The 144,179-nt window shown below is 40.7% G+C and overlaps 1 protein-coding gene, 2 long non-coding RNA genes and 1 pseudogene across 18 annotated transcripts; 2 read left to right on the top strand and 2 right to left on the bottom strand.

The window, feature by feature from the left end:
• The first annotated feature begins 32,832 nt into the window (after positions 1-32,832).
• On the top strand, positions 32,833-34,970 carry LOC148002576 (uncharacterized). Its single transcript, XR_015633742.1, has 3 exons — positions 32,833-33,496; positions 33,588-33,749; positions 34,893-34,970. It is a non-coding gene; the product is annotated as an uncharacterized LOC148002576 (long non-coding RNA).
• A 55,179-nt stretch (positions 34,971-90,149) lies between these two features.
• Positions 90,150-141,356, bottom strand: Tmem45a2 (transmembrane protein 45A2). 16 transcript variants are annotated; one of them, XM_087576578.1, is made up of 11 exons: positions 141,287-141,332; positions 134,209-134,465; positions 133,004-133,068; positions 128,433-128,464; positions 128,271-128,348; positions 127,977-128,122; positions 101,321-101,513; positions 98,905-99,111; positions 97,425-97,612; positions 91,953-92,098; positions 90,150-90,449 (listed from the first exon to the last, which is right to left on the bottom strand). In XM_087576578.1, the coding sequence occupies exons 6-11, from the start codon at positions 128,016-128,018 to the stop codon at positions 90,356-90,358; spliced, it is 870 nt and encodes a 289-aa protein (XP_087432704.1). In that variant the 5' UTR covers positions 128,019-128,122; positions 128,271-128,348; positions 128,433-128,464; positions 133,004-133,068; positions 134,209-134,465; positions 141,287-141,332; the 3' UTR covers positions 90,150-90,355. The 16 variants fall into 16 exon arrangements, with proteins under 16 accessions (XP_087432704.1, XP_087432706.1, XP_087432705.1 ...); XM_087576580.1 differs by lacking the exons at positions 101,321-101,513; positions 128,433-128,464 and adding an exon at positions 121,035-121,135 and having other exon boundaries at positions 134,209-134,384; positions 141,287-141,356; XM_087576579.1 differs by lacking the exon at positions 128,433-128,464.
• Rpl5-ps5 (ribosomal protein L5, pseudogene 5) lies at positions 94,337-95,364 on the bottom strand (annotated as a pseudogene).
• Positions 113,748-117,606, top strand: LOC148002575 (uncharacterized). The gene is made up of 3 exons (XR_015633397.1): positions 113,748-113,932; positions 114,344-114,518; positions 114,612-117,606. It is a non-coding gene; the product is annotated as an uncharacterized LOC148002575 (long non-coding RNA).
• Positions 141,357-144,179: the final 2,823 nt, after the last annotated feature.

The following is a 144,179-nucleotide window of genomic DNA, read 5'->3' as shown; positions in this document are numbered from 1 at the left end:
AGAGCTTCCAGGGACTAAGCCACTACCTAAAGACTATACATGGACTGATCCTGGACTCTGACCTCATAGGTAGCAATGAATATCCTAGTAAGAGCACCAGTGGAAGGGGAAGCCCTGGGTCCTGCTAAGACTGAACCCCCAGTGAACTAGACTGTTGGGGGGAGGGCGGCAATGGGGGGGAGGGTTGGGAGGGGAACACCCATAAGGAAGGGGAGGGGGGAGGGGGATGTTTGCCCAGAAACCAAGGAATTATTATTAAGTATTAAATAAATAAAAAAGATTATTTATTCAACTTTTCATGGCTTTTCTTACAAAACTGAAGTGATTGTCATAACTGTTTAAGAAGAATTTCGTACTTAAAGTTTTTCATTTCTCCATATGCATTTACAGAGTTTATATTTCAGAGCTTATGTTTTAAACCATGAGGATTTTTACTCATTAAAGACAAAATAGACTCTTGAGTTCATCACCTACCCCAAACTCTTCCCAATTGCATTAATTGTGTTATATATTTACATTAACCATGATAGAAGGCCTTGTGTTAATTAGTATATCTCATATAGCCACAAATATTCTTGCATTCAAAGTGTACATGTATCCAATTTTACACAATAATAAACAAGTAGAATAAACCTGAAAAAAAATTTAGACCACTGGTTGACACAGGGGCAGATGTCACATATAACAAAAAATGAAACATTAAGGTTTCCCCATTGAGTTTCTGGTCTGATCCCTCAGAAGTTGGAGGCCAACAGGACACCAAAATGACTACCCAACATGTCTGTTGGTAGGACTTGGACAGAAATCAGGGATCTTTTATGCTTGTTGTAGCTAATGTTCCCCGAAATCTTTGGGGAAGAGATATTCTGGAAGACATGGGTGCCATCCTTACTATGGACAGTTGTGCCTTTTTTGATGACATTATGCACTATGACCAACTGGACTATACAGGTTACAAAGTAAGGTACCACCCCCAATTCTAATGGCCACTGACCACCCAGCATCAATTGATATCAAGGTACTTGACCCTATCTATACCTTTGACCTGGGTATCTGAAGCTGATATCTGGGAAGACCAGTGGCCCATCTTGGAACCTAAACTTTCTGCTGTCAAGGAATTGGTCTTGGGACAATTAGCTTTAGGTCATTTGGAACATTCAAACCACAGACATAATACTCCTATAATACTTTGTCATTAAGAAGAAGTCAGGGAAATATAGGCTTCTATAGAATCTAAGAGCCATTAATGAGCATATGAAAGAAATGAGGACTACTCAAGCAGCACTGCCCCATCCTGGTGCTATCCTGCCCAAGTACCATATAATGATCCTAGAAATTAAGGATTGTCTTTTCCAGGTCCCTCTGGAGCCCCAGGATAGATGTCATGTTGCCTTCACAGTATGGGAGCCCAATATGAATAAATCAGCTAAAATATATCACTGGACAGTCCTGCCTCAGGGCATTAAAATAGCTGACCATTTGTCAGCTATATTAGGCTGAAGTCATATAGTAAGTCCCCAGGGATGGATGACCTTATAGTCCACTACAATAATATCCTTGCACCCCCTAGCCTGCCCTATCTCAAAAGGGTGTCCTCTTAATTGTTACTTAATTTGGAAAACCCCAACTTTAAGGTTCTCCCAAATACATTCAGAGAGTTCCCCCAAATGCCCTCCTGAGCTTTTCTATTTCTGACAAGATTAAGCTGCTGGACTTCTCTATCATGGCAAAAGAACCCTACTCCCTCATGGAACTACAGCCATTGTGTGAAACTGTTAACTAACCCAAACCTTTCCTGCCTATTCTGGACCAGAAGATGAAGTACCTATTTTCTCTCTTGTAGGGGCCTAGTAGCCCTTCCACCAGGGTTAAACTAACACCTGAGGCTAGCAACCTTCTCTAGAAAGTTATGGCGCTCCTTTCTCTATCAACTCTGGAAAGGCATGATCCAGGGAAACCTCTCCTGGCCATAATTCTGAGGTCCCTTGAGGGGGTCCTAGGAATATTATGGCAGAATGGAACCTTTGTGTGGTAGCACAAGGCCCACTCTGATTTATTTAAGGTTACCTCAGAGTTTGAGATTGCCTTCTGCCTTGCCATTTAGGTGAGAGGCTTGGCAAGGAGACCTTATAACAGAGGACCAGGCAAAATACTTCTACCATTTTCCTTATGGTATTCTCAATCATTTGAGGCAGATTTGTTCAGCTTTCCAGAAATGGTGGTGGGGGTTCACAGGCTCTCTGGATAATCACATGTTACCAGGGAAGTGTCTTACTGCTTTGTCCCAACTGCCAATTACAGTTAAACCCCATGGCATACCTACCTCTCGCCCCATTCCCAAGACAAGATGGCCTTTGCTGATCTAATAAAGTCAGATTTGGAGTTCTTATCCAAAGACCAGGAAGAGGACACAACTTACATTTTCCCTAATCCTGGATCAGTGCAACTAGGTGAATTATTGGACTCCTAAAATTTTTTCAGTGTTGCCAACAGGAGCCAGTCAATATTTTCTCAAATAGCCAATATGCAGTACAAACTGTCCATACCCTGTCCTTCTCCTATGCTAAACAGTAAAAACAGCCCTATACATGTCTATATGCATTCTATCCAGAAGGCTCTTGAGAACAGGACACATCCCTGGTTCATCTCACACATAAGATTGCACTCTAAACTCCCTGGCACCTTAGCAGAAGGAAATGAGAGAACTGAGGCCCTGATTATGACTGTAGACATGGAATTCCTAGAACAACCCAGAATGTTACACTAGCAAATTTCACCTTTCCCCTCAGAATTTACATGAGCTCTGGCCCAAATTGCCCATGTCACAATGTAAACGTCTTTCAAGGTCCTGTGCTACATGGGTACCTCTTACACCATTGGAAACCCTTGGTATGTCAAGAATTAACCCTAGTGTTCTACGACCCAGTGCAGTCCAGCAAATGGATGTCACTCATTACCCAGACTTTGGTAATCTTAGATATATATGTACATGTTGTGGTAGATACTTGCTCAGCCTCCATATACACAGTGACCATGGCAGGTGAAAAGGCCTCTCATGCTATTAAGGTCATGAAATCAGCAATGCCTTGGGCACTCAAGACTGACAACGAACCTCCTTACTCATGTCAGCAGTTCAGTCCCTTCTTATCCTCATGGAGTCACTCCATTTGAATACCCTATAATCCTCAAGGCCAAGGAATCTTAGAAAGAACTAATCACTTCTGGAAGGCAGCACTTGCTCAGATTACTGCCTGAGAATCCAAGAGGTCCACCCCTAGCATTGGTGGACGTCCGGTTGCATGTGAACTTGCTCTCCTTTGATGAGAGAAATGCCCTGCTTACAAACATTGAGCAGTTTTGTGAAGGGACACCCCCCTCCCATTGGTTAGAAGGAAGGACCCAATAACCTCTCAATGGCATGTGCCTGCTCTGCTTCTGACAAAGGACAAGGTTATGCTTGTGATTCCCCCCAGGACACAACTGATCCAATATGGGTACCCTTGAGAGATTTGCCTGCCTACTGACCAGGGGTAATGAAGGAGCCAGAAGAAGACCAGGACTGAGAGACATAATACACATACTGTTTTTATTAATTCTTCTTCAGCCTGGGAAGGCCATTGAGCTTTGGGCTTTGGTGCCCCTGCTCCCAATTCTTTTGCCTGTGGCAGTTAACTCTCTGGCCTCTTCTTTTTCAATCTCAGTTTGGGTTTGCCCTTCATGGACTTAGGCACTACTACAGGATGATTAGAAGGCACCTGTCCCCCAGAGGAAATTCTCTCCCTTATCACCAATGTCTCCTCTGTCGGCCCTTGTACAGCTACACAATATGACCACGGGGACTTTCATGGTAATCTAACCCACGGCACCATGTGAAGCATGGGACTTCCCATTCCTCTTACTGATTATAAATCCCCAAAGGATCCCCCAAGCATATTGGATCCACCCCACCTTTCTGCCCAAGGGTCCCTCAAATGCCCATGTTCATGGGACATTCTATTCCTATGGAGCACTGCCAGTCTGCACTAGGTATAAAATTCCTGGAGGACTGCCTGATATTTTTATCTAAACTCACACTTGTCACATGGATGTTTACCTTATATGATGCTTCCAACATTACTCCCTATGTTAACAGGTATCCCATTAGATTCCAATATGACCCCACTATGAGCAATTGGGATTTATGTGGCCCCTCTAACTGTCTTAATTTATGCCCCCTTACTCTCCTAAAAGCTGTCCATATCTTTAATGGGATGTATTTCCATCTAAATCCATCTGTTAAAATTTAGACTAGGGTGACTCCCTAGCATGTTACCATTGGCCACCATGTTGGCTGGAAAACAACCCCAGGCTGTGCCCAACCTCCCTTTTTCTTTCTGGTCACCAATACCTCCATTGTTAGAGACAGCCTTAACAGTTTTAATGAAAAATGTCTCCTGACTGCCTGCTGGATGGGGTATTCCACAAAGGCTATCCTGATGAGGGAACCAGCTGTCATTCAGATGCCTGGGGTAAATACCACAGACTTTTGTGCCATCACTCTGATGGCCCAGACTCACCACCCCTACACTGGAAAAGAGGGATTTTGTTATCACAGCTGCTATCATTGCTGCCTCATTTCAGACATTGCCAGGGGCAACAACAGCTGCTATTGTCTTGACCCAGACAGAGACTAAGGTGAGACAATCATTGAGGTCGTCTCTAAGTCAGCTGAGGCACTGTAGGCACAGGAGGTACTAAGTCAACATATTTATCAAGCCATACACATGTTACAACAACAGACTGACTTACTGACAGAAGAGTCGGCTCTTGTTAGGGACATGTCTCTATTGGCATGCGATCTCAGTTTTTACTCCATCTGTCCTTACCAGGTGCAAATGCCCTTGAAGTACAACAGCATGTAAGTCAGCCATCTTGAGCACATGAGCCTGGAGCAATGGTTGCCAATACCCTGGATCGCATATGCCCTGCCATGAGCCCAGCACTGGGCACTGGCATTGAGCAAGTCAGCCCAGCCTTGTGTGACAAGTCAGTGGTGGGTTTGACGAATCATTAAGATGGAGCAGAGAAACTTTAGAAGGAGCTTCCTGGGTCCTTTTGGGGGAGCTGGTGACTCATGTACCTGGGGCAGCCAGGAAGATATTAGTGAGAAATCTCCCATTTGATTTTATATGGAAGATACTAAAGAGCAATTTCAACGAATGAGTCCACATGATGCTGTATGGCTACATCAGGATGAAGAATGTAAAGTCCAAGCTGTTTCCAGAGTGATTGAGTTTGAACCTCCAGAGGTGGCAGGAGGAGCCTGCCAGATAATGAATGACATGAAGCTGGGTGACCAGGAGATTGATGTTTGAATCAATAGGTGGGGTGGGTTGACATTTGTTTAGGCCTTTTTTTATTGGGAAATTTTGACAACTGATATTGAGAGTTACTATTAAATGGTGTTTATTAAGCAATTGTCTTTTATAGACATCAATACAAGACCTCTGATCTTTTTCTTGTTAACCATTTTAATTGTTGGGTGGCTGTATAAAGACATTTTAAAATCTCAGAGGCTTTTGGCTATAATCTGAATTACTTTTTAATGACTGGTGGTTCATCTGGTTGCATTGAGTTGCGATGAGCACAATTTGTGTGTGTGTGTGTGTGTGTATGTGTGTGTGTGTGTGTGTGTTCTCTTATTAACATTTAATATGACTTTGATAATAAATACCAGTTCCTGAGAAAAAAGAAAAGAATGAAATCTCAAATTGGGGAAGAGGTAGAGGACTAAGAACTGTCTAAGCAAACACAAAATCAGGTCAGAATAAAATGGTGTCATGTTGGTCCCTTCAAGTGTGATGCATTTTCAAGGGTATCTTACGAGTTTTTAATATGAACTCTCTTCAGTATTTTTTTGTTTGTTTGTTATGTAGGGACTTTGCTATGGATTTGCCTCTTAGAAGTGCCTTAATTGTGTCCCAAAATTTAACTATGTTATATTTTTATTTTCATTCAGTTCTAAAAGTTTTCAGTTTTTTTCTTCATTTCTAACTTGATCCAATTCTTTTTTTTTATTGGATATTTTTTATTTACATTTCGAATGTTATCCCCTTTCCTGCTTTCCCATCCATAAGGCGCCTATCTTTTTTTTTAAACTTTTTTTTTTTTTATTAACTTGAGTATTTCTTATATACACTTCTAGCACCATTCCCCCTCCCGGCTTCCGGGCAAACATTCCCCTCCCCCCCCATGGGAGCTCCCCTCCCCATCCTCCCCCCACCGCCGCCCTCCCCCCAACACTCTAGCCCACTGGGGGTTCAGTCGTAGCAGGACCTAGGGCTTCGCCCTCCACTGGTGCTCCCACCAGGATACCCACTTCCACCCATGAGGTAAGAGTCCAGGGTCAGTCCATGTATAGTCTTTAGGTAGTGGCCCAGTCCCTGGAAGCTCTGGCTGCCTGGCACCGTTGTACATATGGGGTCTCGAGCCCCTCCAAGCTCCTCCAGCTCCCTCTCTGATTCCTTCAACTGGGGTCCTATTCTCAGCTCAGTGCTTTGCTGCTGGCATTCGCCTCTGTGTTTGCTGTACTCTGGCTGTGTCTCTCAGGAGCGATCTACATCCGGTTCCTGTCGGCCTGCACTTCTTTGCTTCATCCATCTTGTCTAATTGGATGGTTGTATATGTATGGGCCACATGTGGGGCAGGCTCTGAATGGGTGTTCCTTCTGTGTCTGTTTTAATCTTTGCCTCTCTATTCCCTGCCAAGGGTATTCTTGTTCCCCTTTTAAAGAAGGAGTGAAGCATTCACATTTTGATCATCCGTCTTGAGTTTCATTTGTTCTAGGGATCTAGGGTAACTCAAGCATTTGGGCCAATAGCCACTTTTCAATGAGTGCATACCATGTGTGTTTTTCTGTGATTGGGTTACCGCAGTAAGAATGATATCCTCCAGTTCCAACCACTTGCCCATGAATTTCATAAAGTCATTGTTTTTGATAGCTGAGTAATATTCCACTGTGTAGATGTACCACATTTTCTGTATCCATTCCTCTGTTGAAGGGCATCTGGGTTCTTTCCAGCTTCTGGCTATTATAAATAAGGCTGCGATGAACATAGTGGAGCACGTGTCTCTTTTATATGTTGAGGCATCTTTTGGGTATATGCCCAAGAGAGGTATAGCCGGATCCTCAGGCAGTTCAACGTCCAACTTTCTGAGGAACCTCCAGACTGATTTCCAGAATGTTGTACCAGTCTGCAATGCCACCAACAATGGAGGAGTGTTCCTCTTTCTCCGCATCCTCGCCAGCATCCGCTGTCACCTGAGTTTTTGAACTTAGCCATTCTCACTGGTGTGAGGAGAAATCTGAGGGCTGTACTGATTCGAATTTCCCTTATGACTAAGGATGCCAAACACTTCCCCAGGTGTTTCTCAGCCATTCAGCATTCCTCAGCTGTGAGTTCTTTGTTTAGCTCTGAAACCCATTGTTCAATAGGGTTATTTGACTCCCTGTGGTCTAACTTCTTGAGTTCTTTGTATATTTTGGATATAAGGCCTCTATCTGTTGTAGGATTGGTAAAGATCTTTTCCCAATCTGTTGGTTGCTGTTTTGTCCTAACCACAGTGTCCTTTGCCTTACAGAAGCTTTGCAGTTTTATGAGATCCCATTTGTCGATTCTTGATCTTAGAGCATAAGCCATTGGTGTTTTGTTCAGGAAATTTTTTCCAGTGCCCATGTGCTCCAGATGCTTCCCTAGTTTTTCTTCTATTAGTTTGAGTGTGTCTGGTTTGATGTGGAGGTCCTTGATCCACTTGGACTTAAGCTTTGTACGGGGTGATAAGCATGGATCGATCTGCATTCTTCTACATGTTGACCTCCAGTTGAACCAGCACCATTTGCTGAAAAAGGTATCTTTTTTCCATTTGATGGGTTTGACTCCTTTGTCAAAAATCAAGTGACCATAGGTGTGTGGGTTCATTTCTGGTCTTCAATTCTGTTCCATTGGTCTATCTGTCTGTCTCTGTACCAATACCATGCAGTTTTTATCGCTATTGCTCTGTAATACTGCTTGAGTTCAGGGATAGTGATTCCCCCTGAAGTCCTTTTATTGTTGAGGAGAGTTTTAGCTATCCTGTGTTTTTTGTTATTCCAGATGAATTTGCAAATTGTTCTGTCTAACTCTCTGAAGAATTGGATTGGTATTTTGATGGGGATTGCATTGAATCTGTAGATCGCTTTTGGTAAAATGGCCATTTTTACTATATTAATCCTGCCAATCCATGAGCATGGGAGATCTTTCCATCTTCTGAGGTCTTCTTCAATTTCTTTCTTCAGAGTCTTGAAGTTCTTATTGTACAAATCTTTTACTTGCTTGGTTAAAGTCACACTGAGGTACTTTATATTATTTGGGTCTATTATGAAGGGTGTCATTTCCCCAATTTCTTTCTCAGCTTGTTTCTCTTTTGTGTAGAGGAAGGCCACCGATTTATTTGAGTTAATTTTATACCCAGCCACTTTGCTGAAGTTGTTTATCAGCTTTAGTAGTTCTCTGGTGGAACTCTTGGGATCACTTAAATATACTATCATATGATCTGCAAATAGTGATATTTTGACTTCTTCTTTTCTGATCTTTATCTGCTTGACCTCCTTTTGTTGTAAGATTTCTCTGGCTAGAACTTCAAGAACTATATTGAATAAGTAGGGAGAGAGTGGGCAGCCCTGTCCAGTCCCCGAACTCAGTGGGATTGCTTCAAGTTTCTCTCCATTTAGTTTAATGTTAGCAAGTGGTTTGCTGTATATGGCTTTTACTATGTTTAGGTATGGGCCTTGAATTCCTATTCTTTCCAGGACTTTTATCATGAAGGGGTGTTGAATTTTGTCAAATGCTTTCTCAGCATCTAATGAAATGATCATGTGGTTTTGTTCTTTCAGTTTGTTTATATAATGGATCACGTTGATGGTTTTCCGTATATTAAACCATCCCTGCATGCCTGGGATGAAGCCTACTTGATCATGGTAGATGATTGTTTTGATGTGCTCTTGGATTCGGTTTGCCAGAATTTTATTGAGTATTTTTGCATCGATATTCATAAGGGAAATTGGTCTGAAGTTCTCTTTCTTTGTTGGGTATTTGTGTGGTGTGGGTATAAGAGTAATTGTGGCTTCATCGAAGGAATTCGGTAGTGCTCCATCTGTTTCAATTTTGTGGAATAGTTTGGATAATATTGGTATGAGGTCTTCTATGAAGGTCTGATAGAATTCTGCACTAAACCCATCTGGACCTGTGCTCTTTTTGGTTGGGAGACCTCTAATGACTGCTTCTATTTCCTTAGGAGTTATGGGGTTGTTTAAATGGTTTATCTGTTCCTGATTTAACTTCGGTACCTGGTATCTGTCTAGGAAATTGTCCATTTCCTGCAGATTTTCAAGTTTTGTTGAATATAGGCTTTTATAGTAGGATCTGATGATTTTTTGAATTTCCTCTGAATCTGTAGTTATGTCTCCCTTTTCATTTCTGATTTTGTTAATTTGGACACACTCTCTGGGTCCTCTCGTTAGTCTGGCTAAGGGTTTATCTATCTTGTTGATTTTCTCAAAGAACCAACTTTTGGTTCTGTTGATTCTTTCTATGGTACTTTTTGTTTCTACTTGGCTGATTTCAGCTCTGAGTTTGATTATTTCCTGCCTTCTACTCCTCCTGGATGTATTTGCTTCTTTTTGTTCTAGAGCTTTTAGGTGTGCTGTCAAGCTGCTGACATATGCTCTCTCCTGTTTCTTTCTGCAGGCACTCAGAGCTATGAGTTTTCCTCTTAGCACAGCTTTCATTGTGTCCCATAAGTTTGGGTATGTTGTACCTTCATTTTCATTAAATTCTAAAAAGTCTTTAATTTCTTTCTTTATTTCTTCCTTGACCAGGTTATCATTGAGTAGAGCATTGTTCAATTTCCACGTATATGTGGGCATTCTTCCCTTATTGTTATTGAATACCAGTCTTAGGCCGTGGTGGTCCGATAGCACGCATGGGATTATTTCTATCTCTCTGTACCTGTTGAGGCCCGTTTTTTGACCAATTATATGGTCAATTTTGGAGAAAGTACCATGAGGAGCTGAGAAGAAGGTATATCCTTTTGCTTTAGGATAGAATGTTCTATAAATATCTGTTAAGTCCCTTTGGCTTATGGCTTCTCTTAGTCTGTCTACATCTCTGTTTAATTTCTGTTTCCATGATCTGTCCATTGATGGGAGTGGGGTGTTGAAATCTCCTACTATTATTGTGTGAGGTGCAATGTGTGTTTTGAGCTTTAGTAAGGTTTCTTTTACGTACGTAGGTGCCATTGTATTTGGGGCATAGATATTTAGGATTGAGTGTTCATCTTGGTGGATTTTTCCTTTGATGAATATGAAGTGTCCTTCTTTATCTTTTTTGATGAATTTTAGTTGAAAATTGATTTTATTTGATATTAGAATGGCTACTCCAGCTTGCTTCTTCCGACCATTTGCTTGGAAAGTTGTTTTCCAGCCTTTCGCTCTGAGGTAGTGTCTGTCTTTGTCTCTGAGGTGTGTTTCCTGTAGGCAGCAGAATGCAGGGTCCTCGTTGCGTATCCAGTTTGTTAATCTATGTCTTTTTATTGGGGAGTTGAGGCCATTGATGTTGAGAGATATTAAGGAATAGTGATTATTGCTTCCTATTATATTCATATTTGGATATGACGTTATGTTTGTGTGCTTTTCTTCTCTTTGTTTTGTTGCCAAGGCGATTAGTTTCTTGCTTCTTCTAGGGTATAGCTTGCCTCCTTATGTTGGGCTTCACCATTTATTATCCTTCGTAGTGCTGGATTTGTAGAAAGATATTGTGTAAATTTGGTTTTGTCATGGAATATCTTGGTTTCTCCATCTATGTTAATTGAGAGTTTTGCAAGATACAGTAACCTGGGCTGGCATTTGTGTTCTCTTAGTGTCTGTATGACATCTGTCCAGGATCTTCTCGCTTTCATAGTTTCTGGCGAAAAGTCTGGTGTGATTCTGTTAGGTCTGCCTTTATATGTTACTTGACCTTTTTCCCTTACTGCTTTTAATATTCTCTCTTTATTTTGTGCGTTTGGTGTTTTGACTATTATGTGACGGGAGGTGTTTCTTTTCTGGTCCAATCTATTTGGAGTTCTGTAGGCTTCTTGTATGCCTATGGGTATCTCTTTTTTCAGGTTAGAGACGTTTTCTTCTATGATTTTGTTGAAGATATTTACTGGTCCTTTGAGCTGGGAGTCTTCACTCTCTTCTATACCTATTATCCTTAGGTTTGATCTTCTCATTGAGTCCTGGATTTCCTGCATGTTTTGGACCAGTAGCTTTTTCCGCTTTACATTATCTTTGACAGTTGAGTCAATGATTTCTATGGAATCTTCTGCTCCTGAGATTCTCTCTTCCATCTCTTGTATTCTGTTGGTGAAGCTTGTATCTACAGCTCCTTGTCTCTTCTTTTGGCTTTCTATATCCAGGGTTGTTTCCATGTGTTCTTTCTTGATTGTTTCTATTTCCTTTTTTTAATTCCTTCAACTGTTTGATTGTGTTTTCCTGGAATTCTTTCAGGGATTTTTGTGACTCCTCTCTATGGGCTTCTACTTGTTTATTTATGTTTTCCTGGAATTCTTTCAGGGATTTTTGTGATTCCTCTCTGTAGGCTTCTACTTGTTTATTCATGTTTTCCTGTGTTTCTCTAAGGGAGTTCTTCATGTCTTTCTTGAAGTCCTCCAGCATCATGATCAAATATGATTTTGAAACTAGATCTTGCTTTTCTGGTGTGTTTGGATATTCCGTGTTTGGTTTGGTGGGAGAATTGGGCTCCAATGATGCCATGTAGTCTTGGTTTCTGTTGCTTGGGTTCCTGCGCTTGCCTCTCACCATCAGATTATCTCTAGTGTTACTTTGTTCTGCTATTTCTGACAGTGGCTAGACTGTCCTATAAGCCTGTGTGTCAGGAGTGCTGTAGACCTGTTTTCCTGTTTTCTTTCAGTCAGTTATGGGGACAGAGTGTTCCGCTTTCAGGCGTGTAGTTTTTCCTCTCTACAGGTCTTCAGCTGTTCCTGTGGGCCTGTGTCTGGAGTTCACCAGGCAGGTCACTTGCAGCAGAAAAGTTGGTCTTACCTGTGGTCCCGAGGCTCAAGTTTGCTCGTGGGGTGTTGCTTTTGAGCTCTCCATGGCGGCAGCAACCAGGAAGATCTGTGCTGCCCTTTCTGGGAGCTTCCGTGCACCAGGGTTCCAGATGGCATTTGGTGTTTTCCTCTGGCGTCAGAGATGTGTGCAGAGTGCAGTCTCTTCTGGTTTCCCAGGCGTGTCTGCCTCTCTGAAGGTTTAGCTCTCCCTCCCACGGGATTTGGGTGCAGAGAACTGTTTATCCGGTAGGTCCCTTCAGGTTCTGGCCGTGTCTCAGATGCAGCGGTCTTGCTGCTCCTGGGCCCTCCTCTCCGGGAACCCAGAGGCCTTATACAGTTCTTGGGCCAGGGATGTGGGCAGGGGTGGGCAGTGTTGGCGGTCTCTTCCGCTCTGCAGCCTCAGGAGTGCCCACCTGACCAGGCGGTGAGGTCTCTCTCCCACGGGGTCTGGGAGCAGGGAGCTGCTGCGGGCCGGGATCCACGGGTGTGGGACTTCCGGTAAACACAGGAAGTGCCCGGTCCTAGAGGAATTCTGCCTCTGTGTGTCCTGAGTTCACCAGGCAGGTCGCTTGCAGCAGAAAAGTTGGTCTTACCTGTGGTCCCGAGGCTCAAGTTTGCTCGTGGGGTGCTGCCTACGAGCTCTCTGCGGTGGCAGCAACCAGGAAGATCTGCGCCACACTTTATGGGAGCTTTCGTGCACCCAAAGCCCCTGTCTTATCCCCAATCCCCCTTTTTCTATGGGAGTGTTCCCTCATTCATCCACCTACCCCTTCCCGCCTTCCTGCCCTGCCATTCCCCTACACTGGGAGGTCCAGCCTTGTCAGGACCAAGGGTTTCTCCTCCCATTGGTGCCCAACAATGCCATCCTCTGCTACATATGCAGCTGGAGTCATGGGTCTCCCCATGTGTGCTCTTTGGATGGAGGTTTAGTGTCTCAGAGCTCTGGTTGGTTGGTGTTGTTTTTATGGGTTTGCAAACACCTTTAGCTCCTTCAATCCTTTCTCTAACTCCTCCAATGGGAACCCCATTCTCAGTTCAATGGTTGGCCCAATTATTTTTCATTAATGAACTGGTTACCTTTCACAAGTTTGTATGCTTTCTGCCATTTCTATTGTTTTTGATAATCCCTCTTTAATCCATGGTAGCTAGATAGGTTATTTTGGGGTATTACTCAATTTTCCTATCTCTGTTAAGACTTGCTAATATGTGCTTAATTTTGAAGAAAATTCCTTTGATTGTTAAAAAGAAAGTGTATATTGAGTGGGATGTTCTGTAGATGCCTGTTAGGTTCATTTAATTTATGATGTTATTTAATTCCAGAATTTATCTTGATGACCTGTATATTGATAGGTGTCAGGTACTGAAGTTTCTCACTATCACTGTGCTAGGGTAAATATGTGGTTTCAGTTGTAGTTAAGGATTTTTGTTTTTGTTTTAACTTGAGTACATAATGCTTGGCCCATGAACGTTTAGAATTGTAATATCCAATTGGTGAATTTTTTTTTCTTTAATGAGTAAATAATATCCTTCCCTGTCTCTTCTGATTAGTTTTAGTTTGAAATCTTTTTTGTCAAACATTAAAATAGCTATGCCTGCCTGTTTCTTGGTTCCAGTTACTTGGAATTACTTCTTCCAATCCTCTTAGCCTAGGATAATGTCTGTACTTGGTGGTGAGCTATGCTCCTTGGGTGCAGCAAAAAGATGGATCCTGTTTTCTAACCCAGTCTGCCTTGTCTGTTAGTCTGTTGGAGCCTGTGTAAGAAAGCTCTGGACTAACTGTGAACTACAGATGGTGCAGAGTGAAGAATGTTCTTCCCATCAAACGTCCTTCTGGAAAGGATTGCATAAACTATGATAAGTGAATGCATTTGAAAACAGACATGAAGGAAATGTTCTAGAATATTCCCATTATCTCTGTGGGAAAGGCGAAGGCTGGGAGGAATATTATTGGCTCTTTTCCCATGACCAAAGATGAAAGATAACACTAGGTAAATTCTCTCAGTGTACTTGTATTTGTCTAAGTGAACTGTAAACATCGACTCATGCTTTGCTTGCCTCAATAATATATATAAGAAGTGCTTTGTCCACTACCCAAAGACTATACATGGACTGACCCTGGAGTCCAACCTCATAGGTAGCAATGAATAGCCTAGTAAGAGCACCAGTGGAAGGGGAAGCCCTTGGTCCTGCCAAGACTGAACCCCCAGGGAACGGAATTGTTGGGGGGAGGGCGGTAATGGGGGGAGGATGGGGAGGGGAACACCCATAGAGAAGGGGAGGGGAAGGGGTTAGGGGGATGTTGGCCCGGAACCCAGGAAAGGGAATAACAATCAAAATGTAAGTAAGAAATACCCAAGTTAATAAAGATGAAAAAAAAGAAAAAGAAAAAGAAAAAAGAAGAAGTGCTTTGTGTTATTCTTGATCTCAAATGCTGAAATCTCCTACTACCCTACACAGGTCTTTGGACTATTCTTCGATTCACAGAGACTTAGCCTTACTGGCCATGGGGTGGGTTGACATTTTTTTGTGTCTTTTTTTATTGGGGAATTTTGACAACTGATATTGAGAGTTACTACTGAACAATGTTTATTAAATTCCTGCTATTTTGTTGTTCAGTTTTCTTCCTCTCTTCTGCTTAACTGGTCATGATTGAATATTTATTGCTGTAGGGTTTTGGATATAGATAACTTCCTCAAACCGAAAAGTTTTTTCTAGTGTCTTCTGTATAACTGCAATGGCGGAACTTGTTTTAAATTGTTTTTATTACAAAGTGTTTTTTTCTCCATCATTTGTGATTGATAGTTTTTCTGGGTATAGTAATCTTAGCTGGCATATATGATTTCTCAGAGCTTGTAGAATGTCCATCCAAGCCCAAATAAATGGTAATATGCTACAAGAATTAACTGAATAGGACAGCAAGGAAGTACTATGGTGACCCTGTCCATACCACAAGACTGAGTCCAAAGGGAATCAAGGTAGACTGGGAGGAGGGGTGTAGGTGTGTGGGAAACAGTAGGCTGAAGAGTACTCTGGAAGATGAAGAATGGAGAATAAGTAAGATAGGCACATTTAGCATACTTGTGTCACAGCCAAATGTTGAGACTCTAGGGTTCCTGATAAAGAATAGTTCTATAAGTGAGAAGACAGTCACAAACAATGGAGATGGACTAGAAGGAATATCTAAAAGAGAGACTAGGGAAAACTAGGGAGGCCCCATGTTTTCATAAATATCCAGCTTAATTATAGGCACAGGATCCTGAAACATGAAATATAAGATGTGAGCTGATCACTGGCATGCGTTCATCACTCTCTACTGCAGAGCTCCTGCCAGGATGAACTTTTCCTTTTCTCCCTTATGTTGCTCTTATCAGGGTGTTTTATCTTTGCTCTTTTCTTATATGTATGTGAAAAATTTAAATTATAATTCTGGAAATAAAAGGCTCAAGCAAATAAAAAGGGCACTCAGTGTAAAGTCTATGAATAGAATTGATCAGATGGAAGACAGAATATAAGGGCTTGGAGACAAAGCAGATGAGTCAAAACATCCAGACAGCAAAAGGTTACAATAATAGGACATTAGAAGCTGAGCATACAAGATTTATTTAACATCATTTAAAGATCAAATTTAAGTATTATGGGCATAGAAGAAACACAACCTAAAAGTATATGAAGTATATTCTAGAAAATCTTCCAAATCTAGGAATGAGATGGCCATCCAAACACAAGAGGCCTTTAGAAAATGTCCCCATGCCAAATTATAGTTGAAATACTGAGTATACAGGACAAAGAAGTAATATTGAAAGCCATATGCGAGAGCTAGCAAATCACATTTTTAAAAAAAAATCAGATATATAGTAGTTATCTCCACAGGACTATAAGAACCAGCAGTGAGATTACTTACAGTAGTGGCAGACTCCTCAGAGTATGTAGATATAACATCACAAACTTATATTCATATTCTTTCTGAGATATATTATACTGCACTATAGAATGGCTTTTGTACACACATATACTCTTCACATTTCTCAGTGTCTCACTGTGGTAGAGGTTTTTCGTATACTTGGTTGAGTTCATATATACTTTGTCATTGAGAGAGAGTTGCATGAACTCATTTGTTTAGAGGTTTTTTTTTGTTTTGTTTTGTTTTAAGGAGTGTTTGTGCTGTTTGCAAGCTCTGCTGTGTGTACATATAGAAGCCAGAGTAGGACATTTTGTGTCTTCTTCTATTCTACTCCACCTTATTCCCTTGAGATAGAGCCAGTGGCTGAGCCAGAAGCTGGCCATCTTAGTTAGACTGGCTGGCCAGTAAATTCTTGGGATCTGCCTGTCTCTGTTCCAACATGTTAGAGCTATGCTCAGCTTTTTACACGGGTGCTGGAAGTTCTAATTCTAATTCAGGTTCTTGTCCTTGCAATGCAAAATCTCTTACCCACTGAGCTACTGAAACCTATACTACTAAACTACTGTAAAAAAGTAAAATCTCCAACCGGAATCTCTTGATGGGGGAAAGGAAAGATGGAGGCTTTGCTGTCAAGTGGAGGAGGAACATGCCTCCTAGGGAACTATCCAGTACGGTTCTTCGAGTTATCAACACACTTTGCAAAACAGATTGGAGGCAGAGATAGATCAGTGATAAGTCAACGATGGATGGGATAATAACTTGATGAGGACTGCTTAATTGTGTATGGGGTTTTTTTTTATTTAAACTTAATCCTCAGTTCATATCATTGAAGAAAAGGGACTCTTTTCCAGACACCATCAAATGTCAACAAGTCCTCAGCTTGGAGTGGGGTTTCATGTCCACCTCCCCACTTCTAGCCTGGGATTTTATCTGGCTTGAGCTTGTGCAGATTTTATGCAACTGCCACAACCAGTGTGAGTTCATATGTGCTACGGCCCTGATACATCTGGAAAACACAGTTTCCTTGATGTTATCTACCACCTCTTGCTCTTCCGTGAAGACCATTATAGGTTTTTTTTAAAAAGTGATATGTGTGTCCTCTTTAGTGCTGAGCACCCCATAGTTTCTTTCTGCACACTTAGCAATTGAGCATCTCATTGTTAATTACCATCGACCATAAGGAAAAACTTCTCTGATGAGGGTAGAGAGGTGTTCTAATCTATGGGGATAGCAATAAGTGATTAGGAGTTATTTTAATACTTTGTCCATTTAGCAGAGTAATAATACTGGATTCCCCTTAGGGCTTATGACCAATCTAGCTACAGATTCATGGCCCCTTTAACACTGCCAGACATGGGTTATATCATTTGGAATGGCCTTAGATCTTTTTTATTTTTTTTTAATGTTTGAAGAATTATTTATCTTTTTTTTTCCCGGAGCTGGGGACCGAACCCAGGGTCTTGTGCTTGCTAGGCAAGTGCTCTACCACTGAGCTAAATCCCCAACCCAATTGTTTTATCTTTTATTAGAATTTTTTTTACATTTCAAATGTTTTCCCCTTTCCCAGTTTCCCATCCATTAAACCCCCTATCCCATCCCTCATTACTCTTCTTCTATGAAGGTGTTCCCCCACCCACCACCCCTTTCTGCCTCCCTACCCTGACATTCCCCTACACTGGGGGCTCTAGCCTTGGCAGGACCAAGGGCTTCTCCCATTGGTGCCCAACAGAGTCATCCTCTGATATATATGCAGCTGGAGCCATAGGTCTGTCCATGTGTACTCTTTGGATAGTGGTTTAGCCCCTGGAAGCTCTGGTTCATTGGTATTGTTGTTCTTATGGGATTGCAAACCCCTTCAGGTCCTTCGATCCTTTCTTTAATTCCTCCAAGGGGACCCCATTGTCAGTTCAATGGTTGGCTGCAAACATTCGCCTCCATATTTGTCATGCTCTGGCAGAATCTCTCAGGAGACAGCTATATCAAGCTCCTGTCGCCATGTACTTCTTGGCATCAGCAATATTGTCTGAATTTGGTGGATCCCCAGGTGGGGCAGTCTCTGGATGGCCATTCCTTCTGTCTCTGCTCCAAATTTTATCTCCATATCTCCTCCTATGAATATTTTTGTTCCCCTTTTTAAGAAGGACTGAAGCATCTGCACTTTATCCATCCTTCTTCTTGAGCTTCATGTGGTCTGAGAATTGTATCTTGGGTAATCCAAGCTTTTGGACTTAGATCTTATCAGTCACACCCAAAACGGCCATAACACTTCTGCTTTAGTAAGCATAATTTGTCAGCCAGTCATTGTAATTAGTTCCCAGGGTTCTCAGCTGAGTAAGATTGATGAACACTTTTCTCTGCAGCACCATAAAAGCTGGCCCATAGGAATGAAGTTACCAAGTGAATAACAGCGTGGTTTCTCCATGGTCTATGAGTCAGCACATGGTATCTTCAGCGATGGGGTCTTCTTGTCAAGTTCTGGGTTATATTCAACATTAATTCTTTTTAAAGCAGCCAATTTTTCTCCTCCCTGATAAAAGAGAGCTTTGAATAATTTCCTTTCTAAAGCCTAACCCAGTGAGACCAGAAAGAGCCATTCACAAGATAATCCCTGCCCTGCCTTTCCACCCAGAATTCCTGTGCTTTGACTGGTGTTAGACTGAATGCCTGCCAGTATATTTCATAGTCAGATCATTAATGTAGGTACAGTGAAAACAGCCTCAAACTGCCCCACCCAGGTGAGCAACAGGCCCAAATACTCTGACACTCCCTTATTTCCAAATTACCTTGCTAGCATGGGTGTGGACACAGTAGATCCTGACTAATGACATTATTTTCCTCAAGTGACTCTGATATTAAAGGCAGTCAGATCAAAGCATGCTGCACTGATAAGGGAAAAAAGCACAGGGACTGAGTAATCCTATATGGTTGGCTGATGCTGGTACTTGTTCCAGTCACCCCGTATTCTCCCAACATGTTAGTACTCACACAGAACTTTATGTGTGAGCATGTTAGTACTCCTCTTTATGGAAGTTGCACCTCTCTCATGTAAACACCTTCCACATCCCTCTGTGGGGTATCCCACATCTCCTACTATATAGATACCTATCTCAGTAAATCTGAATCCAAGCCACAACCCATTTCCTGGGCTCACAGAGTTCTTTGATGGTCACTTGGTTAGCTAGTGGAATTGGGGAAGACCTTAGGGTTTTGAAAACATAAAAATCATATTGTCTCTCTTTGACTGAAAACAGTGGCTCGGTGACCTCTGCTAAGACTATGACTCACTACCAGTAGTAAAGACCCAGGGGTCCCTTTGCTGTTGTCTGTTTGATGCCTGAATTGCAGATATTTTCATAAACTGTCATTTGAGAATGCTGTACTGTTCCTTATAATGTGTTCCTTTATAGCTTACTGATATTCTTTGTTCTTTTAGCAAAAGCCTTCCTGAGGGCTCAGAACTATCCTACACTTTAGTTGGGATCCCAAAGAACCAACCCACTGCCATTCTTCTTCCCACCCCACCTCGGGTGGACAGCCACTGCTCAGGGGCAGGCCACACCAGGCTAAAGAACAGATGCCAGTGGTGCCAGTCAGAAGAACAGGAGCAGTCCTTGCCAGACTGAAGAACAGGTACAATCCTCACCATCCAGAAAAACAGACCACACTAGCCAAAACAGATAGGTTAGCTCAGGGAACACTCTGTGCTAGGACAGAGACTATACTGGCTGCCAGAACTGCAGATAAGTGGCCCACATGCACACAGCCTTCTCTCTCCATTCCCTTCTCACACTATCCCCAATCCACACAACCCTACTAATCACCCTGTTACGACCCCATCCAACCCCCAAGCCCAGAGACCTGCTTCTGGACCAAAGGCAACACTGGTCTCCAAAAGTTCAGCTTCCAACTAAGACAACAACTCCCTGGTAGATTGGGAGTCATACAAACCACCAGAAATCCAGGCCACACAGACCAGAAGACTAAAGAGAAAATAGAAACCAAGGAACAAAACCATCTAACAAAGACAAATTCAGAAATTATCACCAAGACATGCAATCACTCCAAACTCAGATGCCAGAATCCTGTAAGTAAGAACACAATGAACAACAGTCAATGCAATGTGCCACCACAAGAGACCAGCTGTCCTACTGCAGTAAGTCCTGAACATGCCAAGACAGATGAAGTAAAAGAAAACCACCTTAAAGCCTACTTTATGGAGATAATAGAAGTCCTTAAAGAGGAAATGAATAAATCCCTTAAGGAAATATAGGAAAATGCAAACAGTTGAAGGAAATTAACAAATCCCTCAAAGAAAGCCAGGAAAACACAAACAATTAGAGGAAATGAATAAACCCCTTAAGGAAAGCCCAGGACAAACAAATATTGAAGAACATGAATAAAACTGTTCAAGATCTGGAAATGAAAATAGAAGCAATCAAGAAAACACAAACTGAAGGAATTCTGGAAATTAGAAAATCTGGATAAGCAAACAGGAGCTACAGATGCAAGCTTCACAAGTGGAAAACAAGAGGGAGAAGACAGAACTGCAGGCATCGAAGGTGCAATAAGAGAAATGGATATGTTGTAGGAGGAACAGCTCAGCCACCTCTGCATAAACACTAGGGGACATGCATCAGCAAGGCAGCTCCTGCAGAAGGACCTAATTAAGGACTGACTGAGAGTACACGGAATGCTGATAATGCCAGGCAATCAGGAACTGCTACTTAGAAGAGATGCTTTCTTGGGACCAATGGGGCGCAGGTGGAGGGCATTAAAAGAGCTTGCAGGAGCATTCAGACAAGCTTACTGCAGTGTTTCTCACTTGCTCCCAGAGTCTGTGTCATTGATTCCATACCACCTCACCTCCAACTCCCAAGGGCAGGTAGGATCTGGCAGTGGGTGGTCCAGAGCACAGGCAGCAACTGGTGCCCAACGTGGTCTATAAACTAATTCATCATTCTCATTTTTGTGGCTGCTTGGGAACCTCCTTTTCTGGGGGGTCATTTTTTATGTGTTGCTACAAAGACTGTGCTTGTGATTCTGGTCTTCTCCTTCTGGCAAAGCTGTAGTCATGCCCACTTCGGGTGCTTCTTTGGTGATTTGGTTCCTTAGTGTTTTATATTGTGGGTTCCTCGAAGTTTTGTCTGCTCTTCCTAGTGACTGTTGTACTTTTGCTTTTGGTCTCAGTTCAAGGGGGAGCTTGCAGTGGCCATCTTTTCTTTCTTGTTTGTCTGTGTGTGGTTGAGCATACGTAGGCCATCTTTTTTCTTCTTCTTTGTCTTTGTTTGCTTGCCCTGGCAACCTACATACTTTCACTTTGGGTCTTGAGCAGGCAGACATCTTTTATGACTTCTTTGCTATTGTCTGCTCCTCTCTATGAGCTACTCAAATTCACTATCAACTGGGATTTATCCCAGTACCAGATGTAGGGTCTGGTCTCCCAGGCACTAGTACAGGGGATCAGCTCCCGAATGCATTTTTGATCCCAGGGGCACCATGCAGGCATACTGCCTTTGAACTACACCTGAAGGAGGCAGAGGTAAGACAGGTCAATGCTGGTCCTACCAGACGCTGAACAAGCATCTTGCATGGGGATGGCCTTAATACCCCAACTTGCAGTGCTGTGACAGCCATAAGGAAAGTTAATATCCATAAATGGGTTGTTGCTACTCATGATTTAGACCTTGGTATGAGTCCCATTGCAGCTCTTACTGCTTCCATTGATGCCTTGGTCATGGAGCATGTACAGAGGATGTGTCCTCCTAGTGAAGGGCTCCCTGTTGGGGCTGTGGCAAGACTGGTCACCTTAGACAGGACTGCCACTCAGTTAGGCCCAAGACTAGATGTCCTCATTATAACAAAGGTTTCCATTGGGCTAAGGATTTTTGTTCTCAAAATCAGGAAGACAATTCAAACTCCGAAATGATTACCCCTTATCTGCACCAGGAAGAGGGAACCCTATTCGGCCAGGAGTTTTGGACCTTGCCTGTGTTTCCTCACTCCCCAATAATGACTGTAAATTTAGACCATTGGTTGACAAGGGAAGATGTTACTATAATAACAAAAAACGAATCATTGAGGTTCCCCATTGGGATTCTGGTATTGAAAGATCTCCGTAGGGAGACCCTCCCTCAAGTATCGAGAGACTGATCTTGAATGTAATACACAAAAGGTGAGGTTTATTACAGAGATCTCTTGATCAACATGTATCTCACGCAGGAGACAGAGATGTCGATCCCAAGTGGCTGGGAGAGGGGCTTTTTAAAGGAAGAGGCTGTGAGCCCCAGGGAAAGAGGGGATATCAGAGAGGAATGCCAAACATACCACAAGTTACAAGTCTAGTTGTTTTATGACTCCAGAAGATAAGGGGGCGCCAAGGCGCCAAAAGGTTTTATGGCCCCAGGAGATGAGGGGGATGCCAAAAGGTTTTATGGCCCCCTGGAACAGAGCTACTAAATCAGGAGAAGGGTCGGGTCCTCAGGTCCTCATTATTCCTAGAGCAAATCTTATCTCTTGTCCTGTTGGAGTAAATGTTTGTCAGAGTTGATGAAGCATCTGCGTCTGAAACACATCTCTGTGTCTGAAACACATCTGGTTAGGCTTCGGGGCCAGCCGGGTTCCTGGAATGCTCTCTGCAAGGCACAATGGGGCTTAAACAAACATCACAGGGACAGAACAGCTACTCACACTGGTGATTAAGCGAATGTGTTAGTATCAGTTCTTCTGCAGTTTAAGCCATCTGTCTTCCTGAGTCAGATCTTGTTACTGTGTTTTGAGTTAATTTAAAATTTTATCTCTCAGTATGGTCCCTCCATTATGGGAGTTGGAGGTGAACAAAACACCAAAATGTCTGTCCAGCATGTCTGTTGGCAGGACTTGGACAGTAATCAGGGATCTTTTAGACCTGTTGTGGCTGATGTTCCCTGCAACGTTTGGGGAAGAGATGTTCTGGAAGATATGGGTGCCATCCTTACTCTGGACAGTTGTGCCTTTTTTGATGACATTATACACCATGACCAATTGGAATGCATAGGTCAAAAAGCCAGTGATCACCCTCAATTCTAATGGCAACTGCCCACCAAGCACCAATGGACATTGAGGTACCTAACACTATACCATTGGCCTGGCTAACAACTTAAAAGGCCAGTAAATATCTGCAACAAAATTGTAGAAGAAAACTTCCCTAACCTAAGGAAGGAGATGCCCATGAACATAAAAGAAGCCTACAGAACTCCAAATAGACTGGACCAGAAAAGAAAGTCCTCCCATCACATAGTGATCAAAACACCAAATGCACAAAACAATGAAAGAATATTAAAAGCAATAAGGGAAAAAAGGTCAAGTAACACATAAAGGCAGACCTATCAGAATTACACCAGACTTCTCAACAGAGACTATGAAAGCAAGAAAATCGTGGACAGATGTATACAGACCCTAAAAGAACACAAATGGCAACCCAGGATACTATATCCAGCAAAACTCTCAATTACTATAGATGGAGAGAACAAGATATTCCATGACAAAACCAAATTTACACAATATGTTTCCATAAATCCAGTTCAAAAAAGAAAAATAGATGGACAATTCCAACACAAGGAGGAAAACTAATCTTCTTTCATCCAACCCAAGAGAAGACATTCACATAAACATAATTCCACCTCTAACAACAAAAATAACAAGAAATAACAATCACTTTCCTTTAATATCTCTTTATAATCAATGGATTCAATTTCCCAGTAAGAAGAAATAGACTAAGAGACTGTATACATAAACAATATCCAGAATTTTGCTGCATACAGGAAATGAACTTCAGATACTACCTCAGGGTAAAAGGCTGGGAAAAATTTTTTCAAGCAAATGGTCCCAAGAAACAAGCTGAAGTAGCCATCCTAATATTGAATAAAATCAACTTTCAACCAAAAGTTATCAAAAAAGGTAAGAAGAGACACTTCATAATCCTCAGAGCAAAAAACTTTCCAAGATGAACAATTAGTTCTGAACATCTATGCTTCAAATGCAAGGGCACCTACATTTGTAAAAGAAACTTTACTAAATCACAAAGCACACATTGAACTTCACACAATAATAGTGGGAGACTTCAACAAGCCACTCTTACCAATGGACATATAATGGAGGTAGAAACTAGACAGAGACACAATGAAACAGAAGTTAGCATTCAAATGGATTGAACAGATATCTATAGAAAATTTCATCCTAAAACAAAAGAATAGTACTTTTTCTCAGCACTTCATGGAACCTCATTCAAATTGGTCACAAAACAGACATCAACAGATACAAGGAGATTGAAATTATCCCATGCATCCTATAAGATCACTACTGATTAAGGCTTGTCTTCAACAACAACAAAAGCAATAGAAAACCCACATACACATGGAAGATGAACAACACTCTACTCAATGAAAACTTGGTCAAGGAAGAAATAAAGACTTTTTAGAACTTAATGAAAACGAAGGGAAAAATACCCAAAATTATGGGACAAAAATGTGAAGAAGAAAACTCATGATCCCGGCCCGCAGCAGCTCTCTGCTCCCAGACCCCGTGGGAAAGAGACCTCACCGCCTGGTCAGGTGGGCACTCCTGAGGCTGCAGAGCAGAAGAGACCACCAACACTGCCCACCCCTGCCCACATCCCTGGCCCAAGAGGAAACTGTATAAGGCCTCTGGGCTCCCGTGGGGGAGGGCCCAGGAGCAGCAGGACCCCTGCCTGAGACACCGCCGGAACCTGAAGGAAACAGACCAGATAAACAGTTCTCTGCACCCAAATCCCATGGGAGGGAGAGCTAAACCTTCAGAGAGGCAGACAAGCCTGGGAAACCAGAAGAGACTGCACTCTGCACACATCTCTGACGCCAGAGGAAAACACCAAAGGCCATCTGGAACCCTGGTGCACTGAAGCTCCCAAAAGGGGCAGCGCAGGTCTTCCTGGTTGCTGCCGCTGCAGAGAGCCCGTGGGCAGCACCCCGCGAGCGAACTTGAGCCTCGGGACCACAGGTAAGACCAACTTGTCTGCTGCAAGTGACCTGCCTGGTGAACTCAAGACACAGGCCCACAGGAACAGCTGAAGACCTGTACAGAGGAAAAACTACACGCACCAAAGCAGAACACTCTGTCCCCATAACTGGATGAAAGAAAACAGTAAAACAGGTCTACAGCACTCCTGACACACAGGCTTATAGGACAGTCTAGCCACTGTCAGAAATAGCAGAACAAAGTAACACTAGAGATAATCTGATGGCGAGAGGCAAGCACAGGAACCCAAGCAACAGAAACCAAGACTGCATGGGATCATCGGAGCCCAATTCTCCCACCAAAACAAACACGGAACATCCAAACACACCAGAAAAGCAAGATCTACTTTCAAAATCATATTTGATCATGATGCTGGAGGACTTCAAGAATGACGTGAAGAACTCCCTTAGAGAAACACAGGAAAACATTAATAAACAAGTAGAAGCCTACAGAGAGGAATCGCAAAAATGCCTGAAAGAATTCCAGGAAAACATAAATAAACAAGTAGAAGCTCATAGAGAGGAGACACAAAAATCCCTGAAACAATGTCAGGAAATCATAAATAAACAAGTAGAAGCCGATAGAGAGGAGTCACAAAAATCCCTGAAAGAATTCCAGGAAAACACAATCAAACAGATGAAGGAATTAAAAATGGAAATAGAAGCAATCAAGAAAGAACACATGGAAACAACCCTGGATATAGAAAACCAAAAGAAGAGACGAGGAGCTGTAGATACGAGCTTCACCAACAGAATACAAGAGAAGGAAGAGGGAATCTCAGGAGCAGAAGATTCCATAGAAATCATTGACTCAACTGTCAAAGATAATGTAAAGAAGAAAAAGATACTGGTCCAAAACATACAGGAAATCCAGGACTCAATGAGAAGATCAAACCTAAGGATAATAGGTATGGAAGAGAGTGAAGACTCCCAGCTCAAAGGACCAGTAAATATCTTCAACAAAATCATAGAAGAAAACTTCCCTAACCTAAAAAAAGAGATACCCATAGGCATACAAGAAGCCTAGAGAACTCCAAATAGATTGGACCAGAAAAGAAACACCTCCCGTCACATAATTGTCAAAACACCAAACGCACAAAATAAAGAAAGAATATTAAAAGCAGTCAGGGAACATATAAAGGCAGACCTATCAGAATCACACCAGACTTTTCGCTAGAAACTATGAAAGCGAGAAGATCCTGGACAGATGTCATGCAGACCATAAGAGAACACAAATGCCAGCCCAGGTTACTGTATCCTGCAAAACTCTCAATTAACAAAAATGAGAAACCAAGATATTCCATGACAAAACCAAATTTACACAATATCTTTCTACAAATCCAGCACTACAAAGGATAATAAATGGTAAAGCCCAACATAAGGAGGCAAGCTATACCCTAGAAGAAGCAAGAAACTAATCGTCTTGGCAACAAAACAAAGAGAAGAAAAGCACACAAACGTAACCTCACATCCAAATATGAATATAACGGGAAGCAATAATCACTATTCCTTAATATCTCTCAACATCAATGGCCTCAACTCCCCAATAAAAAGACATAGATTAACAAACTGGATACGCAACAAGGACCCTGCATTCTGCTGCCTACAGGAAACACACCTCACAGACAAAGACAGGCATTACCTCAGAGTGAAAGGCTGGAAAACAATTTTCCAAGCAAATGGTCGGAAGAAGCAAGCTGGAGTAGCCATTCTAATATCAAATAAAATCAATTTCCAACTAAAAGTCATCAAAAAAGATAAGGAAGGACACTTCATATTCATCAAAGGAAAAATCCACCAAGATGAACTCTCAATCCTAAATATCTATGCCCCAAATACAAGGGCACCTACATACGTAAAAGAAACCTTACTAAAGCTCAAAGCACACATTGCACCTCACACAATAATAGTGGGAGATTTCAACACCCCACTCTCATCAATGGACAGATCATGGAAACAGAAATTAAACAGTGATGTCGACAGACTAAGAGAAGTCATGAGCCAAATGGACTTAACGGATATTTATAGAACATTCTATCCTAAAGCAAAAGGATATACCTTCTTCTCAGCTCCTCATGGTACTTTCTCCAAAATTGACCATATAATTGGTCAAAAAACGGGCCTCAACAGGTACAGAAAGATAGAAATAATCCCATGGGTGCTATCGGACCACCACGGCCTAAAATTGGTCTTCAATAACAATCAAGGAAGAATGCCCACATATACTTGGAAATTGAACAATGCTCTACTCAATGATAACCTGGTCAAGGTAGAAATAAAGAAAAAAATTAAAAACTTTTTAGAATTTAATGAAAATGAAGGTACAACATACCCAAACTTATGGGACACAATGAAAGCTGTGCTAAGAGGAAAACTCATAGTGCTGAGTGCCTGCAGAAAGAAACAGGAAAGAGCATATGTCAACAGATTGACAGCACACCTAAAAGCTCTAGAACAAAAAGAAGCAAATACACCCAGGAGGAGTAGAAGGCAGGAAATAATCAAACTCAGAGCTGAAATCAACCAAGTAGAAACAAAAAGGACCATAGAAAGAATCAACAGAACCAAAAGTTGGTTCTTTGAGAAAATCAACAAGATAGATAAACCCTTAGCCAGACTAACGAGAGGACACAGAGAGTGCGTCCAAATTAACAAAATAAAAAATGAAAAGGGAGACATAACAACAGATTCAGAGGAAATTCAAAAAATCATCAGATCTTACTATAAAAACCTATATTCAACAAAACTTGAAAATCTTCAGGAAATGGACAATTTCCTAGACAGATACCAGGTACCGAAGTTAAATCAGGAACAGATGAACCAGTTAAACAACCCCATAACTCCTAAGGAAATAGAAGCAGTCATTAAAGGTCTCCCAAACAAAAAGAGCCCAGGTCCAGACAGGTGTAGTGCAGAATTCTATCAGACCTTCATAGAAGACCTCATACCAATGTTATCCAAACTATTCCACAAAATTGAAACAGATGGATCCCTACCGCATACCTTCTACGAAGCCACAATTACTCTTATACCTAAACCACACAAAGACCCAACAAAGAAAGAGAACTTCAGACCAATTTCCCTTATGAATATCGACGCAAAAATACTCAACAAAATTCTGGCAAACCGAATCCAAGAGCACATCAAAACATTCATCCACCATGACCAAGTAGGTTTCATCCCAGGCATGCAGGGATGGTTTAATATACGGAAAACCATCAACGTGATCCATTATATAAACAAACTGAAAGAACAAAACCACATGATCATTTCATTAGATGCTGAGAAAGCATTTGACAAAATTCAACACCCCTTCATGATAAAAGTCCTGGAAAGATTAGGAATTCAAGGCCCATACCTAAACATAGTAAAAGCCATATACAGCAAACCAGTTGCTAACATTAAACTAAATGGAGAGAATCTTGAAGTAATCCCACTAAAATCAGGGACTAGACAAGGCTGCCCACTCTCTCCCTACTTATTCAATATAGTTCTTGAAGTTCTAGCCAGAGCAATCAGATAACAAAAGTAGGTCAAGGGGATACAGATCGGAAAAGAAGAGGTCAAAATATCACTATTTGCAGATGATATGATAGTATATTTAAGTGATCCCAAGAGTTCCACCAGAAACTACTAAAGCTGATAAACAACTTCAGCAAAGTGGCGGATTATAAATTAACTCAAATAAATCAGTTGCCTTCCTCTATACAAAAGAGAAACAAGCCGAGAAAGAAATTAGGGAAAGGACACCCTTCATAATAGACCCAAATAATATAAAGTACCTCGTTGTGATTTTAACAAAGCAAGTAAAAGATCTGTACAATAAGAACTTCAAGACACTGAAGAAGGAAATTGAAGAAGACCTCAAAAGATGGAAAGATCTCCCATGCTCATGGATTGGCAGGATTAATATAGTAAAAATGGCCATTTTACCAAAAGCAATCTACAGATTCAATGCAATCCCCATCAAAATACCAATCCAATTCTTCAAAGAGTTAGACAGAACAATTTGCAAATTCATCTGCAATAACCAAAAACCCAGGATAGCTAAAGCTATCCTCAACAATAGAAGGACTTCAGGGGGAATCACTATCCCTGAACTCAAGCAGTATTACAGAGCAATAGTGATAAAAACTGCATGGTATTGGTACAGAGACAGACAGATAGACCAATGGAATAGAATTGAAGACCCAGAAATGAACCCACACACCTATGGTCACTTGATTTTTGACAAAGGAGCCAAAACCATCAAATGGAAAAAAGATAGCATTTTCAGCAAATGGTGCTGGTTCAACTGGAGGTCAACATGTAGAAGAATGCAGATCGATCCATGCTTATCACCCTGTACAAAGCTTAAGTCCAAGTGGATCAAGGACCTCCACATCAAACCAGACACACTCAAACTAATAGAAGAAAAACTAGGGAAGCATCTGGAACACATGGGCACTGGAAAAAATTTCCTAAACAAAACACCAATGGCTTACGGTCTAAGATCAAGAATCGACAAATGGGATCTCATAAAACTGTAAAGCTTCTGTAAGGCAAAGGACACTGTGGTTAGGACAAAACGGCAACCAACAGATTGGGAAAAGATCTTTACCAATCCTACAACAGATAGAGGCCTTATATCCAAAATATACAAAGAACTCAAGAAGTTAGACCGCAGGGAAACAAATAACCCTATTAAAAAATGGGGTTCAGAGCTAAACAAAGAATTCACAGCTGAGGAATGCCGAATGGCTGAGAAACACCTAAAGAAATGTTCAACATCTTTAGTCATAAGGGAAATGCAAATCAAAACAACCCTGAGATTTCACCTCACACCAGTGAGAATGGCTAAGATCAAAAACTCAGAGGACAGCAGATGCTGGCGAGGATGTGGAGAAAGAGCAACACTCCTCCATTGTTGGTGGCATTGCAGACTGGTACAACCATTCTGGAAATCAGTCTGGAGGATCCTCAGAAAATTGGACATTGAACTGCCTGAGGATCCAGCTATACCTCTCTTGGGCATATACCCAAAAGATGCCTCAACATATAAAAAAGACACGTGCTCCACTATGTTCATCGCAGCCTTATTTATAATAGCCAGAAAATGGAAAGAACCCAGATGCCCTTCAACAGAGGAATGGATACAGAAAATGTGGTACATCTACACAATGGAATATTACTCAGCTATGAAAAACAACGAGTTTATGAAATTCGTAGGCAAATGGTTGGAACTGGAAAATATCATCCTGAGTGAGCTAACCCAATCACAGGAAGACATACATGGTATGCACTCATTGATAAGTGGCTATTAGCCCTAATGCTTGAATTACCCTAGATCCCTAGAACAAACAAAACTCAAGACGGGTGATCAAAATATGAATGCTTCACTCCTTCTTTAAATGAGGAAAAAGAATACCCTTGACAGGGAAGGGAGAGGCAAAGATTAAAACAGAGACTGAAGGAACACCCATTCAGAGCCTGCCCCACATGTGGCCCATACATATACAGCCACCCAATTAGACAAGATGGATGAAGCAAAGAAGTGCAGACCGACAGGAGCCGGATGTAGATCGCTCCTGAGAGACACAGCCAGAATACAGCAAATACAGAGGCGAATGCCAGCAGCAAACCACTGAACTGAGAATAGGACCCCCGTTGAAGGAATCAGAGAAAGAACTGGAAGAGCTTGAAGGGGCTCGAGACCCCATATGTACAACAATGCCAAGCAACCAGAGCTTCCAGGGACTAAGCCACTACCTAAAGACTATACATGGACTGACCCTGGACTCTGACCTCATAGGTAGCAATGAATATCCTAGTAAGAGCACCAGTGGAAGGGGAAGCCCTGGGTCCTGCTAAGACTGAACCCCCAGTGAACTAGACTGGTGGGGGGAGGGCGGCAATGGGGGGAGGGTTGGGAGGGGAACACCCATAAGGAAGGGGAGGGGGGAGGGGGATGTTTGCCCAGAGACCGGGAAAGGGAATAACACTCGAAATGTATATAAGAAATACTCAAGTTAATAAAAAAAAATAAAAATAAAAAAAAGATATTCATATGGATTGTGCAGGGTACATGGATCAGTTAAGGATGAAATTTTGCTCCTTCTTTGAGCAGGTGAAAGACAACTGTATTTTTCCTGAGTTTATTCTATCAACAACGAATTGTAATAAAACTTCATTCATGTTAAAAAAAAAAAGAAAGAAATACTCAAGTTAATAAAAAAAAAAAAAAAGAAAACTCATAGCTCTGAGTACCTCCAAATAGAAACTGGAGAGAGGAGGAAGAGGAAGAGGAAGAGGAAGAGGAAGAGGAAGAGGAAGAAGAGGAGGCAGCAGCAGCTAAAAAACCCGAGTGCTCAGAGAAAACTGAAGACCAAGGAGCTACTAGTTTTCAAGCAAGACTCGGTTTCCTTGTCTGCAGCACAGAGATGGAACCCCTATCCCTGCATCCCTGTGCCGTGGGGATCTATAGATTGCTATAAAGAAACTGCCTAAGAGAGAGTTCGAATACAGATGATCCTAATGCAGCATGCATCCTATTGCATCATACGAATCACAGAAACTCAAATCTAGCTAGTGCAACGGGAGCCAGGGAAGACCTAAGGAAGGAAAAGCAAATAAAGGTCCAAGTCAGCCAGCAGAAGCCACGCGGTAAGCGAGGACACATAGGACAGGTTATCTTGACGAATCAAATTACGACCCATCTGAGTGGAGCCCTCCCTTCTCAAGCAGACCTGGTGTCTCCAGCTGATGATTTGTCCCCGTCTGAAGGCGCCTCTGGATCCAGCTGTTTGGTAGCGGCACTGGGAAACACATGGAGTCACTGTGTGAACACCCGGCTGATTCTCCAGTACCTAGATTCAGAGAGAAGGCAGATTCTCATCGCCAAGTCCCCTGTGGCTCCCCTCACCTCCTTTGTCTACACCATCAAGGGGGAAGGCCTGGTCCTTCAAGCACCAGGCTCTAGCGTGACATTTGGCTCTGTGCTGTCCTGTACTAGTCTGGGTTTGAAGGAGCTGAGGTAAGCTGAGCACATGAAAGGAGACCGGACCACCCGGACACGGCTCCTGAGAAGGTAGACACAGGCATCAACAGCTGTTTCTTCTGAGAGCCCGACACTCAAGTGTCTCTGCTTTCTTGCTCAGTTTTTACCGTCAAAGATACTTTGAGCACCTTTGGAAGCTTATGGGGAAAGATATTAATCTGCTCTGAAGGCTTGTCACCAGCTTGGGTTAACGTCTCCAACCCCATTTCCTTAGTCCTAAGTCACCTGGGAGACAATACGGAAGAATTCATTCCCCTAGATACTGCCTTGTGGGTTTATTAGCCTTCATTTGCAATCTGTAGTCTATCTAAATGTTTCTTTTTTGGCCTCCTGGACCCAAAATGACACTAAAACTTCTCAACATCTTTCCATCCGGGTACAGAAGTGCATAGCAAACACATCCCATATACCTGGCACAACCCACCATTCATGACTGGGCCAAGAGCCCTGGGGTTTGGTGGAGCAGCAGTGCTAATCTCCTCCCAGAGGTCATGGAGAAGAAGGCAGAGCTGTCCCTGTGTCCCTGGCCTGCCAAGTACTGATGAAGCTCTACTGACCCAGCCTGAAAACAGTTTTTAATACAGAACAATACAGAAGTCATAAAACATGAGTTTTACATATATCTAGTACCTAGACTTTAAATTCCCCTTGGTTTCGTTTTATTTTACATATGAGACTAAGACTTAGCAAAGCTCAATTCTCTAAGGCTAGCCCCTAGGCCAACCCCACACCCCCATACACCTCAGTTCACAGAGTCATCTCTCTGGCACCGCACCTCCTTCCCTGCTGTTCTTGAACATTTTCCTGTCTAGATGTGACGCCACATGGAATGACTTCTTCTGGAGCACATTCTAGAAGTTGCATAAATGGTTTACCTCGCACATTTTACAACTTTTCTTTTGCCCCTTAACATGTTTCCAGGACATATCTACGCTGACATATGTGACTCAGAGTTCTTTTACCTCAGGCAGCCATACCCACTGCGCACAATCCCACTCTCCTGGTCATGAACATTTTTATAAAGATTTACTTATTTTTATTCTATGTGCATGTGTGCCTCTGCACAACAAGCATACCCCGTGCCTGAGGAAGCCAGAAGAGCGTCCGGTCACCTGGAACTGGAGTTTCATCTGGTTGTGAGTGACCATGTGGGTGCTGAGTCAAACCTGGGTCCTCTGCAAAAGCAGTGACTCTGAATGAACCATTGAGCCATTTCTTCAGTCTCCCCTCCCCCGTCCCTTTTTTGAAATTTTGATTATTTTAGGGCAATGGGTCCCCTTACCAATCTCTTGGTAGACAGGCATGAGGCTTCTCTACGAATTGCTGAGAAGTGCAGAGGCTTCCAGAGGCTCTGAAGGTTTCTTCTCCACCGTTCCACATGAACTCCCCTCTGAAGAGAAGGTAGTGAACCGGTTTCTGTGCAGTGCATGTCATCGGGAGGCTTTTGCTGATTTTCCCAGCCCATTTGTTTTTCTGTCAATTCCGCCTTCAGAATGGAAGCCTTCCTGTCCTCTAACAAGATCTACACAGCATGTGGGAGCTTCTGCCGTCTACTTAGGTGGTTTCTGCTGAGAATTACTTCCCTGCTTAAAGTTAGCTATACACACATTTCCTTTAAGAACCTTGGAGTCTGACCCACCCCTTTCTTCTTCGGGTAAGGAAGGGGATCCAACAGGTGAAGTACAACCACCGCCCCCAGAGTGGGTTTGGAGCCCTTTCCAAGCATCCAGCCTGGGCCCAAGGCTTAGGAAACTCATGCCTTCGGGCCCTCCCCTGCCACAACAAGCCCTGTAGCCACTTAGCTCTCAGGTGCTGGACCTCTGTGGATAAACTTCAGGCCAGCATAAATCTTACATCTTGATATCCTAAGATAAAGATACATCAGTCATACTGATCTAATGATCCCTTGAGAAATTCTCAAGGGCAGTTGGACAGTAACGTCACTGGGTATAACCCCTACATTAAACAGTGCTGCACAGCTCAGAGGACTCCTGCTTTCTCACACAGCACTGTGGAGGAATGCAGCTTGAGGCCGGCATGTTTGTTCAGGGACCTAGTCTATTGGCTGATACGGCCATTGTTGTCTTGGCCCAGCTCAGCATCACATCCTCCACCAACAGCAAGATTTGAGTTTGATGAATAATTGGTGAGACGAGAGGGAACACATTCTTCTTCCTTCAAGGACAATTACCCAGAAGCTGCACACTTTATTTCTGCTTATACGATGTGGGCCACGCCATCGATGAAATGCTCGACAAGAACATCTGAACATGTTAATAGTCTGAGTAGTCGTGTGCCCAAGCAGACGAGGGGGGCTCTACTACTAGGATAGAAAGGTGTTTCAAGGACACCCCCCTTCAGAGGCCAGTTACAGAGACTGAGGGTACAACAGTACAGATCCTAGGGCTCTCACAGCCTGAAGTGCAACATATAAACTGAATTACCAAAACTTCCGTCTCTCGTTGGTTTCAGAGACTACAGCAGGCTAAGACACAACAGTCTGCTACTCTACCAAGAATCCCGTCCCAACCCCGCCCCAGTCTTTTAAACAGAAACTTCAGTATGTGTTTTAACTAGTATGGAAGGAAGAAACTAGAGAATGAACTTGAGTCCAAAGTCACAGACTAAACACTTTGGTTTTCTTTAAACTTCGAACAAACCATTAGTTGAAAGACGGCTAGAGAAGAAAAGCCTTTCTTCTAAGACCTGGACTATACTTAGGCTGGCAGTGTGCTCCTCGGGTAGAATCTGGAAGTCATTCACTGAGTTCATCATTTGCATTTGTTAAGATGCCCAGGCCAAGAAAGGCCATAGGGATACTGTGACCTTTGTCTAGTGCTGATGGGATGTGATTTGTGAAATGAAACAGGACTGTGCTGCTTGGAAAAAAGGAAACGGAAGCCAACATAATGAGGATTAATTGGCTGATTGCTGTTGAGATGGCAACAGTGATTTCAGACCTGGAAGGGAAGGTGAAGATGAAGAAGCCTTTGTCCGGTCTCTAGATGTGGAGGCTAGCGGCTCCACCACCGTGGGATGTCAGCAGCCATAATAATAATTTGTACTTACACAGCACCTTTCAACCATGCACCTCAAAGCGGTTTAGCCACATTAATTAATTAAAACCCACAATCCCCCTAGGGAGAGGAGGAGGGGGACTAACAAGATTTGTAATTACAAAAGGGAACATTTCCGAATAAAGTATTGTCCAGCAAATAAAAAAAAAAAAAAAAGAAAGAAACTGGAGAGAGCATACACTAGCATCTTGACAGCACATCTGAAAGCTCTATAATGAAAAGAAGCAAATATACCCAAGAAAAGTAGACAGCAGGAAATAATCAACATCAGAACTGAAATCAACCAAGTAAAAACAATAAGGACTATCAACAAAACCAGGAGCTCATTCTTTGAGAAAATCAACAAAATAGATAAACCCTTAGCCAGACTACCAGAGGGCACAAAGACAGTATGCAAATTAACAAAATCAGAAATAAAAAGGAAAATGTAACAAGAGAAACCAAGGAAATTCAAAAAATCATCAGATGCTACTACAAAAGTCTACCCTCAACAAAATTGGAAAATCTGGAGGTAATGGACAATTTTCTTTTTTTTTCCTTTTTTTTTTTTTTAGATATATTATTTTTTTTATTAACTTGAGTATTTCTTATTTACATTTCGAGTGTTATTCCCTTTCCCAGTTTCCAGGCAAACATCCCCCTAACCCCTCCCCCTCCCCCTCTATATGGGTGTTCCCCTCTCCATCCTCCCCCCATTACCGCCCTCCCCCCAACAATTACGTTCACTCGGGGTTCAGTCTTGGCAGGACCAAGGGCTTCCCCTTCCACTGGTGCCCTTACTAGGCCATTCATTGCTACCTATGAGGTCAGAGTCCAGGGTCAGTCCATGTATAGTCTTGGGGTAGTGGCTTAGTCCCTGGAAGCTCTGGTTGCTTGGCATTGTTGTACATATGGAGTCTCGAACCCCTTCAAGCTCTTTCAGTCCTTTCTCTGATTCCTTCAACGGGGGTCCCGTTCTCAGTTCAGTGGTTTGCTGCTGGCATTCGCCTCTGTATTTGCTGTATTCTTGCTGTGTCTCTCAGGAGAGATCTACATCTGGTTCCTGTCAGCCTGCACTTCTTTGCTTCATCCATCTTGTCTAATTGGGTGGCTGTATATGTATGGGCCACATGTGGGACAGGCTCTGAATGGGTGTTCCTTCTGCCTCTGTTTTAATCTTTGCCTCCCTATTCCCTGCCAAGGGTATTCTTGTTCCCCTTGTAAAGAATGAGTGAAGCATTCACATTTTGATCATCCGTCTTGAGTTTCATGTGTTCTGTGCATCTAGGGCAATTCAAGAATTTGGGCTAATAGCCACTTATCAATGAGTGCATACCATGTGTGTTTTTCTGTGATTGGGTTACCTCACTCAGGATGATATTTTGCAGATCCATCCATTTGCCTATGAATTTCATAAAGTCATTGTTTTTGATAGTTGAGTAATATTCCATTGTGTAGATGTACCACATTTTCTGTATCCATTCCTCTGTTGAAGGGCATCTGGGTTCTTTCCAGCTTCTGGCTATTATAAATATGGCTGCTATGAACATAGTGGAGCACGTGTCTTTTTTATATGTTGGGGCATCTTTTGGGTATATGCCCAAGAGAGGTATAGCTGGGTCCTCAGGCAGTTCAACGTCCAATTTACTGAGGAACCTCCAGACTGATTCCAGAATGGTTGTACCAGTCCGCAATCCCACCAACAATGGAGGAGTGTTCCTCTTTCTCTGCATCCTCTCCAGCATTTGCTGTCACCTGAGTTTTTGATCTTAGCCATTCTCACTGGTGTGAGGTGAAATCTCAGGGTTGCTTTGATTTGCATTTCCCTTATGACTAAAGATGTTGAACATTTCTTTAGGTGTTTCTCAGCCATTCGACATTCCTCAGCTGTGAATTCTTTGTTTAGCTCTGAACTCCATTTTTTAATGGAGTTATTTGGTTATTTGACTCCCTGCAGTCTAACTTCTTGAGTTCTTTGTATATTTTGGATATAAGGCCTCTATCTGTTGTAGGATTGGTAAAGATCTTTTCCCAATCTGTTGGTTGCCGTTTTGTCCTAACCACAGTAATGGACAATTTTCTAGAAAAATACCAGGTACCAAAGTTAAATCAGGATCAGGTAAACAATTTAAATGTTTCATAACCCTAAAGAAATACAAGCAGTCATTAAAAGTCTCCCAAACAAAAAAAAAAAAAAGCCCAGGATCAGATGGGTTCAGTGCAGAATATGATCAAACCTTCAAAGAAGACCTAATAATAATACTCTCCAAACTATTTCCCAAAATAGAAAAAGGAGGAACACTACCCAATTCATTCTATGAAACCACAATTGCATTTATACCTAAACCACAAAATACCCAACAAAGAAAGAGAACTTCAAACCAATTTCCCTTATGGATATTGACAAGAGATTATTCAATAAAATTATCACAAAGCACATTTAAGAACACATCAAAATAATCATTCATCATGACCAAGTAGGCTTCATCCCAGGGATGGAGAAAATTGAACAACACAATCCACTCTATAGACAAACTCAAAGAAAAAAGCCACATAATCATCTCATTAGATGCTGAGAAAGCATTTGACAAAATTTGGCACCATTTCGTGATAAATTTCTTGGAAAGATCAGGAATTCAAGGCCCATACCTAAACATAGTAAAAGCCATACACAGCAAACCAGTAGCCAACATCAAACAAAATGAAGAGACACCTGAAGCAATCCCACTAAAAGCAGAGACTAGACAAGACTGCCCACTTTCTCCCTACCTATTCAGTATAGGGCTTGAAATCCTAGCCAAAGGAATTAGAAAACAAAAGGAGGTCAAAGGGATACAAATTGGAAAGAAAGAAGTCAAAATATCACTATTTGCAAATGATAGTATACTTAAGTGACCCCAAAAATTCCACCAGAGAACTCCTAAACCTGATAAGCAACTTGAGCAAAGTGGCTGGATATAAAATTAACTCAAACAAATCAATAGCCTTCCTCTACTCAAAGGATAAACAGGCTGAGAAAGAAATTAGGGAAATGACACCCTTCACAACAGTCCAAAATAATATAAAATACCTTGGTGTGACTCTAACCAAGCAAGTGAAAGATCTATATGACAAGAACTTCAAGTCTCTGAAGAAAGAAATTGAAGATCTCAGAAGATGGAAAGATCTCCCATGCCCATGGATTGGCAGGATTAATATAGTAAAAATGGCCATCTAGCCAAAAGCAATCTAAAGATTCAATGCAATTCCCATCAAAATTTCAACCCAATTCTTCATAGAGTTAGAAAGAGCAATGTGAAAATTCATTTGGAATAACAAAAAACTCAGGATAATGAAAACAATCCTCAACAATAAAAAATACTTCTGGGGAAAATCACGATCCGTAACCTCAAGCTGAATTACAATGTGAGAGTGATAAAAACTGTATGGTATTGGTATAGAGACAGGCAGGTAGACCAATAGAATATAATTGAAGACCCAGAAATGAACCCACACACCTATGGTCACTTGATTTTTGACAAAGGAGCCAAAGCCATCAAATGGGAAAAAAATAGCATTTTCAACAAATGGTGCTGATTCAACTGGAGGTCAACATGTAGAAGAATGCAGATTGATCCATTCTTATCACCCTGTACAAAGCTCAAGTCCAAGTAGATCAAGGGCCTCCACATAAAATCAGATATACTGAAACTAATAGAAAAAAGTGGGGAATTCAGAGTCTGCCCCACATGTGGCCCATACATATATAGCCACCCAATTAGACAAGATGGATGAAGCAAAGAAGTGCAGACCGACAGGAGCCGGATGTAGATCGCTCCTAAGAGACACAGCCAGAATACAGCAAATACAGAGGCGAATGCCAGCAGCAAACCACTGAACTGAGAATAGGTCCCCCGTTGAAGGAATCAGAGAAAGAACTGGAAGAGCTTGAAGGGGCTCGAGACTCCATATGTACAACAATGCCAAGCAACCAGAGCTTCCAGGGACTAAGCCCCTACCTAAAGACTATACATGGACTGACCCTGGACTCTGACCTCATAGGTAGCAATGCATATCCTAGTAAGAGCACCAGTGGAAGGGGAAGCCCTGGGTCCTGCTAAGACTGAACCCCCAGTGAACTAGCCTTTTGGGGGAGGGCGGCAATGGGGGGAGGGTTGGGAGGGGAACACCCATAAGGAAGGGGAGGGGGGAGGGGGATGTTTGCCCGGATACCGGGAAAGGGAATAACACTTGAAATGTATATAAGAAATACTCAAGTTAATAAAAAAAAAAAAAAAGAAAAGAAAAAAGTGGGGAAGAGGCTCGAACACATGGACATTGGGGAAAACTTCCTGAACAGAACACCAATGTCTTATGCTCTAAGATCAAGAATCGACAAATGGCACCTCATAAAATGGCAAAGCCTTTCTGTAAGGAAAAGGACACTGTCCACAGGACAAAGTGGCAACCAACAGATTGGGAAAAGATTTTTAGCAATCTTACATCCCATAGAGGGTTAATATCTAATATATACAAAGAACTCAAGAAGTTAGACTCCAGAGAACCAAATAATCCTATAAAATATAGGGTACAGTGCTCAGCAAAGAATTCTCAAGTGATGAATATCGAATGGCCATGAAGCACCTAAAGAAAACTTCATTATTAGTCATCAGAAAAATGCAAATCCAAACAACCCCGAGATTCCACCTCACACTAGTCCGAATGGCTAAGATCAAAAACTCAGGTGACAGCAGATGCTGCTGAGGATGTGGAGAAAGAAGAACACTCCTCCATTGTTGGTGTGTTGCAAGCTGGTACAATCATTCTGGAAATCAGCCTGGAGGTTTCTCAGAAAATTGGCCAGAGTACTACCTGAGGAACCAGCTATACCACTCCTGGGTATACACCCAAAAGATGCTCTAACAAAATAACAAGGGCACATGCTCCACTATGCTCATAGCAGCCTTATTTATAATAGCTAGAGGCTGGAAAGAACCCAAAAGTCCTTCAAAAAAGGAATGGATACAGAAATTGTGGTGCACTTACACAATGAAATACTACTCAGGTATTAAAAACAATGACTTCGGGGCTGGGGATTTAGCTCAGTGGTAGAGCGCTTACCTAGGAAGCGCAAGGCCCTGGGTTCGGTTCCCAGCTCCGAAAAAAAGAACCAAAAAAAAAAAAAAAAACCAATGACTTCATGAAATTTTTAGGTAAATGCTTGGAACTAGAAAATGTCATGCTGAGTGAGGTAATTCAGTCACAGAAAAACACACATGGTATGCATTCAATGATAAGTGGATATTAACCCAAAAGCTTGAAATACCCAAGATACAATTTACAGATCATTTGAAGCTCAAGAAGGACAACGAAAGTGCAGATGTTTCAGACCTTCTTAGAAGTAACAAAATACTCATGGGAGGAAATACAGGACAAAGAGTAGAGCAGAGACTGAAGGAATGATCAGCAAGAGACTGCCCCACTTGGGGAATCCATCACATGTGCAGCCACCAAACCCAGTCACTACAGCTGATAACAAGAAGTGCTTGCTGATAGGAGCCTGATATGGATGTCTCCTGAGAGGTTCTTCCAGAGCCTTACTGATAGAGATGAGGATGTTTGCAGCTAACCATCAGAGTAAGCATGGGGACCCCAAAGGAGGAGTTAGAGAAAGGACTTTAGGAGCTGAAGGGGTTTGCAACCCCATAGGAAAAACAACAATATCAACTAGCCAGAACCACCCCCCACCCAGAGTTCTCAGGGACTAAACCACCAACCAAAGAGTATACATGGAGGGACCCATGGCTCTAGCAGCATTTGTAACATAGGATGACATTGTCTGGCATCAATAGGAAGAGAAGCCCTTCATCTGTGAAGGCTCATTTTCACAGTGTAGGGGAATGCCAGGGTGTTGAAGTGGGAGTGGGTGTGTGGGAGGGAAGCATTCTCCTAAAAGCAGAGGGAAGGCTGATGGGGGGTGGTAACTGGGAAAGAGGGTAACATTTGAAATGTAAATACATAAAATAGCCAATTTAAAAAAAACTGCTGTCTGAGTGGCCCTCAATGGTAAATCCCTCACAGTAGGGGGAAACTAGTGTCTCTCTGTAGGAAGAGGCGCCTTGGATAAATACACACACACACACACACACACACACACACACACACACACACGGAAAACGCTGTTTTTCAAGGTTGAAGTTCTTTTCTCAGAAGACACAATATCTTATATATGTTCAACAACATTGTTTAATATCATGTTGCTTAAAGAACTTCAGTGATATAATCCATTTTCAGAATTCTAAGAACCAACTATATGAATAAAAATATCTTGTCTTAAGGGTTTTACTGCTGTGAACAGATACCATTACCAATGCAAGTCTTTTACAGGATAACATTTAATTGGGGTTGGCTTACAAGTTCGGAGGTTCAGTTCATTATCATCATGACTGGAGCATAGCAGTGTCCAGGCAGGCATAGTGCAGGCAGAGCTAAGGGTTCTATGTCTTCATCTGAACACTGCTAGCAGAATACTAGTTTCTAGGCAGCTAGGAGGAGGGTCTTATAGCTAACACCCCCATTGACACACCTACTCCAACAGAGTCACACCTTCTATTAGTGACACTCCCTAGGCAGAGCATATACAAACCATCACATATCTAGTATCATTTTCATGGAGAGTGGACAATAATGTGGCACAACGATGCCCATGAATAGATAGGGGAGAAGCCTTGTCTTGTCCCTGATTTTAATGGAGCTGCTGAAGTTTCTCTCCATTTAATTTGATGTTGACTATTGGCTTGCTGTTTATTGCATTTACTGTATTAAGGTATGTGCATTGTATTACTAATCTCAGGAAGACTTTTCACATGAAGAGGTATTGAATTTTGTCAAAGGTTTGTTAGCATCTAATGAGATGGTAATGTGATTTTTTCTTTCTGTTTGTTTATATGGTGAATTATGTTGATGGATTTTTGTATATTGAACCATTCTTGCATCCCTGGGATGAATCCTACTTAGTCATGGTGGATGAGTTTTTGATGTGTTCTTGGATTTGGTTTCCAAGTATTTTTACATCAATATTCATAAGGGAAATGGGTCTGAAATTTTCTTTCTTTGTTGAGTCTTTGTATGGGTCAGGTATGAGGATGACTGTGACCTCATAGAATGTGTTTGGCAATGTTCTTTTGGTTTCTATTTTGTGGAATAGTTTGAGGAGTATTGGTGTTAGCTCTTCTTTGAAAGTCTGGTAGACTTCTGTGCTAAAATTATCTGCTTCTGGGCGTTTTTTGGTTGGGAGAATTTTAATGACTGCTTCTATTACTTTAAGGGTTATAAGACTATTTAAATTGTATTCTGATATTGCTTTAAGTGGTATGTATGTAGAAAATCATCTGTTTCATATGGACTTTCTAATTTTGTAAGGTACAGGCTTTTGAAGTAAGATCTAACGATTCTTTGGATTTCCGCGGTGTCTGTTGTTATATTTGCCTTTTCATTTCTGATTTTGTTGATTTGTATACTGTCTCTCTACATTTCGATTAGTTTGGCTAAGGGTTTGTCCATCTTGTTGATTTCTTCTCAGAGAACCAGCTCTTGGTTGCATTGATTCCTTGTGTTTGTTCTTTTTGTTTCTAATTTATTGATTTGTAGCCCTGACTCTGATTATTTCCTTCCATCTGGTCTCCATGGGTATTTGCTTCTCTTTGTTCTAGAGCAAGTTTGGATAGGTCGTACCTTCATTTTCATTGAATTCTAGAAAGTGTTTCATTTCTTTATTTATTTCTTCCCTAACTCAATGGTTGCCTTGTAGAGAGTTATTCAGTTTCTATGAAATTGTACACTTTTTGTTGTTGTTATTTCTGTTGTTGATAAAATCCAGATTTAATCTATGATAGTCTGATAGGATATATTGATTTATTTCAATTTTGTTTTATCTGCTGAAGCTTGCTTTGTGACAGACTATATGGTCAATTTGGAAAAGGTTTGGTGAGATGCTAAGAAGGTATATTCTTTTGTGTTTTGGTGAAATATTCTATACATATCTGTTAGGTCCATTTGATTCATGACTTTTGTTAGTTTCATTATTTCTTTGTTTAATTTCTGTCTGGTGACCTGTGAATTGTGAAAGTGGGGATTGAAGTCTCCCACTATCAATGTGTAGTGTTCTATGAGTGATTTAAGTTTTGAGGGTTTTTTTTTAATTTTCTATTGGACTTTTAATTTACATTTCAAATGTTATCCCCTTTATGGACAGGAAACAAAGACAAGTGATAACATTTGAAATTTAAATTTAAAAAAATCCAAGAAAAATCAATCAATAGATCAAAAGAATCAATAGATAACGCAATCACTGGGTGTGGAAATTATTGTTCTAAATTTATCAACTATTCTATGTTGGAAATCTTCCAGTGGCAGATTTCACCACCAGATCTAACCATTCCCAGTCTACATCCTGCTTCCTTTGCTTCCCCTTCTCCATTAAAAAAGGCTATTCCTTCCTCCTGAGTTCCCTCTTCCTCTCTTGGACATGGAAGGTCTGCCTCCTCCTTTTCAACCAGCAATTAGCTTCTTGTCATCTTTATATCCAATCAATTAATTAGGAGAAAATTCTGATGATAGTGGGACTCTTCGGGAAGGCAATCAGAGCCATGGGCCTGACAATGGATATCAGGGAGCAGCAGACTGTGCCCCTCTGCTAGCTGTGTCCCAGGTGGACCCTCTGCTGGCTTGTGCCTCAGGTGGGTCTGTCAGGCAGGGGATTGGTGGAGGAGGGGTCTAAGCTGAATGCTCCTGGGTGCTACAAGGCTCCTTAAGAAGACAGAAGGCAAGGGACACCCATGCTGGCTGTGCCTGGCATCTCCCCTATGAACCATTCTCAGCCCACCAAATGTGTTGGTCCTATAGTTTATATTTCTAGCTGCTTTTTATAATTTGTTTTCTGTGAATTTCATATGCAAGAATTGTATTTTGCATCATTTCCACCTTTCCTCTCCCTCTTCCACTCCCGATATTCCATCCAATTCTCTCTCAAACTCATGATCCCTTTTTCCTTATTATTATGTATATAGACATCTGCTGGGAGTCATGCCCTTGAAGCCCTCCATTGTTGATGTTATTATTATGGTTAGAATTAAGTATGACTGGATTCATGGAAAATACCCGGCCAGCTGCAGAAGACTAATACAAATCTGGTGGACAAGATGAATAATCATATGATAAAGATACCCAATATGATGACCTGTAACCTTTCTGAAAAACCAACATCCTGCTGACTAATAGATATGACAAACCTGTGACTTTTCTGACATCCCGTCAACATCAGCTGATTCCCTGACCACACGAATATTGTGTCCTTGGCCTGCGTAAATGTTTCTTACTTCCCCCCTCCCTCTGTTACCCACGTTATGGTATAAATTCAGCCTTGGGAAAAAATAAAATCGTCGCCTTGATCAGACTCTTGTCTTGGCGTCCTTCTTCATGTCCTTTGTCCCCCATTCTCTTCCAGGTATCCCCCCCGGACCCTTCGCTTACAGACACCTATATCATGTCTCTTATCTGTATCTATGCCTATCCACTGAGTTAATTTAGTATTGTTCCTATGTATATGTGTTTAGGCTGGAATTGGACCTGGGATTAGACAACCTATCAAGAAGCTTGTCCCTGGCGAAACTGATTTTCTGACTCTTAGCAACCATTGAACACCTACAGATCTACACCTAGCATTGCAATCTTGTAGAATTTTCCCCATTCCCATTGGCATGTCAGCTAGTGTCCTTGTACAAGTGTTATTCAAGCAACCATATTATTATAATTCTATAGGAACAATTTTCCTGTCATATCTAGAAGACACTACCTAACTGCTCATGCCCTTATCCTCTGGCTTTTATGTTCCTTTTGCTCACTCTTCTGTGATTTTTCCCTATGCCTTCAGTGGGGATTGTAGTGTGAATATATCAGTTAAGTTGAGCTCCTCTCTAAACACTTATTCTCTGTATTTTGACCAGTTATGGATCTCTGCAAGGTCTCCATCTGTTCGAAGAGAAAGATTATTTGCTGAGGGTGGTTAGAACTACAATTATCTGTGTGTATAAGGATAAGTATTTAGAATGCTATTAGATACTATATTAGTTTGGGAAAATGGCAGTAGTAGGTTTTCCTCTGGGGTTTCTGACCTCCCCAGCACTGGGTACTTGACTATGTTAATGATACTAGGTGCCTTAGTTCCATTGCTGTGAAGACACACCATGACCACAGTAACTATTATAACTGACAATATTTAATTAGGCTAATTTACAGCTTCAGAGTTTAATCCATTATCCTCATTTCCAAAACCATGGTAGCACGCATACTGACATAGTTCTAGAGACAGAGTTTAGTGTTAGTTCTGCATCTTCATCGAAAGGCTGCCGAATAAGACTGTGTTACAATGAGCAGAGCTTGAGTGTAAGAGACCTCAAAGTCCACCCCAACAGTGACACACTTCTTCCACCAAGACCACACATACTCCAACAAGGACACACCTCTTAATAGTGTCACTCCCTATGACCATTCAAACACATGAGTCTATGGGGGCTGTGCCTATTTAAAACACCATACTAGGAATAAATTTCTTCCCATGGATTGGAGTTTAATTTTTAATTCAAATCAGATACTTGTTTGTTATTGCAAGATAAAAGTGTCCTTATTGCAACATTGGAAGTATCTTTTCACACCTATCCCTGTAGGTTATAAAGTGTACAGCTAGGTGTGACTACTGATTGCTCTTCTCCCTTGGCAGGCTTGCATAGCATCTTTGAATACGATGAAATCAAGTCCACTCTGAAGAAGTTCCTAGGTCAGTTCCAACTTAATTCCTTCAACTCCTGTATATAAAATTGTGGTATCTTTAGCAGGGAACTCTTACTTTCAACTTCTAGAATACAATCAACATTGTTTGGTGTGGGGTTGTCTCTTTTACCCTGACCAATGACTCAAGGGAAAATTTCTCATTTCTGGTGCCAAGATTTTTGTTAAATAGGCCCTAACTGTTGAAATGTATCAACTTATGTTGCGTAGCATTATTAAAATATGTATGTACATGTATACAATATATATTTTTTTAGTAAGTTAGGATTAATAAACTGTGTTCTTAATGTCCATGGTATACTTTTTATGAACTTGGATGCTCCCAAGTTTGGTACATATATGTTTAACATTATCAATTGTCATTTATTATTAATTAGTTGTTTCTCTGATCAGAATGAAGTATCCTTTTTATCTCTTCTGATTAACTCTTTTTGAAGGCTAATTTATCAGATATTAGGACAGTGATGCCTGCTTGTTTCCTGGTCCCATTTGCTTGGAATACTTTCTTTTTAAATCCTGTAACTCTAAGGTTGTGTCCATTCTTGAAGATAAAATGGATTTCCTTTTAAAATGTTTAATTTAAATGTATTTATTCTATGTGTTTGTGATTTTTGGGTGCTGGGAACTGAGCCCATGTTCTCTCAAGAACAAGAACTCGTGACTGCCAAGCCATCTTTGTAGCCTCTTGTGTTCTTTCTTCCTTTCTTCCTTTCTGTTTTCCTTTCCTTTCTTTCTTTCTTTCGTTCTTTCTTTCCTTCTTCTTCCTCTTCTACTTCTTCTTCTTCTTCTCCTTCTCCTCCTCCTCCTCTTCCTCCTCCTCCTCCTCCTCCTCCTCCTCCTCCTCCTCCTCCTCCTCCTCCTTCTTCTTCTTTTTTTGAGACAGGGTCTTTTATGTAGTTCTGCAATTCACTATATGGACAAATATAGCCTTGAACTCATAAGGGCTTCTCCTTCCTTTTCCTACTGGGTGCTAAGATTAAAGGCACGCTCCACTTTACCTAGCACATTTTATTTCTTAGTCTATTGAACTAACCTGTGTTTTTGATAATGGACTCATGACTATTCATATTTAAAGTGTTGATTGAAGGGTGTATGTTGATTGCTGAGGTTTTTTTCTATTCATGAGCTTAGTTTCATTCTGTGTTTCAGTAATTATAATTTCATTAGTTTTCTTTCAGTAGTCTCTTGCTTATGCTTATTCCTCTTTTCATTCTGAATTATTACCCCCTGTATTCTATGGAGAGCTGCTGTGGTGGACATGAATTCGTTTAGCTCTTTTGCATTATGGCAACTTTTTCTTTTTCCTTCAATCATTTTAGGCCAGTTTGCTAGGTAAAGTAATCTGCTTTGGCATCTGTGTTGTTTTAGAGCGTGAAGTACATTACTCTGGACTCTTTTGGCTTTTAAAGTTTCTATGAGAACGCAGACACTATTCTGATGAGATTTCCTTTATATGTGACTTGTCCATTTTATGTTGCTGTTGTTGCTGTTGTTGTTGTTGTTGTTGTTGTTGTTAAATCTTGAAGCTTTCAATACCCCCTCTTTGTTTGGTATATTTAGAGCGTGACTATGATAAGGTATGGGGAATTTCTTTTCTATTCTCATCTGTTCTGTGTTCTGTAAGTTTCTTGTATCTGTATGAGTATATCTTTACTTAATTTGGGGAAGTTTTCTCTGATCCTTTTGGAGGTCTGGTCTTATGTTTTAAGCTGAGATTCTTGTCCTATGCCTATAGGCTATAGGTTTTTTGTTTACTTGGATTGGTTTTTTTGGGGAGAGAGGGGAGGTTTGGTGTTTTTTTTTTTTTTTTGCTTTTGTTTTTTATTTTCTTCAATAAAAAAACATGCTGTTGCAAAGTTCTTGCATATTTCTTTGTTGTTTTTGTCTGTTTGTTTGTTTTTGATAGTCTTTGATAAAGTGGCCCAATCTCTTTACCTATAGTTCCTGATAATTCATTCCATACTGAATTCACTATAGTTTCATTTAATTCACTCTACTGGTAAAACTTTCCCTTGAGTTTTTTAATTGGTTTATTGAGTTGTTCAATTTCATGTCCATTTAAGCTTGAGTTCTCTCCAATATTGTCACATCTTTACTGAATTTGGTTCTCATGATCCTGAATACTCCTTGACATTTTATTCAGTTACATATTTTGATTCCTTAGACTTTACTTGGGAACTTATTCCTATATGTTTAAAGTTCCTTGAAGTATTTTTGCTCATGGCTTACTTACCTTTCTTAAATCCTTTAATGAAGTTTATGATTGATCTTTCAAATTCTGTGTGTGCCCTGGGGTTAATCTAGGTCATTCTCATTGCAGAACACTTTTATATAATTAGTGAGGTGTTTTTGGGGGGAAGAGGTGTTATTCTCTTGTCCTTTGATGTCATTTGTATCTTCCAAGATGCACTTGAGAATATATAGATGGTGTGCATTCTCTGGTATCTGGAGCACCCAAAAGTTTAGTTTTGTGCACACACTGCATGTCTGGGAGAATGTTAGGTATTGGGGACAGTGTGGAGTCCTCTATATTCCTTGTCCTATGGCAGGCTTTCTCCCTAAGTCTACAACAAAAAGAAATGAAAAGAGCAAGAAGAAAAGGGTCTTAAAAACATTATGTCCCTGGCCGTGCCCAGAACTGAACTGAACCAGTACCACACCTGGTTGCGCCCAAATCACATGGGGGAGAAAGCTGGAGCCTCAGAAGAACGGACACTCCTGAGAACCCAGAGGACACAAATACTTTCAGACCACATTCCTGACCCAAGAAGAAATCGCCTATTGCTATCTGTGACCTGTGAGCACAGGGACATAGGAGCAGTCAGGGCAGGACCCTTCAGGTTTCTGCCTGTGCTGAGATTTGAAAGCCAGTGGCCAGGAGCACCTACATACCTGAGAGCAGAGCTTGCTGTTCCCAGACCTGGCTGAAATAAAACAGGTCGTCAGGAGTGCTGACACATGGGACTATAGGAGGGCCAAGCTGCTTTCAGAGTCATCAAGACAAGCCAACAACTCTGATGGTGAGAGGCAAGGTCAAAGACCTAAGCAACAGAAACTAAGACTACTTGGCATCATCAGAGCCCAGTTCTCCCACCAAAGCAAATACCACATAAACAAACACACCAGGAAAGCAAGATTTGAAGTTAAAAATAACATATGATGATGACGGAGGACTTTAAGAAAGACATAAATAGGTCTGCGACACCGCCAGAACCTAAAGGGATCTACCAGATAAACAGTTCTCTGCACCCAAATCCTGTGGGAAGGAGAGCTAAACCTTCAGAGAGGCAGACACGCCTGGGAAACCAGAAGAGACTGCACTCTGCACACATCTCTCTGACGCCAGTGGAAAACACCAAACTCCATCTGGAACCCTGGTCCATGGAAGCTCCCTGAAAGGGCGGCATAGATCTTCCTGGTTGCTGCCTCCGGAGAGAGCTCGTAGGCAGCACCCCACGAGCAAACTTGAGCCTTGGGACCACAGGTAAGACCAACTTTTCTGCTGCATGAGACCTGCCTGGTGAACTCAGGACACACAGAGGCAAAATTCCTCTAGGACCGGGCACTTCCAGTGTTTACTGGGAGTCCCAAACCCACGGATCCAAGCCTGCAACAGCTCTCTGCTCCCAAACCCCGTGGGAGAGAGACCTCACCGCCTGGTCAGGTGGGCACTCCTGAGGCTGCAGAGCTGAAGAGACCACCAACATTGCCCACACCTGCCCACATCCCTGGCCCAAGAGGAAACTGTATAAGGCCTCTGGGTTCCCGTAGAGGAGGGCACAAGAGCAGCAGGACCGCTGTGTCTGAGACACCCCCAAAACCTGAAGGGATCTAACAGATAAACAGTTCTCTGCACCCAAATCGCGTGGGAGGGAGAGCTAAACCTTCAGAGAGGCAGACACGCCTGGGAAACCAGAAGAGACTGCATTCTGCACACATCTCTGAAGCCAGAGGAAAACACCAAACGCCATCTGGAACCCTGGTGCACGGAAGCTCCCGGAAAGGACAGCGCAGATCTTCCTGGTTGCTGCCGCTGCAGAGAGCTCATAAGCAACACCCCACGAGCAAACTTGAGCCTCGGGACCACAGGTAAGACCAACTTTTCTGCTGCAAGTGACCTGCCTGGTGAACTCAAGACACAGGCCCACAGGAACAGCTGAAGACCTATAGAGAGGAAAAACTACACGCCCGAAAACAGAACACTCTGTCCCCATAACTGGCTGAAAGAAAACAGGAAAACAGGTCTACAGCACTCCTGACACACAGGCTTATAGGTCAGTCTAGCCACTGTCAGAAATAGCAGAACAAAGTAACACTAGAGATAATCTGATGGCGGGAGGCAAGCACAGGAACCCAAGCAACAGAAACCAAGACTACATGGCACCATCGGAGCCCAATTCTCCCATCAAAACAAACATGGAATATCCAAACACACCAGAAAAGCAAGATCTAGTTTCAAAATCATATTTGATCATGATGCTGGAGGACTTCAAGAAAGACATGAAGAACTCCCTTGGAGAACAAGTAGAAGACTACAGAGAGGAATCGCAAAAATCCCTGAAAGAATTCCAGGAAATCATAAATAAACAAGTAGAAGCCCAGAGAGAGGAGTCACAAAAATCCCTGAAAGAATTCCAGGAAATCATAAATAAACAAGTAGAAGCCCATACAAAGGAGTCACAAAAATCCCTGAAAGAATTCCAGGAAAACACAATCAAACAGTTGAAGGAATTAAAAAAGGAAATAGAAGCAATCAAGAAAGAACACATGGAAACAATCCTGGATATAGAAAACCAAAAGAAGAGACAAGGAGCTGTAGATACGAGCTTCACCAACAGAATACAAGAGAAGGAAGAGGGAATCTCAGGAGCAGAAGATTCCATAGAAATCATTGACTCAACTGTCAAAGATAATGTAAAGAAGAAAAAGATACTGGTCCAAAACATACAGGAAATCCAGGACTCAATGAGAAGATCAAACCTAAGGATAATAGGTATGGAAGAGAGTGAAGACTCCCAGCTCAAAGGACCAGTAAATATCTTCAACAAAATCATAGAAGAAAACTTCCCTAACCTAAAAAAAGAGATACCCATAGGCATACAAGAAGCCTAGAGAACTCCAAATAGATTGGACCAGAAAAGAAACACCTCCCGTCACATAGTAGTCAAAACACCAAACGCACAAAATAAAGAAAGAATATTAAAAGCAGTAAGGGAAAAAGGTCAAGTAACATATAAAGGCAGACCTATCAGAATCACACCAGACTTTTCGCCAGAAACTATGAAAGCGAGAAGATCCTGGACAGATGTCATACAGACCCTAAGAGAACACAAATGCCAGCCCAGGTTACTGTAACCTGCAAAACTCTCAATGAACATAGATGGAGAAACCAAGATATTCCATGACAAAACCAAATTTACACAATATCTTTCTACAAATCCAGCACTACAAAGGATAATAAATGGTAAAGCCCAACATAAGGAGCAAGCTATACCCTAGAAGAAGCAAGAAACTAATCATCTTGGCAACAAAACAAAGAGAAGAAAACCACACAAACATAACCTCATATCCAAATATGAATATAACAGGAAGCAATAATCACTATTCCTTAATATCTCTCAACATCAATGGCCTCAACTCCCCAATAAAAAGACAGAGATTAACAAACTGGATACACAACGAGGACCCTGCATTCTGCTGCCTACAGGAAACACACCTCAAAGACAAAGATAGACACTACCTCAGAGCGAAAGGCTGGAAAACAACTTTCCAAGCAAATGGTCAGAAGAAGCAAGCTGGAGTAGCCATTCTAATATCAAATAAAATCAATTTCCAACTAAAAGTCATCAAAAAAGATAAGGAAGGACACTTCATATTCATCAAAGGAAAAATCCACCAAGATGAACTCTCAATCCTAAATATCTATGCCCCAAATACAAGGGCACCTACATACGTAAAAGAAACCTTACTAAAGCTCAAAGCACACATTGCACCTCACACAATAATAGTGGGAGATTTCAACACCCCACTCTCATCAATGGACAGATCATGGAAACAGAAATTAAACAGTGATGTCGACAGACTAAGAGAAGTCATGAGCCAAATGGACTTAACGGATATTTATAGAACATTCTATCCTAAAGCAAAAGGATATACCTTCTTCTCAGCTCCTCATGGTACTTTCTCCAAAATTGACCATATAATTGGTCAAAAAACGGGCCTCAACAGGTACAGAAAGATAGAAATAATCCCATGCGTGCTATCAGACCACCACGGCCTAAAACTGGTCTTCAATAACAATAAGGGAAGAATGCCCACATATACGTGGAAATTGAACAATGCTCTACTCAATGATAACCTGGTCAAGGAAGAAATAAAGAAAGAAATTAAAAACTTTTTAGAATTTAATGAAAATGAAGATACAACATACCCAAACTTATGGGACACAATGAAAGCTGTGCTAAGAGGAAAACTCATAGCGCTGAGTGCCTGCAGAAAGAAACAGGAAAGAGCATATGTCAGCAGCTTGACAGCACACCTAAGAGCTCTGGAACAAAAAGAAGCAAATACACCCAGGAGGAGTAGAAGGCAGGAAATAATCAAACTCAGAGCTGAAATCAACCAAGTAGAAACAAAAAGGACCATAGAAAGAATCAACAGAACCAAAAGTTGGTTCTTTGAGAAAATCAACAAGATAGATAAACCCTTAGCCAGACTAACGAGAGGACACAGAGAGTGCGTCCACATTAACAAAATCAGAAATGAAAAGGGAGACATAACTACAGATTCAGAGGAAATTCAAAAAATCATCAGATCTTACTATAAAAACCTATATTCAACAAAACTTGAAAATCTTCAGGAAATGGACAATTTCCTAGACAGATACCAGGTATCGAAGTTAAATCAGGAACAGATAAACCAGTTAAACAACCCCATAACTCCTAAGGAAATAGAAGCAGTCATTAAAGGTCTCCCAACCAAAAAGAGCCCAGGTCCAGACGGGTTTAGTGCAGAATTCTATCAAACCTTCATAGAAGACCTCATACCAATATTATCCAAACTATTCCACAAAATTGAAACAGATGGAGCACTACCGAATTCCTTCTACGAAGCCACAATTACTCTTATACCTAAACCACACAAAGACACAACAAAGAAAGAGAACTTCAGACCAATTTCCCTTATGAATATCGATGCAAAAATACTCAATAAAATTCTGGCAAACCGAATTCAAGAGCACATCAAAACAATCATCCACCATGATCAAGTAGGCTTCATCCCAGGCATGCAGGGATGGTTTAATATACGGAAAACCATCAACGTGATCCATTATATAAACAAACTGAAAGAACAGAACCACATGATTATTTCATTAGATGCTGAGAAAGCATTTGACAAAATTCAACACCCCTTCATGATAAAAGTCCTGGAAAGAATAGGAATTCAAGGCCCATACCTAAACATAGTAAAAGCCATATACAGCAAACCAGTTGCTAACATTAAACTAAATGGAGAGAAACTTGAAGCAATCCCACTAAAATCAGGGACTAGACAAGGCTGCCCACTCTCTCCCTACTTATTCAATATAGTTCTTGAAGTTCTAGCCAGAGCAATCAGACAACAAAAGGAGATCAAGGGGATACCGATCGGAAAAGAAGAGGTCAAAATATCACTATTTGCAGATGACATGATAGTATATTTAAGTGATCCCAAAAGTTCCACCAGAGAACTACTAAAGCTGATAAACAACTTCAGCAAAGTGGCTGGGTATAAAATTAACTCAAATAAATCAGTTGCCTTCCTCTATACAAAAGAGAAACAAGCCGAGAAAGAAATTAGGGAAACGACACCCTTCATAATAGACCCAAATAATAGAAAGTACCTCGGTGTGACTTTAACCAAGCAAGTAAAAGATCTGTACAGTAAGAACTTCAAGACACTGAGGAAAGAAATTGAAGAAGACCTCAGAAGATGGAAAGATCTCCCATGCTCATGGATTGGCAGGGTTAATATAGTAAAAATGGCCATTTTAGCAAAAGCAATCTTCAGATTCAATGCAATCCCCATCAAAATACCAATCCAATTCTTCAAAGAGTTAGACAGAACAATGTGAAAATTCATCTGGAATAACAAAAAACCCAGGATAGCTAAAACTATCCACAACAATAAAAGGACTTCAGGAGGAATCACTATCCCTGAACCCAAGCAGTATTACAGAGCAATAGTGATAAAAACTGCATGGTATTGGTATAGAGACAGACAGATAGACCAATGGAATAGAGCTGAAGACCCAGAAATGAGCCCACATACCTATGGTCACTTGATTTTTGACAAAGGAGCCAAAACCATCCAATGGAAAAAAATAGCATTTTCAGCAAATGGTGCTGGTTCAACTGGAGGTCAACATGTAGAGGAATGCAGATCGATCCATGCTTATCCCCTTGTACAAACCTTAAGTCCAAGTGGATCAAGGACCTCCACATCAAACCAGATACACTCAAACTAATAGAAGAAAAACTAGGGCAGCATCTCGAACACATGGGCACTGGAAAAAAAAACCTGAACAAAACACCAATGGCTTATGCTCTAAGATCAAGAATCGACAAATGGGATCTCATAAAACTGCAAAGCTTCTGTAAGGCAAAGGACACTGTGGTTAGGACAAAACGGCAACCAACAGATTGGGAAAAGATCTTTACTAATCCTACAACAGATAGAGGCCTTATATCCAAAATATACAAAGAACTCAAGAAGTTAGACCGCAGGGAGACAAATAACCCTATTAAAAAATGGGATTCAGAGCTAAACAAAGAATTCACAGCTGAGGAATGCTGAATGGCTGAGAAACACCTAAAGAAATGTTCAACATCTTTAGTCATAAGGGAAATGCAAATCAAAACAACCCTGAGATTTCACCTCACACCAGTGAGAATGGCTAAGATCAAAAACTCAGGGGACAGCAAATGCTGGCGAGGATGTGGAGAAAGAGGAACACTCCTCCATTGTTGGTGGGATTGCAGACTGGTACAACCATTCTGGAGGTCAGTCTGGAGGTTCCTCAGAAAATTGGACATTGAACTGCCTGAGGATCCAGCTATACCTCTCTTGGGTATATTACCAAAAGATGCCTCAACATATAAAAAAGACACGTGCTCCACTATGTTCATGGCAGCCTTATTTATAATAGCCAGCAGCTGGAAAGAACCCAGATGCCCTTCAACAGAGGAATGGATACAGAAAATGTGGTACATCTACACAATGGAATATTACTCAGCTGTACAAAACAATGACTTTATGAAATTCGTAGGCAAATGGTTGGAACTGGAAAATATCATCCTGAGTGAGCTAACCCAATCACAGAAAAACACACATGGTATGCATTCATTGATAAGTGGCTATTAGCCCAAATGTTTGAATTACCCTAGATGCCTAGAACAAATGAAACTCAAGACGGATGATCAAAATGTGAATGCTTCACTCCTTCTTTAAAAGGGGAACAAGAATACCCTTGGCAGGGAAGAGAGAGGCAAAGATTAAAACAGAGACTGAAGGAACACCCATTCAGAGCCTGCCCCACATGTGGCCCATACATATACAGCCACCCAATTAGACAAGATGGATGAAGCAAAGAAGTGCAGACCGACAGGAGCCGGATGTAGATCGCTCCTGAGAGACACAGCCAGAATACAGCAAACACAGAGGCGAATGCCAGCAGCAAACCACTGAACTGAGAACAGGACCCCCGTTGAAGGAATCAGAGAAAGAACTGGAAGAGCTTGAAGGGGTTCGAGACCCCATATGTACAACAATGCCAAGCAACCAGAGCTTCCAGGGACTAAGCCACTACCTAAAGACTATACATGTACTGACCCTGGACTCTGACCTCATAGGTAGCAATGAATAGCCTAGTAAGAGCACCAGTGGAAGGGGAAGCCCTGGGTCCTGCTAAGACTGAACCCCCAGTGAACTAGACTGTTGGGGGGAGGGCGGCAATGGTGGGAGGGTTGGTAGGGGAACACCCATAAGGAAGGGGAGGGGGGAGGGGGATGTTTATTTACATTTCAAATATTATCCCCCTTCCCAGTTTCCCCTCCCCCTGGTTCTATGAAGGTACACGCCACCTGCCCATCCACTCCTGCCTCAGCGGCCTATCCTGAGTCATCAAGGCTCCACAGGACCAAGGAGCTCCCCACCCAGGGATACCAGATGAGGCAATTGCTGCTTTCCCTGTGTCCCCACTAACCCTGTTAGGCTTTGGCTCAGCCTATTTTTCTAAAATTTATTTTGAGAATTTCAGACATTTGTATTTATTATATTATTTCTACCCCTTCCTTGCCGACCTCCTGAGTTTATTTCATGTTGTTCTTGTGTACATGTGTTTAGGGTAAACACTTAGAATTAGCTAACTCAGCAAGCAGCTTGCTCCATGAGAAAACTGGTTCTCTTTACCTTTTTGTTTCCATTAGTTGCCTGTAGCTATTCATCTAGTGATGGGCCTTGAGAAATTTTCTGTCACCATTTGACATGCCAAGTGGTGTTATCATGCATGTCTTGCTTAGGTAATCGCTGTTGAGATTTGACATGTGCAGCAGTTTTCTTGTCCTGCCTAGAAGACACTGTCTCATGGCTGGCCTCATGGTCCTCTAGCTCTTAGTCTTTCTGCTTCCTTTTCCATGATTGCTCCTGTGCCTTATGTGTAGGATTATACTGAGGATGTATCGGTTGAGGTTGGATATCTCATGATCACTCATTCTTTACATCCTGACCAGTTGTTGATCTCTGTAATAGTCTCTGTTTCAAAAAGATGCTTCTTTGGTGAGATGTGAGACCTTCCTTTATCTGTGTGTGTAAAAATAAGTATTTATGCCCCCATTAGAAATTATGTTGGGGCACACACATCTCGGACGCCAGAGGAAAAAGCCAAAGACCATCTGGAACCCTGGTGCACTGAAGCTCCCGGAAACGGCGGCACAGGTCTTCCTGGTTGCTGCCGCTGCAGAGAGCCCGTGGGCAGCACCCCACGAGCGAACTTGAGCCCCGGGACCACAGGTAAGACCAACTTTTCTGCTGCAAGAAAGCTGCCTGGTGAGCTTGGGACACACGGAAGCAGAATTCCTGTAGAACCGGGCACGTTCTGTGTTTACCGGAAGTCCCACACCCGCAGATCCCGGCCCGCAGCAGCTCTCTGCCCCCAGACCCTGTGAGAGAGAGACCCAACCGCCTGGTCAGGTGGGCACTCCTGAGGCTGCAGAGTGGAAGAGACCACCAACACTGCTCACCCCTGCCTACATCCCTGGCCCAAGAGGAAACTGTATAAGGCCTCTGGGCTCCCGTGGGGGAGGGCCCAGGAGCGGCAGGACCCCTGTGCCTGAGACACCACCAGAACCAGAAGGAAACAGACCGGATAAACAGTTCTCTGGACCCAAATCCCGTGGGAGGGAGAGCTGAACCTTCAGAGAGGCAGACAAGCCTGGGAAACCAGAAGAGACTGCTCTCTGCACACACATCTCGGACGCCAGAGGAAAAAGCCAAAGACCATCTGGAACCCTGGTGCACTGAAGCTCCCGGAAACGGCGGCACAGGTCTTCCTGGTTGCTGCCGCTGCAGAGAGCCCGTGGGTAGCACCCCACGAGCGAACTTGAGCCTTGGGACCACAGGTAAGACCAACTTTTCTGCTGCAAGAAAGCTGCCTAGTGAACTCAAGACACAGGCCCACAGGAACAGCTGAAGACCTGTATAGGAAAAACCACACGCCGGAAAGCAGAACACTCTGTCCCCATAACTGACTGAAAGAGAGGAAAACAGGTCTACAGCACTCCTGACACACAGGCTTATAGGACAGTCTAGCCACTGTCAGAAATAGCAGAACAAAGTAACACTAGAGATAATCTGATGGCGAGAGGCAAGCGCAGGAACCCAAGCAACAGAAACCAAGACTACATGGCAACATCGGAGCCCAATTCTCCCATCAAAACAAACATGGAATATCCAAACACACCAGAAAAGCAAGATCTAGTTCCAAAATCATTTTTGATCATGATGCTGGAGGACTTCAAGAAAGACGTGAAGAACTCCCTTAGAGAACAAGTAGAAGCCTACAGAGAGGAATCGCAAAAATGCCTGAAAGAATCGCAAAAATCCCTGAAAGAATTCCAGGAAAACATAAATAAACAAGTAGAAGCCCATAGAGAGGAGACACAAAAATCCCTGAAAGAATTCCAGGAAAACATAAATAAACAAGTAGAAGCCCATAGAGAGGAGACACAAAAATCCCTGAAAGAATTCCAGGAAAACACAATCAAACAGTTGAAGGAATTAAAAATGGAAATAGAAGCAATCAAGAAAGAACACATGGAAACAACCCTGGATATAGAAAACCAAAAGAAGAGACAAGGAGCTGTAGATACAAGCTTCACCAACAGAATACAAGAGATGGAAGAGAGAATCTCAGGAGCAGAAGATTCCATAGAAATCATTGACTCAACTGTCAAAGATAATGTAAAGTGGAAAAAGCTACTGGTCCAAAACATACAGGAAATCCAGGACTCAATGAGAAGATCAAACCTAAGGATAATAGGTATAGAAGAGAGTGAAGACTCCCAGCTCAAAGGACCAGTAAATATCTTCAACAAAATCATAGAAGAAAACTTCCCTAACCTAAAAAAAGACATACCCATAGGCATACAAGAAGCCTACAGAACTCCAAATAGATTGGACCAGAAAAGAAACACCTCCCGTCACATAATTGTCAAAACACCAAACGCACAAAATAAAGGAAGAATATTAAAAGCAGTAAGGGAAAAAGGTCAAGTAACATATAAAGGGAGACCTATCAGAATCACACCAGACTTCTCGCCAGAAACTATGAAGGCCAGAAGATCCTGGACTGATGTTATACAGAACCTAAGAGAACACAAATGCCAGCCCAGGTTACTGTATCCAGCAAAACTCTCAATTAACATTGATGGAGAAACCAAGATATTCCATGACAAAACCAAATTTACACAATATCTTTCCACAAATGCAGCACTACAAAGGATAATAAATGGTAAAGCCCAACATAAGGAGGCAAGCTATACCCTAGAAGAAGCAAGAAACTAATCGTCTTGGCAACAAAACAAAGAGAATGAAAGCACACAAACATAACCTCACATCCAAATATGAATATAACGGGAAGCAATAATCACTATTCCTTAATATCTCTCAATATCAATGGCCTCAACTCCCCAATAAAAAGACAGAGATTAACAAACTGGATACACAACGAGGACCCTGCATTCTGCTGCCTACAGGAAACACACCTCAAAGACAAAGATAGACACTACCTCAGAGTGAAAGGCTGGAAAACAACTTTCCAAGCAAATGGTCAGAAGAAGCAAGCTGGAGTAGCCATTCTAATATCAAATAAAATCAATTTCCAACTAAAAGTCATCAAAAAAGATAAGGAAGGACACTTCATATTCATCAAAGGAAAAATCCACCAAGATGAACTCTCAATCCTAAATATCTATGCCCCAAATACAAGGGCACCTACATACGTAAAAGAAACCTTACTAAAGCTCAAAGCACACATTGCACCTCACACAATAATAGTGGGAGATTTCAACACCCCACTCTCATCAATGGACAGATCATGGAAACAGAAATTAAACAGTGATGTCGACAGACTAAGAGAAGTCATGAGCCAAATGGACTTAACGGATATTTATAGAACATTCTATCCTAAAGCAAAAGGATATACCTTCTTCTCAGCTCCTCATGGTACTTTCTCCAAAATTGACCATATAATTGGTCAAAAAACGGGCCTCAACAGGTACAGAAAGATAGAAATAATCCCATGCGTGCTATCAGACCACCACGGCCTAAAACTGGTCTTCAATAACAATAAGGGAAGAATGCCCACATATACGTGGAAATTGAACAATGCTCTACTCAATGATAACCTGGTCAAGGAAGAAATAAAGAAAGAAATTAAAAACTTTTTAGAATTTAATGAAAATGAAGATACAACATACCCAAACTTATGGGACACAATGAAAGCTGTGCTAAGAGGAAAACTCATAGCGCTGAGTGCCTGCAGAAAGAAACAGGAAAGAGCATATGTCAGCAGCTTGACAGCACACCTAAGAGCTCTGGAACAAAAAGAAGCAAATACACCCAGGAGGAGTAGAAGGCAGGAAATAATCAAACTCAGAGCTGAAATCAACCAAGTAGAAACAAAAAGGACCATAGAAAGAATCAACAGAACCAAAAGTTGGTTCTTTGAGAAAATCAACAAGATAGATAAACCCTTAGCCAGACTAACGAGAGGACACAGAGAGTGCGTCCACATTAACAAAATCAGAAATGAAAAGGGAGACATAACTACAGATTCAGAGGAAATTCAAAAAATCATCAGATCTTACTATAAAAACCTATATTCAACAAAACTTGAAAATCTTCAGGAAATGGACAATTTCCTAGACAGATACCAGGTATCGAAGTTAAATCAGGAACAGATAAACCAGTTAAACAACCCCATAACTCCTAAGGAAATAGAAGCAGTCATTAAAGGTCTCCCAACCAAAAAGAGCCCAGGTCCAGACGGGTTTAGTGCAGAATTCTATCAAACCTTCATAGAAGACCTCATACCAATATTATCCAAACTATTCCACAAAATTGAAACAGATGGAGCACTACCGAATTCCTTCTACGAAGCCACAATTACTCTTATACCTAAACCACACAAAGACACAACAAAGAAAGAGAACTTCAGACCAATTTCCCTTATGAATATCGATGCAAAAATACTCAATAAAATTCTGGCAAACCGAATTCAAGAGCACATCAAAACAATCATCCACCATGATCAAGTAGGCTTCATCCCAGGCATGCAGGGATGGTTTAATATACGGAAAACCATCAACGTGATCCATTATATAAACAAACTGAAAGAACAGAACCACATGATTATTTCATTAGATGCTGAGAAAGCATTTGACAAAATTCAACACCCCTTCATGATAAAAGTCCTGGAAAGAATAGGAATTCAAGGCCCATACCTAAACATAGTAAAAGCCATATACAGCAAACCAGTTGCTAACATTAAACTAAATGGAGAGAAACTTGAAGCAATCCCACTAAAATCAGGGACTAGACAAGGCTGCCCACTCTCTCCCTACTTATTCAATATAGTTCTTGAAGTTCTAGCCAGAGCAATCAGACAACAAAAGGAGATCAAGGGGATACCGATCGGAAAAGAAGAGGTCAAAATATCACTATTTGCAGATGACATGATAGTATATTTAAGTGATCCCAAAAGTTCCACCAGAGAACTACTAAAGCTGATAAACAACTTCAGCAAAGTGGCTGGGTATAAAATTAACTCAAATAAATCAGTTGCCTTCCTCTATACAAAAGAGAAACAAGCCGAGAAAGAAATTAGGGAAACGACACCCTTCATAATAGACCCAAATAATAGAAAGTACCTCGGTGTGACTTTAACCAAGCAAGTAAAAGATCTGTACAGTAAGAACTTCAAGACACTGAGGAAAGAAATTGAAGAAGACCTCAGAAGATGGAAAGATCTCCCATGCTCATGGATTGGCAGGATTAATTTAGTAAAAATGGCCGTTTTACCAAAAGCAATCTACAGATTCAATGCAATCCCCATCAAAATACCAATCCAATTCTTCAAAGAGTTAGACAGAACAATTTGCAAATTCATCTGGAATAACCAAAAAACCAGGATAGCTAAAGCTATCCTCAACAATAGAAGGACTTCAGGGGGAATCACTATCCCTGAACTCAAGCAGTATTACAGAGCAATAGTGATAAAAACTGCATGGTATTGGTACAGAGACAGACAGATAGACCAATGGAATAGAATTGAAGACCCAGAAATGAACCCACACACCTATGGTCACTTGATTTTTGACAAAGGAGCCAAAACCATCCAATGGAAAAAAGATAGCATTTTCAGCAAATGGTGCTGGTTCAACTGGAGGTCAACATGTAGAAGAATGCAGATCGATCCATGCTTATCACCCTGTACAAAGCTTAAGTCCAAGTGGATCAAGGACCTCCACATCAAACCAGACACACTCAAACTAATAGAAGAAAAACTAGGGAAGCATCTGGAACACATAGGCACTGGAAAAAATTTCCTGAACAAAACACCAATGGCTTATGCTCTAAGATAAAGAATCGACAAATGGGATCTCATAAAACTGCAAAGCTTCTGTAAGGCAAAGGACACTGTGGTTAGGACAAAACGGCAACCAACAGATTGGGAAAAGATCTTTACCAATCCTACAACAGATAGAGGCCTTATTTCCAAAATATACAAAGAACTCAAGAAGTTAGACCGCAGGGAAACAAATAACCCTATTAAAAAATGGGGTTCAGAGCTAAACAAAGAATTCACAGCTGAGGAATGCCGAATGGCTGAGAAACACCTAAAGAAATGTTCAACATCTTTAGTCATAAGGGAAATGCAAATCAAAACAACCCTGAGATTTCACCTCACACCAGTGCGATTGGCTAAGATCAAAAACTCAGGTGAGAGCAGATGCTGGCGAGGATGTGGAGAAAGAGGAATACTCCTCCATTGTTGGTGGGATTGCAGACTGGTAAAACCATTCTGGAAATCAGTCTGGAGGTTCCTCAGAAAATTGGACATTGAACTGCCTGAGGATCCAGCTATACCTCTCTTGGGCATATACCCAAAAGATGCCTCAACATATAAAAGAGACACGTGCTCCACTATGTTCATCGCAGCCTTATTTATAATAGCCAGAAAATGGAAAGAACCCAGATGCCCTTCAACAGAGGAATGGATACAGAAAATGTGGTACATCTACACAATGGAATATTACTCAGCTGTACAAAACAACGAGTTTATGAAATTCGTAGGCAAATGGTTGGAACTGGAAAATATCATCCTGAGTGAGCTAACCCAATCACAGAAAGACATACATGGTATGCACTCATTGATAAGTGGCTATTAGCCCAAATGCTTGAATTACCCTAGATCCCTAGAACAAACGAAACTCAAGACGGATGATCAAAATGTGAATGCTTCACTCACTCTTTAAATGAGGAAAAAGAATACTCTTGGCAGGGAAGGGAGAGGCAAAGATTAAAACAGAGACTGAAGGAACACCCATTCAGAGCCTGCCCCACATGTGGCCCATACATATACAGCCACCCAATTAGACAAGATGGATGAAGCAAAGAAGTGCAGACCGACAGGAGCCGGATGTAGATCGCTCCTGAGAGACACAGCCAGAATACAGCAAATATAGAGGCGAATGCCAGCAGCAAACCACTGAACTGAGAATAGGTCCCCTATTGAAGGAATCAGAGAAAGAACTGGAAGAGCTTGAAGGGGCTCGAGACCCCAAAAGTACAACAATGCCAAGCAACCAGAGCTTCCAGGGACTAAGCCACTACCTAAAGACTATACATGGACTGACCCTGGACTCTGACCCCATAGGTAGCAATGAATATCCTAGTAAGAGCACCAGTGGAAGGGGAAGCCCTGGGTCCTGCTAAGACTGAACCCCCAGTGAACTAGTCTTTGGGGGGAGGGCGGCAATGGGGGTGAGGGTTGGGAGGGGAACACCCATAAGGAAGGGGAGGGGGAGGGGGATGTTTGCCCGGAAACCGGGAAAGGGAATAACACTAGAAATGTATATAAGAAATACTGAAGTTAATAAAAAAAAAAATCAAAAAAAAAAAAGACCTCATACCAACATTATCCAAACTATTCCACAAAATTGAAACAGATGGAGCACTACCGAATTCCTTCTACGAAGCCACAATTACTCTTATACCTAAACCACACAAAGACACAACAAAGAAAGAGAACTTCAGACCAATTTCCCTTATGAATATCGATGCAAAAATACTCAATAAAATTCTGGCAAACCGAATTCAAGAGCACATCAAAACAATCATCCACCATGATCAAGTAGGCTTCATCCCAGGCATGCAGGGATGGTTTAATATACGGAAAACCATCAACGTGATCCATTATATAAACAAACTGAAAGAACAGAACCACATGATTATTTCATTAGATGCTGAGAAAGCATTTGACAAAATTCAACACCCCTTCATGATAAAAGTCCTGGAAAGAATAGGAATTCAAGGCCCATACCTAAACATAGTAAAAGCCATATACAGCAAACCAGTTGCTAACATTAAACTAAATGGAGAGAAACTTGAAGCAATCCCACTAAAATCAGGGACTAGACAAGACTGCCCACTCTCTCCCTACTTATTCAATATAGTTCTTGAAGTTCTAGCCAGAGCAATCAGACAACAAAAGGAGATCAAGGGGATACAGATCGGAAAAGAAGAGGTCAAAATATCACTATTTGCAGATGACATGATAGTATATTTAAGTGATCCCAAAAGTTCCACCAGAGAACTACTAAAGCTGATAAACAACTTCAGCAAAGTGGCTGGGTATAAAATTAACTCAAATAAATCAGTTGCCTTCCTCTATACAAAAGAGAAACAAGCCGAGAAAGAAATTAGGGAAACGACACCCTTCATAATAGACCCAAATAATATAAAGTACCTCGGTGTGACTTTAACCAAGCAAGTAAAAGATCTGTACAGTAAGAACTTCAAGACACTGAGGAAAGAAATTGAAGAAGACCTCAGAAGATGGAAAGATCTCCCATGCTCATGGATTGGCAGGGTTAATATAGTAAAAATGGCCATTTTAGCAAAAGCAATCTTCAGATTCAATGCAATCCCCATCAAAATACCAATCCAATTCTTCAAAGAGTTAGACAGAACAATGTGAAAATTCATCTGGAATAACAAAAAACCCAGGATAGCTAAAACTATCCACAACAATAAAAGGACTTCAGGAGGAATCACTATCCCTGAACCCAAGCAGTATTACAGAGCAATAGTGATAAAAACTGCATGGTATTGGTATAGAGACAGACAGATAGACCAATGGAATAGAGCTGAAGACCCAGAAATGAGCCCACATACCTATGGTCACTTGATTTTTGACAAAGGAGCCAAAACCATCCAATGGAAAAAAATAGCATTTTCAGCAAATGGTGCTGGTTCAACTGGAGGTCAACATGTAGAGGAATGCAGATCGATCCATGCTTATCCCCTTGTACAAACCTTAAGTCCAAGTGGATCAAGGACCTCCACATCAAACCAGATACACTCAAACTAATAGAAGAAAAACTAGGGCAGCATCTCGAACACATGGGCACTGGAAAAAAAAAACCTGAACAAAACACCAATGGCTTATGCTCTAAGATCAAGAATCGACAAATGGGATCTCATAAAACTGCAAAGCTTCTGTAAGGCAAAGGACACTGTGGTTAGGACAAAACGGCAACCAACAGATTGGGAAAAGATCTTTACTAATCCTACAACAGATAGAGGCCTTATATCCAAAATATACAAAGAACTCAAGAAGTTAGACCGCAGGGAGAAAAATAACCATATTAAAAAATGGGATTCAGACCGCCGGAACCTGAAAGAAACAGACCGGATAAACAGTTCTCTGCACCCAAATCCCGTGGGAGGGAGAGCTAAACCTTCAGAGAGGCAGACAAGCCTGGGAAACCAGAAGAGACTGCTCCCTGCACACACATCTCGGACGCCAGAGGAAAAAGCCAAAGACCATCTGGAACCCTGGTGCACTGAAGCTCCCGGAAGGGGCGGCACAGGTCTCCCTGGTTGCTGCCGCTGCAGAGAGCCCCTGGGCAGCACCCCACAAGCGAACCTGAGCCTCGGGACCACAGGTAAGACCAAATTTTCTGCTGCAAGAAAGCTGCCTGGTGAACTCAAGACACAGGCCCACAAGAACAGCTGAAGACCTGTAGAGAGGAAAAACTACACGCCGGAAAGCAGAACACACTGTCCCCATAACTGACTGAAAGAGAGGAAAACAGGTCTACAGCACTCCTGACACACAGGCTTATAGGTCAGTCTAGCCACTGTCAGAAATAGCAGAACAAAGTAACACTAGAGATAATCTGATGGCGAGAGGCAAGCGCAGGAACCCAAGCAACAGAAACCAAGACTGCATGCCATCATCGGAGCCCAATTCTCCCGCCAAAACAAACATGGAATATCCAAACACACCAGAAAAGCAAGATCTAGTTTCAAAATCATATTTGATCATGATGCTGGAGGACTTCAAGAAAGACATGAACACACTTAGGGAAACACAGGAAATCATTAATAAACAAGTAGAGGCCTACAGAGAGGAATGGCAAAAATCCCTGAAAGAATTCCAGGAAAACACAATCAAACAGATGAAGGAATTAAAAATGGAAATAGAAGCAATCAAGAAAGAACACATGGAAACAACCCTGGATATAGAAAACCAAAAGAAGAGACAAGGAGCTGTAGATACAAGCTTCACCAACAGAATACAAGAGATGGAAGAGAGAATCTCAGGAGCAGAAGATTCCATAGAAATCATTGACTCAACTGTCAAAGATAATGTAAAGCGGAAAAAGCTACTGGTCCAAAACATACAGGAAATCCAGGACTCAATGAGAAGATCAAACCTAAGGATAATAGGTATAGAAGAGAGTGAAGACTCCCAGCTCAAAGGACCAGTAAATATCTTCAACAAAATCATAGAAGAAAACTTCCCTAACCTAAAAAAAGAGATACCCATAGGCATACAAGAAGCCTACAGAACTCCAAATAGATTGGACCAGAAAAGAAACACCTCCCGTCACATAATTGTCAAAACACCAAACGCACAAAATAAAGAAAGAATATTAAAAGCAGTAAGGGAAAAAGGTCAAGTAACATATAAAGGGAGACCTATCAGAATCACACCAGATTTCTCGCCAGAAACTATGAAGGCCAGAAGATCCTGGACTGATGTCATACAGACCCTAAGAGAACACAAATGCCAGCCCAGGTTACTGTATCCACCAAAACTCTCAATTAACATTGATGGAGAAACCAAGATATTCCATGACAAAACCACATTTACACAATATCTTTCTACAAATCCAGCACTACAAAGGATAATAAATGGTAAAGCCCAACATAAGGAGGCAAGCTATACCCTAGAAGAAGCAAGAAACTAATCGTCTTGGCAACAAAACAAAGAGAATGAAAGCACACAAACATAACCTCACATCCAAATATGAATATAAAGGGAAACAATAATCACTATTCCTTAATATCTCTCAATATCAATGGCCTCAACTCCCCAATAAAAAGACATAGATTAACAAACTGGATACGCAACGAGGACCCTGCATTCTGCTGCCTACAGGAAACACACCTCACAGACAAAGACAGACACTACCTCAGAGTGAAAGGCTGGAAAACAACTTTCCAAGCAAATGGTCAGAAGAAGCAAGCTGGAGTAGCCATTCTAATATCAAATAAAATCAATTTCCAACTAAAAGTCATCAAAAAAGATAAGGAAGGACACTTCATATTCATCAAAGGAAAAATCCACCAAGATGAACTCTCAATCCTAAATATCTATGCCCCAAATACAAGGGCACCTACATACGTAAAAGAAACCTTACTAAAGCTCAAAACACACATTGCACCTCACACAATAATAGTGGGAGATTTCAACACCCCACTCTCATCAATGGACAGATCATGGAAACAGAAATTAAACAGTGATGTCGACAGACTAAGAGAAGTCATGAGCCAAATGGACTTAACGGATATTTATAGAACATTCTATCCTAAAGCAAAGGATATACCTTCTTCTCAGCTCCTCATGGTACTTTCTCCAAAATTGACCATATAATTGGTCAAAAAACGGGCCTCAACAGGTACAGAAAGATAGAAATAATCCCATGCGTGCTATCGGACCACCACGGCCTAAAACTGGTCTTCAATAACAATAAGGGAAGAATGCCCACATATACGTGGAAATTGAACAATGCTCTACTCAATGATAACCTGGTCAAGGAAGAAATAAAGAAAGAAATTAAAAACTTTTTAGAATTTAATGAAAATGAAGATACAACATACCCAAACTTATGGGACACAATGAAAGCTGTGCTAAGAGGAAAACTCATAGCGCTGAGTGCCTGCAGAAAGAAACAGGAAAGAGCATATGTCAGCAGCTTGACAGCACACCTAAGAGCTCTGGAACAAAAAGAAGCAAATACACCCAGGAGGAGTAGAAGGCAGGAAATAATCAAACTCAGAGCTGAAATCAACCAAGTAGAAACAAAAAGGACCATAGAAAGAATCAACAGAACCAAAAGTTGGTTCTCTGAGAAAATCAACAAGATAGATAAACCCTTAGCCAGACTAACGAGAGGACACAGAGAGTGCGTCCAAATTAACAAAATCAGAAATGAAAAGGGAGACATAACTACAGATTCAGAGGAAATTCAAAAAATCATCAGATCTTACTATAAAAACCTATATTCAACAAAATTTGAAAATCTTCAGGAAATGGACTATTTCCTAGACAGATACCAGGTATCAAAGTTAAATCAGGAACAGATAAACCAGTTAAACAACCCCATAACTCCTAAGGAAATAGAAGCAGTCATTAAAGGTCTCCCAAACAAAAAGAGCCCAGTTCCAGATGGGTTTAGTGCAGAATTCTATCAAACCTTCATAGAAGACCTCATACCAATATTATCCAAACTATTCCACAAAATTGAAACAGATGGAGCCCTACCGAATTCCTTCTACGAATCTACAATTACTCTTAAACCTAAACCACACAAAGACACAACAAAGAAAGAGAACTTCAGACCAATTTCCCTTATGAATATCGACGCAAAAATACTCAATAAAATTCTGGCAAACCGAATTCAAGAGCACATCAAAACAATCATCCACCATGATCAAGTAGGCTTCATCCCAGGCATGCAGGGATGGTTTAATATACGGAAAACCATCAACGTGATCCATTATATAAACAAACTGAAAGAACAGAACCACATGATCATTTCATTAGATGCTGAGAAAGCATTTGACAAAATTCAACACCCCTTCAGATAAAAGTCCTGGAAAGAATAGGTATTCAAGGCCCATACCTAAACATAGTAAAAGCCATATACAGCAAACCAGTTGCTAACATTAAACTAAATGGAGAGAAACTTGAAGCAATCCCACTAAAATCAGGGACTAGACAAGGCTGCCCACTCTCTCCCTACTTATTCAATATAGTTCTTGAAGTTCTAGCCAGAGCAATCAGACAACAAAAGGAGATCAAGGGGATACAGATCGGAAAAGAAGAGGTCAAAATATCACTATTTGCAGACGACATGATAGTATATTTAAGTGATCCCAAAAGTTCCACCAGAGAACTACTAAAGCTGATAAACAACTTCAGCAAAGTGGCTGGGTATAAAATTAACTCAAATAAATCAGTTGCCTTCCTCTATACAAAAGAGAAACAAGCCGAGAAAGAAATTAGGGAAACGACACCCTTCATAATAGACCCAAATAATATAAAGTACCTCGGTGTGATTTAACCAAGCAAGTAAAAGATCTGTACAATAAGAACTTCAAGACACTGAGGAAAGAAATTGAAGAAGACCTCAGAAGATGGAAAGATCTCCCATGCTCATGGATTGGCAGGATTAATATAGTAAAAATGGCCATTTTACCAAAAGCAATCTACAGATTCAATGCAATCCCCATCAAAATACCAATCCAATTCTTCAAAGAGTTAGACAGAACAATTTGCAAATTCATCTGGAATAACAAAAAACCCAGGATAGCTAAAGCTATCCTCAACAATAAGAGGACTTCAGGGGGAATCACTATCCCTGAACTCAAGCAGTATTACAGAGCAATAGTGATAAAAACTGCATGGTATTGGTACAGAGACAGACAGATAGACCAGTGGAATAGAATTGAAGACCCAGAAATGAACCCACACACCTATGGTCACTTGATTTTTGACAAAGGAGCCAAAACCATCCAATGGAAAAAAGATAGCATTTTCAGCAAATGGTGCTGGTTCAACTGGAGGTCAACATGTAGAAGAATGCAGATCGATCCATGCTTATCACCCTGTACAAAGCTTAAGTCCAAGTGGATCAAGGACCTCCACATCAAACCAGACACACTCAAACTAATAGAAGAAAAACTAGGGAAGCATCTGGAACACATGGGCACTGGAAAAAATTTCCTGAACAAAACACCAATGGCTTATGCTCTAAGATCAAGAATCGACAAATGGGATCTCATAAAACTGCAAAGCTTCTGTAAGGCAAAGGACACTGTGGTTAGGACAAAACGACAACCAACAGATTGGGAAAAGATCTTTACCAATCCTCCAACAGATAGAGGCCTTATATCCAAAATATACAAAGAACTCAAGAAGTTAGACCGCAGGGAAACAAATAACCCTATTAAAAAATGGGGTTCAGAGCTGAACAAAGAATTCACAGCTGAGGAATGCCGAATGGCTGAGAAACACCTAAAGAAATGTTCAACATCTTTAGTCATAAGGGAAATGCAAATCAAAACAACCCTGAGATTCCACCTCACACCAGTGAGAATGGCTAAGATCAAAAACTCAGGTGACAGCAGATGCTGGCGAGTATGTGGAGAAAGAGGAACACTCCTCCATTGTTGGTGGGATTGCAGACTGGTAAAACCATTCTGGAAATCAGTCTGGAGGTTCCTCAGAAAATTGGACATTGAACTGCCTGAGGATCCAGCCATACCTCTCTTGGGCATATACCCAAAAGATGCCTCAACATGTAAAAGAGACACGTGCTCCACTATGTTCATCGCAGCCTTATTTATAATAACCAGAAAATGGAAAGAACCCAGATGCCCTTCAACAGAGGAATGGATACAGAAAATGTGGTACATCTACACAATGGAATATTACTCAGCTATCAAAAACAACGAGTTTATGAAATTCGTAGGCAAATGGTTGGAACTGGAAAATATCATCCTGAGTGAGCTAACACAATCACAGAAAGACATACATGGTATGCACTCATTGATAAGTGGCTATTAGCCCAAATGCTTGAATTACCCTAGATCCCTAGAACAAAGGAAACTCAAGACGGATGATCAAAATGTGAATGCTTCACTCCTTCTTTAAATGAGGAAAAAGAATACCCTTGGCAGGGAAGGGAGAGGCAAAGATTAAAACAGAGACTGAAGGAACACCCATTCAGAGCCTGCCCCACAGGTGGCCCATACATATACAGCCACCCAATTAGACAAGATGGATGAAGCAAAGAAGTGCAGACCGACAGGAGCCGGATGTAGATCGCTCCTGAGAGACACAACCAGAATACAGCAAATACAGAGGCGAATGTCAGCAGCAAACCACTGAACTGAGAATAGGTCCCCTATTGAAGGAATCAGAGAAAGAACTGGAAGAGCTTGAAGGGGCTCGAGACCCCAAAAGTACAACAATGTCAAGCAACCAGAGCTTCCAGGGACTAAGCCACTACCTAAAGACTATACATGGACTGACCCTGGACTCTGTCCCCATAGGTAGCAATGAATATCCTAGTAAGAGCACCAGTGGAAGGGGAAGCCCTGGGTCCTGCTAAGACTGAACCCCCAGTGAACTAGACTATGCGGGGAGGGTGGCAATGGGGGGAGGTTTGGGAGGGGAACACCCACAAGGAAGGGGAGGGGGGAGGGTGATGTCTGTCCGGAAACCGGGAAAGGGAATAACACTTGAAATGTATATAAGAAATACTCAAGATAATAAAAAAATAAATAAATAAATAAAATTTAAAAAAAAATGTTTCTGCACAGCAAAGGAAACAGCAGAGTAGTGATACAGCTTAAGGATTGAGAGAAAATCATTGCCTGTTCTGTCTGTCAAGGGATTAATAACCAAAATAAACATATCCAAAAAATTACCAGAAAAACAAGATAATCTAATCAGTAAATGGACAAACTAATTGAATGGTTCTCAAAAGAAGGACAGAACAACATTGAGATTCTATTTCTATCCTATCTCACTCTAGTCTCTCTCTCTCTCTCTCTCTCTCTCTCTCTCTCTCTCTCTGTGTGTGTGTGTGTGTGTGTGTGTGTGTGTGTGTGTGTCTGTGTGTCTGTGTGTGTGTCTGTGTGTGTGTCTGTGTGTGTGTGTTGGGGGTACTTCAGTGATTCACCAGTCTGAATTAAGTTTTCATTTTAGTAAAGGCATTTTAAAAAAAAAAAAAAAAGCTGGCCAGAATCAAATCAAAGTTCTCCATGTAAGGCCTAACATATCGTTAGTTTAAGAATTTTCATGATAAAACCACAAAGCTATAATTTTAGGGGAGCCATGTTAACTCATCCTAAGTGCAAAACTTGATTTTGTAACAGACATCTCACAGATTCCTCAGCCATCTGAGAAAGCAAGTGTTTCATATAAAACTGAAACTGTTAATCTGGTAACCCACTTTCTTGTACAAATAATTGAGGCAGTGAAAGATTTAACTACAAACAGTAATTGTAAGAATAGCCCAACTACACCAGGAAGCTGTCCATCCTTAACAAGTTATCTGGCAGGACATATCCAAGATAGGAACAACTTACTCATGGCTTACAATCTAAAAAATTTTCATAAATCTTTCAACACGGTAAATTATCATGTTTACCATCAGACTCTTGACATTTTTCACACTGACACATCTGACAAATACTGAGTGATTGTATTTGGTATGGGCATAGTGAGAAGTCTTGCCTAGAGCCAACATTCTGAAGCCAGTTTTATAATCTAAAACATTCAATATTTGTGCTATAATTTGCATTATTTCAGAAAGATTATTGTAATACAATATTTCATAAAGCAAAAATTTAATCATAAAAATTTCTAATGTTCAAAGAAACTTTTTCTTGGCCAGTTTATGAAAATGGTATGGGGTGTCTGTTTTCCCAAGGCTGTTGAAATTGTGGCCACACATTGACCAAAAATATGGTTTTATTCAAGTGGTTTGGTTGATTAAACAAAATTCTCTTTCCTTGTGGATTAGTTTTACTTTTACTATTAGTGAGAGTCAGAAGATCCTTTATCAGTTCTTTCCCATTGAGTCATCAGTAGAGGCATTAACTGTCATAAGTCACTTAGTGCCACTTTTTGACTATCAAGAATAAAAAATGTTTGGGGAGGGGTTAGGGGAATGTTGGCCTGGAAACCGGGAAAGGGAATAACAATTGAAATGTAAATAAGAAATACCCAAGTTAATAAAGATGGAGGGGGAAAAAAGAACACACACACACACACACACACACACACACACACACACACACAAATTCTAAACATAAATATTTAAGGTGCTGACTTAGAGATGTCTCAGCCATTCAAAGCACCTTTGCTTTTTATAGGGGAACTGAGATCAATTCTGAGGACCCACATGTCAGCACACAACCTTGGATTAATTCTAGTTCCACGGAACTCAATGTCCTCTTCTAACCTCTAAAGGCACCAGGCAAACTTATGGTGTGCATATATACAGCAGAGCAATCATTCTTGCATATAAAATAACTGTTAAAAAGCTGAAAGGAATAAATCTTTTAAAACTTCATTTCCCACACTTTCCTATATTCATTGTGTAGGGATTAGAAAGTACTTCTGTCATCTTCAACTAAATGGTTAAAAAGTTCCATTTAATGAGAAATAAATTTCCTTTTTTCTTTCTGTCCCGAAAGCCAGCTTCTTCCTTCCTATGTCTTTTATATTTTTCTCAGATATTTATGAGTTTTATCTTGTCTTAATAAATTGAAAATATATTAAAATAAGGTAATTGAACACCAAAATCAACTGAGATAAAACTAGAAACTGGTGTCCTGATATAAAAACTTTGGTAGTGTGCTGAGAATTGTATTTTCTATGGTTTCCATGACAATAGTCCAGTTTTCTGGGGGAAGTTTCGTTAGATGTTGTTCTTTCTTCATCAATATAATTCTAAGCTATTAATCCTTAAAAATATGTTCAGGTAAACAAAAGTCTACGGGAAAAGAATAATCTTTCATTCTGACACAGAGACACAATTGTGTTCCACCAGCTTCCATATTATAAAACCAAACACAATGGACTCTCCTCTTCTTGAGTACAAAGACAACAGAACACAGGAGATTAAAAGTGAAGAAAGTCACAGGTACAAATTGAAATCATGCTTTCTCATAAGTTACAGATATGAGAGTGGTATGTAAGATGCATCTAGGAGAATAAACTTAACACTTAAATGGTATTATAGTGAACCAATTCACTGTAAGTGGCCTGTATTAGATCTAGTAAAAGTAGGTGAGTGGCGAGAGCCTGGCAGAAGAAATGAGGGCTATCTTAGAACCCCTGGTTGAGGACAATCCAAGAAGAAATAAAGGCTATCTCAGAACCCCCAGGTAAGGGCAATACAACTAAACTGAGACTATAGTCTGGTGTCAGGGTCCCCCCAATGGGATGGCAGAAAGGTCATGAGAACCTAGATATAAAGGTGACGATGAAAGCATTATTAAGGTCTAAAATGGTAAACTGAAAGTAGAGGAAAGAGTCCAGGCCAGGTGACAAACCATGAGATCATTTTCCTATGATAATCATGGAAATTACAATCTGAATTTGCCTGTTTTCTACTATGTTTTTCAGTATACTTTTTTTCAGTGATCATTTTTACATATCTAGTTTCTCTTCATTCAAGTTGTGAGATAGTATGAAAGATAATAATAATAATAATAATAATAATAGCCATAGAAAAATGAGATAAAAAAAATCTAAGCTGTATTAAGGCTGCCCATCTCATAAGTGCACATGTTCTACAGATGTACCACTCTTACCGTACCCAATCTCATCTGTCATAAATTACCATGCACCCTGTCTTTGGAGTGTTTATAGGTCTCTCAACACAATAAATTTTCTCTTTTCTATTTTTAGCTTTTCTATTTTCTATTCTATTTGTAACCGTATACCCCAGGGAACAACCCTCTTTCCTTCAGAGAGTTCTGGCCAACTTTTCCTCTTGGAGAACTGAAGTAATTGGGCAAAAAATATTTTTTTGGCAAAACTTAGTTTTGCTGTCTTTAGCAACAGTCAATATTTGTTTATTTGTTTGTGTTTCCTATCAATATGCTATGAAATTCTTTTCATACCAACTAAGAGTCTCCCAGATCCCTGGGTCTAATGACAGTCTTGGACAGAACCAAAGGTTCTTATAATAACTCCCCGGCTTGTATCTTGTTTCAGTGTGTGTAGTCAGATTAGATGTTGTGATAATTCCTCTGCTGGGAAGACATAACATCTGATGAGACACCAGAAACAAACCAAAGAAACCAAAATATGATTCCACTAAAGTCCATCCTGGAGAACCAATGAATTTATTGGGTCTATTTACAGATTGGGGGTAAGAGTTTCCTCACTGGAGCTATACCAGAAAATCGTTATTCTGCATGAATGATGGCATCTAGTAAGACAAGGTAGGTTTTTCATGTGCTAATCATTCCCCTGCTTTAACAGGGTAGGGGCTATGGTAGCTTTCAATGCTACCATAATAGCTTTCTCCTCTTACAGGCACTACAACAATGCTCCTTTCACACTGAGACGCGGCCTTGTAACTAGCCTTCCAGGAAACATTTCTCTTATCCTTTAGAAATATCTTGGTCGAGACACCACCCAGATCTGAAGGGACCCAGTCAAACAGCTCCCTGCACCCAAGCAGGTGGAAGGAAGAGCTAAACCTTCAGAGGGGCACACATGCCTGGGAAGCCAGAAGAGACTACACACTGCTCACATTTCTGATTCTAGAGGCAAACACCTAGCTCCATCTGGACACCCTGTGCACAGGGACCTGAGAAAAGACTGGGCAGCCCCTTCTGGTTGATGCCCTCACAGAGAGCTGAAATGCAGCCCCAGAGGAATGACTTCAGGCCTGAGACCAGAGGTAAGACCAACTTTTCTGCTCCAAGTGACCTGCCTGGTAGAATCAGGACACAGTCCCACAGAAACAGCTGGAGACAAGTAGACAGGAAAGACTACACACCCGAAAGCAGAACACTCTGTTCCCATAACTGTCTGAAAGAAAACAGGAAAACAGGTCTACAGCACTCCTGACACACAGGCCTATAGGACGGTCTTGACACTGTCAGAAATAGCAGAACGAGGTAACACCAGAGACAACCTGATGCCGAGAGGCAAGCACAGGAACCCAAGAAACAGAAAACAAGACTACATGCAGCATCGAAGTCCAATTCTCCCACCAAAGCAAACACTGAATATCCAAACACACCAGAAAAGCAAGATCTAGATTTAAAATCACATTTAATCATGATGCTGGAGAACTTCAAGAAAGACATGAAGAACTCCCTTAGAGAAACACAGTAAAACATAAATAAACAAGTAGAAGCCTATAGAGAGGAATCACAAAAATCCCTGAAAAAATTCCAAGAAAACACAATCAAACAGTTGAAGGAATTAAAAATGGAAATAGAAGGAATAAAGAAAGCACAAAGGGAGACAACCTTGGATATAGAAGACCAAAGGAAGAGACAAGGAGCTGTACATACAAGCATCACCAACAGAATACAAGAGATAGAAGAGAGAATCTCAGGAACAGAAGATCCCATAGAAATCATCGAAGCAACTGTTAAAGATAATGTAAAATGGAAAAAGCTACTGGTCCAAAACATACAGGAAATCCAGGACTCAATGAGAAGATCAAACCTAAGGGATAATAGGTATAGAAGAGAGTGACGACTCTCAGCTCAAAGGACCAGTAAATATCTTCAACAAAATCATAGAAGAAAACTTCCCTAACCTAAAGAAAGAGATGCCCATAAGCATACAAGAAGCCTAGAGAACTCCAAATAGATTGGACCAGAAAAGAAATTCCTCCCATCACATACTAGTCAAAACACCAAATGCACAAAACAAAGAAAGAATATTAAAAGCAGTAAGGGAAAAAGGTCAAGTAACATATAAAGGCAGACTTATCGGAATTATACCAGACTTCTCATAAGAGACTATGAAAGCCAGAAGATCCTGTACAGATGTCATACAGATACTGAGAGAACACAAATGCTAGCCCAGGTTACTGTATCCAGCAAAACTCTCAAACAACATACATGGAGAAACAAAGATATTCCATGACAAAACCAAATTTACAAAATATCTTTCCACAAATCCAGCGCTACAAAGGATAATAAATCGTAAAGTTCAACATAAGGAGGCAAGTTACACCCTAGAAAAAGCAAGAAACTAATCATCTTGCAACAAAACAAAGAGAAGAAAAGCATACAAACATAATCTCACATCCAAATATGAATATAACAGGAAGCAACAATCACTATTCCTTAATATCTCTCAATATCAATGGATTCAATTCCCCAATAAAAAGACACAGATTAGCAAACTGGATATGCAATGAGGACCCAGCATTCTGCTGCCTACAGGAAACACACCTCAGAGATGAAGACAGAAATTACCTCAGAGTGAAAGGCTGGAAAACAACTTTTCAAGCAAATGGTCTGAAGAAGAAAGTTGGAGTAGCCATTCTACTACTCAATAAAATCGATTTTCAACAAAAAGTCATCAAAAAAAAATAAGGAAGGACACTTCATATTCATCAAAGAAAAAAATCCACCCAAGATGAACTGTAAATCCTAAATATCTATGCTCCAAATACAAGGGCACCTACATACATAAAAGAAACCTTACTGAAGCTCAAAGCACACATTGCACCTCACACAATAATAGTAGGAGATTTCAAAACCCCACTCTCATCAATGGACAGATCATGGAAACAGAAATTAAACAGAGACATAGACAGAAAAGTCATGAACCAAATGGACTTAACAGATATTTATATAACATTATATCCTAAAACAAAAGGATATACCTTCTCACTACCTCATAGTACTTTCTCCAAAATTGACCATATAATCAGTCATAAAAAAGATCTCAACAGATACAGAAAGATAGAAATAATCCCATGTGTCCTATCAGACCACCACAGGCTAAAGCTGATCTTCAATAACAATAAGGAAAGAATGCCCACATATACATGGAAGTTGAACAGTGCTCTACTCAATGATAACCTGGTCAAGGAAGAAATAAAGAAAGAAATGAAAGACTTCATAGAATTTAATGAAAATGAAGGTACAACATACCTAAACTTATGGGACACAATGAAAGCTGTGCTAAGAGGAAAACTCATATCTGAGTGCCTGCAGATAGAAACAGGAGAGAGTATATATCAGCAGATTGACAGCACACTTATAAGCTCTAGAACAAAAAGAAGCAAACACACCCAGGAGGAGTAGAAGGCAGGAAATAATCAAACTCAGAGCTGAAATCAACCAAGTAGAAACAAAAAGAACTATACAAAGAATCAACAGAACCAAAAGTTGGTTCTTTGAGAAAATCAACAAGATAGATAAACCCTTAGCCAGACTAACGAGAGGACACAGAGAGTGTGTCCAAATTAACAAAATCAGAAATGAAAAGGGAGACATGACTACAGAATCAGAGGAAATTCAAAAAATCATCAGAGCCTACTACAAAAGCCTATATTCAACAAAACTTGAAAATCTGCAGGAAATGGACAATTTCCAAGACAGATACCAGATACCAAAGTTAAATCAGGAACAGATAAACCATTTAAACAACCCCATAACTCCTAAAGAAATAGAGCAGTCATTAAAGGTCTCCCAACCAAAAGGAGCCCAGGTCCAGATGGGTTCAGTGCAGAATTCTATCAGACCTTCATAGAAGACCTCATACCAATATTATCCAAACTATTTTACAAAATTGAAAGAGATGGAGCGCTACTGAATTCCTTCTATGAAGCCACAATTACTCTTTTTTTTTTTTGATAAAACAATTTTTTATTGTATTTTTTTATTTTTTTTTATTTTTTTCCCATCTCTATTAAATTGGGTATTTCTTATTTACATTTCAAATGTTATTTTCTTTCACAATTTCCAGGCCAACATCCCCCTGATCTCTCCCCCACTCCTTCTATATAGCTGTTTCCCTCCCACCATTACCACCTTCCCCACATTCACTGGGGGTCCAGCCTTGGCAGGACCAAGGGCTTCCCCTTCCACTGATGCCCTTACTAGGCTATTCATTAGTACCTATGCAGTTGGAGTCCAGGGTCAGTCCATATATAGTCTTTAGGTAGTGGCTTAGTCCCTGGAAGCTCTGATTGATTGGCATTGTTGTTCATATGGGGTCTCAAGCCCCTTCAAGCTCTTTCAGTCCTTTCTCTGATTCCTTCCACGGGGGTTCAATTCTCAGTTCAATGGTTTGCTGCTGGCATTCACCTATGTACTTGCCATATTCTGACTGTGTCTCTCAGGAGAGATAAACTTCCGGTTCCTGTCAGCCTGCACTTTTTTTTTTTTATTAACTTGAGTATTTCTTATATACATTTCGAGTGTTATTCCCTTTCCCGGTTTCCGGGCAAACATCCCCCTCCCCCCTCCCCTTCCTTGTGGGTGTTCCCCTCCCAACCCTCCCCCCATTGCCGCCCTCCCCCCATAGACTAGTTCACTGGGGGTTCAGTCTTAGCAGGACCCAGGGCTTCCCCATCCACTGGTGCTCTTACTAGGATATTCATTGCTACCTATGGGGTCAGAGTCCAGGGTCAGTCCATGTATAGTCTTTAGGTAGTGGCTTAGTCCCTGGAAGCTCTGGTTGCTTGGCATTGTTGTACTTTTGGGGTCTCGAGCCCCTTCAAGCTCTTCCAGTTCTTTCTCTGATTCCTTCAACGGGGGACCTATTCTCAGTTCAGTGGTTTGCTGCTGGCATTCGCCTCTGTATTTGCTGTATTCTGGCTGTGTCTCTCAGGAGCGATCTACATCCGGCTCCTGTCGGTCTGCACTTCTTTGCTTCATCCATCTTGTCTAATTGGGTGGCTGTATATGTATGGGCCACATGTGGGGCAGGCTCTGAATGGGTGTTCCTTCAGTCTCTGTTTTAATCTTTGCCTCTCCCTTCCCTGCCAAGGGTATTCTTTTTCCTCATTTAAAGAAGGAGTGAAGCATTCACATTTTGATCATCCGTCTTGAGTTTCATTTGTTCTAGGGATCTAGGGTAATTCAAGCATTTGGGCTAATAGCCACTTACCAATGAGTGCATACCATGTATGTCTTTCTGTGATTGGGTTAGCTCACTCAGGATGATATTTTCCAGTTCCAACCATTTGCCTACGAATTTCATAAACTCGTTGTTTTTCATAGCTGAGTAATATTCCATTGTGTAGATGTACCACATTTTCTGTATCCATTCCTCTGTTGAAGGGCATCTGGGTTCTTTCCACCTTCTGGCTATTATAAATAAGGCTGCGATGAACATAGTGGAGCACGTGTCTCTTTTATATGTTGAGGCATCTTTTGGGTATATGCCCAAGAGAGGTATAGCTGGATCCTCAGGCAGTTCAATGTCCAATTTTCTGAGGAACCTCCAGACTGATTTCCAGAATGGTTTTACCAGTCTGCAATCCCACCAACAATGGAGGAGTGTTCCTCTTTCTCCGCATCCTCGCCAGCATCTGCTGTCACCTGAGTTTTTCATCTTAGCCATTCTCACTGGTGTGAGGTGAAATCTCAGGGTTGTTTTGATTTGCATTTCCCTTATGACTAAAGTTGTTGAACATTTCTTTAGGTGTTTCTCAGCCATTTGGCATTCCTCAGCTGTGAATTCTTTGTTTAGCTCTGAACCCCATTTTTTAATAGGGTTATTTGTTTCACTGCAGTCTAACTTCTTGAGTTCTTTGTATATTTTGGATATAAGGCCTCTATCTGTTGGAGGATTGGTAAAGATCTTTTCCCAATCTGTTGGTTGCCGTTTTGTCCTAACCACAGTGTCCTTTGCCTTACAGAAGCTTTGCAGTTTTATGAGATCCCATTTGTCGATTCTTGATCTTAGAGCATAAGCCATTGGTGTTTTGTTCAGGAAATTTTTTCCAGTGCCTATGTGTTCCAGATGCTTCCCTAGTTTTTCTTCTATTAGTTTGAGTGTGTCTGGTTTGATGTGGAGGTCCTTGATCCACTTGGACTTAAGCTTTGTACAGGGTGATAAGCATGGATCGATCTGCATTCTTCTACATGTTGACCTCCAGTTGAACCAGCACCATTTGCTGAAAATGCTATCTTTTTTCCATTGGATGGTTTTGGCTCCTTTGTCAAAAATCAAGTGACCATAGGTGTGTGGGTTCATTTCTGGGTCTTCAATTCTATTCCATTGGTCTATCTGTCTGTCTCTGTACCAATACCATGCAGTTTTTATCACTACTGCTCTGTAGTACTGCTTGAGTTCAGGGATAGTGATTCCCCCTGAAGTCCTTTTATTGTTGAGGATAGCTTTAGCTATCCTGGGTTTTTTGTTATTGCAGATGAATTTGCAAATTGTTCTGTCTAACTCTTTGAAGAATTGGATTGGTATTTTGATGGGGATTGCATTGAATCTGTAGATTGCTTTTGGTAAAATGGCCATTTTTACTATATTAATCCTGCCAATCCATGAGCATGGGAGTTCTTTCCATCTTCTGAGGTCTTCTTCAATTTCTTTCCTCAGTGTCTTGAAGTTCTTATTGTACAGATCTTTTACTTGCTTGGTTAAAGTCACACCGAGGTACTTTATATTATTTGGGTCTATTATGAAGGGTGTTGTTTCCCTAATTTCTTTCTCGGCTTGTTTCTCTTTTGTATAGAGGAAGGCAACTGATTTATTTGAGTTAATTTTATACCCAGCCATTTTGCTGAAGTTGTTTATCAGCTTTAGTAGTTCTCTGGTGGAACTTTTGGGATCACTTAAATATACTATCATGTCATCTGCAAATAGTGATATTTTGACCTCTTCTTTTCCGATCTGTATCCCCTTGATCTCCTTTTGTTGTCTGATTGCTCTGGCTAGAACTTCAAGAACTATATTGAATAAGTAGGGAGAGAGTGGGCAGCCTTGTCTAGTCCCTGATTTTAGTGGGATTGCTTCAAGTTTCTCTCCATTTAGTTTAATGTTAGCAACTGGTTTGCTGTACATGGCTTTTACTATATTTAGGTATGGGCCTTGAATTCCTATTCTTTCCAGGACTTTTATCATGAAGGGGTGTTGAATTTTGTCAAATGCTTTCTCAGCATCGAATGAAATGATCATGTGGTTTTGTTCTTTCAGTTTGTTTATATAATGGATCACGTTGATGGTTTTCCGTATATTAAACCATCCCTGCATGCCTGGGATGAAGCCTACTTGATCATGGTGGATGATTGTTTTGATGTGCTGTTGAATTCGGTTTGCCAGAATTTTATTGAGTATTTTTGCGTCGATATTCATAAGGGAAATTGGTCTGAAGTTCTCTTTCTTTGTTGTGTCTTTGTGTGGTTTAGGTATAAGAGTAATTGTGGCTTCGTAGAAGGAATTCGGTAGTGCTCCATCTGTTTCAATTTTGTGGAATAGTTTGGATAATATTGGTATGAGGTCTTCTATGAAGGTTTGATAGAATTCTGCACTAAACCCGTCTGGACCTGGGCTCTTTTTGGTTGGGAGACCTTTAATGACTGCTTCTATTTCCTTAGGAGTTATGGGGTTGTTTAACTGGTTTATCTGTTCCTGATTTAACTTCGATACCTGGTATCTGTCTAGGAAATTGTCCATTTCCTGAAGATTTTCAAGTTTTGTTGAATATAGGTTTTTATAGTAAGATCTGATGATTTTTTGAATTTCCTCTGAATCTGTAGTTATGTCTCCCTTTTCATTTCTGATTTTGTTAATTTGGACGCACTCTCTGTGTCCTCTCGTCAGTCTGGCTAAGGGTTTATCTATCTTGTTGATTTTCTCAGAGAACCAACTTTTGGTTCTGTTGATTCTTTCTATGGTCCTTTTTGTTTCTACTTGGTTGATTTCAGCTCTGAGTTTGATTATTTCCTGCCTTCTACTCCTCCTGGGTGTATTTGCTTCTTTTTGTTCTAGAGCTTTTAGGTGTGCTGTCAAGCTGCTGACATATGCTCTTTCCTGTTTCTTTCTGCAGGCACTCAGCGCTATGAGTTTTCCTCCTAGCACAGCTTTCATTGTGTCCCATAAGTTTGGGTATGTTGTATCTTCATTTTCATTAAATTCTAAAAAGTTTTTAATTTCTTTCTTTATTTCTTCCTTGACCAGGTTATCATTGAGTAGAGCATTGTTCAATTTCCACGTATATGTGGGCATTCTTCCCTTATTGTTATTGAAGACCAGTTTTAGGCCGTGGTTGTCTGATAGCACGCATGGGATTATTTCTATCTTTCTGTACCTGTTGAGGCCCGTTTTTTGACCAATTATATGGTCAATTTTGGAGAAAGTACCATGAGGAGCTGAGAAGAAGGTATATCCTTTTGCTTTAGGATAGAATGTTCTATAAATATCCGTTAAGTCCATTTGGCTCATGACTTCTCTTAGTCTGTCGACATCACTGTTTAATTTCTGTTTCCATGATCTGTCCATTGATGAGAGTGGTGTTTTGAAATCTCCCACTATTATTGTGTGAGGTGCAATGTGTGTTTTGAGCTTTAGTAAGGTTTCTTTTACGTATGTAGGTGCCCTTGTATTTGGGGCATAGATATTTAGGATTGAGAGTTCATCTTGGTGGATTTTTCCTTTGATGAATATGAAGTGTCCTTCCTTATCTTTTTTGATGACTTTTAGTTGGAAATTGATTTTATTTGATATTAGAATGGCTACTCCAGCTTGCTTCTTCTGACCATTTGCTTGGAAAGTTGTTTTCCAGCCTTTCACTCTGAGGTAGTGTCTGTCTTTGTCTCTGAGGTGTGTTTCCTGTAGGCAGCAGAATGCAGGATCCTCGTTGCGTATCCAGTTTGTTAATCTATGTCTTTTTATTGGGGAGTTGCGGCCATTGATATTGAGAGATATTAAGGAATAGTGATTATTGCTTCCCTTTATATTCATATTTGGATGTGAGGTTATGTTTGTGTGCTTTCATTCTCTTTGTTTTGTTGCCAAGACGATTAGTTTCTTGCTTCTTCTAGGGTATAGCTTGCCTCCTTATGTTGGGCTTTACCATTTATTATCCTTTGTAGTGCTGGATTTGTAGAAAGATATTGTGTAAATTTGGTTATGTCATGGAATATCTTGGTTTCTCCATCAATGTTAATTGAGAGTTTTGCTGGATACAGTAACCTGGGCTGGCATTTGTGTTCTCTTAGTGTCTGTATAACATCAGTCCAGGATCTTCTGGCCTTCATAGTTTCTGGCGAGAAGTCTGGTGTGATTCTGATAGGTCTCCCTTTATATGTTACTTGACCTTTTTCCCTTACTGCTTTTAATATTCTTTCTTTATTTTGTGCATTTGGTGTTTTGACAATTATGTGACAGGAGGTGTTTCTCTTCTGGTCCAATCTATTTGGAGTTCTGTAGGCTTCTTGTATGCCTATGGGTATCTCTTTTTTTAGGTTAGGGAAGTTTTCTTCTATGATTTTGTTGAAGATATTTACTGGTCCTTTGAGCTGGGAGTCTTCACTCTCTTCTATACCTATTATCCTTAGGTTTGATCTTATCATTGAGTCCTGGATTTCCTGTATGTTTTGTACCAGTAGCTTTTTCCGCTTTACATTATCTTTGACAGTTGAGTCAATGATTTCTATGGAATCTTCTGCTCCTGAGATTCTCTCTTCCATCTCTTGTATTCTGTTGGTGAAGCTTGTATCTACAGCTCCTTGTCTCTTCTTTTGGTTTTCTATATCCAGGGTTGTTTCCATGTGTTCTTTCTTGATTGCTTCTATTTCCATTTTTAATTCCTTCAACTGTTTGATTGTGTTTTCCTGGAATTCTTTCAGGGATTTTTGTGTCTCCTCTCTATGGGCTTCTACTTGTTTATTTATGTTTTCCTGGAATTCTTTCTGGGATTTTTGTGTCTCCTCTCTATGGGCTTCTACTTTTTTATTTATGTTTTCCTGGAATTCTTTCAGGGATTTTTGCGATTCTTTCAGGCATTTTTGCGATTCCTCTCTGTAGGCTTCTACTTGTTCTCTAAGGGAGTTCTTCATGTCTTTCTTGAAGTCCTCCAGCATCATGATCAAATATGATTTTGAAAATAGATCTTGCTTTTCTGGTGTGTTTGGATATTCCATGTTTGTTTTGATGGGAGAATTGGGCTCCGATGGTGCCATGTAGTCTTGGTTTCTGTTGCTTGGGTTCCTGCGCTTGCCTCTCGCCATCAGATTATCTCTAGTGTTACTTTGTTCTGCTATTTCTGACAGTGGCTAGACTGTCCTATAAGCCTGTGTGTCAGGAGTGCTGTAGACCTGTTTTCCTCTCTTTCAGTCAGTTATGGGGACAGAGTGTTCTGCTTTCGGGCGTGTAGTTTTTCCTCTCTACAGGTCTTCAGCTGTTCCTGTGGGCCTGTGTCTTGAGTTCACCAGGCAGCTTTCTTGCAGCAGAAAATTTGGTCTTACCTGTGGTCCTGAGGCTCAGGTTCGCTCGTGGGGTGCTGCCCACGGGCTCTCTGCAGCGGCAGCAACCAGGAAGACCTGTGCTGCCGTTTCCGGGAGCTTCAGTGCACCAGGGTTCCAGATGGTCTTTGGCTTTTTCCTCTGGCGTCCGAGATGTGTGTGCAGGGAGCAGTCTCTTCTGGTTTCCCAGGCTTGTCTGCCTCTCTGAAGGTTTAGCTCTCCCTCCCACGGGATTTGGTTGCAGAGAACTGTTTATCCAGTCTGTTTCTTTCAGGTTCCGGCGGTGCCTCAGGCTCCTGGGCCTTTATTTTTTTTATTACCTTGAGTATTTCTTATTTACATTTCGAATGTTATTCCCTTTCCCGGTTTCCGGGCAAACATCCCCCTAATCCCTCCCCCTCCCCTTCTTTATGGGTGTTCCCCACCCTCCCCCCATTGCCGCCCTCCCCCCAACAATCACGTTCACTGGAGGTTCAGTCTTAGCAGGACCCAGGGCTTCCCCTTCCACTGGTGATCTTACTAGGATATTCATTGCTACCTATGAGGTCAGAGTCCAGGGTCAGTCCATGTATAGTCTTTAGGTAGTGGCTTAGTCCCTGGAAGCTCTAGTTGCTTGGCATTGTTGTTCATAAGGGGTCTCGAGCCCCTTCAAGCTCTTCCAGTTCTTTCTCTGATTCCTTCAACGGGGGTCCTATTCTCAGTTCAGAGGTTTGCTGCTGACATTCGCCTATGTATTTGCTGTATTCTGGCTGTATCTCTTAGGAGAGATCTACATCCGGCTCCTGTCTGCCTGCACTTCTTTGCTTTATCCATCTTGTCTAATTGGGTGGCTGTATATGTATGGGCCACATGTGGGGCAGGCTCTGAATGGGTGCTCCTTCTGTGTCTGTTTTAATCTTTGCCTCTCTATTCACTCAAAAGGGTATTCTTGTTCCCCTTTTAAAAAAGGAGTGAAGCATTCACATTTTGATCATCCGTCTTGAGTTTCATTTGTTCTAGGCATCTAGAGTAATTCAAGCATTTGGGCTAATAGCCACTTATCAATGAGTGCATACCATGTGTGTTTTTCTGTGATTGGGTTACCTCACTCAGGATGATATTTTCCAGTTCCAACCATTTGTCTATGATTTTCATAACGGCATTGTTTTTGATAGCTGAGTAATATTCCATTGTGTAGATGTACCACATTTTCTGTATCCATTCCTCTGTTGAAGGGCATCTGGGTTCTTTCCAGCCTCTGGCTATTATAAATAAGGCTGCTATGAACATAGTGGAGCATGTGTCTTTTTTATATGTCCACAATTACTCTTATACCTAAACCACACAAAGATCCACAAGAAAGAGAACTTCAGACCATTTTCCCTTATGAATATCGACGCAAAATTACTCAATAAAATTCTTGCAATTCGAATCCAAGAACACATCAAAAAAATCATCTATCATGATCAAGTAGGCTTCATCCCAGGGATGCAGGGATGGTTCAATATATGGAAAACCATCAACGTAATCCACTATATAAACAAACTGAAAGATAAAAACCACATGATCATTTCATTAGATGCTGAGAAAGCATTTGACAAAATTCAACACCCATTCATGATAAAAGTCCTAGAAAGAATAGGAATTCAAGTCCCAAACCTAAACATAGTAAAAGCCATATACACAAACCAGTAGCTAATATTAAACTAAATGGAGAGAAACTTGAAGCAATTCCACTAACATCAGGGACTAGACAGGGCTGCCCACTCTCCCCCTACTTACTCAATATAGTTCTCGAAGTTCTAGCCAGAGCAATCAGACAACAAAAGGAAATCAAAGGGACACAGATTGGAAAGGAAGAAGGCAAAATATCACTATTTGCAGATGATATGATAGTATATTTAAGTGATCCCAAAAGTTCCACCAGAGAACTACTGAAACTGATAAACACCTTCACCAAAGTGGCTGGATATAAAATTAACTCAAATAAATCAGTAGCCCTCCTCTACACAAAAGAGAAACAAGCCGAGAGAGAAATTAGGGAAACGACACCCCTCATAATAGTCCCAAATAATATAAAATACCTCGGTGTGACTTTAACCAAGCAAGTGAAAGATGTGTATTATAAGAACTTCAAGCCTCTGAAGAAAGAAATTGAAGATCTCAGAAGATGGAAAGATCTCCCATGCTCACAGATTGGCAGGATTAATATAGTAAAAATGGCCATTTACCAAAGGCAATCTACAGATTCACTGCAATCCCCATCAAAATACCAGTTCAGGGGTTGGGGATTTAGCTCAGTGGTAGAGCGCTTGCCTAGGAAGCGCAAGGCCCTGGGTTCGGTCCCCAGCTCCAAAAAAAAAAAAAAAAAAAAAAACCAGTCCAATTCTTCAGAGAGTTAGACAGAACAATTTGCAAATTCATCTGGAATAACAAAAAATCTAGGATAGATAAAACTATCCTCAACAATAAAAGGACTTTCAGGGGAATCACTATCCCTGAATTCAGGCAGTTATTACAGAGCAATAGTGATAAAAACTATGGGATTGGTACAGGGATAGACAGAAAGACCAGTGGAATAGAATTGAAGACTCAGAAATGAACCCACACATCTATGGTCACTTGATTTTTGACAAAGGAGCCAAAACCATCCAATGGAAAAAAGATAGCATTTTCAGCAAATGGTGTTGGTTCAACTGGAGGTCAATATGTAGAAGAATGCAGATCTATCCATGCTTATCACCCTGTACAAAGCTTAAGTCCAAGTGGACCAAGGACCTCCACATCAAACCAGATACACTCAAACTAATAGAAGAAAAAGTGGGGAAGAGTCTCGAACACATGGTCACTAGAGAAAATTTCCTGAACAAAACACCAATAGCTTATGCTCTAAGATCAAGAATCAACAAATGGGATTTCATAAAACTGCAAAGCTTCTGTAAAGCAAAGGTCACTGTGGTTAGGACAAAACGGCAACCAACAGATTGGGAAAAGATCTTTACCAATCCTACAATAGATAGAGGCCTTATATCCAAAATATACAAAGAATTCAAGAAGTTAGACAGCAGTGAAACAAATAACCCTATTAAAAATGGGGTTCAGAGCTAAACCAAGAATTCACAGCTGAGGAATGCCGAATGGCTGAGAAGCACCTAAAGAAATATTCAACGGTTTAATGATGGCATTTGCCTAAGTATTTGCTGTATTCTGGCTGTGTCTCTCAGCAATTGAACTGAGAACGGGACCCCCGTTGAAGGAATCAGAGAAAGGACTGAAAGAACTTGAAGGGGCTTGACACCCCATATGAACAACAATGCCAACTAACCAGAGCTTCCAGGGACAAAGCCACTACCCAAAGACTATACATGGACTGACCCTGGACTCCAACCGCATATGTAGCAATGAATAGCCTAGTAAGAGCACCAGTGGAAGGGGAAGCCCTTGGTCCCGCCAAGACTGAACCCCCAGTGAACGTGATTGTTGGGGGGAGGGCGGTAGTGGGGGGAGGATGGGGAGGGGAACACTCGTAGAGAAGGAGAGGGGCAGGGGTTAGAGGGACATTGGCCTGGAAATCGGGAAAGGGAATAACAATCGAAATGTAAATAAGAAATACTCAAGTTAATAAAGATAAAAAAAAATGTTCAACGTCTTTAGTCTTAAGGGAAATGCAAATCAAAACAACCTTGAGATCCCACCTCACACCAATCAGAATGACTAAAATCAAAAACTCCGGCGACAGCAGATTCTGGCAAGGATGTGGAGAAAGAGGAACACTCCTCCATTGTTAATGGGATTGCAGACTGGTAAAACCATTCTGGAAATCAGTCGAGAGGCTCCTCAGAAAATTGGACATTGAACAATCTGAGGACCCAGATATACCTCTCTTGGGCATATACCCAAAAGATGTCCCAACATAAAAAAGACACGTGCTCCACTATGTTCATAGCAGCCTTATTTATAATAGCCAGAAGCTGGATAGAACCCAGATGCCCTTCAACAGAGGAATGGATACAGAAAATGTGGTACATCTACACAATGGAATATTACTCAGCTATCAAAAACAACGACTTTATGAAATTCGTAGGCAAATGGATGTAACTGGAAAATATCATCCTGAGTGAGGCAACCCAATCGCAGAAAAACACACATGGTATGCCCTCATTGATAAGTGACTATTAGCCCAAATGCTTGAATTACCCTAGATACACAGAACACGTGAAATTCAAGAAGGATGACCAAAATGCAAATGCTTCACTCCTTCTTTAAAAGGGGAACAAGAATACCCTTGGGAGGGATTAGGGAGACAAAGTTCAGAACAGAGGCTGAAGGAACGCCCATTCAGAACCTGCCCCACATGTGGCCCATACATATACAGTCACCAAACTAGATAAGATGGATGAAGCAAGGAAGTGCAGGCCAACAGGAACCAGATGTAGATCTCTCCTGAGAGACACAGCCAGAATACAGCAAATGCCAGCAGCAAACCTCTGAACTGAGAATGGGACCCCCGTTGAAGGAATCAGAGAAAGGACTGGAAGAGCTTGAAGGGGCTTGAGACCCCATATGAACAACAATGCCAACCAACCAGAGCTTCCAGGAACTAAGCCACTACCCAAAAACTATAAATGGACTGACCCTGGGCTCCAACCTCATAGGTAGCAATGAATAGCCTAGTAAGGGCACCAGTAGAAGGGGAAGCCCTTGGTCCTGCCAAGACTGACCCCCCCCCCACCCCGTGAATGGGATTGTTGGGGGGAGGGCAGTAAGGGGAGGAGGATTTGGAGGGGAACACCCATATAGAAGGGGACAGGGAGGGGTTAGGGGGATGTTTGCTTGGAAACCGGGAAATGAAATAACAATTGAAATGTAAATAAGAAATAACCAATTTAATAAAGATGGAGAAAAGGAAAAAAAGAAATTTAAATACGAAATACCCAATTTAATAAAGATGGAGAAAAGGAAAAAAAGAAATTTAAATACTAAATACCCAATTTAATAAAGATGGAGAAAAAAATAGAAATATCTTGGTCAACTTTTTCTCTTGGAGAACTGAAGAAACTGGACACAAAAATCACATATCGTCTTCTGAGTCTTCGTGCTGTTCATAATTTTTCAGAGATTGAATTTCTGAGGGGCAGGGCTTGCTTAGTTTCAACTTAATGAACCTTAGGAAAAAGAAAGCTATCTATGGTTAGGGGACATTGAAAATTAAACCTTAAAGCAATGTGAATCTATAATAACTCCAGATTACTTGTATAACTGTGGATACAATTCCAAAAGGAAAATAATTTCCATTTGCCTCTGAGCTATTTAAAACTTGTGTAGATTAAAGTAAGGTAAAAGTATGCAGATAAAACATGGGCTTTCAAATTTATCATATTAGGACATAATTTAGATCATTTCTAACACAAAGAGGTGAATCTACAATCTGTGGCAATGAAATTGTCATCAGTGGGGTTTCCACAACATCCTATGAATTACAAGAAGGTGGCTTTTCCTCCAAAGAACGTGCATGATGCCATTGCCTTTGCTATAGCTAGCCCAAGTTAACTTTAATGGCAAGTCAAGTCTGGGCTGGATTTCAACTCTTTCGTGTAACTTCAAAGGAGTACTTTTTAAGCAAGGCACTGTCTATTTACTGCAGGTGACACCCATGTACACAATAAATTGAGATATTTAATATCAAGCTCCTTTCCAGTAGATGGCCAGCCTTAGAATCTATGGCTATCTGAGAACCAATAATTAAACTCAGTGGGCAATGTTTTTGAAAAGAAGATGTCACGAAGTTGAGAGAAGGGGGTGTCTTGGAGAGGTCTGGGAAGAATTAGAGACAGAAAAATGAAAGTAGATGGTCAAAATGCATTATATACATGTTTGAAACTCTCAAAGAGTAAATCTGTTTTTAAAGTGTACAGAAGTGCCCCCATCCTATGCCCATGTTAGTATTTTGAAATAAACTCAGATGGAGGAAGTGGGGGTTACAATTCTCAACACTCAAAGGTATGAAGCTTCTTAGTGGCCAAAGTTGAGCAGGATCTCTACTTCTGTGATCCAAAGGAAAATATCAGTGTGAACCATGAACACTTTTTCCTAGATACGACTATCATAAGGGCATTGTGTACTGTGTCACATAAGTAGAACATAATTTCCACAAATATGCAAGCAAAAAATGAAATTACCAAAATAATTCTCATTTTATAAGAAACATCTCTAAGCACCTACATCTTGATTTTAATTTTCTACCTTCCATGGTCTGATGAAGTTTGGGCATGTCACCATGGAGGGATTAGGAATCAAATAGATCCCTAGATGAATGTACTTAATATTTAAGATGGCAGACTTCCTGTTTCTTCTCCCTCCAAGACAAAAACTTGGACTTTTATCCATCAGAGGGAACTGTTCTATAGAACATTCAAATCTCCCACCAGGGAGGCACAGGTAAATATGCTACAGGATGATATCTGTGTCAGAGGCACATCAGAGACACCTATTCTAAATTTGAGTCAGCATTTATGGTTTCTCTGGCAATTCCCATGCTTCCAGAGAATTTTCTCCTATACTACTTTTTCGTATAGAACAGTAATAGAAGAAACTAATTCATGAAAAGGATTTAAATCAAGATAAGTTGAGTCTTGAGCATATCTGATGAGTGTGAGTCATTAACTTACCAGCTAACAAGAGCATAATTAACTCCAATGATGACATAGATCGATGCATAATAAGCACCAAAGAGTGTGGAAAAAATCATAGAGTTGTTAGGATCATTCAGGTCCCATGCATGTTCTATGTTTGTGGGATACAGGACAAAACCAATCTGTGTTTTAAAACAAAACAAAATGACATTTAAATAACAAGACACATTACCAGACATAGTTATTACAAGTGCTTCACAAATAGATGATTGTCAGCATATGAGACATCATATATAAATCATGTTTTTGTACCTAGCTTAGTAATATAGACAATATCTACCTAGTCATCTTTCTAAACTATCTTGAAACAGTGTTAATCCCTAAGTGTGTCATCCTTATTAATTCCCTGATTAGTATCGGCTCCAAGGCTCAGAAAACATCTCAGAAGATGGGACAAAAGGAATATAATAGCCAAAGGATAAGGAGGATTGTTGTGAAATGGTGAATATGGTGACATGGCTGTCCCACTCATAAAATCAAGGAAGATGTGGTTATATGTCCCAAACTAGCCACAAAGTAAAGCCAAGAAAAATTCTGGGATGGATGGGAGAGGCTCTCTCCAGGCCTTGACATTTCCTAATGAGCTATTGAGAGCTGATAGCTATTGGAGAAGGAAGAGTCATTCCCTTTAGAGGATGTGGCCTGTGGTAGATTCCCCATGTAATGGATGATCCCGCACCATGTACATATGGGAAGCACTAACTTGAATTAGGTTTCAAGAAAGAAAAGATATGAAGTTGAGAAGAGATGGGTTGGAGAGGGACTTGGTGACTAAGCGAGATAAAATGGGAGAATTATATGATGAATTATATGGTCATAATTCATTGTATACATAAAGTTCTCATGTATAGAAAAATTGTTCTTTAATATGCAAATGGTCAACAATCACACAGGAAGACGAACAACATCATTTGTAGTGAGATTTATTTTGCTTGTCTGGCCCTTTAAGAGATTCTCAGTTGTTGTCAACTGTTCCTTTGGGAATGTTTAGCAGTTAGAAGTGTTGGACCCTATGACCTTCAGTGTCACTTGCCTCTTGAGTTTCTGAGAACATGAGAATATATATAAATCCTGCATGGGCTGAGAGAGAGGAGCAGGATGAGAGTAGGGTCCAGGTGGTGGAAGAGTAGGGTAAGAGAGTAGAGTTAGAGAAGATACTTGACGCAGGAAGAAAGACAGTGCAGAAAAGAGATTGAGCAAAATGACAAAGGAGACTATTGAGCCAAGAGAAGCTGAGCTGAACCAGAGAAGATAGTTAGGAGACAGGAAAAGAACCCACGGAGTAGCAAAAAATAAGACAAGCTACATCATTGGTAATTAGAGAAAGGTAAATCAAAATGGCAATGGGATAGCACTTACTAGAAGGGCGATCATAGTAATAAATAAAAAGATTACAAATGTTGGTGAGGATGCAGGGGAATTGGGATCCATAAACCTGTAAATGAAACTGGAAAGAGATTGACAGTTTCTCTGAGAGTCAGACTTTGAATTGCCATGTAACCAGGCATTCTACTGTTAGGAATGCCTCCAAGTATTCAACAAAAACATTGTATATATAAATGTTCATAACAGCATGATGACTATCCAAAGATGAAAAAGTAAATATTAATATATGTAATGACATGTATAATACTTGAAGATATTATGTTGAGTAAAAATGAACAGAAACAGTAGATCACAAATTGTCCTCTTTTAAATAAAGTATCCATAATCTGTGTGGTTAGGAAACAAATTAGTGGTTGGAAAAGCCTGGGAACAAAGACAGAGGAAAATAACAGCTAATTTAGTACAGGGTTTTCTTTGTAGGCATAAGAATGTTTGGGAGATCATTAGAGGTAGTAATGGATGACAATGGAGAGAATAAAGGCTGCTGAATTTTATCCTTTAGAATTGTGTGTCATATAAAGTTTATCCCAATAAAATGGCAGATGGTAGAAATGATTGATTTCAGATATCTAGAGCAAAATGAAATATAAAAATCTGGATAATATCATGGATAACTATATAAATGCTATGGTAAGTTAGACATATATCCATGGCAGTACCTTCAAATTCCTTCCAATGGCCTCTTTGAAATGTATTGTCACCTTTAAACTGTTATTTTCATTTTCCAAATAATGAAATTTTATAGAAAAAATATGCACTTAGTTTATGTTGAGTAAAGACTTAATTCAAATAGACTGAGTTACTCGGTAGAAACTAAGATTTTTTTTTGCTTGAATCAGTTGCCCTCATGTATAGATTTCTTTGGTTGGAATGAGAACTACAACTTTTTTATCTCATATACATGATCAAGTGATATGTGCCATGTGCCGGGCAGTTTATCCTTATGTATGAGCTCTCTGAAATAATCTTTAGTCTTTTTTTTTTTTTGCTTTGATCAATGTTTACTGTCTTTATGAAAAAATCTTCATAGAAAGTGGCTTTAGCTTTCAGCAGCCCGTTCCTGAGCTCTGAGGAAGCTTGCCTTCTTTTGAGCAACCCGGTCTTTCTTCTGCGCAAGAGACATTTTGGGACGATTCCACCTCTTCTTCACTTCTCTCTTGGGCTTCTTCTCATAGACTGGATTCTCTCGGATAGCAGCATGAGCTTTCTTACACATCTCCTCCATCATGTCTGGAGTTATGTTGTTCTTGATGTACTGAGAGAACTGTCTCTTATACGCATCTTCATCCTCCTCCATCAGGTAGCGCAAGTAGTCTGCCACATTCTGACCCAGGATGTGCTTCCGGTGCACCTCTGCATTGAACTCCTTGCTTTCAGAGTCATAGCCAGGGAATCGTTTGGTACTATGGGGGATAGACAAGCCTCCATCCACAGCTCCCTTCAGAGCACCAAAAACTTTATTGCCAGTTGTAGTTCGGGCAAGACCCGCATCCAGATAGCAAGTGAAGTCACCAGGCCGACTGTCAATGCTTTCCACATTGTATTAATCTCCATTAACCTCCACTTGGCCTTCATAGATCTTGTCCATGCCAAACCTATTCAGAAGCCTGCGGGCCAGCAGCAGGCCAGTGCAATAGGCTGCAGCATAGTTTGTCAGACCAACTTTCGCACCGTATTTTGGAAGTTCATGTGCATATGCTGCACAGACGATCATATCCCCTTCTATACGGGCATATGCAATCTGGCAGATGATGTCTCTGTTCGTTACACGAACTATCATCCTGTATTTCGGTGTGTTGTACTTATTTTTGTCCTGGATCACCAAACGTTTCCGTGCATAGTAGTCACTTTTACCCTCTTGCCGCCTTCTAAATCTCACTTGGTATCTTTTAAAGTAGGCCTTATTCTTGACAACTTTCACGAACCCCATCCTGCGGAACAGAGACCCGCAACTGCGGCTCCACGCAGACCTACAGAGTCGATAATCTTTAGTCTTAAAAGAGTAACTTCAATAAGGAGGTCTCATTATCCCTCCTATTATAAAAGGAAGTCTGGAACACAAAAAGTTCAATAATTTTGACAACAGTCGAAAACTTCTGAATGACCCAGACAAAGTAAGAGTTCCTGGCTTTTTCCTTCTGCTGCACACCCCATAAGCATATATTTTTGCTGTGCTGGTCAATATGGAAGGATAGTGGACTGAACAACCAGGTCAACCTGGATAGCCTCAGCAGTTTGAATGATCACAGCTAAGAAAGAAGTTGATCTCATGAAGATATGTTGCCGTGTTACCCCTAAACCACATATTTCCTATTCTGCTGACCATGATACTGCTCCTTTCCCTCACCTGACAATGCTTTCTTATAACTCATGTGAAATGTAAATATTTGAAATAGCCTGTATCAACCTATATACTTCCTTTCTAGTATTTAAAAAATCCCTAGAATGGCCTGTTTAAGTAATGCACTTCCATCCCAAATATTCTTTTACATCTTTAAGTGTATACCAAAGCACAATTTATCATACATCATAAAATATGTCTGTAATCAATCACTGATTAGAATTCTGCTTTTTACAAAATATTGAGGTCAGAGAGTTGACATCATTAAATAGAAAGGGCCTAAGGGTTAGGATAAAATAAATCTAGAATTAGAGATCCTATTTCAGAATGTTTGTGTGGCCGGTTGATTGGTTGGTGGCCGGTTGGTTGGTTGGTTGGTTGGTCAGTTGGTTGGTTGGTTGGTCAGTTGGTTGGTTGGTCGGTCGGTTGGTCGGTTGGTTGGTTTTTAGTGGCTTTGTGAACTACAATGTAAGTCCTAGAGCATTTGTTTTCAACCTGTGGGTCACAACCCCTTGGTAGTCAACTGACCCTTGTACCATCTGCATATCGGACATTTAGATTACAATTTATAACAGTAGTGGAATTGCAAGTATGAAGTAGCAAAAAAATAATAATTTTATGGGTGAAGGTCACCACAACACAAGGAACAGCTTTAAGGAGTCACAGCATTAAGAAGGTTTAAAAACTATCCTAGAGGCAGTAAGTGACCTGAGGTAGAGATAAGAGTCTACTGGGCTTTCTCCCCAGTCTGGTGGCCAATATTTTAATATTGTGTATATTTCATTCAACACAGAAAGATGAATTACGTTGAGTTCATCCTCAGCATTTAACAGTTTTTCAGGCCCCACATATGTCAATGGAATAGCAAATGAATGGGGTGAAGATGCTGGTTTGGGTGAGGGTGCATAGTCATTGTTTCTATCATGTGTCAAGCATATTCACCTCTTGGTTTCTACTCATCCAGGATTCCTGTTTGAGTTCCCATAATATCCTGTATGTGGTGGCATTGTTTCCACTGGGTGTGTGCTGTTAAGCTAAGCTTACAGGGAAAGTAATTAGCAGCGAAGTGCCTAGTTTCATTATTGTGTGAGCCTTGCAAAACAATTTAATCTTCTTGATCTTCCTACAAATAATGGAAATGATACTACCTAACTGCTACATTATCATAAATTGGAAAAATGGGATGTTCATAAAAATCTAATAAAAGATAGACATGGCATACACCTATAATGCCAGCACTAAGAATGCTAAGGCCTTGATTTCTAGGGTTCTGAGTTCAACCTGGGATACCTAATGAGATACTCGCTCAAAAATTTTTTTCAGTATAATGGCAAATACTTGTTTCTTGATAAATAACTGGTTCCTCACTTTCTTGCCTTCCATGTATTTCTGGAGCTTACTACTGATTAGGCAATATGCTGTCTTATGATCAAGAATCGATGGTGACTAATATCCTAACATCATCAACTCAGGGTTTCTACATAGTGGATCATCAAATGTGTGGTAACAGGCACATCCTACTTCCTGCTCAGTTGCTCTACCAGTGTTTTCACTAGGGATATAAGGTTATCTCACTTAAAGACATAACCACCTGAAGACCAACAGCTTTACTATAGGCAGCATGTCATAGGAAAGTCTCTGGGGCCTCTAGGAAAATACCTCAGCCAATAAGGAGAGAAACCCCAGGTAGAAACAAGATAAATCCAGAAGCCTCAACTCACCTGCAAGAAACAAGCCCCCTGTAGCATGGCGAAACTTGACGTCAGAAGCTCCAGAACTACATTGTTCTTTGTGAGGAGGAATTCTATAAAGGCTGCGAGACCAGTCAAAAACGCACCCAAGTTCAGTTGATGGTGCAAAAACTTGTCCAATAATGCATTGCTACGAGGATGGTTGTAGAAGATGAAAGCTAAAAGGTTAGAGAAAAATTACGGTTTGGTTTTCTGAGTAAAAACAAGAGAGAGCCATCTCACCACTTCTTTCTTATGCCTTCCTTCCCTCTCTTAGCCACAGAATTTTACACACCTACACAGTTGATGAGTCTCACAGCAATATATCTTTTTTTCAGTTACCATGCCTATTTAGAATGGAATTATTGAAATTCAACCCTCCATTTCCTTCTCCAATCTTTCTTTTCTCCTCTAACATGAAATTTCCAACTAACTGATTTTAAAAGTATTAGTATGCAGGCCGGCGAATAATAAATATGACAGAGCAGGAAGTTACAATTCAGTGAATATGCAGATGAATAAGCTGAAGTCAGGACCTTGCCTTAAATTCAGTCCCCTGGAAAAAAAGTAAATACACCATAAATCACATCTTGATAAGTGTGACAATATTAGCAGCAAGTAGCATCTGTAATATTTAATTACATAAACATATTCCAGTTTCAACTTACTGGTTTATATTAAGCTAGAAGAAAAGGATGTTCATTAAAGATATGTGAACCAAGCTATTAGTTGTTGCAGTTTTTTTCTGGCCCTTGTCCTCAAAAAGCAACAGGCAAGAATTAGTTTCTCCAGCTGAGAGGAAAGGGGCAGCTGCTGCCTAGCCATTTGTAGCTTTCAGGCATTCATAATCGATCTACATTCTCATGTCTTCATTGAAGAGCTCTTCCTTGCCCACCACAGTAATTTTAGAAAACAAACGAACAAAACATATCATTTATTTTGCATTAATCACTCAAAATTAGGACTTCCAATTCTAATTTTTTTTTTAATTTTGCAGACTCTACTTCATACATACTAGCAAAATTTTACCGCTAGCTAGTAGGTGGCAGAATATGTTAACAGCTAGCTACACCATTTGAGGATTCATGTTTCCATTACTCTGTGTTTAATTTTCTTTCATTGTTAAAAGTATTTTTTAAAAGATAATTGCTAAGAAAGCAAAGAAATAACAAAGATATTAGTGATTCCTCAGGACAGATGTTGAAACACTAGTAAATAACATTAAATGGTTCTATCTGCCCAATATTGCAGGATGAGTCAATAGAGAAGAAAAGCCATTGGCATGCTACAGCACATACCCAACTATCTTAATAAGGCTGGGACACTTTGCCCTGTCAAACAATACTGCACTAAGAAAACAAAGATACTTTATTACACAGGACTTATTAGTACCCATGTGCTTACTATCAGAAATAAGTACAAAAAGAAGCGAGGGCGGGGGAGACAAACAATCCTCCTCCCACATACTTACCTTCCACAAAGAAGGCATTTGATGCCATTAACTTGATCAAAGACATTGGCAGCGAACTAATGGTGAAACATAAGACCTTGGTCACACCCAGCATTATAAGGACTGTGTACATGGTGACATGTTGCCAGTGCAGGATTTTGGCCAACTGTATATGTTCAGGTGGTAACGTTTTTATTTTTCCAAACCGAGAAAATAGACCAATTATCCCTGTAGAAAAATCATACCACAGTTTTAGCAACATTCTACATGATTTTTACCTGCCACATACAGGCAGGAAGATATGACCATTGCTTTGTTCAATCTGCTGTATCCTCTTAAAACATTACTTCCTCTGCTGGTGGTTCCCTAACAGCTGTGTAGTGGCACCTTAGACTTTCTTAGAGGTTCAAATGCTCACTAAGATAACAAATTTTAGTCTAAACCAATGCTCATAACTTTGGTTAAATGTCTATTCCAATCTAATATCTAAGGTTTACGATACTGTCTTACAGAAGCTGACTGTTCATTTTTAGCTGTTGGACCTTTGGATAGCCACTAGGTTGGCCTTTGTTTCTGGGTTCAAAACCAAAATTAAAATTTAGCTTCCTCCAGCTGAGGATAAGCAAGAAACCCTAGTCAATATAGCAAGTGGTATAATCAGTTATACAAACACTTGAACCTTCTCAGATATGTAGGCTTGCTTATCAACATAAGTTTACAGATAAGTTATTCTCTTTGGAAACACTGTTAATCATATCATTAAAAAATGTAATGTAAAAATGGAAGGTTTTCTCTTTTACAACAGACATGCTGCAATGAAACTAAAAACAGACCATTTTTACAAAATTCCCAAAAGCAATGAAAAGACCTCATAAATTATATGACCCGACTATTTTCTCTAATTCGAGAAATGAGAAAAAAAGAGGGTGAGATCATAAAAAGGGCCTTCCTTAGCCTTGTCCACACTCTATAACCTGTCAGCAATAATTTATTGAAGCTTTTCAACAATCACTTGATTACTTTTCCATCACTTGCAAAATAGTTTCTAATAGAGTATATTCTTTTAGGGACCAGAAAATAATTGATATGAAATCATTTCAGATGATCCAAACAATTCCACAAGGAAAATTTACCATGATTAAATTGTGTAAATTAAATACTACAGCTAATTTGTTAAGAAATAGGCCTTCAAGAGACCACTTGAATCTCACTTTATTTCGGAATTAAATAATCATAAAAAGCAGATGGAGAGAGGGACCTGGGAGGGAGGGGGGATGGGAAGGGGAATGGTGAGTTCAGGATCAGGTGTGGGGAAGGACAAGAGAGATGGCTAGAAGGCCATGAAAATGAATGGAAATCTGCAACTGACAGGAGTGAGGAGGTAGGGGGGTTGGGAGGGTGATCTTCAGGAGGAGACAGAGACCTGGGATAAGGGAACCACCCAAGAATCAGTGGGAGTGACTCACTACAATGGGGCTGTGGAACTTGAAGAGGCCACCTTCTCTGGCCAGACAGGAACCCCAGTGAACTGATTAAGACACCAACCACCCACAAAACTTTCAAGCCAAAATTTATCCTGCCTGCAAGAAACATAGACACGGAAGATGGAACAGAGACTGAGGGAATAGCCAATCAAAAACCGGTCAACTTGAGACCCATTCTATGGGCAAGCACTAACCCCAACACTATTAATGATACTCTGTTATGCTTGCAGATGGAACATGTTGTCCTCTGAGAGACTCCACCCAGCGGCTGACTCACACAGATACAGACACCCACAGACAAACGTGCATGGAGTTTGGGGATACTTATGGAAGAATAGGAGGAAGGAAAGATGGCAGGTCCCAAAGGGGAATGAAACTCTGCAGGAAAACAGAGTCAACTAACCTGGACCACTGGGCTCTCAGAGTCTGAACCACCAACCAAAGAATATGCATGGGCTGGACCTAAGACTCCCTGCACATATGTAACAGATGTGCACCTTGATCTTCATGTGGGTCCAGAACAACTGGAATGGGGTTTATCTCATGAGCTCCTGACTGTATCCCAATAGTTGGGCAGCCTCGTCCAGCCTCAGTGGGAGAGGAAGCACCAAGCCTCTCAGAGACTTAAAGTGCCAGGGCAAAGGAATGTCCAGTGGAGGGGGGGCACCTGCTCAGAGGATGAGGGAAGGACTATGAGAGGGAGTGACCAGGCAGGGGACAGTGAGTGGCATGTAAAGTGAATAAGTAAAATAAAAAATTAACTTAAACAACAGACCTTTGTATAAACATAAAATGCCTTCTTTCTACCAAATTTTATTACATGGAAATTGTAATTAGAATACTTAATAATATTTTTGAATAAGACAGTCAGCTTTGGATTTCCTTGATTTTGTACCAAAATCTTTTTTATGCATATGCAAACAACAAAATTAAAACACTACAACACAGCTTACCTATTAATGCCATGACACTAATCACAATTCCCTCCAAAATTTCTGCTCGAGAGAAAAATTTGGGGGTAATAAGGGAGGAAGACCTTTTTTGCTGTTTACAAATATACTTCAAAATACTCTTTGTACTCCACCAAAGACCTAGGATAAGTATAAAGGATCCAGCCAGGAAGTGACCTGTAGCGTCCCCCAGAATCTACAAAGATAAGAATACACAGATGATAGACATTTCATTTGTGCAACATCACCAAATCCTTTCTCATCCCCAAACCACAGAGCAACTAAAGCTCTCTGATGGCTAAAGCACATAGTAGATCATATCATAGCATCAGCTATGGCCATAGAAAGTTAAAATTTGCTTTAACATTTGATCATGCACATTGTGAGGGAAGTTTTAAATGCCATCTGTAGCCCAACTTTCACAACAAAGGAATTAGTATTCCATTTTCATTAGAGGTATGAATTTATAGGAGTTAAATGACTCCCCCAGATCTCACAACTATTAGGCAAAATTCTGTCAGTTTTAATATAAAACTCACAAGGATTTCTTTAAAAGAAAACAGTACAGAGTTCATCAACCACTTACTTTTTAAGGATAAAGAAAGGTAATGTAAAACCTTGATCTGTTTATTTAGAATTTGAGTGATATAAAGTTGCCTATGATTTTTTTCCAGGTACATGATTTCAAAGTATCAAAGACCAAGTGTGTGAGGACTGTTTGCATTCATCTAACACTTGTGTGTTCCTCCACACACTCTTTTTAGCCCTTCATGTAGCAGAATTGGAGCTATGGCTTTAGTTCTGGCTAGCTGACTGAGCAAATGGCGTATATCACTGAAGGTTGAGTCACTGAAGTCTATGTGATTCCCCCAGCTTTCTCTTCCTCAGCCCTCTCTTCTGCATTGGCAACCTTGGCAGGGCCTGACTGCAACACAGAAGATTGGCAACATATTGCTTCAGATTTCCAAGGAAATAACCTTCCATTGGTCAATGATAGAGAAGAATCGGTCTCGAACAGTATGTGTCTATTTTGTGTGCAGCCCTTTGTTCAAATCTATTGGGACATCAACAGGACAATGATGATACATTCTTAAATCATTCTATAGGTCTAATACTAACTAGGTAAGAGCTATGCACAGTGATGAAAGAGGATTTCAAAATATCCTCTCATCAGAAAAGTAGGATTGCCCAGTTCCAGGCAGCCCCAGTGGGTTACTCCTCTGATATGCAAAAGGAAGCTCTGGGAGAAACCTGGAAGTTCACCCAAATACTGCCAGTATAAATAATAAAGACTCCAATAAACACCCTAGATTTTTCTTTCAGTGTACCCTTAAATTACACAAACCATCTAAGAGTCAGACCTAGTATATCTCAGAGAACCGAGCATAGGTTCTTGTCTGAACTCTGAAGAATGGCTTAGGACCTGTCTTTTGACTTCGCTGACCAGTAGTTCTTAAATAAAATGAGAAGTTATTCCCTGCTAATTAAGCATAAATTGGCACAGCTTTTTTTTCTCAAGTAATTTGACAAGTAGTGGAATAGATGAGCGTCTGCACACCTCACACCCTAGCAATTCTGTTTGCTATACATGCCCTAGACATTTGTTATACATGTCTTCTTCTCTTATGTATATGCGAAAAAATGACATTGCTACATCAAGAGTGGAAAATGAAACCACAAATAATATTAATATTCACAAATAATGATAATATTCAATTGATAAAATTCAAACTATATTAATGATGATATTAATAGATGAATTAATAAATAATATGCTATAGCATACATACAATGTAATTATAGTTAATATGTTTTATAGATAAATGACTGATCCCTTCCAAGTTTGGCAATTGTGAACAAAAACTGCTGTTAATACTCATGTTCCCCCCAGTGAACTAGACTATGGGGGGAGGGCGGCAATGGGGGGAGGGTTGGGAGGGGGACACCCATAAGGAAGGGGAGGGGGGAGGGGGATGTTTGCCCGGAAACCGGGAAAGGGAATAACACTTGAAATGTATATAAGAAATACTCAAGTTAATAAAAAAAAAAAGATAAAAAAAAAATACTCATGTTCAGTCTCTGGTATGACTAAAACTGTCTTAATTTATTTGAATAAATAAGTATACTTAGCAATATGTACTGATTCTTAATTTTAAGTGTTTTATATTTTAATCTAATTTTAATTTGTTATTTGATATTTTCATATATGTATGTTATGCATTTTCATTTCACCCCAAGCCCCCTTAAATTCCTTCCAGCCATTCCTGCATCCTCTCGACAATCTCATGTTCCTGTTTTTAAACAGCTCATTGAGTACAGTTAATAAAATCCTTAAATGCATGTACCATCCACCGCCTTCATTCTAAATAACTATTTTTATATGACAGGTAAAAGTGTAGCACTCGCCCCTCATCACACACACACAAAAAATCTTTTTATTTTGGCAGCAGATGGAGATAACAGAAATTGACAACTGATCAAAATGCAAAGAACAACTGGGTATCCCAACTGCTCACCCCTAATTAATGCATCTACAACAATCCCTAAGTCTCATGGAACACTGTTTTAAGAAAAAACTATAAGAGGTGAAAGGTCCTAAAAGACAGAGGATTAGGGGTTTGCTATTAGATAATGTTTTCTGTTTATGACATGGAAGGTATACCCCAAAATATCTTAACAATGTGGTCACCTAATGAAGACCAGAACCAAGATAACACACAAGTTAATATGCCAATATAGATGAGGGAACTCTCCCAAGGCTCTATCCCTAGATAAAGAACTACAGGAAATTAATGGCTGATTGAGAGGAAGAATTAGTTTTCTCAAGAAAGGAGACATCTAATAGGTTAATCAATCACAGATGGGTAAGGGGCATGGGGTCTTTTTTCTCACAGACAAGCACTAGGGACATGTGGAATGCTAAGCACATGGGCTTATTCCTTCAATGGAAGGAATTAAAATTCTATTTTCCACCAGCAGGCTGAAGCTGATGTGTTTCTTGTCTGATGATCTTTGTACAATCTATGTGGCTGGAGACTTTCTGGCACCAGAACTTCTTCTGACTTCTTTTTTTTTTTTTTTTTTTTCGGAGCTGGGGATCGAACCCAGGGCCTTGCGCTTCCTAGGTAAGCGCTCTACCACTGAGCTAAATCCCCAGCCCCTCAGAACTTCTTCTAAATGCTTCTAGTAAACTGGTTTTTCTCAGTCAATCTATAGAACCTACCTTTATGGACAGTGTCATAAGCACTTACAAAGACTTTTGATGTGGTTACATTTGATCTGTGTTTAGCTTTCAAATGTAAAGAGATTTTGGTATGTCTTATTGTACATATAGGAATCAATTAATCATCACAAGAATAGTTTTCACCAGATCTGCTGTGTTTTAGTATGCCTAAAATAAGCCACTCGGTACTATAGTATTTAATCTCAATCAGGGCTTTCTACCCCACCCTAGTCATTCAGTTCCCACAGAAAAGACACAAAACCTTTATATTAACAATAAGCCTTTAATGCACTAGAGCTGGGTGCATATATATATATATATATATATACATATACATATATGTATGTATGTATGTATGTATGTATGTATGTATGTATGCCCTTTAAGCTATTGAAATCTACTTCTCCATCAATAACCCTGAGTTAAAACTTGCCATGTTCTATCTGTGCAGCTCTTAACTCCAACTGGCCAGCCCTCATGGTCATGTTTTCACGATTCACCAACCACATGGTATCTTCTCTCCCCATCTTCTTCTCTCCCCATGGTCTCCTGCCTCAGACCCCAAGCCTGGAAATTGAAACCTCCAACTGCCCCTATTCTGCCCAGCTATAGACTGTCAGCATCTTTATTCAACCAATAGTTTTTAATTAAGGAGCAAGATCTCATAGCATCACATGGTATATGTGTGGATTTTCTCTTCCCTGAGGCAAAGTAGGGCTAGAATTTAGCATTATAATACATGGCAACAGACCAAACTTCAACATCTTGGTGTTAGACTCCCAAAGTTCTAACCAACACTAGCTACTGAGTCATGTTGAGCCAAACTGCCTTCTTCTTTTCCTTGGCTCATTACCCTGCTGCCCATAAAAGTCTCAGAGATCCCTGCACAGTTGTTAGATCTAAATACATACATAAATGAGTGACATTAAATGAACTCAGAAGGCTGAATATATATAAATAAACATAATAATAATTAAAGAAGTGGTGTTGAATTTTAAAGGAAGTAGGACAGACATAGATAAGTAATTGGAGTAGAAGATGAAGGAAATGATATAAATATATGTTCATCTATAAAATTCTCAAAAGTTCATATTTAACATAGATATAGATAGCAAAATTCTCAGAGATTCTGCTTCAATTAGTCTAGGCAGGCACAAACATGAACACTACCAAGTCTTGCCAAGGAATCTGTTATGGCCCTGTCTGGAATATTATTCATATACAAAGTCCAACTTAACCCTTGTACACTTGACCCGGAGCACATTATTTAACTTCCTCAATTATCAGCTGAGGATAAGCAGTCATAATACATGTTCTTGCAACATAGCAGGGACTGCCTAATATCAGAGGTTGTTTCTGCTTCAAACACTCCAAAGCTTTCCAGAGGGCTGCCTCACCCTTCTCTGGAAGAGATTGAGAAGATTTCTATGTCTAGGGTACAACTGGAGGGCCTGAGAGACACTGAGGGGAGTCTACTTTGCTCTGCCTCATTGATATAGGGTCCAGGGTGTTTTCCCCAATGTGATGAGTAAGGATGGGGAGTAGTATTAGATCCAAAGTTACAATTCTGGAGTCCTAAATTAGGAATAGTGAGAGAATAGAAAGTGTAGAACCACTGGTGTGAAATTCTGGTACATTGTGTAATCTGATACTAATCAAAACTTAGATCTTAGATCAGTAGTTCTCAGTCTATGGAAAACATATTTTGAGTTTGAGCCATGCACAAAATATCCAGAAAGCTATAAAATGTATCTATGATATCTAATTCCCCACCCCAACCTAGAATTTTAAGGAGTGAGGCCTAATACCGACATTGTTTGTTTGTTTTTCCAATTCAAGTCCTCCAGTACTAATACTTGCCAGGAGCCATCTAGGAGAGGCTAAAAGGTAGCAGATGATCTTACTGAGATGGCTGTTTCATATATATATATATATATATATATATATATATATATATATATATATATATATATATGAAACATATATATGAAATATATATATACATATATATACATACATATATATAAAATCACTAGGTATTAACCCACCCTCTTGGGCAGATTTCTGCAGATCAATGGAGATGTACTGTCTTGTAGTGATGCTATATAAATAAATGGATGGTTTCTTAATTCTTAATGATGATCCTATAAGAATTCCAAAAATTATACTGGCAATTATTAAGCCCTTTATAATAGGGCTGCTATTAAAGCCCTCTGATATGAAAACTGCAATTAGAGTTCTGACAGTCTTCACATGTCACACGTTAATTGCATCTTAGATAGAAAGCAGGCATCTACAACTTAGGACAAATTCCAAGAGGCTGTAAAACAACTAACCAAAGGTCACAAAAGAGAACTAAAGATTGATTGTAGGTGCCAAGGACAGAAGATAAAATATCGACTGGGCTTATCTATACAAAGTTTCAGTGCTAACTTTCTCACAAAAATTAGAGTTTTAGACTCCCTATAAACTTGTGGAGCTAGTGATAGATAATGAATATCTAGTTGTGTAATTACTCTTAATAGAAAGACATGTAAACATCTCTGTTGTAAATTTCTTATTCAATTTATTATTTGAATTTACGTTTGAACTGTTAGTGAACTTTTGTTTAAAAAATGTTGAAATGTTAATACAGAGGTAGGTTGTTATAATTAAAACCCTGTTAATATCTTCCACCTGTAATATAAGAAAATAACAGGAGACTACTTAGAATTTATCGAATAGAATTTGGGAAACATTGAGATAAACAGGAAGGAATGTAACCATACAGTTAATGAGAGGAAATTCTTTTTATAAATATATTTCAACTAACAAATAAGAAACAAAATGTAGCCAGACTTCTGGCTACTTTATGGGTTCCCTTTTTCTACCATGCACTCCACGTTTATTCCTTCCAATTCCCCAACTAGACAGGAGAGGAAGAAGGTTAGAGGGGGAAAGGGGGTGTCAGTGTTATTAGACTACTTCGCGCTGACTAGGGGCATCAAGTTCCTTGGGGCAGGTTTGAATTTTGTTATCAGGATAACTCCAGCAACCAGCAAACAGCAACCAACAGCAGCAGGGGGAGCAGCAGCTCCTCTCAGGCCTCTCCCAATTATATATGACTCCCCAAAATTCCAAATGTCACGTACTTGCAAATACTATCTGCAGCTGGCAAAGTCACACCATGACTGCTAGATCATGAAGCAAATCATAGTCTGCCGCTGTGGATAATCTACAGCAGCCACGTACCTCACACCTGGGGTTAAAACAAAAACATATTCCCATACATTTCTGGGCTTTTAAATGAACCAAAATTCCCACTACGACAAAATGGTAGAATGTAGACCTTTACACATTCCTAATCTGTGACGATGTTAGTCAACAATTGCCAGGATATGAGAGAGATACAGTCAAACAAAATGTTAACAAAATAGTCTTTCAGGAAGGAACTTCTCTCTCCAAGGATATGTACACAGTTAACAGTTGATGGGAATAATCCTCTGTAAGTAACTCCAATTAAACTCGGGCTATATGGACAAATTTGTTTCTCTAATCCTTTTGGTACCCTATATGAGATAAATAGATGTCTATGTCTCTTCAGAAAGAGTTTGCATGACAAGCTCACATACTTATAAAGTAAAGGTAGTATCAGTCACTCCCATTTATTCAGCTTATGAGGACATTGATACATATGGCATAACAGGCAAACCTACTAACATAGCAACTTAATACTGCAGCACACTACAAAGAAAACTGTCTGCCCTTGAGATCACATGGGTTTTGCTTTCTATCACATTCAATGGTATCACAATGTAATATTGACAAGTTGGAAAGTTCAAAATAGTGTGCCAATACAATGTAAATGTCACTTCATACAATCCGAACGTCAAAAAAATTCAAGTTCAGCCACTGTAAGTTGAGAATTATTGGTGGATACTTGTGGATATTGTGGGGGGTTTAGCTGTGTTTCACCCAACACAGACTTAAACAAGTGGGGAGAGATATGTAGATAAAAGGATAGTTAAGATTATTGTTGAGTTAGTTGATGGATAAACTATATTGCCTGTTGTATCTTTACCTTTGCTTAATTTTTTCTTTGAAATACAGAAAGATGAAAAATTACAGAGATCACATTTTTTTCTGCACAAGGCCTGATGACCAAACAAAGTATCAAAACTCAAGGTCATCATGAAATATTCAAGGCTTTAACCCCAAGACTTACAAAGGAGCAGTAGAAACTTTTAAAGCTGTTCTTGTAAGTAACTCTTCTCTTGATGTTGAGCTTCCAGTCTTACTTATACTTTACATGCTCCACTTCTACTACACTTAATGTTTACACACACTGCATCATTGTCCAGCTCTTCCCTGGAACTAGGAGTTCCTTACTCATCAATGCACCAAACCTGCACATAAACTGTACTGCATGATTTTGAATAAAGTCTTTAATTTTTCAGTTAAACTAAAGAATCCTAGGCTATCCTGCTTATAAATTAAACATGTGGAAAAGTAGTCCAATGCCATCTCTCCTTTGAAATCAAGATCACGTAGAAAAAAATGTATAGAAAAGGTAAGGAAGGGACACATGTGCAGGCTCAAGCCTCAGTTTCAGATATGAAAAGATAAACAGCTCCATGGAAAATGACTCTTCCATGTATTGAAAAATGAAGGTCAAATAGATTAGTCTTCTACCACAACTCTTGTCTATGCCAAGAAACAACACGTAAAGTTATTAAATGAGCTCTAAGAGATCCCCACCATTGATTCTTTTCCAGCTGCACATAAGTTCATGACAAAAGATTCAAGGTCAATGAAAATAAACAAAGGGAATAAAAAAGGAATCAGTAATGGGTAACCCTAGTCTGTCATTATGCAAAGTTGTCCACTGGGCATTACCTGTTCAACCTGGCTACTTACCTATGAAGAAGAGCAAGAATCTCTGAGAATACCCAGAATAGAGATCTGGAAAGTTCCCAGAGAAGCATCAGAAAGCTCTGTTGACATCTGCACAGGTATTTATGTCAATACCTGAAGTGACCTTAGCAGCAGTAAAGTCATAAAGTATAGGAAACCTGGTGATATTTTTGTATCCATGTAAGCAATTAATAATGTATTAGGGAAAATATAGTCCATATATGTTAATGAAATTTAAATTTCATTACTCATTCAATATTTTATCTGGCAACCCACAAAAAGATGTCCTTAGGGTGATGCCCATGTTAACACTTTTGGATAGAGACCTGAAGCACGTGTGCAATTTTAATATTTCTACTTCTGTGAAGATTTACATCTATGTAGTACCTTAGGAGAAATGGCTAGGAATATGTGAAGCAGAGTTATAAGATAGGACTAGATCCATCTATGTCCCCAGCTTTAAGCCCTTTTCACTACACTTCATTGACAAAGTAAAACAAAGTAAGAAATTAACAAATAAGTAGACATTTAACTGAGAATGAAAAATGGCAAAGGATTTGCCAGCGATCACATGACTTTGTGGTGGGTCAGAAATACTACTGTGCAATAAAAATAGATGACCCACAAAGATACCTACGCTACAACTCACTCCCTGTGGTCTACTCTGCATGCCCTAAGGCACCTCAGATATCCTACATATAATGGTTTCTGGATGTTCCACAGTGCTACTATTCGGTGTTCTTACCCAGTATTTCCACTGCTCAGTAAATAGTTCAATAATCAATAAACAATGTGATGATGAAATTTGCAGACAAATGGGTGGAACTGAAAAATATTATCCTGAGTGAAGTAACCCAGACTGAGAAAAACAAACATGGTATGTAGACACTAATAAGTGGATATTAGCTGTAAAGCAAAGGATGATCATGCTATAATCCTCAGACACAGAGAGGCTAAGTAAAAAGGAGGACTTGAGGGTAGACTGGGGGTAGGTGGGGTGGGAACAAGGGAAATCATATGGGGGTTGAGGAGAGAGAATACTGGAAGAGACAAATGGAACTGTGAGGTATTTTGGGGTGAAGTAGAAACCTCATGCAATGGAAACTCCATGGAATCTATGAGGATGACACCAGGTGAAGACTGCTAGAAGTAGGGGACATGGAGCCTGGTTCAGCCATGCTCTATAACCATGCAAGGCTTCAGTGCAGGAACTGGGACACCAATCCAGCCACCAAACCTCTGATTCAGGATGTGCTGAGAATGAAGCCTAACAGAAACATCATCAAAGAGACCAGAGATATTTCATCCAGCCACAGTTGGGAGCAGATCCAGAGTCCCACGGTCACATGTTAGGTGGAGCTCAGAGAGTGCTGTGGAGGAGGGAGAGGAAAGATTGAATGAGTCAGAGGGATTAAGGACACCACAAGAACAAGGCCCACAGAATCAACTGACTGGGACTCAAGTGAGCTCACAGAAATCAGTGAACCTGTATAGGTCTGACCTGGGTCTTCTACATAAAAATTATGGTTGCATAATTGTGGGGTTCCTAATAGTGGAGCAGGGGCTGTCTCTGACTCATTTGCCTGCTTTTTGGACCTTTTTCCTCCTAGTGGGTTATCTTATCTAATCTTGATGTAAGAATATGTGCCCGGCCCATACATATACAGCCATCCAATTAGACAAGATGGATGAAGCAAAGAAGTGCAGGCCGACAGGAGCCGGATGTAGATCGCTCCTGAGAGACACAGCCAGAATACAGCAAATAGAGGCAAATGCAGCAAACCACTGAACTGAGAATAGGACCCCCCGTTGAAGGAATCAGAGAAAGAACTGGAAGAGCTCAAAGGGGCTTGAGACCCCTTAAGAACAACAATGCCAAGCAACCAGAGCTTCCAGGGACTAAGCCACTACCTAAAGACTATACATGGACTGACCCTGGACTCTGACCTCATAGGTAACAATGAATATCCTAGTAAGAGCACCAGTGTAAGAGAAAGCCCTGGGTCCTGCTAAGACTGAACCCCCAGTGAACGTGATTGTTGGGGGGAGGGCGGCAATGGGGGAAGGGTGGGGAGGGGAACACCCAGAAAGAAGGGGAGGGGGAGGGACTAGGGGGATGTTTGCCCGGAAACCGGGAAAGGGAATAACACTCGAAATATATATAAGAAATACTCAAGTTAATAAAAAAAAATATGTGCCCGGTCTTTATTTATTTATGAGGTCTGCTCTTTTCTCAGGAGAGGTAGAGGGAGAGTGGATCTGGGGGAAGGAGGACATATGGAGGAGAAAATAGGAGAGGTGAGGGAGGGGTAACTTTAGTCAGGATGTAATATATGAGAGATGAATAAAAAAGGGAAATTTCATAGGTATATGACACATATACAGCAGATGACTGCCTGGTCTGGCCTCAATGAGAGAAGACTCCCCTAACCCTCAAGAGACTTGAGACTCCAGGGAGTGAGGAGGCCTGGTAGGGTGGGGTAGGGGGGACATCCTCTTGGAGGAAGGGGGAGAAGGAATGGGATGAGAAACTGTGGTAGACTGGACTATAAAACAATAAAAGTAATTTTTAAAAATTGTGGGTGTGGACTGGGGGCAGTGGAGATGGAAACAGGAGGATCGGGTGGAGAGATGGAGGGACAGAGTACTAGAAGAGATAATTGGGGGACATACAGCGGTGATATAGAAATCTACTGCAGGGGAAACTCCCTGGAATCTCTGAGTGACCCTAGCAAAGTCTCTGAGGATATGGAGCCTGAACTGGCCATCTTCTATGAGGCAAGGCACACGTCCATGGGCCTGGGACATCAACCCACCCATAAAACCTTCTATCTCCAATCTGTCCTGATTACAAGACATTCTGGAGCAACTGTGACTCAGAACTTGTAGGAGTGGCCAACCCAAGATTGGTCCAATGTGTGGCCCACGCCTGGAGATGGAGCCCATGCCTGATACTGCCTGGATGACCAGGAACTGGAGTCAGGACAGCTCTGAGACCCAAAATAGAACAAAACACAATTGACATAAAAAACAAACCTCAATAAAAGTATTCTTAATGATATCCTGCTAAACTCATAGACTAGTGCCTAGCCCAGTTGTCATCAGAGAGGCTTCACAACTGATCGGACCGAAAGTAGAGACCCACAGTCAAACACTAGGAAGAGCCATGAAAACCCTGCAGAAAAGGAGAAAGAAGTATTGTAGGAGCCAGAGGGTTCAAGGACTGAGGACAGCATAAGAACATGGCCCACAGAATCAACTAAGCAAGGCTCATAGGGGCCTACAGAGACTGAAGTGACAACCATGGATCCAGTAAAGGTCTGAGCTAGGTCCTCTGCATATACCTTGTAATTGTGTACTTGGTGCTCCTGTGGGAGTTCCAACAATGTGAGAGCAGGTGTCTCTGGCTATTTTGCCTGTGCTTGGGGCCCTTTCTTCCTACTGGCTTGTCATCCAGTCATGATGTGAGGGTTTGTGCCCAGTCGTACTGTATCTTGTTAGGCCATGTTCAGTGAGTATCCCTGGGAGGCCTGCTCATTTTTCTTTCTCTTCTTTTTATTTTGAAGGGAAACAGAGGAAAAAGTGGTCTGGAAGAAGTGAGGGGAGGGCCTGGGACAAGGAGAAGGAGGGGAAACTACGATTGAGATATACTGTGTGGGAGAAGAATAAACGGTTTCTTAAAATTGAAGAGATTACTAAGCCTAGGGGTGCAGAGAAAAGCCAGAAGACCCCAGGTGCACATCCATTAATCAATGTACAGTTTAACACTTGTGTAAACAGAGCTGAAGGTCTAAGAATTCAGTGCAAACTGGGCATTTAAAGCTTAAAATGTGTTGTGTGCAGTGTCTTATCTGCCCAACTTTGAAGAATACAAATTTCTATTTGCCTCCTGCTCTTCAGAGATGATGAGACAATATATTCCCCAGGCTGATTTGATAGCAGAGCTGAGACTTGAATCTGGTCTGATGACTCCACAGCCTAGCCTAAGCTCTTGTCAGTATGTTCTCACACATTCCAGAGACCAAGTGGTAGGTTGTAGAGGGCCGCAATAACATTCGCAACCACTAGTTGGCGCTGTCTTCCATTGCGCCCCACGTGGTAGGTCAGGATAGTCTCCGCCATTGCAAGATGGCTCCAACCTTCGCCTCGCCAGCCGGCCCCCCCTTTCAGGTAGTTAACTGTGCGCATGTGCAAGAGTGCCTTCCTGCCAGGTCTTTGCCCATTCCGGGGCGTGCCTGATGAGATCATGAGTAAGCAACCAATCAGGTGTGGATGCGTGCTCGAGGGTTAAATAGGCGCGCCTGGCCAGCGTGCGGGGCTTCTCCATGAGATAGGAATAAAGTATCACTCATAGCAAGAATTTCTATGTCTCGCGTGCTTCTTGCCGGCGGAAAGTCGCGCGTGGGACATTTGGTGCCGAGAAACCCGGGACAAAAACATCGCCGGCGCTACGAGAGGCCTCCGTTTCACGGAAGAAATTCAGAAGCTATGGAATACAGGTAAAAAACTCTGAGAGACCATGGCTAGCCTTGATCTGCTCCAACTCAGTCCCCTGCCGGACGCGGCAGGTACCGCTGTGGTTGCTCTGGCAACCCTCGGGCTTTTTCTATTGACCTTTGAGTTTCTAGCTACCGCCAAACGGCTTTGGAGGTCTAGTGGGAACTGCTCAGCTGTAACAGCAAAGCGGAGAGCGTTGGGGGCAGGGAGAGACAGTGCGTCAGAAACAGAGTTAGAGAACGAATTAAAGAGTTTTAAGGGAAAAAGTGCACTTAAGAAAAGAGACCCTCTCGAGGACTTTAGATCCGAGGGAGAGAGAGAGTGGGGAAAAAACGCCCCGGGAGAGAACAAGGGAGGAGATAAACAGAACACAATATTTTGGGAGAAAAATTTTGTCTTTATGCCTGTAAAAGGTGTACTTAAGCTCCGGCGCCGGCTCTCGGGACGCCACGGCATCCGTGCGCTGACGCAACAGCTTTGCAGAGCCATACTGATCAGATCTGATTGAGGCAGACCGCCTGAAAATTTATTCAGGAGAATCAAACAAAAGGACATCTCAGTGCCCGTGCACAGCCTGATAGAGTTAATGTAAGTGGGTTGTGAGTAAAATTACTCAGGGCTGTGTTTCACTTCCATACCATTGGCGAATGTCGGTCATACTGCCCAGATAATATCTCTCAGTGTCTTACAGAATTGGGTTTCAACACGTTGGTGGACTAGTCCAGGAATTGAGACAATCCATCGCCCATATCAGCTCCACTCGAGTGGATAGTCGCCGTGAACACCATCTGGCTTTTTCCCCTCTTTGTCTATTGTTTGTCTCTGGTGCACCAGGATGTCCCTATGTCTGTCAGTGTATGTCTGTGGTTTTCGTTTCTCGTTGTCTAAAAGTTTTATGTTTCATGTTCAAAAGAAAAAATGGTAAAAACTTTATCTGCCGGTTGTGCGCACCTTGACTTGGTTTTAACTCGTTTCAAAAAGGAACAAATGAATAAAAAAGTTTCAATCAGGTTTTTAAAGCCCTGTGCCTGGAGCCAGGTGTCTAGATTAGCTGGAGAAGCTGACCAGAAGCTAAGCGTCTACACGAGCTGATCTTAAAAGCGCCAACAGCTTCTTCATACAAGAGTTGATAGCTGTTTCTCTTAGAAAAATCCCTGACTGATTAATTGACTCAACAGGTGACAAGGTGCTTCTCTTAAAATCATTAACAAAAGGGTAAAAATGGTGTTTGGTCTAAATATTAAAGATAGGTGTAGCCATTTCAATTTTGTTTCTCATTGGTTTTAAATGTATAAATATGCTCTAACGCCTTGGTTATGGACTATTGGCTTTCAAGTTATTGGATATGGTTAAAAAGGTATAATATTGGTAACAGAAGTTGACATAAAGCTGATAATCTGGATGGAGTCATTCTAGATAGCGTGTGACATGGGCCAACCTAGGGAGACAGGTCTAAATTGAGGTAATATTTTTATGGAACTCTTATCCTAGAAACCAGGCTTCTAAAAGAATTTAGGACATTGTCCCTTGTTGAGGTATTGGAGACCACACCATTGTGCGTCCAAATGTAAGAATTGACAGTCAAACTTTGTAACATAATAGATAGACCTGGGGTGCCTTGGAGACTAGATTGTTTGTTGGAGGTTGAGTTTTGCTTTCCAAAGTTGTGGCTTGCCCTGAAGTTATCTGTATTCTAATGCTAATTTCCACTGCCTGGAGAACAGCTGCCTAGTCAAGTACTCAGAACTCAGGTGACCTTGTGGCTGTGTTCTGGTGTTACAAAGAGAACTTAAAGATTGTGATTAAGGATTGCCAGTGTTACATTGACTAACTCAAACTTATTTTTAATTAAGGAAAAATCAAACAGGTAGAGATTGTTACAGGATTTATAAGGATTGATGAGGTTTTAGAACTTGTGAGAGCATTACAGCCAGTTTCCTTACTCCAACTGCCATTTCAAGACAGATTTAGAGGATTGATTTTATACAATTTGTTTTCGTCATAACAATTGTGAGTTTTCATTTCGTGAGCTTGCTTATAATTTTAGAGAGCCCATGAAGTGATATCATTAAAATTTTTACTAAAGAATGGCTAATAGCCTTATATTATGTAATTTTGTCGCTTCTTCAATGTAAGAAGTTAGAACTTTAAATCTTTAAGTGTATATAGAAATTTTTACTACAAACTTTTGCTCTCTAAATGAGCTTTAATATTTGGGGAGTAGCTGTTAGACTACTCCAGAAAAGAGTATTTAAAACTAATTTTAAGCTACTAAAGATATGTTAATTGGCTAAGTACCTCACCTTACCAGAGGACTTAGGTCTTTGTTTGTTATCCTCATTGGAGATAAAGCTTCAGTTGTGTTAATACAGAATTGTAGGCTAGAGTCATGGAAGTATTTTAAAAAGCCAAACAACAGTTAATTGGTTATTACAAAATACTGATATTTGGCCTATTACATATACAAATTTTTCAGGCAAAATTGATAATTTTACTCTTTACATGCTTTTGTACTTCCTACATATTTGTGCATACAACCCATAGGAAATGCGCTTAGTACATTTATAGGTGGTTCATCTAATGAAAAGGCTACAGGTATGATTGGATCACTTGTTTATTCTCTTAAATTTCTATTGCTTCAACACAGATTATTAAATTCCATGCTTTAGCCGCTGTTTTTAAATGTTAAAAATCAAGCTTTCACTTCATATACTGATAGTCATTGTGTGGTTTGTGGTTTACAATTGATTTCTATTAATGCTTTATTGGAGACAGGTTTTCTACTTAAAATCAGTGAGTGATTTCAGTGTAAATTGTCTGATAACTCACTGTCCTTTCAGTATTCTGGCTCAGACAACTAAACAAAACCATAGACCCAGCTCTTTGAAAATGTTAATAGAGTTGATAACACACCCTCACGAAAAGAGGAAGATTCCATTTGTTTACTTTCAACTCCCAGCCTCACCCTACCGGCTCAGGGATTTCTAGTGTGACTAAATCTGGACAATATTTACAAGATTTGACATTTCTAATTAATGCTTATGTTTAGGTAAATAAAGTTTGTGAGGTGCTAGAAAAATGGCTTAGTGGTTAAGAGCACTAAATACTGTTCCTTTATAGGACATTTAAAAACTCAAACTGGATTGCCTGGGCTCCTTAACAAGGGAGGACAAGATTCCAGACAGATTATAGGCCTTACATAAGAACAATTAGTGAAAAAAAAATCTCATTCTTTATATATTCAATACAATTATACTAGAGACAATAATTTGGTATACAAGTCAATTTATAAAAACAAGTGCTCAGTGTCCTCAACTTAATCCTCAAGGACTTACCTTAATAAATAATATCTTTACTATATCTTTATAAATAAAAAGGGGGAGTTATCCCTGTATGCTAAAATATGCTCCTTTTATTTCAATTTTAAAATATTTCAATTTTAAAAATTTGGATGCCAAAGTTTATGGCACCCTACAACTAGGCATACTTCTGCCTAGGTGAAATAGAGAGATCCACTTATTGACATGTTCCTGTCCAGATATTTTATATGGGGAAGAGGGAATGTTTGTGTTTTTTCTACAGGATGCTACAGGAGTGTGCCAGCTGCCTGTGCTGGCTGGTGAGACTTGCTGATCCTGGGAGCATGAAGATTCAGCTCTCCTGGTTCGGGTCCCTGGAGTCATTCCTGTGTCCTTGGAGGAATATGGAGGATTCCCACTCATCTTTTGTCATCACAGAAATTCTGGCGTTGCTGCAGTCATTGTGTCCCGTCCCACCACAGCCTGCGCTCCGACCCTCTGTGCACTGTTGCTTGGTGGAAGCTGCTGTGGACTGGGGAACTCTGCCCTGGTTTTGCAGATCTCAGACATGGTTCCATTGCCTGCTGGTTGTTCCAGAGAAGAATGACCGATCCTGAACTGTCCTGGGAAAGACCTTGGCATTTTCGCTGCTATTGTAGCAGCCATTACTGCTGCAGCCATTGTGTCTGCAGTGTCTGGAGCTACCCTCCCCCAATCTATTGTTAGGCAAGCACAGTGGGTGAACTTTCTGGAGTAGTTACTAACAATTGGAAATTCTAAATTTCATTATAGGAGTGGCTTGACCACGGCCCTTGGTGGCAACAGCTGAGGAGGACCATATGAGGTGCCCACTACTTATCGGGAGTGGCTCTGTTTGGTGCAGCCCTATGCTGTGGATTAGTATTCATGCTATGGTTGGTTTACAAACTCAGATCTCAACAGTAACGTGACAAGGCCGTTATCACTCAAGCACTTGTGGCCATTGTACAAAGGGCCTCACCTGGAATTTGGTTATCTTGTTCAGGATTTACTCTGTATCTGAGTTCCCTGCTCCTGCACCCCATGGATCTGTGGGTCCATTGCACTGGGAGGAGAGGGATACTCTCTGTATCTGAGTTCTCTGCTCCTGCACCCCATGGATCTGTGGATCCATTGCACTGGGATTGAGAGAGACTCAGCGTTCCTTTGATCAGCCCTTGCACATCGCTGAGGTTTCCTCATTGCACGCGATAGGGTGATCATTTCTGCTATAAAATTATATAAATTATAAGGGTGAGATGTAGAGGGCCGCAATAACATTCGCAACCACTAGTTGGCACTGTCTTCCACTGCGCCCCACGTGGTAGGTCAGGATAGTCTCCGCCATTGCAAGATGGCTCCAACCTTCGCCGCGCCAGCCGGCCCCCCCTTTCAGGTAGTTAACTGTGCGCATGTGCAAGAGTGCCTTCCTGCCAGGTCTTTGCCCATTCCGGGGCGTGCCTGATGAGATCATGAGTAAGCAACCAATCAGGTGTGGATGCGTGCTCGAGGGTTAAATAGGCGCGCCTGGCCAGCGCGCGGGGCTTCTCCATGAGATAGGAATAAAGTATCACTCATAGCAAGAATTTCTATGTCTCGCATGCTTGCCGGCGGAAAGTCGCGAGTGGGACAGTAGGTTTGAAAGAAAAGGATGTTTCTACATGCCAGAGCAATGCAGGATAAAAACAGAAATTTGCCATGGTGGCTAGATTTAAAGTTTGGATTTTATGTCTTCTGAATCTCTGCTAACAATCTTGACTGCAGGGCATGTTTCTCTATAAACTGAGGAGAGAAAAGCCAAAAGAAAGAAGATGAGAAGTACACCATATTCCCTCAAACTGTTCCTCAGCCAGAAAGGTATTAAGAAAAACTTAAGAGCAGAGAAGTTGCATGATCCAAATGGCACTTGATCAGGATTAACTTGTCAGCCATGCCCATAATATATAAAAAGGAGAAAGGCCTACACACAAAGATGCAATTAGAAGGCTGTTGCAGAATCTTCCAGATGCCAAGTCTGAGTCAGAACAGGATGGTGAGAACATACTGTGCTACACATGAATGATAATACCAAGCTTGAAGAAATAACAGACCCACCCTAGGAACATATGCCATCAAAGATATGGCCTTCGATGGTCCTGAGATGGTAGAAGAAAAGGACAAATGCCCTAATGGTCAGTGACCCTGCCTGCTCCCCAGGGTACTGGCCTAACCCATCCTTCTCTCCATGAGTGTACAAGTTCCAAAGAACGAGGGAGCCTGCATGGACCTATCACCACCATGAATTTCCCCAATGCTGATGACAAGTGGATGTTGGATGAATCAGCAGGTAGTATCTGGAATTGGAAGACTGTCTCCACTACCCTGGATATTCCATATAGGAAGAGCTCTTTCAAGGCTCAGCACTAGTGAGTCTTCCTGGGGAGGTTTTCTTCTCAAGATATTCTAAATTAGGTCATTCTATTTAATATCCACAGAGACATATCTTTGTGGTATATTTAATAATATGGAGTCTTTTGGTTTTTTCTTTAGCTTTTGGGTTTTTTTTAACCTTCCTCTGCAAAACTGCCACATTCAACTATGTCAGTTTTGCTTCTCATTGCAGAATTCCCAGCAGTCAGAATCACAGTACCCAGCAGAAGCAAAATGTAAACTTAAATGATTATAACCCAGATGCCTCTTGCTACCAAGTCTGGTCACCTGACTGCAATCCCAGGAACTGTCATGGTAGAAGGAGAGTTTAGACTTGGAAAAGCTATCCTCTAATCCCTAAACACAAGCACCATGCACATGAATGTGTGTGTGCGCACACACACACACACACACACACACACACACACACACTAAAGAAATGAATGAAATAAAAATTAAATTCACCACTCACCACATTTGTAAGTTGTGAAAACTATGCTTAATATTTTTGTAACTAAATGTTATCATAAAACAATTTTTATTTCATTCCTCCTTTTCTACTTATTCTACATTTCCAAACTACTATGGAAAATATGACCACAGATTAGGGGATTGAAAGCTTACCACTCTCTTTCAGTAGAGTATGGGCTCCTAAAATGGATGATTATGCCTTTGTTTTTAGAGTCTGGGACCCAACTGTTCTTTCTTTGGTTATTTTATTTGTTCCTGAGATTAGGCCTCACTATGTAACCCATACCAACATCAAACTTGTGAGCCTCCTGTCCTGTCTTAACTTTCTAGTGCTGAGCCTAAGGGTATCTGCCATCACATATGGTTCAGAATTTCCTGAAGTGGAATATCTAATAAATAGATAGGTGTGTAGAATGATGCACATGCTCATAGCACAATTTAAAGTTACTAAAAAGTAGTTGGTACTACAGAATCAAAAGGTTCACCCTTGCAATATCTATATCTGATTCAAATGTATCTGATTCACTGGTTATGAGCAAAAAGCATCAAAACAGCACCCAGCAATGCATTCAACTGTTTTGTAGGATGAAATGTCATAGGGTATGCAGAAGATACAGAAGAGTCAGAGGTCGAGAACACAGGGAAGTTATTGGAAAGATGTAAGAACAAATACAAAGGCTTACAGCAATGGTTTTCCACCTTCCTAATACTAAGACTAATACATTTCCTCATGTTGTAGTGACTCTCAATTACAAAATTATGTCATTGCTATATAATATCTGTACTTTTGCTACTGTTATTAATTGTAGTGTAAATATCTGATACATAAGATATCTGATATAAAACCCCTGTGAAAGGGTCACTCGATCTTCAAAGGGGTCATGGCCCACAGATTAAGAACCATTACCTTTCAACATGGTCGCACCGCCAAGAAGCCTGATCTTACAAGCCTGTGTGTAACAAAAAAGTTCAATTTTGATATCCTTCTGCCCCTCGCCCAAACACACCCTAGAAAAGAACAGGTAGATTACAACCAGCAATGACCATGACCACAGTATTAGTTCACCCTAATTCACATCTTAGATGAGACTATTCACCCTGGGCAATCATCAGGAAAGAAGGTTATAAAAGGGACTCTGGGTTATGCCTTACAAGTATGGTTTGTCAACACAAGAAAACTACAGATATTTCCTGGCCCTTTAAGTTAGGAGTCTTCACTCTCTTCTCAACCTATTTCCCTTAGGTTAAGGTTCTCATTTTGTCCTGAATTTCCTGTGTGTTTTGGGCTAGGAGCTTTTTCCATTTTCCATTATCTTTGACAGTTGTGTCGATGTTTTCTATAGTATATTCTGCTCCTGAGATTCTCTCCTCTATCTCTTATATTCTGTTGGTGATGCTTGCATCTATGGTTCCTGATCTCTTCCCTAGGTTTTCTATCTCCAGGGTTGTCTCCCTTTGTGCTTTCTTTATTTAAAATTACATTTCGTCATGATGATGGAGAACTTTAAGAAGGTCATAAATAACTCCCTTAAGGAAATACAGGACAACACAAGTAAACAACTAGAAACCCTTAAAGATGAAAAGCAAAAATTTCTTAAAGAACTATAGGAAAACCAAACCAAACAGGAGAAGGAAATGAAAAAAAAAATACAGAAGTTAAAAATGGAAATAGAAACAATAAAGATGTTATACAGACCCTAAGAGAACACAAATACCAGCACCCAGACTAATATATCCAGCAAAACTATCAAATAACATTGAGGGAGAAATGTCACGATATTTCATGACAAAACCAAATTTACACAATATATTTCTATAAATCCAGCCCTACAAAAGATAATAAATGGAAAAGCCCAACACAAGGAGGGAAACTACACCATTGAAAAAAGCAAGAGAGTAACAAAACCAAAAGAAGAGATGCACAAAAACATAGTCCCACCTCTAAATAGTAAAATAACAAGAATCAACAATCACTATTCCTTAATATCTCTCAACATCAATGGACTCAATTCCCCAATAAAAAGACACAGATTAACTGACTGGATACATAAAGAGGACCCAGCACTTTGCTGCCTACAGGAAACACAACTCAGAGACAAAAAAGATACTACCTCAGAGTTAAAGGCTGGAAAACCATTTTCCAAACAAATGGTCTGAAGAAGCAAGCTGAAGTAGCCATTCTAATATTGAATAAAATCGACTTTCAACCAAAAGTCATCAAAAAAGATAAGGAAGGACACTTCATATTCATCAAAGGAAAAGCCCACCAAGATGAACCCTCAATCCTAAATATCTATGCTCCAAATACAAGGACACCTACATTCATAAAAGAAACCTTACTAAAGGTCAAAGGACACATTGCACCTCATACAATAATAGTAAAAGATTTCAACACCCCACTCTCATCAATGGACAGATCATGGAAACAGAAATAAACAGAGACATAGAGAGACTAACAGAAGTTATGAACCAAATGAACTTAATGGATATTTATACAACATTCTATCCTAAAACAAAAGGATATAACTTCTTCTCAAAAACCATGGTACCTTCTCCAACAACTGAACATATAATCAGTCACAAAACAGGCCTCAACAGATACAGGAAGATAGAAATAATCCCACGCATCCTATCAGATCACCACAGATTGAGGCTGGTCTTCAATAACAATAATAAGGAAAGAACGCCCACATATACATGGAAGTTCAACAATGCTCTACTCAATGATAACTTGATAAAGGAAGAAATAAAGAAATTAAAGACTTCTTATAATTTAATGAAAATGAAGGTACAACATACCCAAACTTATGGGACACAATGAAAGCTGTGCTAAGAGGAAAACTCATAACTCTGAGTGCCTGCAGAAAGAAACAGGAGAGAGCATACATCAGCAGCTCCACAACGCACCTAAAAGCTCTAGAACAAAAAGAAGCAAATACACCCAAGAGGAGTAGAAGGCAGGAAATAATCAAACTCAGGGCTGAAATCAACCAAATAGAAACAAAAAAGGACCATAGAAAAAATCAACAACACCAGGAGCTGATTCTTTGAGAAGATCAACAAGATAGATAAACCCTTAGTCAGACTAACCTGAGGGCACAGAGACAGTTTCCAAATTAACACAATCAGAAATGAAAAGGGAGACATAACAACAGAATCTGAGCAAATTCAAAAAAATTGCCAGATCCTACTACAAAAGCTTATATTCAATAAAACTTGAAAATCTGGAGGAACTGGACAATTTTCTAGACAAATATCAAGTACCAAAGTTAAATCAGTAACAGATAAACCATCTAAACAACCCCATAACTCCTAAAGAAATAGAATCAGTCACTGAAAGTCTCCCAACCAAAAAGAGTCCAGGATAGGTTTAGTGCGGAATTCTATCATACGTCATAGAAGACCTCATATCAATACTTTCCAAACTATTCCACAAAATAGAAACAGACGGAGCACTACCAAATTCCTTCTATGAAGCCACAATTACTCTTATACCTAAACCACACAAAGACCTAACAAAGAAAGAGAACTTCAGACCAATTTCCCTTATGAATATCGACGCAAAATTACTCAATAAAATTCTGGCAAACCAAATCCAAGAACACATCAAAACAATAATCCATCATGATCAAGTAGGCTTCATCCCAGGCATGCAGGGATGGTTTAATATACGGAAAACCATCAACGTGATCCACTATATAAACAAACTGAAATATAAAAACCACGTGATCATTTCATTAGATGCTGAGAAAGCATTTGACAAAATTCAATACCCCTTCATGATAAAAGGCCTGGAAAGAATAGGAATTCAAGGCCCATACCTAAACATAGTAAAAGCCATATACAGCAAACCAGTAGCTAATATTAAACTAAATGGAGAGAAACTTGAAGCAATTCCACTAAAATCAAGGACTAGACAAGGCTGCCCACTCTCTCCCTACTTATTCAATATAGTTCTTGAAGTTCTAGCCAGAGCAATCAGACAACAAAAGGAGATCAAAGGGATACAGATTGGAAAGGAAGAAGTAAAAATATCACTATTTGCAGATGATATAGTATATTTAAGTGATCCCAAAAGTTCCACCAGAGAACTAATGAAACTGATAAACACCTTCACCAAAGTGTCTGGGTATAAAATTAACTCAAATAAATCAGTAGCCTTTATCTACACAAAAGAGAAACAAGCCAAGAAAGAAATTAGGGAAACAAAACCCTTAATAATAGTCCCAAATAATACAAAATACCTCGGTGTGACTTTAATCAAGCAAGTGAAAGATCTGTATGAACTTCAAGCCTCTGAAGAAAGAAATTGAAGAAGATCTCAGAAGATGGAAAGATCTCCCATGCTCATGGATTGGCAGGATTAATATTGTAAAAATGGCCATTTTACCAAAAGCAATCTACAGATTCAATGCAATCCCCATCAAAATACCAATCCAATTCTTCAGAGAGTTAGACAGAACAATTTGCAAATTGTTCATCTGGAATAACAAAAAAAAACCCAGGATAGCAAACACTATCCTCAACAATAAAAGGACTTCTGGGGGAATCACTATCCCTGAACTCAAGCAGTATTACAGAGCAATAGTGATAAAAAAAAAAAAAAAAAAAAAAAAAGACTGTATGGGATTGGTACAGAGACAGGCAGATAGACCAGTGGAATAGAATTGAAGACTCAGAAATGAACCCACACACCTATGGTCACTTGATTTTTGACAAAGGAGCCAAAACCAACCAGTGGAAAAAGACAGCATTGTCAACAAATGGTGCTGGTTCAACTGGAGGTCAGCATGTAGAAGAATGCAAATCGATCCATTCTTATCACCTTGTACAAAGCTTAAGTCCAAGTGAATCAAGGACCTCCACATCAAACCAGATACACTCAGACTAATAGAAGAAAGGGTGGGGAAGAGTCTCAAACACATGGGCACTGGGGAAAATTTCCTGAACAAAACACCAATGGCTCATGCTCTAAGATCAAGAATCGACAAATGGGACATCATAAAACTTCAAAACTTCTATAAGGCAAAGGACACTGTCATTAGGACAAAACGGCAACCAACCTATTGAGAAAATATCTTTACTGATCCTACATCTGATAGAGGGCTAATATCTAAAACATAAAAAGAACTCACGAAGTTAGACTCCAGAGAGCCAAACAACCCTATTAAAAATGGAATACAGAGCTAAACAAAGAATTCTCAGCTGAGGAATAACAAATGGCTGAGAAGCACCTAAAGAAATGTTCAACATCCTTAGTCATCAGGGAAATGCAAATCAAAACAACCCTGAGATTCTACCTCACACCAGTCAGAATGGCTAAGATTAAAAACTCAGGTGACAACAGATGCTGATGAAGATGTGGAGAAAGAGGAACACTCTTCCATTGTTAGTGGGATTGCAAACTGATACAACCACTCTGGAAATCAGTCTGGAGGTTCCTCAGAAAATTGGACATTACATTACCTGAGGACCCAGCTATACCTCTCCTGGGCATATACCCAAATGATGCTCCAACATAGAACAAAGAAGAAGGATGACGAAAATGCAGATGCTTCCACTCCTTCTTAAAAGGGGTAACAAAAATATCCATAGAAGGGGATGTGTAGGCAAAGTTTATAACAGAGACTGAAGGAATGGCCATTCAGAGTCTGCCCCATCTATGGCCCATATATATACAGCCACCAAAACTAGATAAGATTGATGAAGCTAAGAAGTGCATGCTGACAGGAGCCTGATATAGATCTCTCCTGAGAGACACAACCAGAGCATGCCAAATACAGAGGTGAATACTAGCAGCAAACCACTGAACTGAGAATGGGACCCCCATTGAAGGAATCAGAGAAAGGACTGAAAGGGCTGAAGGGGCTTGAGACTCCATAGGAACAACAATGCCAACAATCAGAGCTTCCAGGGACTAAACCACTACCCAAAGACTATACATGGACTGACCCAGGGCTCCAACTGCATGTGTAGCAGAGAATAGCCTTGTTGGGGCACCAGTGGAAGGGGAAGCCCTTGGTCCTACCAACGTTGAACCCCCAGTGCAGGGGAATGTCAGGGGTGGTGGTAAGGGGGGTAGATGGGGAGGGAACACCCTTATGTGGGTGGGGGAGGTGTGAGGGGGTTTATAGACATGAAACTGGGAAAGGGAATAACATATGAAATGTAAATAAAGAAATATATCCAAATAAAATAAAATAAAGATTAACAGAACAAAGAGAGCCTGGTGGAATATCCTAGTGGTACAGAAATGTGTTTGATTCTCATCACATGTCTGGGGTTACAAGTTCTTTTACATTAGAGAATACAAACAGAAAATATTAGTCTTACTGCTATCAGTCCTTTTACTCCAATTTAAAGAAACTAAAGAATTTCTCCTCAAAAGCAAATTTATTATATAACAGCCTTCCTTTAGGCTGGCAATGTTTGTTGTTTGAAAGCATTCCAGAAAAACAGAAAATATATGAACTAGTGTTTTAGTAGCAAATACTAAAGTCTAACTTCTTTTACTATGTTTCATATACTATAAAGTAAGAAAAACTTATTTTAGTCAATCTATCTTACTTACTGGGTGTACCCTATATGATCCCCCTATCTTTACTATATTTTTAGAGTCCTAAGCCTATAATAAAAACAGACCTGGAATCTACAACGTATTCCCCTGCTCAGTCAGATTTTGCCAATTGTCTCTGTCTACTCTACATTAATTATGCTGTTTGCATTTGCTCAGGGGCAGATACCCCAAGAAGATTCCCAGAGTCATGATCCCATCTAACTATGTGTTTACCTGTGCTTAATGATCTCCAGGGCATAAAGAAGACTTCCAAATAGTGGCCAGATAGAGTTAATTTTATGATTTTTTTTCCTAAAAGGACTCAGACATAATCTTTCTCAGGAAAAAGTATAAAATAAATCATAATGCAGAAAGTCCCCAGTAACACAAGGCACAGAGATCAAAATCCCAAAGTGAGAGAGAGAGCAATTGCAGTCATTAACTTAGCTTTGCTGGAACAGTGTCAAGCAGCCGTGCTGGCTTCACAACTCTCACCATTTCCAGTGGATGTGGCTGTGCCACTCATCAGGTTTTATTGTGTTCTCCCATGTGTCAGCCACTGCATGTTTAGTTATCATTTGAAGTGTTTATTGTGTATCACTATGATGTTTTCAGCAAAGTGTGTCTTAGCGGAGTCTATTCCTCCCTTCGTTTTTTGATCCCCATCCTCTTTTGCATCTTAGACTTGCTTTCATTGACATGTGTCCATTTGCCCTCTCCCCTCTGAGAGATCCTCTCTGGGCACTCTCTTTGACTCTTCCATATTTTTTTGTGCTTTAACCACATTTATAACCATTTATAGATAGGCAAGACATATATACTGCCTATGATCTGCCTGTGACGGAGGACATATAGTTGCTCTTTGAGCCAAAATTGTCTTAGGTTTTTTTTTTCAGTGCTAAAGAGTTCCCCAAAGAGTTTTGTGTATATTAGATGAGCATTCTACTAACTGAACTATATCCCTAGCATGACAAGCACTCTTACCTAACTTTCTCTCATACAATCCTCTAAAACAATGATGTTAATATACACATTTTACAAAATAGAAATGATTCCTTGTACTATGTCTCAAATACACAGTCTACAGTCAAATCAGATCTGTAATGCACACACTTGGAAGGGAAAGGCAGAAGGATCAAGAGCACAAGGCTAGCCTCACAATACAGTGAGCTTGAAGCTACCTCAGTTATATGAGACCCATCTCAAGGGGGTGATAGGCTACAGGTAAGATTTCTTTTTTCTTGCTCTTCCCACATTATCAATCCAAAGTTATTCTAGAAGTAGAAAACTAACCTTTGAGTGCTTTGAACCAATTCTTGCTTCTGAGCCATTCATCTTCCTTAGTATCAATCAATAAAACACTTTAGAATTGACACAACAGGGAGAAAAAGAAAGCAGCTACAATTTTGGTTTTGCTCCTCACTTGAAGCTGAAATTTTCTAGAATAAAGAAAAAGAAAACGATAAGCTGAAACTTGATATCTTGCAGACAGCTTTACTCAATTATACATCTGTTTGCATATGCCAAAAGCAACTAGCATGTGATATAAAAACTTATCACATTTTACCTTTGCCAAATATTACTTACCCACACTTTAACAATTGCCCGAGTCCTTACCACTCATGTGCTGAAGATAAACTGCACAGTAGAAAGGCCTGGCAGATACTGCGAATGGATCAAGAGAAGTCAGTTTAGCCAGCATCAGACTTGCAACAGCCCAAAAGAACACCGTGTGTTCCTCTTACTCACCTTTTTCCCTGGAGGTTTTAACTCCACCCAACCTACAAAAAGTCCAGGCCCACAAATTAAATCTTGTCATGTACTCATTAATCAAGGGCTCGGATTACTTGGGTATTCTGTACAGTCAGAGAAGTACTTCATAGTCGCTAACATCAGAGGCTTTCCCCATAACTATGTGGTAGGTTTATTATTTATTACTACTCTCCATGATCCCTACACCCTAATTTATATCATTACTGTGACATTATTTAACCTGCCAACTCTGATGTCTCTAGCGTTAGACTTTGTTGCAGAGTTGGTCCACCCAACTGTTGCCCAAGTATCTTTCTTCATTCCAAAATCAACCAACAGAGCAGAAAAATACTGAAGAAACCTCTCTCACCTGAACTGTTCCTGTAAGGATCAAACTCAGGAAGAAATAACCACAGTTGTAGATGCTGGTTTCAGCACAAATGCTGAACAGCCAAGGAGAACACCTGTTTGTCCTTCACTTAGAAATGAGGTCTATTGGACAGGCTTTATGGCACAGGTCTTTAAACCCAGCACTTGGGAGACAAAGGTACGAGGATCTTTGTGAGTTCAGTTGAAACCAGCCTGGTTTATATAGTGAATTCCATCTCAGCCCAGACTACATGGTGAGACCCTACCTCAACAAAACAAAGAAAAACAAAAACAAAACTCAGAAAAGCCCAAATGGAGTACATACATGAAATGTAAGGATGTTTGTCTTCTTCCCAAAAAAACAAAAACAAAAACAAAAACAAAGCAAGATATTACAAAATGATTTCTGCTCAGGGCATTGGCTGTAGCTCAGTGAAAGAGCACATGTACAGCATGTCCAGAACCCTGGGTTCATTCTCCAGCCCTGGGAGAAGGAAGTGCATTATAAAACAAACTTTTAAGGTTTAGTTAATAATGGTGTGTGGATTAAAAGGGACTAAACCTTCAACCAAAGGGTACACATCAGGGACCCACGGCTCTAGTCACATATGTAGCAGAGGATGGCCTTGTTAGATATCAATGAGAGGAGAGGCCCTTGGGCCTGTGAAGGCTCATTTCCCCAGTACAGGGGAATGCCAGGGTGTTGAGGTGGGAGTGGGTGGGTGGAAGGGGGAGCATCTTCATAGAAGCGTGGGGAGTTGGGGTGGGAGAAGGGGAACCAGGAAAGGGGATAACATTTGAAATGTAAATACATAAAATATCCAATAAAAATGGAAAAAAAAGAATGCCAGTTTATTATGCTCAACCATTCCTTGGACCACAGGGGAGGAAAAATACAAAGTCTTGGCTTTAGTTTTAGGACAGTGAGGAAGAAAATATTTATAAACACCATTTGCCAACTTAAGAGAATCTGGTAGTATCTCAATGAAGGAAAGATATGGAGTTTGCTAAAAAATCATTAGGAATATTGAACTATTCTATCCCCAAATATAGAAATATGCCCGATCAACAAACATCATCAGCGACTGATGGAAGCCTGAAACAAATATCCAGAGGTTTAATGAGGCTCATTCCTCATATGAGAGTCAATCCTATTTTCCATAAAACAGGAGGCCAAGCTCACACAGTATAGGAGTGGGCACAAATTTCCATTCTCTTAAGAATTAAATTAATGTCAGGTTTATGATGCCTCAAAATATTCCCTCTGTTGACCTCATTCCATCATATACTTTTCAAATACTACATCTTTAAAAAGGAATTATGGGGGGTTGGGGATTTAGCTCAGTGGTAGAGCGCTTGACTAGCAAGCGCAAGGCCCTGGGTTCAGTCCCCAGCTCCGAAAAAAAGAAAAGAAAAAAAAAAAGGAATTATGGTGGGGGTGGGCAGAAGGCTCTCTTGATTTTCAGAAAACTGAAGAAGAGCTCTTACATTATTACTTAAATTCTATTTCCATGACAAACATAAGATCCACTGATACAAGGAGCTAAAGTTGCTTATCAAAACTTCTTTAGAATTATCTAGAATGCCTGTGTCAATAAGGACCTTCAGAGGTTGCTGACAGGACCCTGAAAGACATTCAAAGTCCTTAGTGATCAGAGAAATGCAAATTAAAGCAACCCTGAGATTCCACTTACACCAATCAGAATGTCTAAAATTAAAACTTCAGGTGACAGCACATGTTGGTGAGGATGTGGAGAAAGCAGAACACTTCATTGCTGGTGGGATTGAAAACTGGTACAACCACTTTAGAAATCAATCTGGAAGTTTTTCAGAAGGTTTACATCTACCTGAAGACCCAGCTATAGCACTTTTGGGAATATACCCAAAAGATGCCCACCAGGCCACAGGGGCATGTGTCCACTATGTTCATAGCAGCTTTGTTTGTGATAGCCAGAAGCTGAAAACAACCCAGATGTCCCACAACAGAATGGATACATAAAATGTGGTTCATTTACACAGTGGAATACTACTCAGCTATTAAGAATGAGGACATCATGAGTTTTGCAGGCAAATGGATGGAATTACAAAATATTATCCTGAGTGAGGTAACTCAGACCCAAAAGGGCATGCATGGTATGTACTTATCAATAAGTAGATATTAGCTGGAAAAAAGGTGCGGAATACCCAAGATACAGTCCACAGAACTCAAAAAGGTCAACAAGCTAAAGGGTCCAAGTGAGGAGGCCTTAATACCACTTAGGAGGGAGAGGAAAGCAATCACAGGGAGGGTAGGGAGGGAGGGACTTGTGTGGGAAAGGGGACAGGGAGGGAAAGAGGGGAACATGATCAGGTATTGGGTAAAGGAAAAAGACTGAAGCCCTGAGGGCCAGCAGAAAGAATGGAAACAGTCAACCTCAGGAGTTAGAAGGTAGGAGGCCCCTTCAGAATGTACCATAGACCTGGGAGGCGAGAGATTCTCAGGACTCAAAGGGGGGACCCTAGATGAAAGGCCTTACAGTGGGGAAAGGGAACTTGTAGAGCTCACTTCCAGCAGAAAGACAGTGCATCAAGTGAGGGATAGGGCTGGCATCCTACAGTCAAAACAATGACCCATAATTTTTTCTATCTGAAAGAACTGCAGAGACAGAAATGGAAAAGAGCCTGAGGAAAAGGAGTTCCAGCAATAGCCCAAAGTGAGATTCAGCTCAAGGGGAGGCCCCAAGGCCTGACACTATTACTGAGGCTACAGAGTATTCACCAAAAGGGGCCTATCATGACTGCCCTCTGAAAGACCCAACAAGCAGCTGAAAGAGTCAGATGCAGATATTTACACCCAGTCAATGGACAGAAGCTGCTGATCCCTCTGGTTGAATTAGAAAAAGCTGGAAGAAGCTGAGGAGTAGACTGACCCTATAGGAGGACCAGCAGTCTCAACCTGAATACCCTGAGATCTCTCAGACACTGAATCATCAACCAGGCAGCATACACCAGCAGAGGACTGCTGGGTCTGGGTTCTGTCAAAGAAGATGCACCTAACCCTCAAGAGACTGGAGGCCCCAAGGAGTGGAGAGGTCTGGTGGGGTGGGGGAATAGGGGTTGGAGACATCCTCCTGGAGACAAGGGGCTGGGGAGGAGGTATGGGATAGAGAACAGTCAGAGGGTAGACTGGGAGGGGAAAAATCTGGAATGTAAAAAAACCAAAAAGGTTAAATAAAATGAAAAAAAAAACTCGACATGAGAATATAGGAAACAGAAGATCATGGAAAATAGAAAAATAAAGCTCAGAGTGAGACAGAGTAGAGTGCACTGGGCTGGGCTGTATTGGTTTAATGTTGTTGAGAGCTCTTCTAGTTGGAAAAACATATCTCAGGTACAAATCAATACAAAACAATCAGTTCATCATCACAAATGAAAAGTTACAAATATGAAGTCAATATAATCAACAGCTTCTCCCTCTTCTCCTTCATCTCCTTCCTTTCCTTCCTCTTCCTCCTCAAGAAGAATGACAAAAATGCGAATGCTTCACTCCTTCTTTAAAAGGAGAACAAGAATACACTTGGCAGGGAATAGGGAGGCAAAGTTTAGAACAGAGGCAGAAGGAACACCCATTCAGAGCCTGCCCCACATGTGGCCCATACATATACAGCCACCAAACTAGATGAGATGGATGAAGCAAAGAAGTGCAGGCCGACAGGAACCAGATGTAGATCTCTCCTGAGAGACACAGCCAGAATACAGCAAATACTTAGGCGAATGCCAGCAGCAAACCACTGAACTGAGAACGGGACCCCCGTTGAAGGAATCTTAGAAAGGACTGAAAGAGCTTGAAGGGGCTTGAGACCCCATATGAACAGCAATGCCAACTAACCAGAGCTTCCAGGGACAAAGCCACTACCCAAAGACTATACATGGACTGACCCTGGACTCCAACCGCATATGTAGCAATGAATATCCTAGTAAGAGCACCAGTGGAAGGGGAAGCCCTTGGTCCTGCCAAGACTGAACCCCCAGTGAACGTGATTGTTGTGGGGAGGGAGGTAATGGGGGGAGGATGGGGAGGGGAACACTCATATAGAAGGGGAGGGGAAGGGGTTAGGGGGATGTTGGCCCGGAAACTGGGAAAGAGAATAACAGTTGAAATGTAAATAAGAAATACCCAAGCTAATAAAGATGGAGAAAAAAAAAAGTGGTTGTCTTACCTGTCTCTCCTGGGAGACCCGATCTCTCAGGGCAGGATTGGGGTACAGAGGGCTTGGCTCAGCTTCTTATAATTCAATATGGAGGGGCCAAACATAACAAAAAATATTTTCAAATAGTAATGAATACCAAAACATGACCAACTAAGAAACCAAAGAATTATCCACACAGCTGATGGTTTGGCAATCTCTGGCTTGTTCCATATAATGTATTACACTGAAAGCACTGAAGGCATGATTAAAATGCATGTGGAGTATTTCTCCAGAGCAAGTTTAGGTAGTATACTTCAATTTTATTTTTCATTCAGTTTTTACTAGTTGATACAAAGTAGTATGAATGATCACATTCATTGCTTTCCCACAACTCTTCCCAGGCACGCATTCTGTACTTACTGACGTAACTTTGTCTTGTTTTGTTTTTTCTGTTTATACCATTCAAGGCCAAGATATTCTAGGATATGTGATCTGCCATTGGAGAATGGTCAGCATATTCTTAGAGAAAACTGTTTTTCTCCCAGCAGCTAATGACTGCCCAATAGATCCATGGTTAGGGGTAGGATTGTATGCCCAACACCCTTCTCCATGCTGTGTGGTTGAGATTTATACAGTCTTAGGCATAGTGTCAGAATGATTATTAGTTCGTGTGTGCATCTCCCCTGTTCTGTCCAAAAGACACCATCTACTTGTAGTTACTACTGCCTTTCAACTTTACACTTTTTTTGAAGCCACTCTTCTGCAATAATCCCTAAACCTTGGAAGTAGTGGGGATAAGAGATATATTCACTTCTGAGTTGAGAATTCTTCAATTTCTTATTCTCTGTACCTTGACGAGTTGTAAGTCTCTGCATTAATCACCATTCACTATAAATAGAAGCTTCTCAGATGGGGTTAAAAGATATATCAATCTGGGTTGGGGATTTAGCTCAGTGGTAGAGCGCTTGCCTAGCAAGCAGAAGGCCCTGGGTTCGGTCCCCAGCTCCGAAAAAAAAAAAAAAAGGAAAAAAAAAAAACAAAAAGATATATCAATCTATGATAAAATGGTGAGTCACAAGGAGTCAATTTAACTATGTATCCATTTATCAGCATATTAAATACAACTGCTTTACTTTTTTGAGAAGCCAGGCATTGTGGAATTTTTTGGTGTGAATATTGGGTTTTCATTATTACTACAAGTGTGTGAGTATATATAAATGCATATGTATACATACCTGTAAAACCCTCCTTTTGGATTTTGCAGGAGGGTCGGGGAGTCTTGCTCTGTAGCTATAGCTGGCATTGAACTCATGACCCTGGTGCATTGGCTTCCCAAGTCTGGTGGCTTGAATATGCTTGGCCCAGGAAGTGGCACTATTAGGCAATGTGGCCTTGTTGGAATACATGTGGCCTTGTTGGAGGAAATGTGTCACCTTAGAGGTGAGCTTTAAGACTCTTCTCCTAGCTGCCTGGGAGACAGACCTCTTCCTGGCTGCAGTCAGATCAAGATACAGAACACTCAGCTCCTTCTACAGCATCTCATCTACCTTCATGCCCCCATGCTTCCTGCCATGATGTTAATGGACTGAATTTCTAAAATTGTAAGCCAGCCCCAATTATAAGAGTTGTCTTGGTATTCCATTGTGTAGATGTACCACATTTTTTTTATCCATTCTTCAGTTGAGGGACATCTGAGTTGTTTCCAGTTTCTGGCTATTATGAATAAAGCTGCCTTGAGCATAGTTGAACAAGTGTCTTTGTGGGATGGTAGAACACCTTTTTGTCATATGCCCAGGAATGGTATAGCTGATTCTGGAGGTAGAACTATTCCCAGTTTTCTTAGAAACTGCCCAATTGATTTCCAAAGTGGATGTACAAGTTTACACTCCTTCCACAATGGAGGAGTACTATTCAGCTATTAAAAACAAAGGCATCATGAATTTTGAAGGCAAATGGATAGAACTTGAGAATATCATCCTGAGAGAGGTAACCCAGTCCCAAAAAAACATGCATAGTATGTAATCACTTATAAGTGGATATTAGCCATAAAGTACAGGATACCCATGACCCACTCCGCAGACCCAAAGAAGCTAAACAAGAAGGCGGCACAAGCTAGGATGCTTGAATCTCACTTAGAAGAGGGAATAAAATAGTCATAACAGGTGGATGGAGGGAGGGAACTAGGAGGAAGAGGGGATGGGGGGTCAGGATCAGGTATGAGGAGGGACATTAGAGATAACTGGATGGCCATAAAAATGGAAATCTGAGAGTGATGGTGGTGGAAAGGTGTCTCCATGACTAGACAGAGGCCTGAGATAAGGAGGTACCCAAGAATTAATGGGGGTGAGCTTAGCTGTGACTCACTACATGGGGAATGTGGAACCTAAAGAGGCCACCTCCTATAGCCAGGCAGGACCCCAGAGGAGTGATGGAGACACCAACCCACAAAACTTTTAAGTCAAAATTTATCCTATCTACAAGAAATACCAGCAAAGGAGATGGAGCAGAGACTGAGAGAATGGCCAACCAAAAACCAGCCCGACTTGACACCCATCCCATGGGCCACACCAATTCCTAACACCATTAATGATATTGTTACACTAACAGATAGGATCATGTTGCCCTTTGAGAGACTCCACCCAGCAGCTGACTCAGATACAGACACCCACAGCCAAACAGTGGATGGAGCTGGGGGACTCTTATGAAAGAATAGAAGGAAAGGTTGAGGCCCGAAAGGGGATAGGAATTCCACAGGAAAACCAACAAAGTCAACTAACCTGGACCCTTAGGGCTCTCGGAGTCTGAACCACCAACCAAAGAACATACATGGCTGGACCTAGGACTCCCCACACATATGTAACAGATGTGCAGCTTGGTCTTCATGTGAGTCCTGAACAACTGATGTAGGGGCTATCCCCAAAGCTGTTGCCTGTACACAAGATATGTTGTTCTAGCTGGGCTGCCTTGTCTGGTCTCAGAGAGGAAGCACCTACCTCCGTGAGGGCAGAGACTTGAAGTGTCAGGGTTGGGGGATACCCAGAGGGATTCCACATGTTCAGAGGAGAAGGGGAGAAGGGATAGGGGAAGGATTGTGTGAGGGGAGTGACTGGGAAGGAGCAGTGAGCATGATATAAAATGAGTAAATAAAAAAGTAAATTAAATTTAACTTTTAAAAAAGAGTCTTGGTTATGGTAATTCTTCATAGCAATGGAAACCCTAAGATACCAAGTATTTAGATTACAAGTGTTTATACCATATCCAGCATCTTTTAAATATTTTGAGCACTGTTCTAAAATGAAATTAAGAGACTTTGTAGCAGCTTAATACCTTCATTGCAGAAAGGGAAAAAAAGAAATGGGAAAAAATGAAAGCAGAAAAAGATTAGAAAAACATTTAAACCAAATGAAATATATTCATGAGGTAAAATAAACAAAAATGATATTTGTGAATTATTAGGAACCTTTTGAACTGTGTATAGTCTGGTGTTAATTATTCTGGACTAAAGAGACTAGACATTTGTGTTTTTCTAATATGTGTGTGCCTAATATTTGGGTATCTAATATTTGTGTGTCACATGCATTATGATTTTTCCAGTTTGCAAGGAAGAAGAAAACATTAGCATCCCTGTTTGAGAGCTAGGACCTGTTCTTCTCTCTCCTTTCCTAATCTACTTTATGCTGCTGTAACTGAATTCTTAACAGTACATGATTTACAAAGATAAAAGCTTTGTATAGTTCGGAGACTGGAAAGTCTGAAAGCACAGCACCAACATCTGCCCAAGATGAAGGACAGACATCCTGCCGCATCATAATATGGCAGAAGGCATGTCATAAAGAGAGACAGAAAAGAGTTGCTAGTTGAATCCCTTCTTCTGATAAAGCAATGAATGCCACCTTTGAGGCTCTTCCCTCATGCCCTTCTTAATCCTGATTTCTTCCTAAAGGTTCAATCTCCATATATCATTAGCATAGTCACTGGTTAAGTTTGAACACATGAACTCTGGGGGACATAATCAAATCACAGCAGGTTCCAAGTCTGCTTCTAGTAGTTTCCTCAAATACTTGTGCTGATCAGTATGGTAAGGAATCTTCAAGAGGTCCCTCTACAGGTACCTGAGCTCTCCTTTCTGTGTGGAATTTCCTTGTTTCTGATATTTTTTCCCTATTGCTGAAGACATCACAAATTCTGTTTACAGAGTACAGAGAAGTCAATCTGGAAGTGAGCTTTCCTTTCTGGGTAGCAGTCATACTACCTTAGATGCTGAGTTGCCTACTTAAGGAGAAAAGGCATCATGGATATTAACCAGCTGTGGACCTTGAATAACAATACTAACATATCAATCAAGTTCTACCCAGTGGTGCAATCATAGTACGACTGTTTAGGTGGTAACCAACCACTTTTTGATTGGATTCAATGTATACTGCACAAGAGGGGATACATGCCTTGTACTGCATGACTGATCAAATGCCTACGGCTGAGGAGCTCACAGGCTCTAAGCAGAAGTCTACTACTGCTTCTTTGCTAAATAGACAGACCTTCATATTCATATTCATATTCATTGAACTACTGGTACTCTCTGAACAGAAGCTTTTTTCTGTGGAAGCAACATTAATGAAAATATTCTTAACTGATTAAAGTCTTGAGAAGAAATGTTTGGTGATCTCCTCAATAAGACGCATATATCATGCCTGCTAATTCCCACAGAAAATCACGGAAGAGAGGGATGAAAAGCTTGTCAGGACTTGAGAAAGAATGACAGCTTTGGAACACTTCCTGATATGTCATGGTTATTGCAATCATGAGCACCCAGCTGCTACAGTTACCTACACAAGACCTGTACAAGGTTGGGACCTTCAACATTTCATCATGGATTGTGAAATGTGTTTTTGAGGTTCCACCTTTAGTGGAGGAGCTTTTGGCAATTAATGGTTGCCAGAGATAGTATCATTTTCATCAGTGTTATAACCACTGCTCATCTAAGTATGTTCCAATCATATAAGTCTGTACCTATGTCCATACAAACAGTTGTAACTAAACACAATGGGAATCAGTTGGGAAGGAAAAGGGGACTCAAAGGGAGTGTGAGGGGAATGAGTATAAAAGCCCCATCTCTAGCTGAGAGGATATTGGTAATAAATAACTTCCAGAAAAAGAAGTATCCATTTTCTCTATAGAGTACTACTCCTAGTAGTACTAGTAGTAGGCCTAACTATCTAGTAGTAGGTCTAATGTACACCAGTGGATGTCTACACACCCAACAGTACGTAAGTAGTGCTAATTGGACTTGATGGATCTGAAAAAAAGAGGACACAAAGTTGGTTAGGTATGAAATGAGGATAGAAGGAATCTAGGAGGAGTGGGAGGAAGGGACAGAATGGGATCAAAGGGCAGGGTATAAAATTCTCAGATAGTTATTAAAAAAAACTAAAGGTAGAAAATTAGAATTTGCAGCCAGTTGTTTTGCCTATCTAAAATTTCTATCACATTAAATGTCACTCACCTGTACTGTATTTTAAGCTCTCTTTGTTTTCTGGTATCTGAAGCCAGCACTGGTAGGTCATAAAAATTGCTAAATATTTACTTTGCTTAATAAACATATAAGAGTCTTCAAAGGAAATGCTACAGTACTGTTCTTTCTTACAGTTCTTACAGAACTGTATTGCTGTTCATTTTCATGGAAAATGTTGGAGGTAATTTTCCTTTAGTGAAGGAGAGATTCCAGCCTGGTGTCTGTCCAACTCAAGTCTGCCCCTGCAGAGGTCAGGTACTAGAGTGCTTTGACTCCAGCACTGAGCCATATTCCTAACCTTCCTGCAAGATTGTCATTTTACATTTTATATGCTTCTGCATTACTTGGAAGCATATCAAATACTTCTTTTGTGAAGAAATGAAATAGTTTTCATTTTATGACAGAAATGTTAACTATAAATATAATTTCTCATTCTAAGAGTAATAAATGATAAAGGCTTGCTTAAGTAGGCAAAATTAGACCAAGTTCTTTGGTTCTGGCTCTTTTTTTTTTTTTTTATTAACTTGAGTATTTCTTATATACATTTCGAGTGTTATTCTCTTTCCCGGTTTCCGGGCAAACATCCCCCTCCCTCCTCCCCTTCCTTATGGGTGTTCCCCTCCCAACCCTCCCCCCATTGCCGCCCTCCCCCCCATAGTCTAGTTCACTGGGGGTTCAGTCTTAGCAGGACCCAGGGCTTCCCCTTCCACTGGTGATCTTACTAGGATATTCATTGCTACCTATGAGGTCAGAGTCCAGGGTCAGTCCATGTATAGTCTTTAGGTAGTGGCTTAGTCCCTGGAAGCTCTGGTTGCTTGACATTGTTGTACATATGGGGTCTCGAGCCCCTTCAAGCTCTTCCAGTTCTTTCTCTGATTCCTTCAACGGGGGACCTATTCTCAGTTCAGTGGTTTGCTGCTGGCATTCGCCTCTGTATTTGCTGTATTCTGGCTGTGTCTCTCAGGAGCGATCTACATCCGGCTCCTGTCCGCCTGCACTTCTTTGCTTCATCCATCTTATCTAGTTTGGTGGCTGTATATGTATGGGCCACATGTGGGGCAGGCTCTGAATGGGTGTTCCTTCAGTCTCTGTTTTAATCTTTGCCTCTCTCTTCCCTGCCAAGGGTATTCTTGTTCCCCTTTTAGAGAAGGAGTGAAGCATTCACATTTTGATCATCCGTCTTGAGTTTCATTTGTTCTAGGCATCTAGGGTAATTCAAGCATTTGGGCTAATAACAGACACAGAAGGAACACCCATTCAGAGCCTGCCCCACATGTGGCCCATACATATACAGCCACCCAATTAGACAAGATGGATGAAGCAAAGAAGTGCAGACCGACAGGAGCCGGATGTAGATCGCTCCTGAGAGACACAGCCAGAATACAGCAAATACAGAGGCGAATGCCAGCAGCAAACCACTGAACTGAGAATAGGACCCCCGTTGAAGGAATCAGAGAAAGAACTGGAAGAGCTTGAAGGGGCTCGAGACCCCATATGTACAACAATGCCAAGCAACCAGAGCTTCCAGGGACTAAGTCACTACCTAAAGACTATACATGGACTGACCCTGGAGTCTGACCTCATAGGTAGCAATGAATATCCTAGTAAGAGCACCAGTGGAAGGGGAAGCCCTGGGTCCTGCTAAGACTGAACCCCCAGTGAACTAGACTGTTGGGGGGAGGGCGGCAATGGGGGGAGGGTTGGGAGGGGAACACCCATAAGGAAGGGGAGGGGGGAAGGGGATGTTTGCCCGGAAACCAAAGAATTATTATTAAGTATTAAATAAATTTAAAAATATATATATACACAGGTGAAAAAAATAAAAAAATAAAATAAAAAATAAATTATAATCGCAAAGCAAAAAAAAATAATTCATATTGCGTCCTCATATTTTGCAAAATTGAGAAATTATGGTTTTGAACTCATGTGTTTAGAATTTTTTCCCCACAACTTTAAAGGCCATTCTGAAGGCCTCAGCATTTACCATTTTTGCTTAGGATATAGACACACCCTTGCTTCCCGGACTTGTGTTGTCTCAGATTTTCATGGTGTCATTAACCTTGGCAGAAAGAACATTCCCCAATAATCTTGGCAGGGAGAATATTTCCCAAAGGAGGAACATGAAATATATATATATATATATATACATACATTATATATACATTATATATATATATATATATTGTGTGTGTGTGTGTGTGTGTGTGTGTGTGTGTGTGTGTGTGTGTGTGTGTGTATCCTCAATACATGATCAGAGTTCTCAACTGGAAGCAGGGATATCTAGAAGGTGCATAATAAATAAACACAGAGACTATTTTCGGGTACAAACTGCCAGACAGTTTTCAAGGCTTAAAGTTGCTGTCTCCTCTCCTCTCCTCTCCTCTCCTCTCCTCTCCTCTCCTCTCCTCTCCTCTCCTCTCCTCTCCTCTCCTCTCCTCTCCTCTCCTCTTCCCCTCCCCTCCCCTCCCCTCCCCTCCTCTCTCTCTGTCTCTCTCCCTCTCTCTCCCTCTCACCCTCCCTCCCTCCCTCTCTCTCTCTAGCAGCTTAAAACTGTACACACTCTGCATTCTCCTGTACGCTCTGTGCACTTTTCTTTTCTCAAACACCCACACTCCTACACACCTCTGTGCACTCCCCTTTCACTCACTCACACACACTCTTCACACACACATGGCACACACCGCATGCACTCTCCTTTCACTCACACACACACACACTCTCCAGAGCACCTCACATCCTCTCCTCTCTCTCTCTCTCTCTCTCTCTCTCTCTCTCTCTCTCTCTCTCTCTCTCTCTTCACTCACCTCATGCACGCCTCACTCTCTGTCCACTCAATCTTCACATGCTCTCTAGCCTTTCTCTTGCCCCAGTCTTTTATTGTTACTCCAAACGCAGGTAGAAAAAAAGACTTTGTATAATCATTGACAAATCAAATTCATAAAAATAACCACAACCCACAAAGAATCAAGAATTACAATTGTTCCCCTATGTTTCAAGCTTCCCCAACTCCCAGGCCTGTAGCCAAAATAATACTCACAAACTTATCATTATTTAAACTTTAACTTTTGATTTATTATACTTCAGAGCTCAGAGCTCCGAGGTCAGCTACTTGCATTTTCCTGTGAAGCTCTAATGATAAATGACATGGGCAAAGCTGCCAGGTGGAGGCCAGAAAGAATCAAGTTAACCCTTAACTCAGTAGTTCCTCTAGCTTCTGCTTCTGCACTTTGCACACAATGACTCTCCTCAGAGTCCCAGTGTTTTGACTTAGCTTTACTAGTATAACTTTACGCATTCTATACTTCCTTAACCATTCTCAAATGTGCAAAACTTATTTCATAACTTCAATAGTTTTTTCCTTTCTCAGGGTCCCAATGTTGGCTCTATTTCATTTTCCAATAATTTCTTCAAACTTTCTTTGCAAGTCAAGTATTAATCTGGAACTACCATTGTGCAGTTATTATATTGTTTCCAAGATGAAAACACATAACATGAATCTGGGTCATTAGGACTGTGCTGTGCTGTGCCCCTATGCCTCAATGTCCAATTGTTTAAGAATCATAACATCAAGGAACATCTAGTTTCACAGAATTCACCAGACCAGAAGGAGAAAATAGGAAAGTCAGGTATAATAGAATAATTATACACACCAAAGCCAACTGAAAACCAGTCATGCATAAATGAAATCTATACAGCCATTGTCCAGGGCTAAGGTTAGGAGAAATGGGAACAACTTTTTTCCACAAAGAGCTGCCACATGCTACTGTGATGTCTCCATCCCACCCTACTGCAAGCAGTCCCTTATTTCAGATGTCTGGTCTTTTGGAGGGATGTGTCTCCTGCTCAGGGTCCCAGACACCATCCTTTTTTACAAGGAGCTGTCACGAACTTCTGAGATGTCTCCATCCTGGCCTACAGCTAGCAAGCAGCCCCTGTCATAGATATATATAGATATAGATATAGATATAGATATAGATATAGATATAGATATGGATATGGATATGGATATGGATATGGATATGGATATGGATATAGAGATAGATAGATAGATAGATAGATAGATAGATAGATAGATAGATAGATAGATATGGATATTACAAATAAGCCTCACATCCAGCAACTGTCAACACATGTGGAGACCCATATTCTGCTAGCTCTGTTCCAGGGTGGGAATCATGTGACACTTTCCCTGGCCATGTAGGACTGGGCAGTTCCAAAGCCTTTGGACTTGACCTGAGACACAATATTGGCTTCCCTGTGACTTCAGCATGCTGATGATATGGGATTCTAGGTTTGTAATCATATACACCAGATGGCTAAGTAAATCCTTATTCCATAGTAAATCTTATACGTTTACATAGCCTTTCGATTCTTTCAGGAGAACCCTATTATAAGACCCACTTCTGTGTAAGATGACTTTAGTATTGCCTAAGACAGTACAGAAAGCATATAGCATTTTAATTACCAGTTCTTATTAAGTATAACTATGACACATACTTAGATAATTTCTTCAAAAAGAAAGCGATCCTAAAACATCATTGATAGACAGATTCAGAGTTGATCCAGAAAAAAAATTTGCTGAAGATGTGGAAGCAGCTCTCAAAAAAAAGAATCTTTTTTAAAACATTTCAGAAAGTCAATTTAACTACCTTTTGTCTTTTTATTCCCATAGAAGGGTAACAAAGCAGATTTACTCTCAAGTATAAAGCCAAAAGCACTTGGAATATGGGGCAAGTCATCCTGGGAGCCAACCATTTCGGCTGCCTACATCAGTCACGCAGTAGCCCATTGACATTCTGTCTTCCTACATCAGAAATTGGGGCATAAACAGCTGGCGGCACCCATCTTATTGATGTAGAACTCGGAACACTTCCTAGCTTAATCAGGGGAGCCATTCATACTTCACAGAGCTCCTCCTTTGCACAGCATCCTCCCCTCTCTGCCTTCTTGTGTGGTTTCATCTCCATGCTCAGATATTCACTCTCATTTCTCTCCTTTCTATTCTCGGACCTCCAAAAGAAAATGGTCAGAAGAGGGTAGAAAGGTACCAGGAGCAGAACATGTGCCCATGTTTCACCCAACAACCAGACAGAAAAGGCCTAGTCAGCTGATAGACTTCCACATCTTCTTAGTAATAATTTCAGTAACCCCATTTATCATATGCCATGGCTGCATTCCCACAGAAAACACGAGGTCTTATATATCATGGCCACTCTAGGACAGAAGCTCAGTATGCATGTGACTGTGACTTTCGGTGTCTGATATAATGTTGGGTGTGTTTTCACACTACAGTTCAATTGTTGACATCTTGTCTGATTAAAACAATGAGATAACACGTGGAAAGATTCGTAATCTCATTAAGATTACTCTTACTAATAGTAAGTGGGCTTGCACTACATTTTAAAAATTCTAATGTCAGTCACACATGAAGAATGAAATCGAGGAACAAGATCCAATCTGGCTGGCATTTCCAAACATATTTGGGGTAGGGAAGGGAAAGTCATATGTATTCAATGACTTTTTGAACACAGACTGTAGTCCTAGGACCAGGACACAATGTTTTAAATAGACTTTATATTCTATATATTCAACCTGGTGAGTTCGATATGGATTCAAACAGAGGCTAGAATGTTGTATCTGTGCTGAAAATGTATAAACTGTTGTTTGTACGTATTCCCTAGACAATAGAATCAAAAA

This window comes from Rattus norvegicus, chromosome 11 (assembly GCF_021556685.1).
Source record: "Rattus norvegicus strain SHRSP/BbbUtx chromosome 11, alternate assembly SHRSP_T2T, whole genome shotgun sequence".
In the NCBI taxonomy this organism is placed as follows: Eukaryota; Metazoa; Chordata; class Mammalia; order Rodentia; family Muridae; genus Rattus; species Rattus norvegicus.
The sequence above is the reverse complement of the archived record's forward strand: the minus strand, read 5'-3'. Positions and strand labels throughout refer to the sequence as shown.

Bases quoted from the DNA above. Each gene is read 5' to 3' on its own strand.
- Tmem45a2 (XM_087576578.1), bottom strand. From the start codon at position 128,018: ATGAATGGCTCAGAAGCAAGAATTGGTTCAAAGCACTCAAAG. The intron at 101,514-127,976 runs GTTAGTTTTCTA...TTATCTTTGTAG, and splicing joins TTGGTTCAAAGCACTCAAAG to ATTCTGGGGGACGCTACAGG. The intron at 90,450-91,952 runs GTAAGTTAATGA...CTTTTTCCTAAG, and splicing joins AATTATGCTCTTGTTAGCTG to GTTCATTAAGTTGAAACTAA.